Source organism: Tauraco erythrolophus, chromosome 13 (genome assembly GCF_009769465.1).
Source record: "Tauraco erythrolophus isolate bTauEry1 chromosome 13, bTauEry1.pri, whole genome shotgun sequence".
In the NCBI taxonomy this organism is placed as follows: domain Eukaryota; kingdom Metazoa; phylum Chordata; class Aves; order Musophagiformes; family Musophagidae; genus Tauraco; species Tauraco erythrolophus.
Genome location: NC_141477.1, coordinates 12,093,253 through 12,215,402, shown reverse-complemented (window position 1 = coordinate 12,215,402; position 122,150 = coordinate 12,093,253). Strand labels below are relative to the sequence as shown.

Below are 122,150 nucleotides of genomic sequence, written 5' to 3'. Positions count from 1 at the left end.
TTCCCTTCAGCATCCTCTCAACAAGAGACATCCTCTGGCAATGGAGAAAATCCCAAGAGAAAGAAAAATAAAATGCCCCAAAATGGGCTCAGCAAAATGTGAAATCGAATCTCACAGGTACACAGAAGAAGGATAAGAAGAAAAAAAACCACAAAAAAAATAAAAGAAAAAGAAAAAAAAAGAACTCAGTGTCCCCTGAGCACTCCACTTGGATTATTTTTCCTCCTGCTCTTTTGCCATCCGGTTCTGCAGATGTTTCATGGCTCCTGCTATCCACCTTCAGAGAAGAGGAGGAGAAAGAGTGTGTATGTGTGTGTGTGTGTGTGAGGGGGGAGGTGTGAGTTATCCAGCAATATGATTTTATTCTGGATTTTACCTACTTGCTCCCCCCTCCCTCTTTATTTTCCGAGGGGGAAGGGGAAGAAACCCCAGCCCACTGTGCTGATATTTTATTTTAGGGAAATCTCAGGCTCAACACTTGGCTGGCTTGGGATTTTTCTGAAAGAGTTAAAAAAAGGAAAAACAAATGCAATCCAGTAAATAAATAAGTACATATATGCATGTGGAGAAAAAAAAATAAACCCCTGTCTGCGGAAAGAGCTGCTCTCGGAGGGAGGGCTGATATCTCCCTAGTGCTGTTGCCGCAGCTCCCGTGGAGTTTTGCTGCTCATTGCAAAGTCACAAGAGGAGGGGAGGAGAGAGGGAGTTTGTGGATGGGGAGGGGGACTCTCCGGGCAAATTGGGATTCTGACGTCATGGCTGACATTAACCCCTGCCGGCTTGCAGAGAGGATTTTTTTTTTCTTTTTTTTTCCGATGAGATGGGAGCAGGGGAGAGGATGGGGAAAGGTGATGGCATTTTGGCAAGCGGGGGTATACACAAGAGTGGCTCGGCTGCAAGCGCTGATGAGCGCTGTGGTTGCCCGAAATAGTGTGATCAGCGAATGCTGAGCTTCTTCCTTCAGCCACAGAGATAAAAAAGAAGGGGATTTACTGAGGCTCTCTCCATGCCACAGGACAGGGTGGCCTGGTGGCCTCCTCCTGGGGCGCTGGCAAAGGTCTGAAGCCTCTGGTGGGGCTGGAGACCTCCCCCGGCCAGTGAAGCTCACCTCAGCAGGGATGCTCAGCTTTCCCTGGAGGGTGCTGTGTTATGGGTACAATACAGTTGATGGGGAACAAAAGAGTCTGAACTCCAGAAATGCTGCTGAGGATCAGCTCCTGGTGCCGTGGCTTTGCCTGCTGAAATGGTAACAGCCATTGAAATCTTCACAGTCACAATCTCCTGTGCATCAGCTCCTGATCTTTGAAGAAAGCAATATAATTTGAAGAAAGTAATATAATAAATATACCTCTGCATCAGGTGGGCAATAATATATTTCCATGGAGGATTTTTTCCTAGGAAAAAGAAAAGATCCAGCAGCACTTTGGATGCGGAGCAGAAGCTGTGGCTCAAGGAGGAAATGTCTGAGCTCTCACACCGGGACGGTCCCAGATGCCATCTCCCCTGTAAACTGTCTGGCAGCTCAGAACAGACTCTCCCAGCAGGTGAGTCTCCCCTCGCCTGGCGCTGGCCGACACCCGTATGCGGATGGTCTCCAGAGTCTGGGCCAAGAGGGCAGAGCAGATGTGTCACTGCAGTCGGGCAGGATGAGGCCCAAAATGCCTCTGGAGAGGCACAGGGCAGTGCGCAGAGGCCACCGACCAGCACCCTCGTCCTGCCCTTCCCTGCAGGGACACCTGCCCCAGCCCCAGCTGGCGAAATCCTTGGCTCTGGGGTTCATAATGCTCCCTTCCCTCATGCTCAGCATGGCTCTTCGTGGTTTCCTCATCAGAGGCAGACCACAGATCACGTACTCTGCACCTCCTTCTCCCCGGGACTAGCTGCTCAGTCCCTCTTGGGTGCCAGGTGCTGTACCGGTATGGTATTTACTTCATTTGCAGCTGCCAGCGCACAGGTCTCCCGGCAGCAGCGTGTTTCTGAAGCACTAATTCTGAATTGAGCTCCTCCATGGTACCCAGCAGCTTTCGGGGAGATGCATTTGCCTCTGCCAAGGCTCTGGGCACCAGAGGCCCCGTTTAGCCCCTCCTGGGCCCTTCCACTTCTCCCTTTTTCAGCCCCTTAGCACTGCTCCCTCCCACCAGCTGTGATCGCATGTTACTGGCAAAAAGGTAAGTGGAAAGCAAATGTCAGAGGCATACATGAAGAGGAAAAATTATGCTCACAAATGGTGACATTTGTGCTTGCAAGTTCACCCAGTCGGGAGCAGAAACCGTGTCACATGAATTATCTGACCACTCAGCCACAACAGGAAACTTTGGAAAGCTGATGGCTTAGCAGCAAATGCATTCAAAGAAGTTGTTGTGTGCTCTTGAATAATCTACCTGAAGCCATGTTCATGAATAAAGGACTGCTTTGGAATTAGTCATCCATCTCTGCTGAGCATCTGGGAGGGGCTGAAGGATGCCCATCTCTCTTCTTGCCCTCCAGAAGATGGGCATCCTTCAGCCCCTCCCAGAATCCCAAATGCTGGGTCTCCCTTCATTGCTGGGGGCTGTCTGCTCTGCAGTGAGAGTCCAGCAATGGGTTTCTCTGAAGTTCATATTCTGAGTCTAAAAAGAGCTGTGAGAGGCTACTGGAGATGAAATGCTGTGGCTGTAACCACCCTGAAGAGGCCATGGAGGATTGTGTTCATGGCCATTTGCTGCTCTCCACTATTAAATCATTCATTTTTCACTCCTCTCTTACTTGCTACTCTGCTGCAAGCTCCACACCCTGATGTCCCTTCTTATCTTGTGGCCACCGCTGACTCCAAGCCACAGTCAGTGTGACAGTGTTGTGCCAAAAGCCTCTACGGATCATTGCTTATAGTCTACAGCCACCAAAGACAGTGCAATTTCATTTTTTTCTTTTCTTTTTTTTCTTTTTCCTCTTTTTTCTTTTTTTTTCTCCATGGTGTCTAACAGTAGAGCACTTGCTGGGTCTTCATCTGTGTACTACCTCCATCTTTGGGTTCATGGCATGGGAGAGAAACATCAGTGTTGTCCTAAGGGGTTTACACGAGTAAAGCAGTGAGGCAGTGAATCAGATTGTCTCTACCTTTTAGCAAAAACAGGGAAAGAGAGGGAGGCTGAGCTTTCCCAGCACCAAGGCATGCTTTAGATCTCCTCTGCAAGCCAGCAGATGCACTCAGCAAATGGATTCTGGGTAGATATTTCAGTAGAAAGTATCCAATGTTAGAAAATATCATAATTACAACCAGCACTAGGGAGAACCCAAAATACAGGTCCACCAGTATCACTTAGCTGTGTCACCTCTGGCCCTGAGGATGTGTCATGTGTCCCTCTTGCAGCAGGAGGGAATGAGGAGCTCTTTCCCTTGCCATCATGATTATCACACAAGTGCTGCTCTTCCAAAGGGCTTGCCATCAACATCGAAAATCTTCCCAGTGCTCTCTTGCCACTGGCAGGATGGATGGCTCTTCTGTCAAGCCAACAACTCCCAGCAGAAGATGGTTGCTCATCTAAAGCGGAAAAAGGACAAGAGAAGAGAAAGAAAAAAAAAAAAAACCACAACAACAAAAAACCAAGCACTAAACCGGAAGCTTAATAAAAGCCCTACACGAAGGGAGAAAATATTCAGCCTCAGAGACGTCATTCCTGTGTGGAAGGTGGAAAACACCCTGAAAACAAATGAAATGTACCTCGTGGGGCGGAAATAGAGAAGGGCAGAGGCAAGTGAAGCTTTCCCATCTGGTGTATTGCCCAGCCTCTGTCTCCTGCTGCAACTGCGTCCAGGACTTAACTCACCAAGACAGAGATCCTTTGCAATTCCAGCTCTAGGTTCCAGCTAGAAAGATTTTCCTTCAAGCTATCCTGCAGGATGAATGCTTGATTAGCAATTACAGGGCCACCTAATTACCCTTGGACGTTAGCAAGAGAAGACCACAAGTCGTCGTTCCCCTGTTCAATGGTTCAATGTTCAAGGCCAGGTTGGATGAGGCTTTGGACAGCCTGGTGTAGTGGAGGGTGTCCCTGCCCATGGGAGGGGGATTGGAACTAGATGATCTTTGAGGTCCCTTCCAACCCTAACCATTCTATGATTCCATGATTCTATGTACTGGTGGGGCTGACAGCCATCAGCAACTGCTTGGAGAGCTGAAACTGTTGTTTCGGCAACTCTATGTCCTCTAACTCACAAATCATCCCAATGTATTAGCCCAGGAGCTTCTCTGCTTGGACACACCGTACGCTGGATGTTATATATTTCTGAGGAAATATCCCAAAGACATGGTATATAGACAAGGTTCCCCACCTTTGCTGAGTTAAAGATAGCGCAGATTCCTTCATCACTTTGCAAGATAGCGCAGACTTCTCCAGAGTAAATGGAAATGTTGACCATTTTTAGGAACTGTGAATGGGTGAACTGGTGAGCAGAGCTTTGCATGCAGTTATGTATCTCCTCTGTGCTCAAATCTCTTTAACTAGAGGATGGAAATGGCAGAGGGAAGGGAGAAAGGATTGTCTCTGAAGGTGGATTCATGCACCAGCTCCCATTCCAGCCTGTCTTTTGGCTTATGAGGCTGCAGACACCGTCTAGTTTGGGCTTTCCTTCACTTGAAAAATGATAAGGCCAAGTGAAGGTCCTTTGATTATGAGAGTGCAGAAGTGTTGTAATAGCTATGGTTGAGAAGGTTTAGCTCCCACGTCTACAACGAAAGAACAGCTCTATGCATGCCAGTCTCCCCCTGCCACAGCCTTCTTCTGCCAAGCACAGACAACCTGCAGGGTGATGATGACACTGTGCTGAGCCTGTGGCACAGGGACAACCTGCACCAGCCATCCCTGAAGGCTGGTGATGGGAGAGGCAGATGAGTTGGGTCCTCAAGACAGCCTTAGAACTGACTCAGCTGTAGTGGAGCCGTGATACCTCAGGAGGTATGAATCCATTGCTGCATGTGTGTTGAGGGATGTAGAGCCTTAGTCATCTTGTGAGTGCATGTATGTCCCCTGGCTACTGACTGCTGCGGATATGGAGGCCAGTTCCTCAGCAGTGTCAGCCTGCCTGGCCCTGCTTACTGCAGTGACATGTCATCCCTCTTGCACATCCCATCTCGGGCTGTAAACACAAGCTCCTGGTCTGTGGCAAAGGCCTGCTCGGGTTTGAACTTAGCACACAAAAGGCCCCAAGTTTATTTTCTCTTCGCATTTCCAGGATGGTGGTTAGGAGTGGCAGTGATGCCCTTTGGGATTGGCATTTCTGATCGTATTATAAGTGCTGGTGTGAAGAGCTCAAGGCAAGGAGAAGGTCCTTCAGACCCTGCAGACAGTTAAGAAGTGCCAAGAAATGCCTCCTTGCTCGTTGTTGTTAATCATAGAGATCCGCTCTGATGCAGAGTGTGTCTGTTGGGCCCATGTCTCCCATGAGGCATCCTCGTTTCAGAAGGTGTAGTACCTCTTGCTCCTAGGGATGCTCCTTCCCAATTATGCCCTCACAGGAGCCCCGCTCTGAGTCAAAGCTCCTGGTCTGAGTCACGGAGATCCAACAAAAAGTGCTAGAAGCAGCAGCGAAACTGTTTGCAAGGATCTAGGTAAAAAACTCCACTTTTGACCACCACATGGAGATGTGGATGGTTTCAGCTCCTCTTTGTCCTTCTATACCCACATCTCTCTTGCTCCGAGGAGGGCCAGTGCTCCACACCATCACTCAGGAAGCAGGAGGAGCTGAGTAACCCAATGTTAGTCCCTGCTGGCCACCAGGACAAAGTGTTCCCAGAGCAGGTGCCACCTGGAGCTATTTCCTCCCAAAGCCCTGCAGCATCCACCACCTGCACTGAAGGGCCACAGTCAGTGTAATAAAAAATGTAATAAAAAAGATCATTCCTGCACACCACAGGGCACCTAAGCTTGATTACCCTGTTAATCTCAAGGAGGTCAAGCCCACGTCTCCTGCGTCCCAGGCAAGTAGGAGAGAGTGAGTCCTCATCTGTATTTTATCCCATGACAAAGCTCACGGTGGTGTCCTTCACAGGTAATGCCCCAGTGGTTGGAGACAGCTGGAGCTCTTTCCCATGACTTCCCTGCTCAGAAGGGACTGGCTGGCCCACCAGCTTGGGGTTTGCTTGCGAACAGAGTTCTCTTGGCATGCGTAGGGGTCACATAGGCAGAGTCAAGCTCTGGACAATGGCAGAGAAAGATGGCCAGTGATGTCATGGGTAGAGGGCAATGTCAAGTGATGATGTCATGGGAGGAACATATAGAAGCATATTGCTGAAGGCAGCATCCTGAAGATGTGTGAGCTGCAGAGAGAGAGGCAAACGCATGAAGTCCCCAGGCTGTGACACCAGTGAAGGACACACACATCAAGGTGCTCGTCTGGGTTTTCTACTCTGAGCAGAGCTGAAGGACAGAACATAAAATGGCATTCAAAGTTTCCAAGACTGAATGCAGAAGGTACAACCCTATTCCTCCGTTCATTGTAAATTCCTGGTTTCATTTTTGAAGTGGGAAATTGAGGCAGATACTAGCTTAGTCACCTGCCTACAATGCACAATTTTCGTCCTTTAAAACTCCTGCCTCCTTTTTAACTATAAGAATATTCTCTTTGTAGAAGATTTAAAAATCCTGGACCTTTGTAAGATGACGTTTGAGATTAATAGGAAAAAAAAAAAAAAGACAGTAAGAAAGAGAAGTTTTTCCCAAGTCGAGGGTTTAAATTGAGAGCCGGGAGGTTATCTGTCCAGGGGCAGCTCTGTGAGGGATCAAGAACCCAGGAAAGCACAGCCAGAGCAATGCCACATTGCATGAGCATCTCAACTCCAATCACGATGGACTTGTGCAGTCGAAAAGGCAAAGGTTAGTTCTTTGGATCTTTCAGTTGCTGAGATAGTTCAGCTCAGAGGGGTTTTTAATACGTAGGTCTGGTTCAGAATGGAAGGTTGACACTTCTGGTAATCAGATGTACAAAATATTTCTGTAAGGAGGGAGAGGCATGTGTCATATCTGTGTCCCAGGGAAAGCTCTGATTTTATTCTGAGCTACAGAAACTGAGTATGGCTGATTACTTATGTAGGGAGTGAAAAACTGGGTGGAAAAACTCCCTTGGTGTCAGGTGGCACCAATCCCAATGACTGTTCCTCCAAAGACATGTACACCACAGTTGCCCCTCTTGAGGGAAAGCACCCCAGTGCCTGCAGAGCGTTTAGCACATACAGCCCCGCAAGCAGGGCCATGGACTCTGTGACAGCAGAAAGCCCTGCACCGCAGCTTTCCAGTGTCACACCATGCTGGGAAGCCACTCTGCTCAGTTGCTTCCCTGGAGCAGGCCAAGACCCCCTTAACTATGTGCTGGATCAAGAGGTCCCCACCGGTAGTGCAAATGCTCCATTCCCAGGTGGGAGGTCTCTGACTTCCCAAATTTGGTCTCAGTTTTGCCTGGGCACCTAAGCCAACTAGCAGTCTTGTTCTGTGACAGAGATAGTACACTTGAGTCCAGTTTTTAGTGTAGAAATGCAGGAGGAGACACACGAAACATGCTTTCTGACGGTACGTGGTACTTTGAGAAAGCCGTGCTCCTCCTGCCTGGGACGGGGCGTTTTCAATACGTTCTTACTGGGAACACGATGTGTGCTCCTTTTTAATTCAACGTTTTATGTGAGACAATATTCATGTGTGCTTTCCCATGGTGTTTAACCACTGCAGTGATTGCAAGCAGCTTTGGCTGACAGCTCTAAAACAGGTGGCTGAGAACTGAGTGACTTTTATGACCTGAAAAGGATGATAATTGTGCCGAAATTTGCTCTCAGGAGTGTTATATGGCTGTCATGAAATGCAATTTGTACATTATAGGATGGAAGACAGTGAGAGATGTGTCTTGCTCCTGAAATAGGTCTGACAGTCCATCAGCCCGCTGACAACGAGTAAGCTCGGGTCATGCCTCAACTTCTGAAGTCATTTTAGCTTTCACTCTGCAGATGTGAAAACAAAACTCCTGTGTAAGTGTGCAAAGCCCCAAATTAAAGCCTGCAGACCACCAGTCCTAAGCAGGCTGAAGGGGAGCACCTGTTAAATCCCTGTGGGAGACAAGGATCATGCCAGTGTTTCCTACTGCTTCCAGCTGCCTGTGGGGCTGTGCACGGAGGGAGCCACCGCCTTCAAACCAAACCCAGTGTGGGACTTCCCAGGTGCAAAACTGGCAGATGAGAAGGTGAAGGGAGGAGTTAACCATGGCTCAGACTTGGAAGAGAAAACAACTGGAAAGAAACTGCCTTGATCTGAAGCAGTGACACAGAAAACACTGCACAGGTCTTGCAGGCTGGCAGAAGTCTTCTGCCCATCCCCTGTGACCGCGGTGTGGGATGCAGATGTCAAGCATGAGCAAGCCACACAGCGGGGACAAAGAAATCATGGTTGGTCCCAGCAGGAGTTACAGGTGTGTCCTCTCTGCCTTCCCCACCCCACTCTGTCCTGGCTTTCCTGCTCCAGGCAGAGAAGCACCCCAGCCAAGCCAGCAGCCAACAGTGACTGCTGGAGACCCCTCACCCTGTCAGATCCGCTAGTCCCCATGGCTGTGAAGCCCCTCTTTGGAGGAAGAGGAGGAAAAATCCCCTGTAAATACAGTTTATTTTGTAGCTTGAGACTGAAATCTGTGTGATGCTATGTTGCCTGGCAACAGGCCGGGAGTGATGGAGCATAGGGCAAGTCTTCTCCAGGGCTGTGCTGGAGAGGAGCATCTCCAGCCACAGTGCCTGTGTGTGTGTGCATGTAGCAGAGGGAGGGGAGCATGCTCCAGCAAGGAGGGATATGTCTTGGAGCAAAGGCACAGACACAAAAACATGAGAAGAACCAAGAGCGAGATGAAAGTCTAACTGAAAGTAGTGGGAAAGAGAAAAGTCGGAGAGGGAGAGAGAGAGGGGAACCCAGGGAAGACATCTGGGCACTCGCTGAGCTGCAAGGACTCTTGGCGTCACCTCCCAGGGACAGCTGCAATCTCTCTTCAGATGTGTCCTAGTTTTGACCCAAAGAACTGCAGGAAAATGCAGTTTTCCTCTGAGCATCTGTGTGTGAGGTGTTTCTTCACCTTTGAGGGACTCACATCCTGCTGTCCCAGAGACTTCAGACAAGTTTTAAAGGTGACTTCACTAATTTGGAGTAAGGGACTTTTTTTTCTGAGCAAGGACCATCCACACAAGTCTTCACACAGAGTAACACCATCGTTTGGACAAATCCCCGGAAGGATGCCACTCCCAGTTCAGCTGTCCCAATGTCATGGGTTAGGCCGCTCCGGCAACCAAACCCTACAGAGTCGCTCACTCACCCTCCCCCACTCCAGGGATGAGGGAGAGAATCAAAGAAGAAAAAGAAAAGAGACTCGTGGGTTGAGATAAGAACAATTTACTACTACCGCTACCAATATATATATGTACGGATATGTACAAGGATAAATATATACAAACGAGTGATGTACGGTGTAATTGCTCACCACCCCTTGACCGAAGCCCGCCTCTTCCCAAAGCTGCAATCCCGAAACGGATAAATCCCGATACCACAATCCTGGATGAACGGGAGGCCCGAAATAGAGAGAGAGAGAAAGCACTCTGAGAGTCCGAAAGTGAGAGTCCCGGAAGGGCAAAAAGCCCTTCTTTCTGGCTGACCCTCACTTTTATACTGGGCATGACGCTGCATGATATGGAATACTAATTGACCAGTTTGGCCTCAATCTTAAGTTCCACCACAAATCACAAGGGGAATTGTGGTCCCCTTGTCCCGGCTATGCTCCCCTCTATCCTGTTGTGCTCCCGCACGCTGGCAAGAACACGGCAGCTGAAAAGTCCTTGAGGCCTCAGTGCCAACTACAAACATCAGTGCACTGTCAGCGTTCTTCTCAGAGTGAGCCTCTGAAGTGGCTAAAAAGAAGAGCTAACTCTGTCCCAGCTAAAACCAGGACACCCAAAGGGAACGCAATTGGTCTGAGAGGTTAGGCTTGGCCAGAGGGTATGAGTCTTATCTTCATTTCCTTTACTTTTAACTGCTTTTAAATAAAAAAGGAAGGGAGGAAAGGAGGAAGGAAGGAAGGAAGGAAGGAAGGAAGGAAGGAAGGAAGGAAGGAAGGAAGGAAGGAAGGAAGGAAGGAAGGAAGGAAGGAAGGAAGGAAGGAAGGAAGGAAGGAAGGAAGGAAGGAAGGAAGGAAGGAAGGAAGGAAGGAAGGAAGGAAAGGAGGGAAGGAAGGAAGGAAGGAAGGAAAGGAGGGAGGGAAGGACAGGGTAAACAGACAAGGAAAGCAATTGGTTTCCATCCATGCAAAATGCTTTAGGTCTGGTAAATCCCTCTCAAAGCCACAAGTTTTCCTGCACCTCTGTCCTCCCATTTGCATCCACAACAACTTTTAGGGATCCCTTTCCCCACATCAACAGGCAGACTGGAGGGGACTCCCTGCCTGGAGCTGAGCTATGGCTCAGGGAGGGATGGCAGGGAGGTGGTCCAGCCAGTCCTCAGGGAAGATCCCTGGGAAAGGCCATCATTCCAACCGAAGTGACACTCAGTCCTTTCTTTCCGGGAAATCCCAGTCTGTCTGCAGGTCCCTCATTCCCTGCTGTGGATCCCCGTGAAGGGATGTCTGCAGTCTCCCTTACCTGGAGCACGGCACCATGAGTCCTGGCTGCAGACCTCTGCCCCAGACATCCCGAAGAAATTTTTTGGAGTGCTGTTTTGTCCCATGCATGAGTTTTCCCCACCTCCCTCTGCTTGCATTTCAGCTGGTTTTCAGCACGGAATTGGACAGGAGCCTGACAGCTCAGCCCTCCACATCAGTCCTCTAATGCCCTGTACAGAACACATTGCAAAAAGGGCGTCATCTGTCCCCTTGGCCACCCTCTGGCTTTCCCTTTCACTTTTTTAGAATAACCACACCATCCTGCGCTGTCCTCAGGAGGAGGCATTCATCCGTGTTGCCTCTGGGACACATAAAACAAGGTATCTTGTTCATGCTCATGCAGTGAGGGAGTAGTAGGGCTGCGATAGGCTGTGTTTTTCCCATGCTCAGCTCGAGAGTCTTAATAATTAAGACAAACCTTTTAGCTCAGTTCTTTCCATCTTGATGCTTTTCCAGCCAGCCTGACTGAAAACAGTGTTGTAACAGGACTTTGACCTGCCAGGAAATCCCAAATCCAGGAGCTGATTTATCCCAATTTGGAACAATGAGCAAAAATGCTACTTCTGAGATGTTCGGGATAAAGTTTTGGTTTAGCTGTACCTTTCTTGTCATTTCTAATATGAGGCAATACTGAATTTAAACTGATAAGGACTGCAACACTTGTCAGAACAAAGTCTATTACAATCTTCTATTATGAGTACTGAGGAAAAAAAACAGACTGTCTCCGCAGAACGTTTCCATTTTGTACCTTAAGTGTTTCCTGAGAAAATTAACCTATTGCTTTCTCTTTAGAAATTAAGGTTGGGCACAGCAGCTGAGAGTGTAGAGGGAGGCAGCGTTCCGTGGGCTGGTTCTCGCAGGGTGAGGCAGCTGTGAGGCCAGGACGTGCGCTGGTCACACTGAGTTTGCCTGTCAGCGGTGTTGCTAACCACGTCTCTTCTTGCCAGAGCCTGCGCTTCATATGGAGAAGGACTTTTTTTTAAGAGTGATACCCAGGAAACTTGACAGAGAGGAAGGTTACAGTGTGTTCCCTGTGCAGGGCAGAGAGGAGCTATGAGTCCTTTCTCAGCCATCCTCATGCTGGGCTGCCGTCCTTCTCACTCCACTGCTTTTTTCCCAGGCAGAAAAGTCTTCTCTCAGGAAGAACTATCTATAATTGAAGCAATAGCAGAAACATCTGATTTTCCACCAGCCAACACCTCCTGCTGCAGCTAGCACCAGCCTAAAGTGAGTGCAAAGACCTAACACTTTAGTAGCATGTTACATTTGCTTTATGCTGGTGCCAGCTGCTGCAGAAGGTAGGAGAAAGGGAGTTGAAGCTAGCACAAGAGTTCTTGGAAAGCTATCCACATAAATTTAGACCAAATCTCATACATACTGTGAACCGAATCATGGATATAGGGGTGTAAGATTTCTCAGTGCATGCCTGTTTTTCTTCACCAAGATGCTTCAAATTATTTCCGTTCAGATTCCAAACTGATGTTTCCCGTGCTTACCAAATCCATTGAGAGGAAATGTTTCCATCTAAAGGAAGTCCATTGGGAAAATTAGCTTTTCCAAGGAAACTGCAGGGAGGCAAGAGAGCAAAGCAACTGGAAAAGCATTCCTGCAATGCTACTCAGTACAAACCTCCTCCAGGAGGGAAAGGCAGTTTCCTTTATGAATGGGAAATAGGAATGGCCACGGCGCTCAGCCTTCTTGTGGGATGTGCAGGCACGGGCTTGCAGGGAGGAAGAGCAGCCCAGGTGAGTAAGACCTCTGGGCTATGCTGTCTCGGGATCCAGCAAACCCTGGCTGGGTCAGTGGTGAGTGTCAACACTGGGGTCTCGCTGGCCTCTGCCATGCTCCCACAAGCTGCCGTTTGACCCTGAACTCCCAGTTCCTGGAAACTTCATCTTTCTCTTTGCTTTCTTTGGAGTTTCTGGCTCTCATTTGCAAACCAAAAGGCCATAGGAGGTGATCTGAGGCTAGGCTGAAAAACAGGCATGGTGTGGTCGAGCATTTGGCTGGTCATGATTTTCCAAAGCCAGCAGCTAACCATATCAGGCTCACAGATATCAGTGATGCATTTTGTTTTGTTTCTGTAACTGAATAAAAGCAAATCCCACTGCTGCCTTCCCTGGGGGCCCCAGTGGAAGTGTACTGCAAAGCCTAGATAACCCACAGCTCAAGCTAAATCCAGACCTTCACATCTTCTTGGGTCCTCTTCAAAGAAGGACACACAGCACAACACTACCCACGCTGAAGTGAGGTCATCCATATTTCTGTTATCCTCTTCCTCCAGTGTCTGTAACCCAGAGCGGAAGCCACTTTTATTCCACAGCTGGAAAGGACAAAGCACTTTGTAGACATAATCATAAGGGACAGCCTCCAGAGAAAAGCCCAGGAGCAAAGACAGAGCTGAACGTCTGTGTCCCCAGGGAACCTGCACCTAGGATGCCTTAGCAACCTCCCGGGAGAAGCAGCAGCTCCCCAGCCTGATTCCCAGCCCACTGTCCCAGCTTCTGGCTGTGAAGTTGTTTTCCAGACCACCAACATAACAATTCTTCCAGCAACAGTTGCCCAGTTCTGCAGAGAAAACTGAACCAAGCTGGTGATGCCCAGAGATTTAATCACAGAAACTCTGCAAGGGAGCTCTGGAGATGATCTAATCCAACCTCCCCTCGCACTGCAAGCCATCCACACCTTGTAAACAGCAGGCAAAGCAAGGGACACTCCTGATCCAAGTGGATTCTTGTTTTCCCAGTCTCAGGTAAGTGCTGGTTGGCATGCTGTTGCTTTCTCTTCCAGCACAAACCCTGTACCCCTTCCCCACATTGCTGTGCTGACACTTCCCTCGCTTTCAGGGACAGAGGAGAGTTCAGCCTGGTGTGAGTTTGGGACCAGGCAGGGGATCCACTGCTTCCCTGTCCTTGGAGTCAACCCACATCCTGGAGGAGGCTGTTGTCTCCTGGTGGTGGCACTTACATTTACCTCCACAACTATTCGGCAAGCATCTTCACCCCAGTGGAAAGAAGCAAAGCTCATCAAATTTTCTCTTCTTTGTTTCCTGACCAGCCCTGCAGGATATCTTCCTGGGAAGCCAGTGCTTTAAACATGCTCTAAAAGAAACCACAGTGGCAGCGGGCTGGGCAGCCTGGCCCTGCTGTGCCTCCACTCCCACAGAGCAGGAGAGGAGACACCAAGACACGCAGGCAGAGGCCCCGTAGCCCGGCCTGGTCCGGAGCTCCCTCCAGCCCCGCACGCTCCCCTGCAGCCAGGGCAGGAAGGCAGCGAGGCGTTGCAGGGAGAAGAGGAGCTCTTTGCTTTATTATAGCTAATTCCCAGTGGAAGTGCAGGGGTCAGGAGAAGGCTGTTTTTCACGCCAAGATGTCCTGATTAAGTCAAGTGCTGATGATGACATCTTAAAGGGAGATGAGGGGTAAATCATTTGCCAGCACTGCAAGCTCTGGGGAAAAATTACAAAAAAAATGCCTTGATTAGGGGTCAGCATCAGCCGGGCACATGCCCATCCCTCCCTCGCCAGCCCGAGGCCCTCAGGAACGCAGAGCATTCCCTCACGACTCAGGGGATGACAACCACTGTTGACATGGCAACGCAGGATGCTGCGGTGGGGACGGTCAGGCAGAAGTTTGCAATCGACAGAACGGGAATGTTTGATAGATTAAAAAAATGCCAACTGCACGCACACTCCCTCACTCACTCACTCACTCCACCTTGTGCTGCCAAGTTGAATAATGATGTTATTGTGGTGGGAGAAAAACAGCATAATCTGCACCCCAGCTGTCGGGAAGAGGGGGGAGAGAAGGTTTAACCACTTTTCTTGATATTGCCTCACTTTCTTCCCAACAACTCTCCCTGGGGAGGCAAAGCCGGGCAGTGGATGGGGATCTGGGGTGCAAGCGGGAGACTCAGGCTCTGTTTGTGCCGTGACCATCCCATTACTGTCATCATCTCTCTGCACTTCTTCACTAGCCCCATTACAGGATGGAGAGGGTGACTGAATTACATTTTTTAAAAAATGTTTCAAAATCCTGGGCTTTTCAAGCACTAGATAATTCTTGTTCACTGTTAGAAATCAAGCAGAGTGTTCCTTAAGCAACAAAGAGGAGTGAAGAGGTAGAGGAGTTAAAAAAGCAGGTCTGTCTGCATGGCCAAAACCTTCACTGCTTCCACACAGGATCTATGAGATGCTGGAGAAGACACTAGGATTCTCCATGCAAATGGCAACTGCAGCAGTCCCTGTTCCCACCCTGGAGGCAACCTCCCAACCCACACGGGTTTGTCCACGCACGTGCAGCAGGCAGGCATGTGTTACCCTCGTGCACATGATTTAGGGCGGCGTGACACACCATACAGTTTCATACAGTTTTGGCTAATACCAGGCTAAATATTCTGCTGCTTTTCATTTGGGTATGTCAAGGGGATGTTTCAATCTGGTTCTGGTTTCTCCCTGGCCAGGACTGCTGATCAGTCCAGGTTGTACTTCATGTCTCCTGCACGGATTTGCTGAGGTTTCCCTCCAACCTCTGAGCAGCATCCAACCCTTCAACGGTTCTGTGAGACTTTGACTTTATACCAGTGCTTTGTGCGCCGGTCCTTCCCAAATCACAAACAACAGCATAAAACAAGATGTGATGAGAAGAAAAGTCACCTGTGACACTTAAAAGCACCCAACCATCAGGACATCAACCCCTGGAGAGTTTTGCCTTATGATATTGGAGCTGTATCAGGGCCCTGAGTGCACCACCAGGCCCCAATTGCCCCAACCACCCCACCTGGGATGTCCACTGACACCCACCCACCCACTGGGCCATGACTCCCTTTAAGCTCAGGCCCACAGTACTATCTCTTGTTTTGGGCCATGCTTCAGCTGTCTCTGTCTCTTAGAGGGCTCCCCTACATATTTTGCAGGCTTGTCTCTGGCTGGACTCATTGGATCTGATTTCTTGCATTGTGTGGGAGACTGTCCTACCATGTTCAAGAACAGTGGGCCTGCACCCTGGTTAGTAAGGGCACTGCCTGTGCCATGATCACCTTCAGCTCCTGGTTTGCTACCCCTCATGGAGCAGCCCTGTTCTTGCTGCTTCCCCAGCATTAAGTGGGAGCAACTCTCTGAGGATCCTTCTGTAGCTCATATCCAAGGACAAAGATAGATAGAAGATGTACTCCTGGAAAGAGGGCACCAGTTGAGTCCCCTACACTGCAATTTCTCTTGAAATACCTCCCAGCTGGTCAGAGCCTTCCATGGGATTGGACAGAACAGGAGCCTGTGCCTATTCCTAAGCGGTCCTCCAGATAAAAAGTGGAGAAGCTCTTTCCCCTTGGCAAGGGGACAAGAAAAGCTGAGTATTCCAAGGTCACCTAGATGGTCTATGCCAGAGATCAGTGTTTTGTCACTAAGATATAACTTAGAATCATAGAATCATAGAATGGTTAGGGTTGAAAGGGACCTCAAAGATCAGCTAGTTCCAACCCCCCTGCCATGGGCAGGGAAATCCTCCACTATAGCAGGTTGCCCAAAGCCTCATCCAACCTGGCCTTGAACACCTCCAGGGATGGGGCATCCACAACTTCTCTGGACAACCTGTTCCAGGACCTCACCACCCTCAATGTAAAGAATTTCTTTCTTATATCTAACCTAAATCTACCCTCTTTCAGTTTAAATCCATTGCCCCTTGTTCTATCAACTTGAGCTTAAGGCAGGGTTTAGGCTGTAATATTTTGCACTCAGAGATGGTTGGGCATGATCCTGAATAGGTGGGGAGACACTTGTGTCCCTTTTTCACAAGTGGGAAAAGACAGAAGGACTGGTCAGCAGGAAGCATGAAGCCCAGGTCTCGCGTCTCCTGGGCTGCCTTGCTTGCACCTTCTGCTCATGCAGGAGCCCAACAGCTTTGCAAGGCTGGCTGGTATCTGGGTGTCTGCTTCTGCGAGGACAGACAGGACCCTAGCATGGCTGCGGAGTTGGGGGGTGTGCTGGTGCCAGCAGCAGTTGGAGATGTGTTGGATCTCACCAGGTACTGAGCTTTTGAATCCCTTCTCTGGTGCTCTGCTGGAACAGCAACCTTTCCCCCTGTGTCTTGTAGGCAGGCTGAGCACAAACCCCAGTGAGTTTCCCTGCAGACAGGTTGTGTGGTTTTGTGTGAGTGCTCAGTCCTGATGCAGAGCATCCAGTGATGTTAGCAGAAGGAATCCCACTTCTCCGGAGGGCAGCGGAGGGGAATGGGGCTGCTGTTTTCCTATACCTCTACCACATAGGCAGGGAAGAGAAATCCACTCCAGCAGCTCGTCGCTGTGCCAGGACCAATAGCGGGTGGCAGAGGGAATCCCTTTGCAGTGGGAAGCACTGCTGAGCCCAGCCAGCTCCACTACAGAGCCCCAGTGAGCAGCATCTTACCTTCCCCTCCTCATTCTCTCCAGAGGAGCCTTTCGAGTTTCTGCTCACCTCTGTTCTTTTGTCTCCCCCAGCACAGCCACCTCCCTCTCCTGCGTTTCTTCTGCCTCACTCCACACTGCTCTGCAGCTTTCTCTGCTCAAAATAATTTCTGCTCAGGGAATTCCTCTCCCTCCCTCTCTGTTCTCCTGCAGTATTTCTTCCTGGCCTTTGCCCTAGGAGATGAAGTTGAGCATTAGACCAAACATCGTCTCTCACTGGTGATCTGTAGCAGACTACATGAATTTAAAGCCCTCCTGCAAAAACACCTTGTTGCAAAACCAGGGCATTAGAGAGGAAGGCTTTGTTCTCCAGGTGAGGTGTTTGCAGAGGAATTATTGTAAGCACTGATTATCTTAGCAAAGTGCTGTGTTCACCCAGGGCACTCCCAGCCTGAGTAGGAATAAAATCTGAGCTTGAGAGCTGCAGCCTTGGCACTGCTGCCAGCATCCACCTCCTTTCCAGCACAGGGAGGTGCCAGCCTCCAGCAGCAAACCATGGCCACCTGAAATACTATAGGGATCTCCTGTATCCACCCCACAGACTGCAGTACAATCATCTGCAATTAATCACCCGCAGATCACAATCGGCATGTTTATTGATTGGTAGGTATGGTGTTTCTATGGGAAGTCTCACAGGTCAGACTAGTTTCATCCTTGCAGCAGAGCTGTGGGGCTGAGTGCTCTGGATGTTGGTGAGGGACTCAGTGTCAGTGCAACCAGATGTCCTCAGAGGCAGGGATCTAAGGCACTGCAGAGCATGGGGTTTTTTCAGTCCCTGCTCTGATGAGGTACTGTTTCTTGCTTCTGCCTTTTATTTTAGCCTTCTTCCTTCTGCAGAGAGTTGCTGAGTTTTGTGATCCCTCAGCAAAGTGTTGAGGAGACCTGAGCAATTCCCACCTCATAGTAAGTATGTTAGGTTTTGCCTATTGAGCTGGACCTAATACTCGACAAGCCCTGAAGGCAGAATGGTTGCCAGGGTGCTGTGCATGCTATAAAGCATCTATGTATGTGCTACAGCTGCTGATCAGAAGTTTGGTGAGGTAAGAGAAGAAAGCTGTATGTATAACCTTTCTTTTAAAATACTACCGCAGTCTAATACAAGCTTGTGATGGCGGTAGAGTAGCTATTTTTAGCAAAATGCTTCAGGTGAGTTGAAACTTCCCCCTTTGTTGCCTGTGTCTTCAAAGTCCTTCTTTCAGCCTGAAGAAACAAGGCTAATAAGCCTCTGTTGCTCTTCAGTTCTCCTGGCAGTGAGTCTACAGTCTCTTAGATGCTACTGCAAATTTGGGCACGGTGCTCCAGCTGCAGCATGCACTGCTTTGTGTCACAGTGCTAGGTAATAAAACAAATATTAGCATGGCTATAAGGAAGCTAGTAAACCCTGTATGTGGTCGTTCCTTGAAAATGGGCTGGGATGCATTAGCAGCTACTCTTCAGTGTTTCTATGGAGAATGACCCGGATTAGCTTAACATGTTGCAAAGGAAGGTGATGCTAAAGCTGTAGCTGCCATGGAGGTGTAGGCTGTGGCAGGGGAGTTAGGAGGGTGGCAGCCTTACGCCTTTCATAGTGGTGTGTCCTCACCCAGCTACGATAATGCACAGAGCAGGTCAAGGGTGCCATTCACTCAGCTGGTGCTCCCACCTGAAGAGGGAAACTGGGTTGATAAAGGGCCATGATCTTAAATGCATTGGGTAATTCTGAGAATTGTTTGTTTCTTCTCTAAAAGATGCTTCCCCCAGGTGACTGGCAAAGCCAGCTTCATAGGGACAAGCAGTCTTGTTTAACCCAGTTTTATACCATGCACTTAATGCAATGTATCTCCTCACTTTTCTCAAAGGTCTTCACTTACAACAAGATCCCTTGGCACGCTTTTTAAAAAAAGAAGCCTGGCTGGCATGTCTTTACTGGGCGGCTCTCAAACCCGACACAGATAAGCAGCACAGATAAGAGGCATCACACAGTTTGCATTCAGTTAGGATTTGTTAATGCTGACTTTTTTAAGGTGAGTGATGTGTTCCTATGTTGTTGGCAGTTAGCTAGTCTGGTATAAGAAATGGCTGATAGTACCTCAGCTTTTGATAAGGGTTCTGGAAGGTTTGAGCTTTTGGAGTTTGAGGCCAGAAGGGGTAATTTGGTAAGCTGTTCTATCTAGGGCGTCCTGAAGTTTTAGCTGGTTAATGGTCCTCAGTTGATGAGCCCCGTAACTTTAGCTGGATGAAAGCAGAGAAGGTGTTTGGCAAGGCCAGCTTGTTAGAAGGGTTATATTTTGATTTGCAGACCTCTTGTAAACAGAAGCTCCTATGCAACCAGACAGAGGAGGAATGCAGTTGCAAGAAAAACAATACTTGATTACCCTTACCATTAAGTACGTTGGGTTTGTGACTTCTTTTCTTTCCTATTTTCCGACTCTGAAGGTCACTTTCATTTCTGATAGAACTGAGGCAAGCAAGTCTTGTTTCTCATTCTCTTTCCCCTGCCCATGGCTGAACTAAATCAGCTTTCTGCTGAACTTAGAGTGCTTTGTTTTTAATGATGGTGAGGTCTCCAAACATGGGTACAAAGTGTGGGAGTTGCTTAGCTGGGAGAGTAGGTCTCTAACTCACGAGAGTGTTTATGTGGCATTTAAGCTGTCCTCACTGGTAACTGATAAGTGTGTCCTGTGTTGGACTCAAGTCCAAGGGATTACAAATGATCCTGTGGAAGACCTAGGGTGAATGCCAAGTAGTCTGTGCTGTCAGTGTGAGGGGACACTACAAATGCAGTTCATCCTCACTCCAAGACTCTGGGCCTAATGGGTCAGGCAAGCACAAAGGGGCTGAGGAAATTCGTGGCTAAAGTACTAACTGGGAGGCAGATGCTAACTCTCAAGGCTGCCACGGAAACACGTCCTTGTCGGTAGCAATCTTGTGCCCTGTTTGCTGTGTCTCAGCTTGTGGTTGCCAGGGAGGTGTCCAAGGTTTCTCGGCCCCTCTTTGCAACACATCTCCTTCATTCAGTTCTGCATCTGCAGAAACCAGTGTTACTTGGACCCAATCAAAAACTCACTGAACCAAAAAAAGAACAGCAGGGCTTGGCTGGTGAGACATTCTGTTGTGACACTTTCCATGGAAATATATATAATGAAGGCAATTTATGCACCTCTGTCGTACCTGGAAATGTGTATATATACATTTAATACGGGAGAAATTGCCTGCTCCATGGGGACCGAGGGCTGTTTGGCAAAGTAAGCACTCTGCCATCAAATGAAGAGATCAGCTATGCTTCCTGGAGCCAGCAAGCCTCTGTTACATTTAACCCAGCAGTTTTCACACTGGGAGAGTAAGTACACTCTTTATATCTCATTTCTGTGCTTGGTGCCATGTTGCACTGCAATTGTGACAGAGGTGATACGTTCCCCATTAACACCTTTACAGGCTGATTAGCACATCCAAAGCTCCTGGAGGATGGGGGAGAGGAGAGGGAGGCAAAAGCAACTGAAGAGCATAGAGCCTCTGGTCTTGGCTTCTCGGCTTATAACCAAGCTCTCTTCCCTTCCCTGGCTGGATTTCTGACCACCTTTCAGCCCTGCAGCTAGTGGAACAAGCTAAGAGCTGAGTTTGCTCTTGGATGTTAGGGATAGGTGAAGAGACTAAGTAAATGGAGGAGGAGGTGCAACATCCCCATCTAAGAAGTCTGGGACAGCTCTGCAGGCTGAAGAAGTGCTGTCCTGCCCCTTGTAGGGCTTAGCTTTGACCAGGGTGGTCACCACTTTCTCTCAAGCCACCTAGTTCAGACTGGGAGTGACCTTGGTAGGCCAAGACTGAATGAGAGCAAGCTGAGCAGGAAGCTCTAAGCTCTGTGGTTACTCTCATGTCCTCTCTGTCCCCTACCCTCTGGTAAGTGCTGCTCCACTGATGTGATGCCCTGTGCTTAGCGGGGTTGGGGACAGCAATGCTTCCCTAGGGAGTGTTTGGGCTCTGCTTGGAGGCTGCTTTCCCAAGAGCAGAAAGACATGAGGGATGTGATGCCTCAGCCTAGAAGAAGGGGTTTTCCAGGCCTTGGGCTGAGTACTGGAGCAGGGAAGGGTGAGCAGTTAAGTAAGGCATGGGGATGCTGAATCCCCTTCTCACCCCAGAGGTGAGCTGTCCCCTCGGGCAGGGCTGAGGCACACTGCTGTAACAGCACAGACAAAGGGGACCTCAAATGCCACGCTGCTCATTATTTCTCTGTACCCTGGGGGAAGGCATAGCATCTGAAGTCTTCCATTAACATTAATCAACACCCCTTCTCCTCATGGAGAGAGCCACGAGCAGAAGCTGACGGGGAGCAGGAGCAGAGCTGGAGCGTGCAGAGTGGCTGCACTGTGGGCAGGGGGTTCACAAACTGCTCCCCTGTCCCTGGGCCAGGCGAGCCGTGGGGAAGTCCTGACTATTGCAAGATTTCTACTCCACTTTCCATCCCTGGCACAGTACAGAGCAGCGCTTGCAGTTATCTCCTGCCCTGTGGAGGGCCAAAGCTTCCCTGTCCCTCCTGCCTGTCTCATTCCCATGGGACATCTGGCATGAACAGCTGTGTTTAAGGTGTGCATGGAGAGCTCAAAATGCTTTACAGGAGCAGGCTTATAGCACCAGATCCTTCTAAAAATAGAGGAAACTGAGGCATGCTATTATAGCAACATATTCGATATGTTAGCAAGTCTGACAGTCAAGAGTATAGACTTTGCAGGCTTTCCCCATCCTCAGCAGGGTTAGGGTGGCAGTTTTATGAACAGAATATTTTTAGAGAAAGGTTGGGAGCACCTATGGGGGTTAAACTAGTCACCTTTGTAGTAACGGCAGTACGTGTGCCTGCTGAGGCCCAGGAAGGTGTGCATATGCAGATGTGGAGAAGCAGGATAGCAGGGCCTGGAAATTATTGTAAATGGGAGGCTGGCCAGATGTGCATTGCAAAGGACAGCATGTGTCCTGGCTGATAGAGAACAGCTATCTGAGAAATGAGATTTGGGGCATGGGGTGGAAAAAGGGGGAACGCTGGCAGTTTCATTTCAGGTTAATGAAAATATGAATAACAGTTGTAATTAACTGATGAAATGGTGGCTAGTTGTCCGCCCCCTCATGTTGATTTATGAGGTGCAGAGGCTGCCTGTGTCCATGATTCCTGCTTATGGCAGCACTCTTTGCACCTCAAACTTTCTGCCTCTAGCTCAGGCTCGGAGCGGAGTTTCTGTGGCTCCTCCTGCTGAAAGTGGTGTGTGGAGCTCCTTGCATCCCAGGCTTGCTGACCTCGATCCCAGCCCTCCCTGGCTGGGAGGTTAAATAGCAGGGAAGGGAGTGCTGAGGCAGGAATTGAGAAGAAGCGCTCATCTGGGACAGGGCAGCTGCTCAACAGTGAGGCTGAGGGCTGAGCCGAGCAGGCACCTGGGCAAAGTGGCATTTCCTGACATCAGGGATGCCTGTGGATCTTACTGTGTGCCCTAACATGTGCCAGGCCTAAGAGACCAGAGGGGCCTGGGGTGTGCTCACAGGCTAGAGCTGACATCCCAGGTTCGCACTGTGGGCCGAGCTTTTGTAGTGATTGCCCCCTCAGCAGGTCTCCCCGTCTCTCTTCATCACCCCGCCAGTGCTCAGGTTATGTCCCCTGTGGGGCTGTGACCCAGCACATGTAAGTGGAACCTCACTGGCCACAAAGTGCTGAACTGATGCTGCATCATCTGCTGAATTAGTGCTGCTCTCCTTTTGGTGGCACATTTGTGGCAAGGTTCTGCAAATACCAGGAGTGATCCTCCCTGCCTCTTTCTTGTCCAGGTAATAGTTAATAGACTGTATAAAAGAGGAATAAAAGTATCCATGGAGCTGAACTTCCCGATTAAAAAATCTAGGTAAACTTGTACAAATACATGAGAACAATACTGGAGGAAGGCACTCTCTGCATGAATTCCTAATAGGAGTAGGGTATCCACATGGGTGACAGAGAAACAACTTTCGTTGGTTTATTCCAGCATGAGGGTAGCATTCGTCCCTGCAGTGGAGACAGATGGCACTTCTGGTGCCTGTGCCTAAGGCAGATCAGAAACTGGTGCTCTGTCCCATCTGAATAGCTATTACTTTCTCTGGAGCAATTGTTAAGGATGTGCTTTTTTGCTGTAGAGGGGAAGAACAGGGCAGGTGAGCTATATTTTGTTTGTCTGATTGCATATGCATGATCTAAAATAAGTGACTATCCATTTCTCTAAGGATACCTGATAAGCATTAAAAATACAATTGCAAGAATAATCAGGTCAGACTTCAAACAAATGCAGGGAAGCAGATCTGTTGAAGAAAGAGACACCCTGTTATGTCACACTTTGTCTGAACGGTTCTTAAAAGCTGAGCTTCCTCTTGGAGATCTAATCAAGGTTTTTCAACCTGCTTGCCCACAAGCTGTGAGTAGCCAAGGAGTTCTAATGGGAAAGAAAAGCAAACCCAATGGTTTTATGGGGCCTCTCCAGAGCTCATAGCAGTGCATGGCAGGTGCAGGCTTTCGGAGAAGGCCTGTGCCTCTGTGGCTTATGGTGGGTGCAGACACAGGGTTAGGACCACAGTGGGCTGGTGGGGGGCACGAACCCGAGGGCAGTGAGCTGACCTGTCTTCCAATGGGCCCTGCTGCCTGCTTGGCAGGAGAGTTTGAAGGAGAGGCATGAGCCTGTTGCAGTGAGCCCATGGTATGTCTACAGTAGCACAAGCTGGCAAACATTTAGTGCTAAGTTGCTGTCTGGGCATGGTTGAGAACTGCAGGGATGAAGCTTGTTTGTGCTGAAGCTCTTTCTTCCAGCAAAGCCAGGATTAGAGGTGTTGCCAGCTGTCTGTTGGGTGTTAACACAGGAGTGGGGAAACTGAATTTCCCCATCCCTCAAAAACAACGCTAATGATTTCTCAGATGTCCAACTGGGACAGTTGTGTAGACGGGGAACTTCTGCTGATCTGCAGTTGCTGGGCAGGGTTTTAGCCCCCGGCTTTGCTCCTTACCTTGCTGGGTAGGTTTACAGGCTGGGGCCTGCCCTGTCTGGGGCAGTGGAGCTTGTAGATCAAACCCTAACTCTACTGAAAAGCAGTAACTTGAAGAAGGAACTATCCATAGCTCAATTTGTAAAAAAAAAAAAAAAAAAAAGTCTAGATACATAAAAATGCCATCTTACAGTCCTTTTACCTGCAGAGGGACACTTTCATGCATCACTGGGATGCAAATGCTTGAATAAGCTTCAGTTTAACATGGAAATTCATCTGGGAAAGCAGAGGTCTCCCGTAGACACGTCCACTTACCAGAAATGCACTAGTTGACCTGAATGGCTGTGGCACATGTCTGCCGATGACACTATTATTGCTTTACAGCTTTTGTTAGCATGTGAGCAAGCAAGCCTAGCAAAGACACTCTGGGAACCATGTGTTAAGGGCTGCCAGAAGCGCTGTGTAAAAGGTGGGGGAAGCAGAAGACAAGACTGTATCCATCTAACTAGAGAGCTTGAATTTTGCTGGAGTCCAGAGAGTGGTTCTTAAACCGGTATCCTTCCTTGGGAACCAGGTGCTGGTGTTGCCAGAAATTCCCAGGGAGTTCCTCACCTGCTGCTTGATCATTTCTCTGCAGGAATAAATATGCATAAATAAAACAAGCTGTATGTTTGTACACCCAGATCACTGCTGCTTCTGCTCTGCAATGCTCATCTGGCAATCTGCTATCATCAGTGGAGGTGCAGAGGTTTCTGTCTAACAGGTGCTTCGGTCTGAAAACTGGATGAGTGTTTTGTAGCTTGGCTGAGGTGTGCTTCTCTGTAAGCTCTGGCACTTGCAGGATGGGTGGGGAGAACAGAGGTTTCCCTGCCCGATGCTACTTTGAGGCTCTGTTCTGGTTTGACGGGGAGATGTTTACACCTGCCTGTGCGGACCCCAGGCAGTCCTTGGGCAGGTGTCCCGAGAGCCCCTCTCCGGGCCCTGCCCTGCCGCAGCAGCAGCGCTTCCCTCCCGTGGCTGCCAGAGGGCAGCAGAAGCCGCGGAACCGGCTCCGGAGCGCCCGACGCGCCGGGGCGGGACGGCGGAGCGGCGCCGGGCGGGCTCTGCCCCGCTGCCAGCCCCGGGCGGGTGCGGAGACACTTTTTTCCGCAAGGGCGGTAGGGACTGATCAGAGCCGCGGAGATGGGCAACGTCTGTTGTGGTTTACCCGGCCCGTTTAGTGAGCTCGTCCGCTGGATTCATCCAGTCTCCCTCCAGGCTCCTTCCTCGGGCAAGTCTGCGGGCAGGTGGTGTTGCTGCCAGCAATACCTCTTGCCCTGATCTCCGTGCCTGCTGAGGGGGTCTGTGCTATCTGTGGTGGACCTTCTGCTGGTATGTATGCAGAGGAAGCACCAGGATCTTGGCTGGAGCAAATGCGTTTCTGTCCCGTGTTAGGAATCGGCCTCATAGCAGTGCCATTCCCCAGCAGGACTGTGGCCTGACTGGCCTGTCGAGCATATCTGTTACTGCCATGGCTCTTGATACAGCTGCGATTTAGGGAGCTTTCCTTGCACTACAAGTAATTCTCCCTTCCAGTCTTCTCTGAGAACTGGGAGGGAAGCAGCTGGTTTTGGCAAAACCAACTTCCCAGACCCTGGTCAGTCTGTAGCCATGCCTAGGAGGATGTGCTGCACCCTTGCAGCTAGCACCATAGCTTGCTGGCCACAGGCTGTCCTGGGACCAAGGCACAGTCCTGCCTCAGGCATAGGGATAGGAGTGTGACCAGCAAGGGCTGTGGGTAGAGCCTGAGAAAATAAAGAGTAAGCACAGAAGGGAGGTAAGCGGGGGGAGGGGCGTAGGGGGGTGGAACTCGGTGCTGCGGTGAAGGGAAGCTCTTGGAAATGTGATGCAAACACCTGGGCTCCCCTCGGTGTGTGCTGCCCCCTCACCACAAGATAGGCAGTGCCCTGGGACGCTGCCTCTTGGCCCAGGGCAGCAAAAAGAGTCTAGCCTGGGCTTGGCGCTGGATGGAGCTTTTTGTCTCCAGAGTAGTTGACTCCAGCCTCACATTGATTTCCATTTGAGTCAGACACTTCTTAAAAGCCCCAGAGGGAGCTTGCACAGCATCTGTATCTCTGCAGTTTCCAGACCGAGCTTCTTGCCAAGTATCTCGGTGTGTCAATAGCTCAGGGAATCCCTCAGTAACCTCATTTTTACGGATGCGATTTTCTTGGTGTCCTGAAACAGGGTATTCTGGTGCTAGCCATTGCCAAAGGACAACAGTTCCTTTTGGAAAGAGGTCCTGATCTGCACAGCCCAGTACCACCCCAGATGTGGCTTTTCTTCCCTCGGCGTTTTAGGAAAATGTGCAGCTGCTCTCGTGCAGGCTATAACCTCCCGATATCTGAGTCACTTCCACAGGTGTTTAATCCCACTGTAAAACACCTCTTGCAGACTGTGGTGGTGTTGCTTGGTGCTGTCCCCATGGCCAGGACCAGGTCTGGGTCTGTTCCTTGCAGTGCAGCAGTCAGAGCCTGGCTCTGGAGCCTGGAAGGTTTGTCTGTGAGGGGTGAAGGCAGCTTTGCTGTTTCTCTTTACTGTCTCATCACAGTGCTTTGTTTTGCAAACTAGTTGATGTTATCAGCCCAGGTTAAAAAAAAAAAAAAGTACGTTTAGCAGCAAATACTAAATCCTCTTTTTTTTCTTTTTTTTTTTTTTTTCCCCCCTAGAGGAATGTCTTAGTGCAAAAGTTGAAGCTGGTTCCAATGGGTGGTTTCTTGGTAAGAAATAGCCTTCTCTTCCTTTCAATTTTCTCATCCATTTTCACCTGCTTTTTTGTTCTGGTTTGATTTTTTTATTTTCTAGCGGAAAGAATTATCAGGCTTTTCCACCTTCCTCAAAGTAATGGAAACCCCTCATCACTTTTCTAGTTGATAAAATGGGAGTGAAGAAAGGGACTAAGGCAGTAGCTACTTGTTCAAATATTCCGACTTCTTTGTCGCTCAGGTGAAGATAGAAGGATAAAAAGGAGAAAAGAACTGAAAGAGATTGTTCCATTTCCTCTGAAAAATTCATCTTTATTACTGCTGTTCTGGCTGGAAGAGAGCTTAAAGTGGAAATGTAAGACCTTGAAGAAAAATACAGTTTTTAAAAAGATTAATTTTACATTTTTAAAGTCAAAGTTGTTTTTCAAAAAAAAAAAAAAAAAAAGTAGAAAATCCAGCAGAAACTATCTTAAAATGAAAAAGCTGCCAGCCTCACATCCTTGTAACTCTGGTTCTTACTAGTAGGGCAGTGCTGAAGCTTGGTGCAGCTGATGTGCAGTGAGGTCTGGCTCTTGGCAGTGGCTCCTCGGGTCCATCACACCTTGGCACCGTGTCTCTTCCTCCTAATTCCCCTCTGCCTCCTTCAAAGGGATTTGGAGCACCCTAACCTGCTGGCCTTGGCTGTGTGCCCCAAAAGCAACAGGAGAGCTGACCACCTGCTTCAGTGCCATGCTCCATGGACGTGCTTTGGAGATGGAGTCAAGACAAAATGAAAACTTAGCCAAAAAAAAACATCTAAGCTTTGGTGTGGAAACTCAGTGTGAGGGGGGGAAAAATAGGTCAGTTGTACCTCCCCACGTGTGAGGCAGGAAAGAGACCTCAGATAATCCTATTTCTAGATGTGTTAACCAGCACCCTGAGTCCAAGCTTGAGTTCCCGCATGCTAATGGATAGCAGGTGAGGCTGAGGCAAAGAGCTTTTGCTGGAGACAAATGCAGGTTGTGCTGCCGTTTTATACATGTGAGTAAGGACAAGGCTGATATCAGATTCCATGGGATGAACTTTATATAGGAGACAAAATACTGGAAAAGAAAGTGAAGTCACAGGCAAGATTCTCTGAAGCTGGAACATGAAGTCAAAGAGCTTCAGCTTGCATCAAACTAAACCACCTGACAAGCGACTGGGATGGAAAGCAGTCTGACTGCCTGCCGGTGACGCAGGTGGGAAAGACTACGTTCACTGAAGAAACCAAGAGCTGCAAGCAGACCAGCCTAGCCTGTTGCAGTGGTTCACAGGCTCCCAGGCACAGAAATGCCATGTCCAGAGCAGAACCCAACCACACTGCCAGGTGACCACAAGTGTGGCTGTCTCACACGTCCAATTAAAAACATCACATGGAAGGCAGTAAAGTAAATCCACATGATGAATCCTTTCTTGGCCAACAGCAGTTTGCCATCTGCAGCTGTTCCAGATGTGTTTGCTGTGGGCTGGAGGCCAAGGACAGCTGGCTGCTGATCTGTGAGGCTCAAACCACAGCAGCAAAATGCAAGCCAGACAAAGGCATCAGACAGCCGAAAATTACTCCCCAGAGTCTGTGGTGAGACCTCACGGCTGCTGCAGTCGTAGGAGGAGTTTGCAGTGCTTGCTGAGTGTGCTTTGCATGGCTTTTAGGATGCCTGGAGTTATTCTGACAGCCCTGCTTTCACACGTGTGCTTTCCCACCAAGAGATGCTGGCCCACTTTCCCTTTTCCCTGACCTCTACGCTCTACATGTCTTTTATAGCTATAGTTTTTAGAGTACAAGAAGTACTGGCTCTTAGATCAGCCTTTTCGGGAAGTCATGCTTCCTTGTAAGCAGCCAAGCGTTTTTGCAAGCCTGGTATTCTCTACCTTGATTTCATTAGTCTTTTTGGCCCAAACTTTTTATCTTGTTTTTTTGTTTTGTTTTTGGTTGGTTGGTTACTTGTTTTCTTCTTCCCCTAACTTCGTATTTAACCTTCTGCTCTTTACTGAGCTTCTCTGTACTATGTATGCTGATGTTACTGAAACGTTCGGGCAGTGAAGCCTGATGTTCAGGAGCTGGGAGATGAAAATTGAATCTGCCTCTTTTACTTTACCCCACCCCATGCTATGCATATGCATCAATTACCTGACCCTCACGAATCTTCTCTAAAGCACCTCTGTCTCATTGAATGCACAGGATACCTAGTGCTTGCATTCAATGTGGCTTTTAGTTTTTTTTCTTTTGCCTATTGTAAGATCTGCTGCTCTGCTGCACGGTAGTACTCATCACTATTGTATCAGGCTGCCTCATACATGGTAATGAATTTAATTTCACACCACCACTACTGGAAGACAGGTTATTTTTATCCTCTCGTTAAATTTGTGAGAATTGACATGCAGAGCTTCAAGCAGAAAAGCAGTGAATGCTTTTGCCTGTCAAGCTGAAGATATCTAGGGTCATGATTTTGGAATACTTAACCCCAGAGGGCTCGCTGCAGTGCAGCTGCTGCTGAGTAACACCAGTGAGTGCCTGGCATATCTGTAAGGTAGACCCAGGAGATCCCTTATACTACTGAGAACCAAATTAGGTGGCTTCCTGTGGAAACTTGGATTTGAGTGGTTCTGTTGGTACTCTGCAAGAGACAGAGCCAGCACCTGCTCCTACAATGTGCCTTTGTAAGATGAGCATCCTCTGTCTTTCTGCAGCTTTATGGCTATCTGCTATTTGTCCCTCATTATCTGCAACAAATTGCAGTTCCCTGTGAACAGGAACTGCTGCTACTTCGTTGTGCTAATTCAGTCTGGGATAGATGCATCTGGCTGGCTGAAAGAGCTGGAAGTCCTGAAGTGAAGTAATAGGGTTATATAATTAAACAGTATCGTAATTTCCTGCTCTTCTATCTGTATGTAAGGGCATGAGGGCTGCTCTGAATTTTGTGCTTCTGACTGGGGTGCCTGACTCTACGAATTTGTGGGTATTGCTTCTGGAGAGGCTTCACAGACTTTTGGCAGCAGACACTTGTGGCCATAGCAGTGTTTATGAACTTTTGTCTACTCCCCATGTGCTTTGGCCACTGTTGATGGCCCAGGGTCCTATGTCTTCAGCCCAGCATTTGACCAATGTGGCCTTGTCTCAGTTGTTCCTACCTCCCCAGCCAGGCCCACCATCCCTGACTTGACAAGTAGAGCTGTCAGCCACTGAACTCCCACTTGTCCCTTTTAATCTGAAATTCGTACTGTGCATGTTCAGCATGTGCTTATGCCCTTGCTTTTTGAAGGGCATTCAGAAAGGTTGCTTGGAGGCTGAGTGGAGTCCAGCTCTCTGCAGCAGCATGGGAAATATTTATTTCTTTGTCCTTTGCATTTCTGCTTCGGTTAATACTGATGTTGGCCAACACTCTGTCAGGGATGATGATGAGCAAGACAAATACAGACTTTAAGCAATATCATGTGATCATTTTCCTTGTGGATAGATGCTTGGGTTGGCTCAGTAACACAGCTACAGAGCATGTATGTGAGCAAGAAATGAGAGAAATGGAAGGTAGCGATTCCTGCTGGAATATGTGACTAATGGCTGTGCTTTGAGTTCGGGGAATTTCAGAAACGCCCAGGACAGAGATTGATTAATTAGTAGTGATGCCATTCTGTTAGCAGTTCCAGGGCAGGCTAGCTGAAACGTCACCTTTGGATGTAGATGTAATCTTCAACAAAGCAATCTGCATTAAAGAAGTTTATAATGTGTAGCAACTGCAAGACAGCCATAGTAAAGCTGGAAACTGCCACTGTCAGGGCAGGGAAAGGGAGTTTGCCCTTTTGATTTGCAACTCCACAGAGGGATGTGTGTCTGTGCCTCTCTGAGGGTAGTCACTTGGGCTCTCTGAGTGTGTCTCTGTCCCGGAGAGGTTGCAGCTTCATCCAGTTTTTCTGCTGCTCAGCAAAAGTTTTTCTGCAGCGTGCCACTCCTTGGCTTCCTTGGCATCTGAAGACTGCTTCACTAAAAGATTTTGTAGTTTTTGAACTTCTCAAAGAACACCCCCCCCCCAAAAAAAAAAAACAAAGCCTCACAGTTTCATCCTTAGGAAGGGGTGAAGTTTTGCAAGTATCTTGGTGCTGATCTGTGTGCAAGGCTGCAACGCTGTGCTTTATTGCCATGCCCTGCAGCAAGAGACTTGAATTTGGATGAATCTTTGCAGGTTCCCAAAATGACCTTGGCTAAAAGTGGGCAAAATTTTCCTGTCTTATCTGGGGATGCCGCTTCCATCATGCCCTCCTAATAGTGTTGAAGTAAAAAACTTGGGAAGATTTGTTTTCCTAAGACGGTATGCCAAAACCCTTTCCACTTGAAGGCTGCTTTTGCTTTGTAGAAAAAGATATAGATAAGCAAGGGACTTCTGGCACTATTGAGGTCAGGCAGGGTTGAACCTCCTCCTCTCACCGCCCCACTCTCTCTTTAGTGTCTTTTTCTGTGCTGATGGGTTCTGCTTTCTTCTCACCTGATTTTTTTTTCCCCTCCTCTTTATATGTTTTTTTCAGTTTTGTTATTGGCAGCTCCTCTGTTTCAGATCCTCTTCAAACTTAATTAATGTGCTGCTTATTCCCTCTTCCAGAACGGTAATTATTATACTTAATAAGACCAGATCTAGTCCTGATCTGTGCTTTACCTCCTGCTCTCTCAACTCTGTTCACTTTGCCATGATGTTACAGCTTACAGTAATGCAATAGTACGTCAGTCCACACGATTGGTCCCTACCAATCTGGTCAGAATGGCTTTCTTTTCAAGTAAAGAATGAAAATGTATCAGACAGAGACCTCTGCTTGTTAAACAGAAGGTGGAAAGAGAAGCTGCTGTAGTGGTACTTTTCCTGCCGCAGATCTTGGCACCTTGGATGACTCCAGATCTGCAATCCACAGAGCAAGGTCCATTCTTGCTGCTCCTGGCAAAACGTGTGAGCCTGCTCCCTCTGTGAAAGCTGATTATGGGCTCCTGGAATTTAGCAAAGCTCTTTTCTTTCTGCCTTCCTAATTATCATCTCTGCATCTGCAAATTGTCAGGTTTTCATCAAAATCTTGGGGGTTTGTGTGTAGAGAAATTTCCACTTATGAAAAAAAAAAAATGTCCTATTGAAAACCTCTGGCTGGGGACCTTTCAGATTTGCTGCAGAACATGTGCCCTGCTAAACACCACCTCCGCAGCCTCCCTCCAGGCAAGGGAAGCTATCTGGGGGTTGCATATCTAATGCCTAATGCTTCCCACTGATCGCTTACCCTTTTGTATAAGAAATGTAACAAAGTAGCCTGATTAACTGGGATTGAAGGAATTAAGCCTGTGTTTGTGGAGATAACGATCAATGAGGTCTCTTTTAACACACTTGTTACTCTGGGCTTCCTTTGATTGGTGTATCAGCAGCTACACACCATAAATTACCTTGATGGATTCCCCTGTGCATCTGAATTTAAAAGAGATGAGGCAGGGAGTTATTTTAGTTAATATTCCAGTGTGTGATTTGCCAGGTGCTGTGCAGCTTCTGTCTTGACTCCTAACCTCTCTTTCACTTCTAAAGTCCTGTCCAAGGAAATAGTGCTGCAGCTGTCCTTGAACCTGTCTCTGGGCTTTCTGTAACTCATATTCCTTGATCCACAAGTCTTTTCTGCCTGGACTGTTCCTTAAACAGTATATGCTCATGACGCCTTGCAGAGGGAGCAAGTACTGTGAGACTGAGGCAGTTTAATTACTGACACAAACTCTTGGCAAGACCTAGCAGGTTCTCCCAGGTGACTGGCTGGAGCTGCTGGCATGGATCCTGGAGAGAATTAGCTAAGGAAGTGTTCCTGGATGCATGTGGGTCCACAGCAGAATTGTTGGTGCCTCCCCACTGCAGCCCATTAGCAGTGAAGTGAGAGGCTGCCTGCCTTGGATTAGAAAGCACTTGAGGATGTCATTTACCGAGGCAGATTTCCCAGCTGACTGAGTATTCTTATTCCACTAATTATAAATCAAGAGGGTGGCATGTGCAGTGGCTCCCAGGCAGGAGGAGCTCTCCTCACTAACGGTGGGGCTGGCTGGACTGGGAAAAACAGGATGGATCCTGCTAACTATTATCCTCTCCTCTCCTGTCAGCTGGAACAAAGTAAAGCTTGCTCTGGTAGATCCTGCAGTTTCATGCTCAGATGCTGCAGCTGGTTCCCTCTAGCAGCTGGGGCCCAACTCCAGCCCTACAGGTGAAGTGTATCAGTACTGGGGGTAACTTAGAGGACCCCAGCTCAGACTGGCTGCTACTTTGGAGTCACCTGAAGAGCCCAGGACCTGGGACTAGGGAGGTATATGAATCATAGAATGGTTGAGGTTGGAAGGGACCTTAAAGATCATCTAGTTCCAACTCCTCTGCCACAAGCAGGGACACCTTCCCATAGATCAGGCTGCTCAAAGGAAATAACTGACCTGAATCTTTGGTAGGTGTTTGACCAAGCCACTGTGGGACTGTCTCATTCTGACTGGTTTCAACTGGTGTGGGAGGGAGAAGACTTAGGAAAAGTTTCTGTTTCGGATTTCCCAGTATTGAAGGCTGATGTGCTTTGGGATATGGGGCTGAGTCAAAGTGGTGATGCTGTGCTGGTTTTGGCTGGGGTAGAGTTAATTTTCTTCATAGTAGCTGGTATGGGGCTGTGTTTTGGATTCGTGCTGAAAACAGTCTTGATAACACAGAGATGTTTTCATTATTGCTGAGCAGTGCTTACACAGTCATGGCCTTTTCTGCTTCTCACCGCACCCCACCAGTGAGTAGACTGGGGGTACACAAGAAGTTGGGAAGGGACACAGCTGGGACAGCTGACCCCAGCTGGCCAAAGGGATGTTCCATGCCATACAACATCTTGCTCAGCTATAAAAGCTGGGAGAAGAAGGAAGGGGCGCCATTGGGAATGATGGTGTTTGTCTTCCCACGTCACTGTTAGGTGTGATGGAGCCCTGCTTTCCTGGAGATGGCTGAACACCTGCCTGCCCATGGGAAGTGATGAATGAATTCCTTGTTTTGCTTTGCATGCACGTGTGGCTTTTGCTTTCCCTATTAAACTGTCTTTGTCTCAACCCATGAGTTTTCTCACTTTTACCCTTCCAATTCTCTTCCTCATCCCACGGAGGGGGAGTGAGCAAGCGGCTGCGTGGGGCTCAGTTTCTGGCCGGGGTTGAACCACGACAGATGCTCACCACAGCCCATCCAGCCTCAGGCCTTCACTCTGCGTAGCACTGTTCTGGGTCATGCAACTTGGCCAGTTGAGTATTGCTGGTTTGGGGACAGTTACAGCATCTCTTTTCTCATCTTGAGTGTCGTTTGATTCCCTGGACACGTGTTTTCTGATGTGAGGCTGACTGTGTTTGCAGAGGCTCCATGTCCCATTGCCAGACAGCTGGTAGCAGCAGCAGAACATTTGCCTGTTTCTGTGCCCTGTGGCTCTTTCTCTCGTGCACAGCTACTTTGCTCTGCCCTGTGCTTCCTCTCATCAAACGCACAACTTCTGTTGCTGCTTGTCTCTGATCTGTTTACACTAAAAACCCTCCTGAAGCAGACAGGACCTGGGAGGGCATTGACTATCGGTGGTACGTTTGTAGTCACAACTACAGCTGGATTCTCCAAAGCACCATGCCAGGCAGGAGTCCCAGCTCCCTACCCTGGGACCCATAGCCTAGTGTCTGTCTGCCTCAGTGTTGGCCCAGTTCTGGCAGGCAACTGCTGTCATGGTTTCCAGTGCACGTGTCTGAAGGTGTTTCTGCGAGTGGGAGTCACCATCAGTCCTAATGGAGTGAGGGGTGGAAGGGACCTGACTGGTGGATAAGCCAATCTTCCATCATGCCTCCACCCCTGGCCCAGCTGTGCAGATGGCGTATGCATGAGAAGCTGTGCGAGTGACAGGGAGACAGCTCTTGGGCTTTGAACTGCCCCTCTTCTTGTGCTTCACCCCATGCCAGGACACGGCTAACACGTGAATCATTCCGGAGCAGTTGATCCTTTCATTAACTCCTCGGCCTCCGCTTCCCATGCAGGCGCCTCCAGGAGCCCGCGATTGGAGCATCCTGCCTCCCACAGCCACCACTCATTTTAACATCATGAAGAGCTCTTATTACCTGGGTCTCTGCTGTTTTGTTTCAGCTAATTAGAGCTGATGAGATCCACTCAGTGTCAGACAGTTGCCTGTCCCTCAGCTTCCTGTAGCCTTTGTAAAGTTTACCGAACATGACAAGATATTAATCCTTTCAGGGACCATCGCACAGGCAATGTGCTACATTTAGAGCTCTTGTTAAAGTAGCAGGTTCAGCTGAAGTCTTCAGGAAACTTCTGCTCTCCTGCTGACAGGCTCTATCTACATATTGCGTGGTTAACTATCCTGCTTGATGGAGAGGATCTTAAAATTGCTGTTTCGGTGAAAGTACAGTCAGTCTCCAGATGCAGTAGGTTTCTGAGTGCAGCAGAGTTCATACTTTCTTTGGAATTTATTCTCCTAATGGCCTTTGCACCTGAAGTTCAGCAACATCTTTGCACCAGGAGGTTCACTGTTGTTTGGTGTGCGCCTATAAACTGAGCTCTATTTATCAAGCTATGATGAGACCAGGATCTCCTTTGAGTTGACAGAGAAAGCTGAGGAAGGTATTTGGAGGGGAGGAAAGAGGAGGGAAGACCTGGAATAACATATTGCATGTAATATGGGGCATTTTCCAAGCACTTCAGCTAGTGTTGTCAACTCCTGCAATTTTTAGGTGAACCTCCTTATATTTGGCCCTGTTTCAAGTTCCAGATTTTGGATTTGTGCCACTCCCTGCTTCCTTCGGTAACAAAAAATGAGTTCAGAGCTTTGTGGGTGCAGAGACAAACCCAGAAGGACCCTGGATTGGAGAAGCAAACAAGCAGGACTCTTAAAGCCAGCCTTCCTAAGGACTTGATTTAGATGAGCGTTAGGTACCTAAATTGCTTAAGCATATTTGGACTTGACAAGCATGCGCAATGTCAGAAATAGAAATGCTGAGGCATCTAAAACCTTATGACTCCACAGGGGGATTTTTGAACTGATGCTGCTATTGTAACTGCAGAAGAGAAAAGAAAGAGTATGTGAACAGGTCTTTCTCTCCAGGTTTATTTTTGCCCTTGCCAAGGGACTGCAGGACAAATACAGTCTCTTTCAGGCCCATTAGCTTTTATGAATTTGTTCTACTGCCAGCATATAGTTTTTGGAATTCAAGGCAGCTATCCCTGCTAAAAGAGCTCTGGTACTTCTCCATGTAGTTGAACCTGGCTTCTGGAGATTTGGAAGGACATATTTTGTCATAGAAACAAGGCTCCAGCTCTTTGCTTTGACAGGATCTACTGAGACACAGACCTCGAGCTCTGCAGTGTCCTGCAAGAAGGGTTTTTTGGCTCTTTGAGTTGTTGCGTGGGTATACATGCTGAGCATCTATGTAAAATGAAGATATTATAACTATCCCAATGCCCACTTCTGGATTTCCTTGGGCATGTCTAAGCTATGGGTAAAACCCTAGATATACCAAAGCCCTAATCTAAAGCAGCAAGGATTATGTGATCTTGTATAGGAACAGCGCGTTGTGCCTCAGGTATCCCTTGGGATTACATATATATATATATATATATATTTATGTGTGTGTTTGTAGATCAGTACCTCAGGGAATGTGGAAAGGTGAGGAAAAATGATCAACTTTTCCACTAGTGCATGTTAGACCTGTCTGTTTTGTTGTGCATTGTGTCTGTGCTATCAAGTGAGCCATTTGATGATTCTGCCTTAGCCCATCACCTTCCTCTTCCAATCAGCACAGCCCTGCAATGCCCCAACAGCTTCCAAAGAGATCCTTCCTTTCTCACTTACTTTGCCAGGCTTCTGTAGACAAAATTTCTGGTGGTGGGAGCCACCTTTGCATTTGTGTTGCCAAGATTTAGCCCCAACATTATTATGCTTGAAACATATGGATGAAGTGACAAACTGCATGACATGGGATACAAAGAAAAAGTTATCTCCGTTTTCCAAGTCTAAGGTTTAGAGGTGGAGAGTTTCAGCAGCAAGAACTGTTTTTGCTGTGTGTTTGAGAGGGTGAAAAGATTAGCATGTCCTGCAGCCCCATCCCAGTGCCACAGGGAAAAACTGTGTGGGAAAGTCTGCTTTTGTGAGAACGAACAGATTCTTACCAGTCACCTACTTTCAACTTCCCAGCACATGTGAGATAACAGCCAGTGGGCTGACTGGTAAGGTGGTGCCCAAAGGACCGTCCTGATGAGAAAACACTTTAAACGGGAGCTTTGCCTTTGAACTGTGCTAGGGGAAAGGTTGCTCTTAAGCTGTTTCTGGATACCAGGGACAGCACAGCATTTTAGATGGCTCTTTGTTCCCTCCTGGCAGGCTTTGAGGGCTTCACCATAGACAAGGAGAGGAAGAAGCTGTTGCCTTTCTGCCTCACCCCAGTGCTATGCCTGTTTGCTGGGGGCTGGCCCAGGACTCTGCTCCCTGCCCAAAGGAGGAAGAGCACCAGCTCATTGCTGGTTTGTATGGGTAGCTCCAGTTTGCCTTCAAACAGGGAAAACCACCCACTTTTTTCTACTATTTCTTTGGATGACCATTAAACTTCGCTTGAGGGGTGCAAATGTGGTGCCACAGAGGGCAAACAAGTGGCTCTACCCTGCGTGCTGCCTGCATGGGACAGCCCCAGCAGGGAGGCTGGGACAGTGGCCAAGGCTCCCGGCAGCATGCAGGGCCGGCAGTGACCCTTGTCTCTGACCGAGGCTGCAGACGGGTGGATGATTTATGGCCGAGGCAAGATAGGGGTCTCTGAGTTAAGCTGTAGGCGAGTTGCCATGGAGATGGGCTAATAAAGCACCAGGCAGCAGCCGGCTCTGACGCTGCTACGGTTGCAACGAGCGGGGGGTGGGGAGCAGGGACAGCTGGCCTGGTAGGGACAGAGAGTGAGAAGAGGGTAGCACCAGGAGAGCGGGGGAAGGAGTTGGGTCTGTAGGGCTGTTGAGATGTCCCTGGGTGCTTTGAGAGAGGAAGGGGTGATGGGAGAAGAGAGCACCCTTTCTACCAGCTCTTTGGGAGGGGGGTGTCAGCATGGTGCTCCTTGGAGGAGAGTGGACCAGCATCTTTCAGGGAAGGGGCTGGACCCCTATGCAACCAGAGTATCTTTTGTTCTGGTCTCCTGCCTGCATCGACAACCTGTCTGCTTAGTGACTGTAGGCTGGCTGCTTCCCCCAACAGTATGAGAAGGCCTCAGAGCAGGTGTGGATGGTAGCTTGCAGAGGCCACCTCATGCAGGACTGGTGCAAAAGACTCTGCTGTGCTCAGGGTTCACTTATGTGTGGGGAAAACAGGACCTGCTCTGTGCCCAGGCAGGTGCCTGCAGACAAGGTGGTCAGGCCTTTCTAACTGCAGTGCCCTCCCTGTGCTGATGAGCCTTCATCCTCAGAGCAGGTCTGCACCACCCAGTGCCCGCAGTGAGCTGTGTGTCAATGGTGCATGTCTCCCTTGGCATGCTGCCCTTCTGCTTTTCAGCAGTGGGGAAGGTCTCCTGTTCCCTGGCTTGGTCCTCCAATCCAGGCATTGCAATATAACAGCAGCCAGCTCCCTTGGATTGCAAGTGTGGGTGTTGGGTGGGAAGAATGGGGATGGCATGGACTTGCTTCCAAAGAGGTGGGTGTACTGGAGCTGCACAGCACATCCCTAAGCTCTTGCTCCAGCTTGCACCTTCAGAAAGGACCCTCCTGCTTTGCCGTAGTAGAGGCTAAGTCTGCAATCCCATTCAGTTCAAGGGCACTGCAGCATGGACCTAAAACTAAGTGTACTTTTATTCTGGCTAGTTGAACAGGGTGCTAGGAGGAAGGCTAGCTAATTATTAGCAAGATATTCCTGGCTGCCGTACTTCCATTTTGAGAGATTACTACTCAGTAACATGGTGACAGCCATGTTTTAACCTTGATCACCATAAGAAGGGTTTTGCCTCAAAGCCATCTCCTCCTGGAGTATGCCAGAGTCCAGGTAGGTATTCCAGCAGGTAAAGCAGAGGTAGAAGGGGAGGGAGATTATATATTTAAGAAGGAAATAAAAGCCTTTTGATGGAATGATGCATTAAAAGATAATTGCTTACAGGTTTCACAAGATGTTTTATGCCTCCTAAATTGATGGATGTATCCACAAAGACTGATGCTCTTAGTGGAAGGTTACCTTTCCTCCTGAACAGAGCAGAGATAAAGACAATTCCAGCTAGCTAATGCCAACTGTCAATAACACTACCCCTGTCCCCCAAAGAAAAGGTTGTCTAAAGCTGGACTACTTGAGCTAGCCGGTGCCACCTTCTCTGGCCTTCCCTTTCCCCCTCGATAGCATCCCCTGTCGTTCAAAGCCATCCTGTGCTGCTGCTGAACAGCCCTTGTGTCTGCAACTGTCACCATGCACAGGCCAGATCTGCATGAGCAGATATGGTGTGGATCAGCACATCCAAAGAGGTGGAAGGAGCTTGCAACATGCATGTCCATTGACCTTCTCACTTAGGGTGCTTTTTATGTGCTGTATCTCTTGCTCTGCTCTTAGCAACTCACTATTCATGTGGCTACATCCTTGCAATTCCTTGCCTTGTGCTTTCTTTCCGGTCTGACCCCAGTTATGGCCACTTCCCCCACCTTTGTAAGGAGAACTTGTGTTGTGGCTTAGCCCAGCTTGGCATGTGGTGTGGCTGCAAGGTGAGGGATTTAGTTTGATTTTTAGATTCTTGGCAAAACGTTTCCAAACAAGGGCCTTGTGCCAAGACCTATTTCATGCTGCTGGCAGTGTCAGAGGAGGCAGTCTATGGAGAAGGCATCTCAGAGTGGAGTGAGATATGTTGCTCCTGGGGAAAGTCTGTATGGCTGTTGCTCATGGATGCACAGGCCCCAGAGAAGCATGGTTTCCGTTGCCTGTGACTATTGTTAGCACTACTTATATCTATAAATCTTGGAATGTTCTTCAATATGAGCCATTTAAAATCCTGAGTCATTTCTGTCTCTGGATATGCTTGTCTCGCTGATTCTGCTTCATGCCTGTTCTCATATCCAAGCCAGTTCATGCCAGCAGCTGAGTCAGTTTGGAAAGGAGGAGAACAAATATTAAAGCCTTTTCTGCTCTCAGCCTTCAGGCAACCAATGTTCTTGAGTTAGCCAGGTCCTGTGTCTGGTCCCACCTCTGGGCAGGTCATCTTGGTGATATTCTCCAATGGAGTGTCACCTTCCAGGAGGAAGGCAGTGGGCCAGATCCTTGGGGCTTTTAGCCAAGTGAATGGCTGTGCCTTGGGACTGCCTCTGAGCTCTTCCCTGTTCCCTTGCCAACACTCTCATGATGTCCTGAAACCTCTTCCAATGAGAATTTTCCTATGATCCTATGATTTGCCCCGGTTGTGGCGACCAGCAAAAAAGCTCCTCAGCTGGCATGCACACACAGCTCTCTTCTTGAGTGATGCTTTAAATTACAACAGGAGGAGTTCAATGCAGAAACAGGCTTTTTAAAATGGCAACAGCCCCACACCATGTACTGGTTACTGTCATTCACATAAGAGCAGTCTAAGGTCAATTTAAAAGGTAGCTGTCCACACAGATCTCAAAAGCAAGGTCCCTGCAGCTCAGGCAAAATATCTTTCAGAGATCAAAAAATAGTAACTTGAAGGTCTGGTTGCTGATGCTTCAAAATTGTCCTGTGAGTATTTAATCTCCATTGGCTAGGGTTGGATGTGGTGTGAGGGCTGCAGAAACTTATCTTGATTACATATGGTTTGTGGCAGCCACGATGTTCCTGTAAGAAAGCCAAGTGTTGCAGTAACAGTAAGGACTTTCCTCCTCTGGTCTAAGAAATGTGAGATTTGATTGTGGGGGCACTGTGTTGGACTAAGCTCAGTTTTGCTCAAGATGTTGGTCTTCAGATCTTGTGAGGCTCATCAGGCCTTGACTATGGCCTCTATTGAGTAGAGGAAATCAGAACTCTACTGGCATTTGAACTGCGGCTAACAGATGTGAGTCTGGATACCTGGGTTAGTAAGACCTTGCTCAGATCATAGGGAAGCTGGAATTTTGCTTTGAAAGAGAGCCTATGTTCTCTTCCTACTGTCCAGAAACAAGTCATGATGAATGCTCCTGTCTCACCAAAGTCAGGATGGCTGTGGTCTGTAGGGTTAAGGTAGAACAGGGATTGCCCCTAACTTTCTCGTAGAAGCAAGAACTGGGTCATTTTCTCGTATCAAAACGCAGAGAACTGACAGTTAAACTGGATTTAATCGTTCATGCCTTGATGGCCCTTGCCCTGAAGTATGTTTGCATGTTATTTTCGGTATTCAAACCCAAGAGTATTTTAGAGGAATTTTGGGATGATCAGTAATGCCTGCAGTTATAATCCTTTATCTCATCCCACATCCTCAGAGAGGGAGGAATGGTTTGTACCTTGGAGTCACAGCTGCGGCTGAGTCTTGCAGTGCGTGTTTAACAAGGCGAGCTCTGCAGGGACAATATATTTTGCGTGCGCCTTACTGTCAGCTTTCGCCTTCCCAGCTTCGCTGTTGTGCGTCTCCACAAAACATCCGAAGCCCAGCCAGCTCTGTCCAGCACATCTCACATCGCCCTTCCTCTGGGATCACCACACTACCACGCTGAATCTGCCCTTGTCTTCGCTGTCTACTCCTTGCTGCGGTTGAACCTCTCTTCCTCCTCCCCCCTTCTCCGCATTTGTTTTCCTCCGCGTACCGTTTTATTGCGATATAAACCTCGGCGATTCCAAGTTGTGGGCCAAACTTCCCTGCCCCACCAGCGCACCCGGGATTCGGCCAGGCCTTGCAGCGAGGAGGAGGTTGGCAGGAGCTGGGGCGCAGCGCACCCCTTGGGGTGCTGCCCACCTCCGTGCCGAGCACCGGCGCCTCGGGGAGCTCCCCCCTTCAACAGGTAGACGTTGGGAGCAGCCAGTCTTGCTCTGCTCGCCCTCCTGCGCGGAAAGGATGCCGGGGGCTGCCGCGGCGCTGCGAGGCCGGGGTTTGGCGGAGGGCGCCGGGACATCGCGTGGGGTGGTGGCCCCAGCCCGGGCCGGGGAGGGCGGTAGCGCCCCGTCGCCGCCGCCTGCGCCGTGGGGAGGGCAGCTCCGCACAAAGCGGTAAAACCCTCCTCCGGGCGCGGGGAGGAGGAGGAGGAGGAAGGCGGGGGGATGCTGCTTCCCTCCCTCTCTCCCTCCCTCGCCGCGGCCGGAGGAGCGCGCAGGCGGCGGCTGGCAGCCCCGGCCGGGCGGCACGGCGGGCACGGGGGCGCGCAGCCCGGCGGCGCGCAGCGGTGCGGAGCGCAGCGGGCTCACGGCCGCCCCCCGCTGGGGCAGCCGGCGCGGCGGGGTGAGTGCGTGCGGGGCTGGGCGGCGGTTCGCGTCCCTGCTCCCCCGTATTCTCCCCTCCCCGCTTCGCGCCTCCCCGGCGGCTGCACCGAGCGGCGAACAACCGCCCCGCCAGGGCCGGGCTGGCGGGGGCGCGGGGTACGTGTGCGGACCCCCCGGCAGGGATGGGGCTTCCGGGTGCCGCGCCGCCCCTCAGCTATTGTCTACGGGCCGGTGAACAATAGGGAGAGCAGCGGCCCCGCGGGAAGGGGGGGCTCTGCCCTGCTCGCATCCCCCGGGCAGCGGGGCTCGGGAGGCCCGGCCGCTGGGTCGGAGCATCACCACTCCGCGGCAACTCCGGAGCGTGTTGGCTCCGGAGCAGAGCGGCCGCCCGAGCCGTGCCAGGGTCCCTCCCTGCTAGCGACCCCCCGGGCTCCAGCCCGCCCGCCTGGCACCGCCGGCTGGAGAATGGGGAGAGGTGCCAGCGGCTGCGATGGAAAATGTCTGGACGAGGACGACACTGAGGTCCGTTCCTAGAGCCGGACGGTGAATGCAGTGGAAGGGCTGAGCGGGGAGAGCGATGTAGTGAAGGAAAGTCAAATTTCCCCCTGAATCCTGCAGCCAGGCCTAATGGGCGCTGATGCTGTGTCGGGGAGAGGGAGGAGGGAGAGGAGTCTTTGGGGCTGCAGTTTCTGAGGCTGATATGGGAGGGAAGGGAAAAGAGCTCCAGATCTTTCCTCCTCCCCCAGAGTTACCAGGAATGAGATATGGATCATTAAAAAGGAGTAGCATAATGCAATTAAGCGTTAGATGGTCCCCGCTGCAACACTTATCCATTGTTCCTCGCTCTGCCTTCTGCCAGAAATGATTCTCGTCTGGACAAGAAAAGTATAATTGAACAAATAGTTCATTCCCTGGCCAATTGCACCCGTAGTCTCTCCCCTGAATCTGCTGCTGGCTGGCTGCAAACGCAGCAGCGTCCTCAGACAGAAATGGAGAACTGGGACCCTCTGGTGAGACTCCTGCTGTCATAAGCTAGCTGGCGAGAGCCAGCTCTGAGTGCCTGCTCACCTGGGTTGTTCTGATGGCAGCAGCAGAGCAGGGACTTCTTGGTCCTCCTAGCTTCCTTGTGGGAAGTCTGAAGAAGAAAAATAACAGGTGGTGAGACAGGTTCAGCCTCCAACTAGAAGATGGTACGTGTGGTTCAGGCAAGTCCTCTCCTTTCTGTGGTCTGTCTCTTAACTTTCTCTTACTCTGGAGGATAAAGGATTTCAGGGCTGTTTTGAGGTGATGCTGTGTTGGTGAAGTTTGCCAGCCTGCCCTTCGCTCTGTGCCTGTGGTGGCTGGGTGCCCTGCAGCACACGCACACACACATGCACAGAGGCAGGAGTGTGCGAGCCCAACGCTCCTGCTCTTTTCTGGGAGAGCTCTGAGCAGCCGGAGAGGTTGTGGCTGCACCTGGGCCCCATGGCACATGCTGGGCTAGAGGCTGTGTCCTTTCCCCTGGAATCTCCTCCTGGCTCACAGCACGCAGCAGAACTCAGCGCGTAGGTATGCACAGATGCATTCTCTGCACCGCTGCAAGACACGCTCAGCACTGGAAGGCTGCTGCTTTTCCTTGCTTCTGGAGCTTCTTAGCACAGGTCTGCATCATACAGGTTTCCTCCTCCTGTTCTTTCTCCTTACCTCTTCTTCTTTGTTTGTAGGCTGCTGCCTGTCCCACTTCACTCTCAGCTTCTCTTTCGTCTTTTCCTGCTCAAACCATTCTTTCACCTCAGTTTCTTTTTCTCTAAGTAGACCTTGCCCTCTTCAGCCTGCTTCTCTCAACACTGGAGAAGCAGCCCAGCCCCTCATCTCAGTAGGAGTAATCCTGCCAACTGTTTACAAAAAGTCGCACAATATCCAGGCTGAACACTGACATAATTACATACCCAGAGAGTGTAGTAAATAATCCTGCCTGTCAAGCTTTTGCCCAATTGTCTTTTGCCATCTCCTTTGCCTGTAGCTACATGTATTATACTTGCTTGCATTTACTTATAGTCTGGAAAACACTAGGTCAGCGCAGCCAGTGCAGATACGTGGTACCACAGTGGATGGATGTGCATCAATGTCTTGCACCATATACGCTTACTGTATTATCATCGGGGGTTCCTGAATAGCATCATACAGCTCTGCTCCTGGGTTCAGGCTTTGACAGTCGTGCTTGGCAAGTGCAAGGGCTGTCAGGGACGGAACAATTGCTGCTATGTGGATATGTTCCATCAGTGAAGGAAAGATGGTTGTGGGGTGAAGTCAAGAGTGCCAGCAGAAAGCACAGGGCATGGCTAGCCGTGTTTGCATTGGTTAGGGTGCTAGCTAGTTTTCCAAGGATTTGTGTGTACCTGTGATTGCAGACTGTGGGTATTGTCCACATGGTTGTATTTCCAGTTGTGCTTGCAAGCCGGAGTCTCTCTGCAGTTGCTTTGATTGTGAGTCAGTCTGTCTGCAGTTGCAGTAGCTGTGATCAGTGTCTGCCTGTAATTATGTGGGTGAATCAGTGTTGGCTTGTTACACTTTGAGTGCAAACGGTTTCCTGTAGCGTTGTGGGTGTGAATCACTCCACAGTCCCTCTGGATGTGTTTTTGAGTAGAGAGATGCAATACTGGGATTAATTTTGTTTTGATGAGGAAAAACTGTCAAGTGGCTTCTCGTTTGAAAAATTAAAGCTGGTTTGGGAGTTGGCACAGAGCTTGTTTCTCCAATACCAGCTTTGTACAGAAGAGATCCACTTTAAGGCTTTCTCCCAAGATTTCCATGTTGATCTGAACCTTTAATTTCTTTGCCTTGTGCCTCTGGTTCCAAGTGTCCTCTTATGCTGGCATCTCTTGCAGAGCTGCAGACAACGCGTTCGGTAACCATCACGTGTGCCTCATACCTTATGTGTGTGGCAGATTCATGGAAGGTTGTTTACCGGCTTGTGCCATGTGTGGTTGTGGAGACGAGCCAATGTGTGCCTACCCCTTGGGCAGGTAAGCACAAACGTTTCATGCTTGTGAGTCGAAGACTGTGTGGTTCCTCTGCCATGTGCCTCTTGCTGTGAGCCGGTGCTGTTTCTCTAAGTAGATGGTAAACAGCAAGTTTGATTCAAGTTGGCGGAGGTTCTGCTGCCTGTTTCTTGTTCTTTGATTCCTATGAAACGCTGTAGTATCTTCTGGCCTTCAGCAGCATCTGTAGGGCACAAAGCAGCACTAAAGTCAGAGGCAAGTCGAAGAAATCCAGGCTGTCTCAGATGATGGAAGCAGAGCACTTCCCTCGGTCCAGACTGACAAACGGAGCCTTCCCCCTGCACCAGCTGGTGCAGGTAGAGCACGATGCTGGCAGGGCTGGGCTGCTTCCAGTACTCACTGGCTTGAGTGTCTTTGCCTGCGCTGTGCAGTGTGTGCGCGCATTCCAGTTAGCTCGTTTCAGAACAAAGGGATGCAAACAACCATAGGACAAGGGTCTTGTGAAACACCAGAGTGTCTTATTCCATCATTTCCAGGATTCCCGATGAACCCTCTGCTCATTGCAGCCCTGCCCTCAAATAAAAAGATTTTATTCCAAGGGACTCTCCTTTTAAGCTGAAGTTACTGAGAACTGCAGCAAAACCTCCCCAACAGAGACACAAGGCAGCATGTGCATCGCCTGCATTTATTGCTGCTGCTGCTGCTGCTGCTGCACTGAGCCCTTGCTGGCTGCCCATCTCTGCAGAGAGAGCTTGGAGCTTTACCCAAAGGAATGCCAGAAGAGGGTGTAGCAGCGATGACCGCAAGGCTGGTGTGCTCACGGAGGGTCAGGGACGGTTGGGCAGAGCACAGCATGTGCATTCGGGTGATTTTGGAGTCCTTGAGAGGTGTCAAAGGACCTCCCTGATGCCTGGGACCTGTTTACAGAGGCTTCAGTGCAATGAGGAAGGGCTTTAAGGAGCTTCTTGTGCTGTGCAAGTGCACCTGACTTTAGGGGTAAATATGCAGGTGTTGTGAGGTCACCTATAGCGGTGTGCTTGGCTGTGCTACTATGCAGGTGGGTGGATGTGTTTGGCACCCACTGGGTCTAGATCACCCTCTTCTCCTTGCATGAAAGTGCTCTTATCTGGGCTTTTGGACTGAGGCTGCCTTGACTTCCCAGTCTGTTTTCCAGCTGGCTTCCCAGCATCAGCTCCTCATTGCACACCTCTCACTGAGATACCTGACTTGGCAAAGATGTGGAGCTGCTGGAGGTCCTGGGAGCAGTGGGCTGTAAGTGCCCAGCACTCGTTCAGCCGATGCCACTGGTGTAGGTGCATGGTGCGTGGGCGAGCTGACCTAAGTATGCTGCAGGTACACGGCATCTCTGGATACAGTAATGGGACAAATATGTCCTTTGGTCTCCTTCATGAATGCCACCTGTATGATGAGACTATTGCTAAGTGAATCAGATTGTTCCCTTGGCTGTGCGTGTTCCAAGGAGGCAGTAATTTGGGGAAGATTACTGATGTGATTCTCACAAGTGTACCGAGGTAGGTTTGTGGTCTGCTTCTGTCCTTCATTCCCTTTCTGATGCTTGCAGTTTCCCCTCTCTGGGCTGTTCTTCCAGATTTTTTTGCATGCTTTACCTTTCAGTCTCCACCTCCGGAGCTCTGTCTTTCCTTTGTCAGCAGTAAGCCTATGCTAATCACTCTTTCCTAGGAAGGCATTTCAGAATATTTAATGGTTTCTAGATAAAGGATTTCTGAAAGATCAGGCTCAGTATGCCAAGTCAGGAGATACCCACGTTAACATAATTACTAGGGTACCTTGCTGATCTGGAAGGTACCAGTGCTCCTACCAGACCCACCTTGGTAGGAGCAGGAGCTGGAGCATGCTGTTATCCTCGGGAGAAGGAAGCTTTTCCGATTCCTCATTCCAAAACTGCACATCCAACGGGAAGGCTGTATTTCTCAGGAGTGTTGTTATGTTGTGATGCTCTGGAGATTGGATAGACTGTGTGTGCTGGAGAGGATAGGGTATGTTTATGATATCTTTAGGTATGTGGTTATAAAGAGAGCTGCCAAAATCCAGAGAGCACAGAATTGTAAACGAGTGTTGCTGGATTCTGGCTGCAAAGTGTTAGCATGGCTCCTTCAAAAATCTGCATTTGATTCAGCTGTGGAGGTTACCAGCAACTGCAGAATTAGTGATGAATGGATTTGCTAACTGTGCCATTAAGAAATGAGCAATGGACAGATGGAGGAAGGGAGTGCAGAGCTGCTTTGAACACGTACCATCCCCATAGGCTCCATCTTGGATAGGCATAGATGAGAACCAGAAGCTATAAGGTGGTGTTCTTTAACTTATGTGGAAGAGTGGTCAGTCTAAGGAGTACTTCACTTCACTTCACTTCACTTCACTTCACTTCACTTCACTTCACTTCGCTCTCTTCTGAGCTTAGAACTCTTTGCATTCTGCTTTTTTCTTCATGGATACCATATAGTTTCCTTTCAGTGAGACGTAGTAAGAGATTTTGGATTTTTTTCCTTCTTAAGACTTTTACCATCCAGTTAATATTCCTAAACCGTCACTTGGTTACATGCAGTTAAATGCATGTTGCCTGCATCCTCCCTCCCCTTCCCAGAGGATCAGGATCCGTGCAGGTATTAGATCAAGATGTTGACTGTTTCAGAGCCTTCCTGAGCGGGAAGTGACAGATGAATAGCATTTTGTTTAAGCACTTTCTGCAAGGACAGCACCAGTTCGGGCTGGAGGAGCCCCAGTGTTACTTTTCCTGAGGCACACTCATGGGTGTTTCTCTTTCTTTCCTTTGCTCGAGATGGTGCTGTGCACCGAGGGACCTCTTCTTGCCTGCCCTGCCGTGAACAATAACTGCCATTGGGCAGGAGTGCTCTCCAAGAGCAACTCTTATGCAAAAATCTGAGGAGCTCAGTTACTTGGCTGTTGAAACCAAAACTGATTTTACAAACCTGCCAGGCCAGGAACCTTGTTATTAGAGAGGGTAAGAAGGCTATGTGGCCAGTAGCTGTTTGGCTTATACAGCACTTGCACTGGCTGAGATTTGTGCATCCCTGTGGTCAGTGCTGGGCCTGAACTAGCAACAGCCTGAGGAAAGGGAAGAGGTGATGCTGAGAGCTGTTGTGGAAGCACTGGAAGGTGGTTGTTCCTTCTGCTGCTCTGCCAGCACTGCCTGGCCAGCCCTGGCTCAATGTCACAAGGCTACCAGGGTTCATTACCAACAGTTAAAGCCCCGGTGTTAATCAGGAATGTCAACCACAATCCTCAGGACTGAGTCTGCTTCTCAATCCATCTCTAAGTGTAAAGGGGCCAAAGAACAGGAAAATGCTGCACAGCCTCTTCTATCCAGCTCCCCAGTAAAATACAATACAAGAACCAAAGGGAAGCGGTAGAAAACTGTGCCGAGCTATTTTCCATGCTATTGTCCTTCCCGAGTCCATAAATGCAGCCATAGCGAACCAGCCATCCGTGTACTCTCACATCCCATTTTGGAGGCATTCTCTGTGCCAGCAAACTGAGCTGTGGCTGGCAAAGTAATCACCTGGGCAAGTAGTGAAAACAGATTTTTTCTCCTGGTGCAGATATATAGAACTGGTTCTGATGCTTAAAATGAGACTTAAACATGTATTTAACTTTATTCAAGCAGCCCTGTTATCCTTGGCTAGCACCTTTCTCAACAGAGCTATCCAAGCAGAAAATTAGCCCTTCATCTCCATATAATATGGAAGCAAACACTTATGAACAAGGTTTGGTGGAAATCTTGTTTTTCTAAACAAGGTGTTTAGAGCTCCTTGGCACAGACAGGCATGTCTTATACACACCTACATGGAAGGTGTAAGTGCTTCTGCCTTTTGTCACTATTCCTGACCCTATCTCTTTCTGAATTACCTTGCTGTCTCATTTTCTGGTCCTCTTTTCTTTAGCTGTTCTGTCCCACCTTTAGTGCATAATCTCCTCAGCCCATGGTCTCACCAAATCTAATAAAGATGGTCCAAAATGTTCTAGAGGAGTCAGAACAGTTCCTGCAGAGCCAGGAGGCACCTGCTGCAAAACCAAGAGTCCTTGTTTGTGTGGATATCCCTGGTCAAAAAATGCTGGCAGTGCAAATTCTGCCCAAAACAAACCATTTATTGAAATCAACAGTTGAATGGGAAAGTGTTGATTTCAATGAAATTTTTCAGTGGTGGGGAGGGGAGGGGAGAGGGAAGCCAGCAATATGTTTTTTGCTTTTTGGCTAGTGGTTTGAAATTGCCTTAGAAAAAAAAAAAATCCTATTGTATAATATGCAAGTTTAAGTGAAATCAAAGGGAAAAGTTGAAAGGAAATCTGTTGAGGAGCTGTTAATTGAAGGAATTTTGAATTTGCCTTGTAGAAACATCAACATTTTAGCTGTCCTTGTTGTGATTTGGAACGAGTCTCCTCTAACTGTTGGATTCCCCACAGAACAGGTGTTCATCCTCTTAATTTGTGCTTCATCAGCAAATTCTTGAATTTCCAAGACTGCGTGGGGTGACCAGGGGTAGCTAGATGCAGAATTGTGGCGTTAACAACCCAGCCTGGCCTTGTGCCCCTCCTCCTCTTCCAGTTGTCTGGGGCAGGGGCTAGCCAGGGATACATGGCTGCACGTGCGTGATATACATGATCTCCAAGTGTTTCCATCCCTGCTCTCTCTCCATGGGATTTCTGCTGGGGGATTCCCGTCTGCTGTACTTGTGTGCAGAAGCCCCTGCTCCTCGGTAGCACTTGCACAGCTCACCTGCCTCTTCATCCTGAGGCAAACCCTCCGCTCGCTGAGAAGTGCCATTCAGGTGGTGGGGTTTGGCTTTCAACGCAGCATCTCCTTCATTGCTGGGGGGAGCTGCCTGGGCTCTGCAACGTTGGTGCTTATTGAGTAGGGAAATCCAGAGGTGAGATTTGGCTGGTAACAACGTCTTGCCCTGGTTTCTGCAGGCTGTGATTGAAGTGAGCCTTCGTTTGCAGCTTTGGGGGCTCACACTGGCCAGCTGTGCCTGGCTGCTGCAGTGCCGAGCCTCTGCTGGGCTGGATCCCGTGCGTGCCAGATGTGAGGTGTCGTGTCAGGGTGACGTCACGACAAGCCGTATTTATACAGGCTGTTGCTTGGCAGTGCTGTTCCAAGGTGCATCAACATAATGAGTTACATAAAAGGGGAAGGTGGTTAAATATGCAATAACATCACGATAGAAGTAAAACTGAGCCTTAGTGAAAAAACTAAGCACGCTAAGTACAGTACAGTCGAATGCTCTCACTACCTTGGGCCTCAGTGTCTAAACTTAATAATGATTTCTGACAGTGTCATTACCAGGATTAATGAGGGCCTAACTGTCCGGAAAAAGATGTTTGGAAAAAATGAATCTTGCAACTTTGCAGGTGGTTCTGCTGTGTGGGTGTCCTCAAGGCAGCACAGGTAGTGGGGGGAGCTGGGGACTGCTGCAAGGGGAGAAAGGTGACAGAGTATGGGGTGAGGAGGAGGAGGAAGCGATGGGTAGAAGAAGAGCCAGCGTGGTCGTTTTCAACGTGGATCTAAGCACTTGCTGCCAGGTGCTGAAGCACCTGGGGAGCTGCTGGATGTGCTGTGAAGATGCAGGGTGGGTTTGGCTCGGACCCTACGCTGCGACTTCCCCAGGGCCAGCAGTGCTGCAGGGGATGCTGCTGCCTTTGGTCCCTGGCGGGTCTCGGGGACTTCAAATACAGGACCCAGGAATACTGGCTGCTGGCTAACATGGATGAACTGCTGGGAAAAACTGAACTAAGCAGATTGCTTTCCTTCTAGTAAACAAAATCTCTTTTCTCTTCTCTCCTTCCCCTCTGTGCCCACCCTGGCAGGTTTTGGAGGCTCGCTTGCCGGTCACCGCAGTGCTGACACCATGGCACTGAGGCTCCCGGGAACGGGGTCGCACTCTCTCGTTAGCCTTGGAGTCCTAGTCCTGCTTTTGGCTCTCCCTGCTGATGCTGGGTAAGGTGGTGAGCGCTGAGGCTGTTGGCCAAGGCTGCAGTCCTCTTGCTGTGCTTAAATATCCCAGGGCCAGTACCTGCGTGAGGTAGTCCAGGGCAAAGCACTAAAAAGTGCCTCTGCTGTGTTTGACCCTCCCCTTGTCCCTGTCCCTACACCTTTCACCCGGGGACTGTGCAGTCCCTCGTGGATGAGCTGACGGATTACATTAGCATTATTTGAGGTGCTCTCATGAAGGCCGGTCGTCAGCATTTTTTGCAACAAAACCAATTTTCAGATTTGGCCTCTGCACAATTCACTCTGGGCAAGGACTTGGTGTGGATAAGTTTTAACCTGGAAGAGAGACTCCTCCCCACCTTTACATTTTAATACTCTTTTAAAGAAAATAAAATGAAACTGCTTCAGCTATTTAGCTGTTTCTGGTGTAACAACCCCCAAGCTTCACGCCTGCTCTGCTGTAGCAGGGGGGCTCTGGCCAGCGCTGGCTGGGCACACTGCTTGCCCGCAGACCGGGTTGGTGTCCCTGACCCTGCGGGCTCCAGCAGTCCCAGCACAGACCTTCCCAGCCTCTGGGCGCCGTCTGGAGAAGACAAAAGCCTGTTAGTCCGTGACAGGCTCTGCAGCCCTCTGCATCCTGACAGAGCCTCCGCTGAGGCTTGGTGAGCTCAGAGGGACCTTTGAGGAAGGGAGGCAGAGATATCCCCAGCAGAGCCTGCCAGCTGCGGGGACAGAGGAGCTCTGTGCAGAAGGGGAGAAATGCAAATAATACATGACTTCTATAAAAATTTAGAAAAAGCCTTTAGAGTGCCAGATACGGACACTGAAATGCTGTCTGCCGAGTTACAAATCCAGCAGCAATCAAGGATTTTCATGCATGGAAAAATGCCAGTGCTGCCACTCCTACCTGGCCCACGCACCCCTCTGCATGCCGCTGTTTGCCCAGCAGCACGCTCTTGCCCTGTCCTGCCCACACCACTTCACCCGCTCAGGTTGAACTTTGTGTAAGCAAATGCATCCCGAGCACACCTTGATGTGTGGATGCTAACCCTGGTAGGGATGGACAGCTGCCTGCCCCTGCCTGCGCAGGCACGGGCAGCCCTGGGCTCTCGCCTTCCCCTCCAGCCCGCTGCTGGGTCCCCATCCCTGTGCTGGCTGCGGGGGGGTGCCAGCAGCCGCCTGTGCCTGCAGCCCTGCCTCTGCCTTCTCCACCAATGACCCTTTGCTTCCAGTCATGTTTTCACTCGTGCTGCTGCTGCTGCTCCCTCGCCGCCTTCTGCACGGGTACCACTCTGGTCCACTGGAGGATTTGTTTCCTAAATTGCGTAGGAGGGGACCCATGTTGGGAGGTTTGTGCACCGAGGTGGCAACCAGCTCTCCAGAGAGCATGTGCACAGGGACAGGTGGTGAGGTAATTACTTTTCCTCAAGCCTATCCTAATTAAATTTGCTATAAACCTCTGTCTTCCCTGCCTAAAGGCTTTTAATTATTTTAAACCCATGATCCCCATACCTTTTAGCAGTTACTTTGGGTTCTTCGCTGGGGCTTTGGGAGAGATAAATGAGACCTGGTTTTATGGCTTGCTGAAGGGCAGCTTTAGCTTTGTGTTAAGGTTACGTGAGCCAGCCCAGACCTTGGCTGGGCTGGGGAATTTGCCCAAATCAGGCACCAGGCAGAGCTGCCGCTGGCTCTCCCCTGCCTGCACCGCTCTTTCCCTGGCACCTACTGAGTGAATCCCACACTGCTCACATTGAAGTAAAAATCTCAAATGTCAGGCAGAGTAAAACGGCTTTGAAATTTGTAAACTCATTTTTCCCATCACCACTGAGCCTCCACCAGGAGTTCCTTCACAAAAATCTGTCCTCTCGCTCTTTATATTACGGGTAATTTTTAAAGATAGCTTATAAAACATTAATGAATGAGCTTTCATGAGCATGCTAGCTATTCATGAGTTATAGGTGGTTATACACCCATCAGCAGACACTGGTACAGATTGCTTTTAACCATGACATCTATTGAAAGCTGGTACAATTGAAACCTCACTAATTACAGTAGGCATTTGTTAAATTCCTCAAAATTCTACTTACCTGCAGGGAGTTCAGCTATTTCAAGTATTTTGAGTCCAGATGAAAAGCCAAAAACAGTGTTTTGATTTGAATAGGAAGTCGAATGCTGTGATGCCATTCATAGTATCAACAGTGCTTTGATGTTTTGGATGTGGGACTGGGACAGGTGTTTTCACAACCATGGCTCACCCCCCATACCCTATGGGAGCTGCGGTTTAAGCACTTTATTACCCACTTTGGGCTCTTGTAGGCTGAGCTTCCTGACTTGACCACTTTGCCTGTGATAGCAGGTATTCGTTTGCTGAAACCCAGAGACCAAGTGGCCTTAGGAGAAGTGAGATTTGATCCCTGGAGAAGCGAACCTCAAGCACTTGAAGTACAATTTCCCTGAGTGTTTGGTCATTGATGCTGATGCAAATTAATGTCAAAATTGCCCCAAATTGAATATTTCAATTAGCTGCAGCATGCAGAATAGTATTGATTCAGCCTGACTCTAAAAATACCCATACCCAGCTCTCAATTTTTCCTGTTTTGCTAGAAAATACTTTTGCTCTTCTTTTATCTTAAAGAAGCTGGGTTTTCTATGGGGAGAACATTTGATAGAAAACTCCAAGCCAGCTCTTCTACTTGTCATCCTACTGACCCTTCACAGAATACTTATTAATGGACCAGTAGTGTCAGGAGTAACTACTCTAACCAGATGGGATGCAGCAGGATTAAGCTTTGAACTCCTTAAATAATATTCTTTCTGTTTTGTTTTTTTTTTCCCCAATTACTTCCTGAGGCATGCTTAAAACAGTGGCTGCACACATCAGCTGGAGCAAGGGCAAGTGAGGCTGAGGAGAAGGAAAGGGGCAGAAGTGTTAGAAAGCAACAATTTAAGGGCTTCTCTTCACCCAGCTGTGGGAGCGGGACCCTGCTTCAGAGGTGCCCTCCCTGGTAATTGCACCCGTGTCTTGCACCATCAGTGTCTCTCTAGTTTGTTGCATTTGTGGCCTTCATGTGGGCAGTGCTCCCCAGTCACTTATCTCTCTGGTTAGTGGCACGGGGCTGATTTGCTGATCGGGGCTGCTCTGCTCCCGAGGGGCTCCTGGTGCCGCTGCTCAGGACCCCTGCGCTTCAGCAGCCTTTTCTCTCCCTGCCTGGCTGAGCTTCCTCAGCCATCCCGCTGCCTATCTGTGCCTTTTAATCTCTTTTTGGCCTCATTGGTGTCTCTTTTATTTCCTATTCCATCTTCCTTGCAATTTCTGCATCTCTATAGATTTTTCTTTTGGTTTTCTGTTACTTAATCTTCTGCCTTTGCATTTGTTTTGGTCCTAATGTCTATTTCTGCTGGGGAAAGCTGTGCTTGGAGCCACAGCACCAGTACTTTGTGTTGTCTGAAATCTCTTTTAGAGATAGCCAGTTTCAGAAGGATTCACAGGCTCCTTCTCCGTTGATTGAAAGCGAGATGCAAAATGCAAATGTATTATTTGAGCCCCTTGGGCTTGTAGAACTGCATTGAAGATTTTGTTTGGTGAGATGAGCTTTGTTTGAGAAATTTACTACTTATTTTATTCCACCTGGGGCAGAAAATGTCCTGAGGAAATCATCTTATTCAAGGCTTCCAGGCTTCTTGCGTTGAGCAGAGATAGGAACATGAAAACTCATTTGGTTTTATAAACAGATGTTGTGGTTTTAACCTGGCAGGCAGCCAAACACCACGCAGGTGCTCGCTCACCCTCCCCTGCCACTGCTGGGGTGGGGGAGAGAATCAGAGGGGTAAAGGCGAGGACACTCATGGGTTGAGGTAAGAGCAATTTAATAATTGAAATAAAATAAAAAACGATGATGATAATAATATTGATAGAATATACAAACGAGTGATGCACAGTGCAGTTGCTCACCACCCACTGACCAATGCCCAGCCCGACCTCAGCTAGCAACCCCAGAGGAGAGAAATCCTGAAGCTGCAATCCTGGAAAAAAGAGAGAGAGCAAGCACAAACTTCTCGGCCAACCCTCACCTGTATACTGAGCATGATATTGCATGGTATGGAATAACTCATTGGCCAATTTGGGTCTGTTCTTTGGCTAAGTTCCTTCCCAGCTTCTTGTGCATCTGCACACTGGCAAACTATGGGAAGTTGAAAAGTCCTCGATTTCTTAGCAACAATTGAAAACATCAGTATATTATCAACATTCTACTCATACCAAATCCCATACTACATCCAAAACAGAGCACTGTTCTAGCTACTAGAAGAAAACTGACCCTATCCCAGCTGAAACCAGGACAGTATCCACCCCTTATTCTATACCATCCACGTCATCCTCAGGTCCCACATTTTCCAACACATCCCAATTAATCACCACGGCTCTTTTCCTGTCTTGTAATATATGCACACAGATATCATTCCCATAGTCTGTGAGCCATCCCTCCAAAATGTCTATTGAGTTCATTTAGTCCATAACTTTGGGATCCATCTGTCATTACAGTCTTTCAAGTCAGGAGAGATGATGCAGAGTTTGCTCAGTCAGTGGAGTGGGTGACATTCATTGGCAGAGCTGGACCGGATTTCGGTGCGGTGGGTGGGTGACATTGAATGCAGCAGGAGGATGATGTGTAGTTTCTGTCACATGCTACATCTGGAGCTCATAGCTTGTGTATCTGGCTTGGTCCGTGCCCATGGTCTGCAAGTTGAAGGTGTTGACCTCGACGACTAGGCACCAGTTTTTGAAGCCAGTTCTGGTTCCATCTAAGTTCATTTTTCAATAACCTGTGTGATTCTTAATATGAAGCTTTTACTATAATATATAGCAACCATAGCAATGATGATATGCAGTGGCAGGGTTATTTATCAATTAACATCATACACTTCAATTCATTGGCTATTTTCACCCAACATCAAATCCCCTTGAGGTACCCATCAGACTTTCCCATCCTTCTACATCATCTACCAAGTGCACTCAGGTCCTTGAGCAAAAGCAATCCCACGGATGAGTTTACTTTTTCCTGAGGCAGGAACAACCCAGACTGTCTTCCCCAGCATATTCCTAATGTGCACTACTGGGACTTTATCCCTTTCTACTGTACGTAAAAGTTCTGATTGGGCAGGACCAGCTTTATTGGCAGATCCTCTAGTGTTGATTAACTGGGTGGCTTTTGCTAAATGTGTCTCCCAATGTTTGAAAGTTCCACCACCCATTGCTCTCAGTGCAGTTTTTAGCAGCCCATTGTATTGTTCAATGTTCCTGAAGGCTGGTGCATGACAAGGGGATATGATATACCCACTCAATGCCATGTTCTTTGGCCCAGGTGTCTATGATGTTGTTTCAGAAATGAGTCCTGATGTTTTTGATTCAGTTCTTTCTGGGGTGCCATGCCACCACAAGACTTGCTTTTCAAGACCCAGAACAGTGTTCCGGGCGGTGGCATGGGGCAGGGCATAGGTTTCCAACCATCCCATGGTTGCTTCCACTGTTGTGAGCCACCTGTGGAGATTAACAGTGAAGCAGTCTATGCTGGAGCAGGCGGCTGTGCCTGAAGAAGGCCGTGACTCCGTGGGAAGCCCACGCTGGGCAGTCTGTTGGTGAAGGACTGCACCCTGTGGGAAGGACTCATGTTGGAGAAGTTCGTGAAGGACTGTTTCCCATGGGAAGAGACCCCACGTTAGAGCAGGGGAAGTGTGAGGAGTCCTTCTCATGAAGAGGAAGAAGCGGCAGAAACAGCATGTGACGAACTGACTGCAACCCCCATTCCCCATCCCCCTGTGCCGCTAGGGGAAAGAGTTAGAGCCGGGAAGAAGGGAGGGATGGAGGAAGGTGTTTCAAGATCTGGCTTTGTTTCTCATTATCCTCTCTGATGTGATTAGTAATGAATTAAATTGATTTTTTTCCCAAATCAGGTCTGTTTTGCCTGTGTCCATAATTGGTGGATGAGCCCTCTCTGTTCTTGTCTCGACCCGTGAGGACTGAGCAAGCGGCTGTGTGGTGCTTAGCTGCCAGCTGGGCTAAAATATGACACTTCTCAATATAAACACGTTTATATTTTAACCAGGATCCTCCATACCAGAGAGGCTTTAGCAACTTGACTTGCTTGATCACAGCACGTGTTTCACATTCGTGGATAACCTGTGCAATAGTGTCCCATGGTTAAGTCCACCACTCGATCATGAGCCCATCTGTACCTTGCATCCCTTCCTTGATGGCCTGAGGAATCACGGGCCCAGTGAACTGAAAATTTTTCACCTGTATGTTGCCAGTTGAGATCCACCTGAGGAACTTCAATCTTAGCAGCCTGATCCACCTGCTTATGGTTTTGGTGTTCTTCAGTGGCCCAACTCTTGGGTACATGAGCACTTACGTGATGTACTTTTACAACTAGCTTCTGTACCTGGGCAGCAATACCTTGCCCCAACAGGGCAGCCCAGATGGGTTTGCCTCTGCACCAGTTGTTCTGCTTCCACTACTGTAACCACCCCCACAGGGCATTTGCCACCGTCCATGAGTCAGTATAGAGATAGAGCACCAGCCACTTTTCTCCTTCAGCAATGCAGCGAAGGTTCAGCAAACCACAGAAATAGTTCATGAAGAGTTTTAATGATGGATTCAGGCTTCAAGCCTGCTTTACTAAACTCCTCCTTTTCTGCCTCCCTTCCCTCTTCCCAGGAGCAGAGAACTTGGAAATGGCTAGATATGGTAAACAACTGCCATCACTTCTTCCATGCTGCCTATAAGGAGGTGCTGGCACTTGAGTAACTGAGGTTCCCACAGCCTCTGTTCATAAATATGCCCTTTTTTACAGGCAGACAGGGATGCTGGGGCAGGGAAAGGCTCTCTGAAAAAAACAAGGCTCCTAAACTGCTACCTATGGTGCTGCTGGCCCTGAGCACAGACAGGTGGGGCAAGGTCAGTGTGGATGCCTCAGCTTCCCCAGCAGGGGCTTCGGTGGCAGAGGCCAGAGGGGAGTTGGTTCGAGATGACCTGTGGGGAGTCCTGCAAGCACTTCACTTTATCAACAGGTGTGCCCCATCCTGCAGTTCAGGGCCCATTGCAGTGCAGGCTGGAGCGTGAACCAACATCCCTTCATTTCCACTAACTATTCAGAGCATGTAAAGAGTAGGTTTCCCTTCTGATGATGCTTTTTCCTTTTTTTTTCCCCCGCGTGCCAGACTTTCTCAGAAGCATGTTTCAGACGTCGTCGATGACAGCAAAGATAACATCACCATTTTCACCCGCATCCTGGACAGGCTGTTGGATGGATATGACAACCGCCTGAGACCTGGACTTGGAGGTCAGTTGGGTGGAGAGATTATGTTTTCCATAGCTGTGTAGCTTTAGAAATGAGAGGCTGCACAGATGACTTTGTAATAAATCTGGTGCTGTTGGGAGAAGAGGCTGGTTCAGTGCCAAAGTCAGGCTGTTGCTGGTTTCTCCATTTTGGGTCCATGCTATCTTGTTTGATATTTTGTGAGACGAGAGGTGCAAGTCTCTGACTGCTGAGGTCTTCTGTGACATTACATTGATAGGCCTGTAGGTGGAGCAAATATGATTAAACTTATTTCTGCTACTTTTATAGGCATTATCATTTTAGAAACAATGATACTACCAGTTTGCAGGACCTTCAACTCGTGTTGGTGTTGCTTTTTAGTCAGTGGACTTTGCTACAGAGCCTCTATTTCAACATATTCTCAGTTATTTGCTACATAGCTGTCACCTGGCAAGCTCTTCTCTGTGTGCCAGTCTGGGCACCGGGTAGTCAGCCAGGCTCTGCTGTCTCCTGAGCTGCTTTTAACACCGCTGCCGTTATAGCTACTGCTGTTGAGTTTCTCTCCAAGCACCTACAGATGTTTAAGGTGCTTTAGAAAGCAAACCATGGTAGTCACCTTCCGTCCCAATGCTTATGGCATACATTTAGCATGATGTAAGGAGGCAGAAGCCACAGGGAAGTGTGTGGAGAAGACAGACGTGACCTTTCATGGTGAGATGAGGGAGACATGGGCCTGTGTGGTTTCTTGGTGTGTTGTTGACAAGGGGCATTGCTATGGCAAAGAAGATGATGCCTCTCAGGTCCTGGCGACTGTGCGCCACAGGGACCCCTGAAGTGAGGTCCCTGCACTGCTCTGAACTCTCCTGCTCGGCTGCAAAGGTGTGCTACTGGACTATGATTCCCACCCAAAATTGGAGTCACCATGTGCTCCCCAATCCCTGAAGGTCCTGCTGCCAAGGGAGGTTGGGAACGAGCTTTCCTGAGCTCTTGCATGCTGATGGGGGCTCCAGTGATATAGTGCTAGCCTGGAATTGCACCCTCCATTCCTCAGAGCAGCCTCGATGTCTCTTCCTAGCCTCATGTCCACCTCTGTGCCATGGCCCTCTGCCCTGCACCTGGCTGGGAGTATTTTGATCCCAAGTAGAGACCATGCAAAATCTGGGGAAGAAGGGTTTCTTCAGTGAGCATCCTCTGATGGGCTGCCATGCTGCAGGACCCAGACAGGAAAGAGTTACTGTGTCTGCATAAGCCATCCATCAGTTTTATTGCTTTTGTTGCTTGTTTCTTTCCCCAGAATTAACTGCGGTCCCACTAATAGCTTTGCTTCCTCAAGTCTCCCTGATGGCTGTATTGATTTAACTGAAACGAGTTCTGAAAGGGGACTGAGGGGGCATTTATGTTCACCGTAGGCTCGGTTGCAGACAGCCCTGTGCAAAATATTAACAAGAGGACTCCCAGGAGCCCCTTGCTGGAGAAGCTAAAACCTTTCTTGGAATATCTCTGCTCTGCTGCTTTAGATCCTTTAATAACGTGCTTAACATAATAAATTGCCTTTGCCTGAAGCAGACATTGTGTGTTTAAAAGACCGCTTTCACCTCTGATTTCCCGTCATGAAGCACTCCCGCGGACCCAGATGGGAGATTTTGACAAGGGCTGCAGGTTTTGAGGGCTCTTGGCTGGCAACGAGTTGTTCTCGGTGTGTGTGTGTATGGGTCAGCCTGGTGAGCCAAGCTCTTCTCAGTTTTAGCTGGATCTTTTTTCCCCAAGTCTGGGCTTTTATTCCTTGGAGGTCTGTCAGGGCTGCTATCAGGAAAAGTACTGAAAGCAAAGACCTTTCCCACTGCCACTGGTGGCCAGAGAAGCAGAAATGGTCCTGCTGCAGACTCCAGACTTAGGGGTTGATCAAATAGGCTGGGGTGATAGCAAGAAGTGGGCTCCTGCCGTCCAAGGTTGTGTGAGAGCTGCGAAAGGGATTGCTTTGCTTCAGATTAGCAGCTGTGCTGCTGGGTCATTCAGTGACTTACAAGGTAAATGGATTTTCCTTTGAAACAGCACTGGGTAGTCCTTGCGCACCCAGCACTGGATCTCCTCGTTTCCTTTGGGAATATCTTCCGCTTGCTTTTCTGAAGATGTCAGGCAAAAGCATCCATTAACACCATGCAGTCCTGCTTTGGTGTCCGTGGAAAGGGCAGATGTGGTGGTGTTATGCCCATGCACAGGCTGATGGAAAGATGGACTGGCCTAAATTCCGAGTAACCAGGAAGCAGGGCGCGCAGACTCCCTTCTTGGCTGTGATTTCCCTGCTCTGTGTGAGACAGATCCCCCTTTAAACGCTGGGTTGGAATCGAAAGGCTGAGTGAGGTGCAGGGCAGCAGCACCCCTCGGGGCTGTGTGGTGCAGTGTGTGCCCGGGCACCTGTCCTCCACGGTCGGCAGAGCCGTTTCCTCGTGTGCCAGGAACAGAGCAACATTTGTTTAGGCTTCGGGAAAATAGACTGTGTAAGCAACAGAGTGTTGATGTGGCGACTTCTCCCCTCAAGATAGCCTCTTTGTATTTATTTTCCTATCCCCTCGGTTTTCACCATCTGCTGCCACCCACTCTTACAGCTCCCATGCCAGAGCTCCTCTTCCTACCAGGATGCTGCAGACACAAACTGAAGGAAGCCAGTGCTGAGGCTGCTCAGGAGTGCCCAGTGCTGCACAGACAGGCTCCAGGCCAGGGTGATCCTGTGCCTTTCTGCTGCTCCTGCTCCCAGGAGGTGGCTCAGGACAATCGCTCCAGCAAGGAGTCCTTGCAGTCTTGATGGTACGTAGAGGTTTGTGAGCGTACTCCAGGCTAGCTTAGAAGAGGAAAGGTGGGGGGGAAGGTGGCTGTCAAACCCCTCCTTCTGCAGGAATGCCCCATGGCACTGGGGACATGACCATTGGTGTCACAAAGAAGTCTTCCGTGGCTGGTAGGAGATTACTTTCTGGTTCTGCCAGGTGAGCTGGGACAGAGCTGAGTATTTTGTTTGGCCTGGAACACGGTCTCGGCTTGGTAGCTGCATAAGCAGATCTTGTTATAGGGCTCAGAGTGGAGGAGGAGAGGAAGGAACTGCCAGCAGACAACCTGTGTTTCCCCTGGGAAAACACAGGGCAGATTGGTTATTAAGTCAGAAGAGGAACAGAAATGGACCCTGAGGGGATGGAGACATCTGTTGTCATGGCCAACCTTGCAGGGTAGGAAAATCTCCCGCTGAGAGAGTTTCTATGGACAGCATGCAGATCCTCTGCCCAGCCCCACGGGGGCTGCGATGAGGGGCATCTATTTATAGCTCTCATACTCACTTTGCTGGGGCTCCCTGCAGAGCTGGCACACGCAGAGGCCTCAGTTTTGTACCTGGAGCTTGCCTTGCTTGCAAAGGTAGGAAAGACGAGAAGTGGCCAGGAGAAAGACTGGCTGACAAAGGGAGAGACATCATATACCCAAAAAGGAGAGATGCTCCAGAAGTGCGATGTAAGCAATGGGACCATGAGTGATCCTCCAAGAATGACTGATGCACAAAAATACCCTGTATATCCTTGTGCTGCTTACTGTGAAGAGTGACTGAAGTCCTGCAGTCCTTACATGGCCACTGTGATGTCTGGCACAGTTACCACGAGAGGGGATCCGGTGGTTGAGTTGTGTGAGGTTTGGTGATGGTCCCTGTGCAGCTGTACCTCCTGTGGCCTTATTTCCTAACCGATAAAGTTTGGGTCCATTGTGCTGCAACCAAAGCACAACCATCTTGTGAATGCCTGGGGAAGGGTGGGAGGGGAGGTTTCCAGACTTGTCCCAGCCTTTTCCTTCCTTACAGCCTTGAGAATCCTTTTATAACGTGCTTTGGCACTACAGAGCCATCGGGGAGCACCTTACTGCTCAGGGAGGAGGCACGCAGGGCCTTTTCATAGCTGTTTGCAAAACAGGGTGGGGATTTATTCCAGCTCAACTAGAGACTGTCTTCACAGGCACTGGGGGTGTGTCTGAGATGCTGTTTGCTGTAAGGATGAGGAAGCCAGAGGGCATCTGGGGCTGTGGTGGACATTGTATCAGGTGGTCAGGAGAAGCCTGCACTCCAGAAATCTGTTGGCTTTTTCCAGGGGATGCTAAGGAGGAAAAGATTTTGCCCCAAGAAAGAGGAGGAGAGAGTAGGCTGTTCAGTTTTTGAAAAGATGGGCTGTAAACTTTCTAGATAAGCCTCCAATTGCAATTCAAAGATAATTTGTACCATGCTAAGCAGCTAGGCTAGGATCAATCGGTGTTATCCCTCCTGGATGCAGCATCGCTTACAAGGTGACTGACAGTATTTCCTTGAAGCTTCTACCAGTGTCTCTGGAGTTCCTAAGAGGCTGAGTAGGCCCTGCTGAGGGAGCGGTGGCTGGCAAGCTTCCTGCCCGTCCATGTCTGCATGATGTGCTTCTGGACGCCAGTAGGTTAGGAGCCCACTGAAGTTTTCAGAGCATGGGCTTTACTGGGACCAGAAAACACAGGCAACTGGATTAAAGCAGTGCAATTCCCTAGGCAGAACAAGGTGCTTGGCCCCTTTGGTGTCTTCTTCCTTGGGCATGGCGCCCATTCCTTGTCCTCAGGGTTGGCAGCAAGTGGGTCCCATTCAGGCAGAGGGGAAGCCCCAGTTTGTAGTTCACAGTTGGGTATATCCGGAAAGTGAAAGCAAGCCAGGCTTGTGGTTGCCTCCTCTTCCTCATCTCCACTTGGTTGCTCTTTGTGGCTTGATGTCAGCATCTCTCTGCCCATATGGGGCTCGGTGTGGATGCCTTTGGGCTCAGGCAGGTTTTGGTGCAGTCAGGCTCTGCAGCTAGCAATAGAACTCAAATCAGGGATGCCCAACATGGGCCTACAGTGCCTTTTATCTTGCCTTACTATCTCAGCTCTGCCCTGCTAATGGTTTTGATCTGTAGCTACCTGTTAATATTTATCCTGCTGATGTATTCCCTTTATTCTTTTGTAAGTGAAGCGCACCTCAGTTGGAGTTTTTCTTTTCTCTTCGTTCTGCGGTGCAGTGTTTCTTGCTGCTTTTTAAATGATGGTGTAGTTTGGCAGGATGGCTTCTGAGCAAGCGAGAAACATCTGTATCCCTGTCTTGTGACCTGTATTTCACGGATTCAAGTGCTGATGGTCAAGAGGTTTTGGACTTAGATTCAGAGTGGCTCCCTTTAGGTTGAGACATTCCCATGAGATGCTTGGTGTGTTACACCTCAGTGCATCTGTCATTTTGTCCTGACCTCCTGCAGGTAAGGGCTTGTCTGTTATTATGTGAGCATTAGGGCAGAGGGCCTGAAATAGTCAGAATAATTAAATTATAGAACTGCCTTCTCTCGAAAGAACAGTGCTCTTCAAGCTGAAACAGGGCTTATCTGCCTGGTAAGATCGAAGAAGAAATCCCTTTGCAGTGAGAGTAACCTATAATAGTAGTAGAAATTGTTAAATTGTCCAGACTGAAGTTTAGAGAACTTTTATTTCCTAACATCTGAGTGAAATGTTAAAATTGTCCTTTTCTTCTGCAGATAGGTTGGAAAGCCCTGGGGAAGGGACCCTCGCAAGCTCTTTGGGTGCATGGGAAGTCACAGCATGCAGCAGCCTGGTTTTCGGACGCTCGGTGGTGGGTGGAGGAGTGGAGGCAGGGCTGATCTTGGTCCCTTGGCAGAAGCATCAGGCACTACTTGTAGCTGTGGGGACACCTCAGCAGCGGTAGCAGAGTCCCGCTGCAGTGTATCCCACTCCCCGGGTGTCCAGGGAGGCCAGGCTTGGTCTGGCCTTGAGCTCTTCTGTATTTATTTCACCTGTGCGTGATGAAGCTGGCTGCACTTTGTCATAAACATTATCTAGATATACTATTTGTGCAAGAGAAACATTAGATGACAAACCCAGTGGTCCTTTGTGGTTTATTATGATTTCCAGGGTTTCAGAACTGTGTTTAATCCATTTTTCTGTCTTAATGTTCCACTTCTCCCAACTTCTCATCTCTTCTCTCTGATCTGACTTCATGCCTTGTATTGATTACTCCGGGGAAGAATTTGATCCTTTCTTAGAAAAAGTCCATGTCTTGTCTCAGATTTTTGTCTTTGTCTGAGATTCCTTGATGAGTTTTAATTTGAGGCTGAGGCATTGCCTGAACAGCGTTTTCTTCTGTTTATCTTTCCGGGCAACGGGGACCCTGCTCTGTCTCGTCAAACTTCAGAAGTTGAGATCTATGAATAAATTAAAAAAAGGTTGTCTTTCCCTTGGGTGCAGGTCTCCAAAGGCAGTTTTGCTATGGATTTGCACGGCCCCGATGCTCTCCTCTCTCATGCAGAAATCCCAGTCGTGCTGCTGTTTAAACCCACGGCGTACAGGGAGAGGGAGCTCAGTATGAAAAGGCATGCACACATCAGAAGGCAAGTGAGGAATATGGACTTGATAGCTCTGCCTAAGGGTGAAAGTCTTCTCTTAAATAACTTACGGATTTGCTTAGGGCAACAAGCCTGTATCAAAGCTTCAGGGATATCACAAACACTCTGGAGGGATCGGAAAGCCATCGTGAAAAAAGATTCATAGCTTTTAGTGTGAAACGGCACCTGGATTTCGAGTCAGCACCAGGTCCTTTGGGGGCATCTCACAGCTGCCTGTGCCCCTGCAGTGCCATGGGAGGGAGTGGAGCACCACAGTGGGTCCTTGCCCTGCCACGCTTTCCGTGGGGCTGTCATGTGGCCGAAGCCCATCACCAGTTACAGGGCCATCCTTGGGCTGCGCTCCTCGGGTCTCCAGAGGGGCTGAACCAAGGCCCTAGGCTGCCAGGGGTGGAGGGGAAGGTGTTTCTCATGCTGCTTGAGATGCCTTTTTTTAGATGGTGCCTTCATTTGCTGTGTGTGGTTCCACTGAGGAGTGCCCCAAGCTGCTAACCCCCCCGGATATCCACGCTGGTAGGCAAGAAGTATGATTTTTCCCAAAGTGTGAGAAATTTTTCTAGGAAAGTGAATCCATTTGGAGAAATTTTTACCCCAGTGATTTGTACTGGAGGAACATCTCAGAGCTTCAGCACTAGATCAGACACCTGCAGTGAACCAGGGCAACGTTGGGCAGCTGATCCTTCCTGAGGGGAAGCTAGTGGGTGCGTGTTGAGATGACGGTATTTCTTTATAATGACCTTGAAACAGGGGAGCTGATGTTTAAGCATGTTGAACATGTGTTACATAGTTTTAAGAACATTAGTAGGTGATGTTATAGATGGCTATAAACTGCTTGCAGGGATGACTTTATTGATCTGTTGAACTACGGCAGCTACTCATTTACTAGAATTTCCATTCATTTAGTCCCATGTAAAGGATTTATAATGTGTCTTTGATATGGATTGTGAAATAAGTTTTTTTTTTATTAGGTATTATAGAATTTAAAAACAGCTTTAATTGTTTTATTCTGGGAAGCTGGTGGTGCAACAACTGGTCAAATATTGAATATTGAGGAAACAGCAGTTATTTTATTCTTTGAGCTAGAGGATAAAATGTTTGCAGCAGTTTGTGTACCTACACAGAGGCAAATTATGTCTGATGAGGCAAAGTCATTGATTGTGTTGGTGGTGAATTTCAGCCCAATTCCATCTGGAAGAAGCAAATCAAATCACATCTACCTGGGCCCCCTGCAGCGGGGGGATTAAAGCTGCTGATTCAGACCTGTTAGCTTGTTAATAGCATTTCATTTATTTAAAGGTTATTGTTAGATTACGTAAAAAGATTGGAATGTTTGTGAGGTTCTGGAAGATGCATGGGGCTTTGGGGAGGGAGTCGCTGCAAGACTATGAGGCTAAACCGTGCAGGATCCCTTAACCCAAATACTGTTAAAAGTCAGAGTGAAATTCTCACCCTGTTGCAGTAATTACTGAGTCTGGTGGGGCAGGAATTTTGTGTAATGATTTCTTTGTCTATGTGTACTAACCTGTAGCTTACTCTAAAAATCTGCCTCTGAAGGAGGTACAGCTGATGTTTATTAAGAAAAAAGAAAGTGTTTGTGGAGTACTGGCAATTGTAACCATAAAGTGCAGCCTAGAGAGAGTTTTTAATCTGTAATTTGCATTGTGAGAAAAGGACACCCCTTCTGGAAGAACGTAATTCAAACCACAGTGATGAGAACAACAGGCATGGAAAAAGCATATAATTTTTTTTTTTTTCCCCAAACCTGATGGAAAATCCTATTGATGACAAAGTTCAGACTGATTCAGTGGATGCAATGATTCATGACTGGAGTGAAATAAATTGTATCTGGAAATTCAAGACACTATTTCAACCTAGCAAAAGTCATTTCAGATGCCTCTTTTTTGGCAGGATCAGTTATACTTTGTCAAGGAAAGGATCTGATGACCATAAAAAAAAAGAAACACAAACCACAGCAATTTGCAAAGGGGAAGGGTGACAGAGGCTCTGCACAAAGCTTACTGCACCCATCTGAATTCTTGTCGAGAAAGTTGTTTGTATCCATACAGGCCAGATCAGATTTTGCAGTCCTGCATTCTTACTTACTCACCTGAAGACATCTCCTGTGAATGTCACTTTAGCCAGTGAAGGCCACTTTAGCCAATGAATGAAGAGAGCTGTGAATGTCACTTTAGCCAGTTAAGGCCACTGTCCTGCAAAAAGTGAAGGTGCAAACTCTTCTTTCCATAAGTTACGTTTTCTGTGAAGGGTCTATGCACACATGGGAATTGAGTTACAGCCTTCTGTGCTTGAAAGACGAGACCTCTTCCCTTTGGAGAGATGCACCTGGTCTCACCAGAGAATTTGAAAAAGCGTTTTCCTAGAAAAGGGCCCTGTCTGCTTGCATGAGGAAGGGTAAAGAACAAAAACATGAAATCTCCTTTCTTCTTTCCTGATCAATCTAGCCATCATTATGACGGAAGCTTTCTGATAGCTTCTCTTTGTCATGTAACATTAATACCATTAAGTCCACTTTGGCAAGGAAAGCAACGTATAATTAATTTGCAGATCAGGAAAGTGGATGTGATTTTTATACAAAGGAGAAGATCTTCAAGTGCAGAACGCATTGTGTAAGCATGGCTGTGCTGCAGATGGGACCTCTCCTCTGGTGGGGCAGGAGTCCCTCCTCGAGCGTCCCCCTCCCAGCAGTGGTGTTGGGACCCCAAGGTCCCAGGCTGGTCTGGTTCCTCCATGTGCCCCCCTCTGTGCACACACCTTCAGTGGGTCCCAGTTTTCTGCCAGCCAGAAAAGGGACTGAATCTAACAAATAAGAGAGGAATCAGGTGGGGCAGGGGTGAGGTTAGGAGTATGCAGGTGACTGAATACCTGCAGAGCAAGTTGGTTGAGCCAGGTGAAAATATCTTTAAGCCTCTGCCTCCATCCACTGTTGTTTTTTTTTTAAAGCCCTAGCCCTATTAGAATTATTATTATTTTGATGCAGAATGCATTAAAAAGGGAAAAGAAAAAAAAAAAATCCCAAGCCCTATCTGGACTGATTTGTTCACAGAAAGATGTTTAATTTTGTATGTATAATTGAAAGGGGCTAAATATAGCTGTATTAATATTTATGGGCCTTATGTTGGAGTCAATACAAGAGTTGCTGTTCAAGGCAATTAAGCTTTACCTTTTCACATCTAGGATTTCAGCGTTTGGAGATGACATTAGTTGTGTGACCTGCATCCAAGAGAGAAAAAATGAAAAGCGTGCCATTTTCTGTTGAATATGATACCCCGTATTTAACGCTGCATACTGACAGGCAGTTTGTCTCCAGCAAGGGTGATCTCTCGGAAGCAGGACTGCTGTCTTAATAGGGGGGATGTGGGAGAAATCAGTAGGCTCAGAGGCTTGCAGAACTGTCCCCGCAGCTGATGCTATGTTTTGGGAAGAACTGAGTGACGAGACTATCTCATGGCATCAGAAAGTGGGCATTGCCCACCTCTGCTACATCAGTAGCTGCTGGGGATGAGGAGAAAATGATTATGGTGGCACTTCATGGACTCCATTCGTCTTCACACCAGCTCTACCCTGGAGCTGGGATGTGGGAAACGCGACCCTCAGTAGCTCATGGACAGAGGTGCACGGGGCAGGGAGGGCGGTTTGCACCCTATTCCTAGGCTCAGGCTGTCTGTGTGTGTCTGCGGGGCTAGTCACAACCTTCACGTCATTAAATCATGGGGAAAGCAAAGCCTGTCCAGAGTTCTAAGCTGCTGTAAGGAACGTGTGCGTGGGGAATTAGGTCGAGGCTGTAACGATGAAAACAAGTCAGTTTGCATTAATAACAAAGGCAAAATGATGATGCTCTTGATTTCTAAAGCACTGCCTTTCCAGAGAAGGGTATCACTAGGATAACATGGCAAGAGTCCTGGCAGTGGTTGAATTGCCCTGCATTGCCGCTTTTTGGAAGCTGCAGCTCCTCACTGCTCCAGTTAACAAAGAAGTTGTTAGACGCTGCAAAATCTCTCATTGATAAGGACTGTCTGAATCTTGCCTTTCTACTAAATTTGATCAGCGTGTCAGATTTTTCCTTTCTTCCATCTGGACTCTAGTAACTGCCTTGGAGAAGGAAGACTGCAGTAAGGAGCCTTGGTCACTGCTGCTCTGCAAGCTCCTCAGGGAGCAAGGGGTTAACCTGTCCTCCCCAGGCAGCCAGGGCCGCAGATGGAGGTTGTCTCAGGGTGAGCTTGTTGCTCATCCCTTCTCCTAGGACTGTTGCGCCTCACAAATTTTGCAGCTTTGCGTGGGCATGTTTCAGTTCCCGTCACCGGTGCATTGTATATTTTGGTAGCTGGAAGCCTTTTAGCCCCCTTCAGTAAGCATCAGGGGAATGTGTTTTCTGATGGCTTTCATTAGCTTTGCTGTCGGAGCACAATAGCTGCTTAAACAGGGAGGGAAAGCAGAAATAAAATGACACACCCAGGAGGCAGAAATGGTGGCCACGATCCTAGTGGTTGGAAATGAGTTTTCCACTCCAAATCGCCCTTCTGAATTCAGCCTGGGCTCTGGGGATTGGCACGGGGTGAGCTGACCCCAGCAGGGTTACCCCATCCTATTACCGATTATGGATGACGACATCCTTGCCAAAAGGCGTTGGCTCAATTGCAAAGGATTGTTTCTTGGTGTGCCTGAGAGCAAGCCAGCACACGGCTGAATCCCACCTCATCTCTGTTCCGAACAAGGGCAAGCCAAGCTGTATATTAAGGAACAAGGAAATTGCACCAGTTAAATTTAAAAAACTCATTTATTTAAAGCAGCACAAGCCTCCATGAATATTTATCTGATGTTATGGAAGCATGTGGACTCCCACCTACTTTATTAAATTGATTTTCAATAAAAATGCCAGTGGAAGGCGTTTGATTAATGGCTGGTGGGACAGTACAATTAACGCGAAGTCTGGAGTCAGCAAGCAGTGTCCCCTGAGCCCATGTGTCCCTGCTGGAGGCTGGGCTATGAAAATGTTTCTAAAAGCTGAGGGACAACGGCGACTTTTATCCATGTGGTTTCTGTGACGGGGTGAACCAGAGCTGCTGTTTGACTGTTGTTTGGCAGGCGCATGGTTTTGCTGAGGGCCCACATCCTGACCTTGAAGCTGGTGTGTGGCTTTTGCTCCGAGTGCTCTGCCTTTTCCTTTGCTTTTCACACCCCCCCCGAGCAGGCTGCACCTGAGAATTAAGCCCAGCAGTGAGCTTCAGCGATCATGTCAGGTTTGAGTGAGGCTCCCTGGGCCTTTGCATTTAAACATGCCTGGGATTAGCTCCATCAGCCTCCGGATCCTCTGAGCTCCTAACAATTTACCTGCTTGGATTTGTCTCCTGAAGGAAGGCAATTTGAAGCTGTAATGTTACAGCTCTGTTAGAGAGCTCCAGCGTGGTTCCCGACGGGACCCCTGCCAGGGCTGGCGCTGCCTCTTTCCGATGAGCTGTCAGGAGCTTGGGTGGGAGATGCTGAGCATGGTGCAAGTGAGAGTCGTGGGTGCTGCAGTACCCGGGGCCTGGCTGAGCCAGGGAGCCTGGAAATCCCTGCGGGCATCCTGGAGGGCAGAGAAGCTGGGAGCTGACTGCACAGCCTGAAATAGAAACTCTCCCCAGGGGGTCTTGCAAAAAAATCTTTGGAAGCGGCTTGGGTGGGATGTTGCATCTCACTTTCTCTGAAGGGGGTCTCTGAGCCAGAGGCGTGGTTTTTTTCTGGTGTGATGGTCAGGCAAGGCTGTGCAGGAGTGAAAGCGAGTGCATGTCTGGGTGCAGCAGGGCAGGCAGCGTGTTAGCCGGGGAGCCGGGTCCGTCTCAGCATTCCTCGGCTCCGCACCCGTGGAGCCCAGAGAGGTACCACAATGCTGTGAACTGCTGCAACAAGGGTGCTCCAGTGGCACCAGATAACGAAGACTCAGGGCACGAATCCTTCCCCCAGCCAGTGTGGGAGCCCTTTGTGCAGGCTCCTTCACTGGGGAGCAGGATCTGTGCTTCGATGTGCTCATCCCTTCCCAGAGGATGCGTGGTGCCCAGTGGTCTATGGCCAGATGGCACAGGGAGAGCAGCCAGGGGCAGAGACCATGCAGATGCTCCTGATGCTGCCCTCTGAGGCTCAGAGGCCCTTGCGATGTCTCTATTTTTCAGAACTTTGGGGTTTTCTCTGCACGCAAATGTATAACAGAGCCTGTGACGACTCTCTGGCTGCAGGAGACAAGGGAGTCCCTGGGCAGCACCTGTACCAGCGGGCAGTGAACGGGTGCAGATACTCTCAGCGTGTGCTGAATTTCTTGGGCACTCCCCTGCTGCATGTGCATTACCAGGGAGCTGGGCTGAGCCTGGGAAGGAGGGAGAGTGATGGGAACAGAAAGGAATAAAGAAAAAAGGGAGCAGGTGCTGGCTAATATGTATGTGGCAGAAAAAAGAGGGGAGAGTTCTGCTTGAAAACAGAAGCTGAGAAAAGGCAGATTGGCAGCCAGCATATTTCTGGAGACAGCTTTCTCCTCTGTAGGCTGTGAATCGTCTAAGAAACATGTCAATAAAGCACACTCGCAGGCCCTGTCTCTAATAAATATATGTTTAAGAGACATTTCTTCAAAACTTCTTCTAGGAGATGTCTAATTCTGAAGGGATAGCATGAAAAATGGCATCTTCAGTGGAAGCAGAGAGTTGCCATGGGAACTGGAACGCTTTGACTGCACGCCGCTAAAACAAGAAAACATTATCCCCAGCAAAGGAAATTAAAAATTACATCTGGAGGCATCTGCCCTCTGCTTGTCTCTGATGGGAGTATCAGAGTATTGTGCAGCATATCATAATTCATGTAGTGGGCAGAACTGAAAATTCGGGTTTTGTTGCTGAATTTTTATGAGTAACTGTGATAAAAAGCCTTCCTGTCTGCAGGACAGACAGCGCTGGTGTCTGAACTTGCTGGGGAGAGGAAGATTTAGAGCCATAATGGAATTTCCTCTAAAAGGGGTTTGCTCACTTGGGGATAAAACAACAGCCAAAATGCATAAATAAGCCTGTCTCACCGCGTGTGGATCACCCCGCTGCTCCCGGGGTTTGCCGGCCCCATTTACTGGCCAAGGACTTTCCTGGGAGGCACGGGGAAACTGGGTGAGAGGAGATGTGATGGAGGGGCACAGTGCATGTCCGAGACTCTCTGTTTATCCTTGCAAGGCCAGGGCAGCAGACACAGGAGGAGTTATTGCCACGTGGCAGAGGTGGACTCTCAGCCTGTGCTAATGCATTTCTTGGTGTGTTGGCAGCAGTGTGCACAGAGGTAGTGCGGGGTGCGAGGGGAGCCCGGGCAGCGAGGAGAGCTTGCTGTGCTGCATGACAGGACTCCAGCACCAGAGGAAATGCTAAATTGACCAGTGCAAGGCAACGTGAATTAAATAAATGTATTCGTACGATGTATTTGCATCGCTGCAAACTCAATGAGCAGTGACCATCCAGCCCAGTGACCCGCACATGACGGGCAAGAGACAGCTCCAAGGGGACCTTGGCTCCGCGCACAGCAGGGCGGCCGCACGGGCCAGGACGATGTTGGGGTGCAGGAGGAAGGATTGCCCTGGGGGTGGTGAGGAAGGATGCCAGGCGTGTCACTGGAGGCACCCCAGCACAGGAGCTGATTAAGTTCTCCCGCTGAAGGAAATGCCAGCCTGGAGCTAATGGAGGAGATAAGGGAACCAGAGTGCAAATTACTGCATTGCTCCCTGCTGTGGTTTTCTTGTATCTTCCTCTCAGTTCCTGGCGTTGGCCTCAGGGGACAGACTTGAGAATTAAACGGACTCTTCCTCTCAGCTATACTGCAAGCCCCAGGAGCCACTTTGTTTTTCTTTTTTTGCTTTTTTACACACTACAGTCCATCATGCGGTCTGGCAATCCTTAGCCTGCAGAACAACAAGGAACAAGATATAGCCAGGGGCGTGGGAAGGCAGAACTGAGGCTAAAAGGCAGATGGGGGAAACTGAGGCACAGCAGAACTGCATTGCATACTCAGTGCTGTAGTGCAGATTAGCTCCAAACGTGGGGCTGGAGCTCAGAGCTCAGCCTGCAGATCCCACGAACTTGATCGAGACACCTTGTTTATTCTTTTGTCCCCTGCAATGACATAAAATTAATGCAACGCAGTGTGCCTCATTTGATTTTTCTCGCATTTCCCTACTTGCTTTCTGGCTTTCCAGTCTTTCTAATTGTTTTCTGTTTATCAATGGTTATCGGGCTAGAAATAGCAGTTTTGTATGGCACCCTTGTGCTTATCTTTTTCCTGGGGATCTGCCTTGAGCTCTGATGAATTACAGAGCTCAGTAATTGCTTTATAAATGCTAAGGATTTTACTGGCACTGATCTGAAGTTTTTGCATCTTCTCTTCAAGCACGAGTGGCCTTTTGGAGGGTGATGATTTCTGTTAAAGACTAAAACCGAAACACAGGTGTTTTGCAGGTGACATGGAGAGGTTTGCCTAATGCCAAAGTACCCATCTGGCATTTTTGCCCTCCTCTCATGGCTCCCTCCAGCACATACAGCCATGCAGGCAGTCTGCAGGACTGTGGTCAGCAAAATTCTCCTGGCTTTGGTTTCATTATGGCCACATGTACCAGCCAGCAACACGGTGTTGTCTGAATGCTCTTCCCCTGTCCACTGGGAGCAGCAGGGATTCCCTTCCCGGAGTGCCTCTGGCTTAGCCATCAAGGACAGGCGTTAATACTGAATATGTTAAATTATGCATGCTAGTTTATATTCACACGTTTTTGTGTTGTATTATAGTATATAATGTATTATTATTATCGTATTATAGTATATAGTGAACATGTTTATGTAGCATCTCACTTCCAGGACCACAGGGTCTCAAAGCACTGTAGAACCTCTAAAAGCACGCTCATACCTAATGTCATGGTTCAACCCCGGCCAGCATCTAAGCCCCACGCAGCCACTCACTCCCCGAGGTGGGATGGGAGAGAGAATGGGAAGAGTAAAAGTGAGAAAACTTGTGGGTCAAGATGAAGACACTGAAGCAAAAGCCACACACACAAGGAAAGCAAAACAAGGAATTAATTCTCTGCTTCCCATGGGTAGAATCATAGAATCATAGAATCATAGAATCGTTAGGGCTGGAAGGGACCTTCAAAGGCCATCTAGTCCAACCCCCCTGCAAGGAACAGGGATATCTCCAACTAGATCAGGTTGCTCAGGGCCTCGTCCAACCTGGCCTTGAACGTCTCCAGGGATGGAGCATCCACCACCTCTCTGGGCAACCTGTTCCAGTGTTCTACAACTCTCATAGTAAAAAATTTTTGCCTAATATCCAATCTGAATCTACCTCCCTCTATTTTAAAACCATTACCCCTTGTCCTATCACAACAGGCCCTCCTGAACAGCCTCTCCCCATCTTTCTTGTAGGCCCCCTTGAGGTACTGGAAGACCGCTATAAGGTCACCCCGGAGCCTCCTCTTCTCCAGGCTGAACAGCCCCAACTCTTTCAGCCTGTCCTCATAGGAAAGGTGCTCCAGCCCTCTTATCATCTTCGTGGCCCTCCTCTGGACCCTCTCCAACTGGTCCATGTCCTTCTTATGTTGGGGACTCCAGAACTGGACGCAATACTCCAAGTGAGGTCTCACGAGGGCAGAGTAGAGGGGGAGAATCACCTCCCTCGACCTGCTGGCCACGCTCCTCTTGATGCAGCCCAGGACGCGGTTGGCCTTCTGGGCCACAAGAGCACATTGCCAGCTCATATTGAGCTTCTCGTCCACCAGTACTCCCAAGTCCTTCTCCTCAGGGCTGCTCTCGATCCATTCTCCGCCCAGTCTGTATTTGTGCCTGGGATTGCCATGACCCAGATGTAGGACCTTGCACTTGGCCTGGTTAAACTTCATGAGGTTGGTACAGGCCCACCTCTCCAGCCTGTCGAGGTCTCTCTGGATGGCATCCCTCCCTTCCAGCGTGTCGATGGCACCACACAGCTTGGTGTCATCGGCGAACTTGCTGAGGGTGCACTCCATGCCACTGTCCACATCACCGACAAATATGTTGAAGAGGGCCGGGCGCAACACGGACCCCTGAGGGACGCCACTCGTGACCGGTCTCCACTTGGACATCGAGCCGTTGACCACTACTCTCTGAGTGCGGCCATTGAGCCAATTCCTTATCCACCGAGTGGTCCATCCATCAAACCCATGCCTCTCTAGTTTAGAGAGAAGAATGTCGTGCGGGACAGTGTCAAAAGCTTTGCACAAGTCCAGGTACATGACATCCCTTGGTCGACCCTTGTCCACTGATGCTGTCACCCCATCGTAAAAGGCCACCAAGTTGGTCAGGCACGATCTGCCTTTGGTGAAGCCATGTTGGCTGTCACCCACCACCTCCTTGCTCTCCATGTGCCTTAGCATGGTTCCCAGGAGAATCTGCTCCATGACCTTGCCAGGCACAGAGGTGAGGCTGACCAGCCTGTAGTTGCCCGGGTCCTCCTTGTTCCCCTTTTTAAAAATGGGGGTTATGTTCCCTCTCTTCCAGTCATCGGGGACCTCGCCAGACCGCCACGACTTCTCACATACAATGGCCAGTGGCTTGGCAACTTCATCCGCCAGTTCCTTCAGGACCCGCGGATGGATCTCATCAGGTCCCATGGACTTGTGCACCTTCAAGTTCCTCAGATGTTCCCGAACCTGCTCTTCAAGTACAGTGGGTGGTGGTTCATCCTCACAGTCCCTGCTAGTTCTTTCCACAGCTTGGGTGGTAAGACAAGAGGCTTTATCAGTGAAGACTGAGGCAAAAAATTCATTGAGTACCTCAGCCTTCTCTATGTCCCGGGTAGCCAGAGCACCAGTATCCTTCCGGAGGGGGCCTACATTCTCCTTGGACTTCCTTTTGTCCCCTACATACCTATAGAAGCATTTCTTATTGCTTTTTATATCCCTTGCCAAATTCAATTCCTTCAGGGCTTTAGCCTTCCTCACTTGATCCCTGGTCACTCGTACAGTTTCTCTGTATTCCTCCCAGGCTATCTGTCTCCGCTTCCACCCTCTATAGGCTAACCTCTTAATTTTCGGTTGGTCCAGGAGCCCCTTGCTCATCCACGCGGGCCTCCTGGTCTTTTTGCCCGACTTGTTCTTCGTCGGGATGCACCTCTGCTGAGCTTGGAGGAGGTGCTCCTTGAATGTGGACCAACTTTCCTGGGCCCCTCGTCCCTCCAGGGCCGCCTCCCACGGCACTTTGCTCATCAGGTCCTTGAAGAGGCCGAAGTCTGCCTTCTTGAAGTCTAGGGTACAGAGCTTGCTGAGTGGTTTCCTTGCTGCCCCATGGATCTTGAACTCCACCGTGTCGTGGTCACTGCAGCCAAGGCTGTCCTTAAGTTTCACATCGCCCACCAGTCCCTCCCTGTTGGTGAGCACAAGGTCGAGCATGGCACCCCTCCTTGTCGGCTCCTCTATCACCTGCAGGAGGAAGTTGTCGTCCACGCATTCCAGGAACCTCCAGGACTGCCTGTGCCCTGCCGTATTGTCTCTCCAACAGATGTCAGGGTGGTTGAAGTCCCCCATGAGGACCAGGGCTTGTGATCGCGAGGCTGCTCCTATCTGGCTATAAAGCGCCTCATCTGCTCTGTCCTCCTGGCCAGGTGGCCTGTAACAGACCCCTACCGTAACATCCCCTATCCGTCCCCATCCTCTAATCTTGACCCATAAGCTCTCTGTCAGCTCCTCCTCCGACCCCAGGCGAAGCTCCACGCACTCCAGCCGGTTGCTGACATAGAGAGCGACACCCCCTCCTCGTCTCCCCTTCCTGTCCTTTCTAAAAAGCTTATACCCCTCCATGTTGACACTCCAGTCATAGGAGTCATCCCACCACGTCTCCGTGATGCCAATAAGGTCGTAGCCCTGCTCATGTGCACGCATCTCCAGCTCATCCTGTTTATTTCCGATGCTGCGTGCGTTGGTGTACATACACTTTAGCTGGGTAGGCAGGTGTTCAGCCGTCTCCAGGAGAGCAGGGCTCCATTACACCTGACAGTGACTTGGGAAGACAAACACCATCACTCCTGATGCCCCCCCCTCCCCTTTCCTTCCTCTTCCTCCAGCTCTATGTGCTGAGCATGACATCATATGGTATGGAACATCCCTTTGGTCAGCTGTCCCAGCTGTGTCACCTCCAAACTTCGTGCGCACCCCCATCCTGCTTGCTGGTGGGGTGGGGTGAGAAGCAGAAAGGGCCTTGACTGTGTAAGCACTGCTCAGTGATCATGAAAACATTCCTGTATTATCAACACTGTTTCCAGCATAAATCCAAATCATAGCCCCGTACTAGCTACTGTGAAGAAAATTAACCCTATTCCAGCCCAAACCAGCACGAAACATATTCATCGTCTGTCTTCATGGCATCTGAGGGTGTCCTAAGTCCTTAAAATAGTAATGACAGTAGCTTTGTTCATTCCATCTTTTCTGTCTGTAGTAAAAATAGCTCAACTAATTTGTAGTCTCTGTTTATAATCTGTAAGTGTGAGAATGAGGGGTGGGTGTAAAGCCTCCCTGACTGCACATCCTCTAGCAGCTGCTGCTTCTGACTCTGTCTTCTATCTAACTCTCTCTTCTATTCTGCCTGGACTTTATGCTTGCACTTTATGCTGATTCTAACCTCTAGATGTGTATTTTGTGTCACTTAATGCAGTAATAAGAGTATATGTGTGTGCATGCCTGCACAGGGGAATGAGGGAAAGCTAAATTAAACTACATGAACTGAATGCATAGTTCTGTTGAGTCTTGTGGTAGTTTTTTGCCTGGGCTGTTAATGGAGTAAGGCTAATCACATCTTTCTTTCTGCCTTTTGTCTTCTAAAAGCTTTAACTCTGTTGGCTGATCTGAACAAAACCTGACAGAAAGGTAGATATCTCAGAGATGTTAAGTCTCTGCAAAATTTGTGGAATTATGCAGCTGAGTGGAAGAAGTCCCAAAGTAGAGAGAGGTTACTGAATGGGATCAACTGGTATTAGGCATCAGAAAAACAGGCAGGAAAAGCTGATCTGTGAGAAAGCAGGGTTTGTTGGCTCTACTACTGGTAGAGCAGCATCTCTCTTGTCTCTCCTAGGCTGTTCTGCTGGCTAGAGCTCTAACCTGCATCCCCCACTCTTGGTAAATGTGAGAAAACGCCTTTCTCCAGCATGGCAGGGTGCGAAATCCCTATAGCACCTTTGACAGCAACACATGGACTCACCCATCTTGCCAGGTGTGCCTGAAGCCCCTTTATCCGTGGCGTGTTGAGACAAAGGGGCTGTGTAGCATGCTCTGTGCAAGGAGTTCAGACCAGAAAACTGGGCTACCCTGTGCTGTTATTCAGGCAGAACTTTTAGGGAGCAAGTGCAGTTTCTCACCCCAAAGGGACAAGCAGGTGTCCCATGTGCCTCTCGGCACTGTGCTGGGACACTGGCTCCCTGCTCGCTCAGAAGTAAGGAGGAACAAGGTGTGCCTTACTCCTCTGCTTTCAGCAGTAGTTATGCCTTGATCCAAACTCCGTAGCCAACGTGTTACATAGGCGCGGAGAGAGCTCAGGCCTGGAGCAGAGCCACAAGCCCATGTGTAGCACATTTGGAGACTACTTAGGGATTTCTCTTCCAAGAACTGAGCTGATCTTCCCTATGTAACCAAAGGAGTTTGTGGTCTGGGTGGCTCGTGCCCTAGGGATCACCTGGGAATTAGACACCCATCTAGGCATTACGGTGTGCCATAAATCCTAGGCAAGCCATGTTCAGGTGGAAACTGAGTCCCTTCATGGTCCTGGATCTTGTTCCTGCAGAGGACACTGGATGCAGCCGTGTTAGAAGGCTGTGTATGCGGCATGCTGTGTGAGACAGGGAATAAATCTCTTCATTGCATCAGCTCTCGCCTGGCCCTGCTAAGAAAGTGAGCCAGGACAACAGGCTGTCTCTGGGAGGGATTTGACAGGCATCATCTTACTTCATCTGGGCTGAAAAATTAAACACATGTAATTGTAGACCATGCTGATCTCTCTCATCATGTATGAGTGGGTTTCATTTCTTCAAATTCTTTGAACTTCTTGGTCCTCCTGTGCTGAAATATTCAAGTTGGGGGGAGAAGAGAGACAGAGAGCACAGCTGGAAGTGATGCCACATGCGTATCTGTGTTTACAGATTTTATGACTTTTCTCTAGTCTGGCTGGAGGGCATGCAATTGTAGACACTGATGTGCCATCACACCAGAGAGAAGGTAGTGATTCATCACGGCAGCGCACAGAGCAGCTCCGTGGGAACTGGCTGTACAGTAAATGCTGGCAGTCCCAGGGGGTTCGAGTAGCAGCAGTGGGTGATAAGCCAACTCCTGTGAGAAGATGCCTGGACACCCCAGGATGGGAGGGACAGGCTTGATGCTTTCATGGAGAGCAGCAGATAGTCTTGTTTCCTGTATAAATGTGATGCCTTTTTGATCATCACTCTGCAGAAGTCACTGGGAGTGTAACTGAGGGGGTCAGATCTGTTACACAGACTTATTTCAGCTTTACAAGTGAGTCAGAGCTACTGCTGCTGTAAGCAAGCAAATAGCTGAGCAAAACTGCGTTAGACAAATAGTTGGTGACATATAGGCAGAGCTAGATACGGATCTGATCCAAAGGTCTCGTTGGCAATCCCCTGCAGACTTTTACTCACTTCTGCTTTTGCTAAGACATTTGTTTCAGACATTTATATTGTTTCTTTCCTTGCTGTGTCATTTATTCTGCAGCGTACAAATTTCCCAGTGCTCAATCCTTGCCTGACCCCACTTTGCAGTGAATGAGTATCCCATCATCTTTAGCCATGTTGTCCCAGGTGGGAGCATGAGGCTAAGACCAGCCTTCATCCATGGGCTCCTGGTCATCCTCATCTCTGCGTTCACTAGAGAGAGGCAGATGCCATCAGAAGGTGTCAAGTGTGGGTGGGCTGACCAACCTCTGGGATTACCCTCCCCTCATAGACCAAATGGGGCTAATGGGGTCTCTGTTGTGTCTTGATGCTTCTGCCCAAGTGAATTTTCCTGGAAACATGTTGGTGGTTTAGGTAGTTCAGGGAATTGACGCAGCTGTTAGCCTGCAAAGGATTGGGCCAGCTGCCAGCCCTCCTGGTGACACTCTTGGCAGTGATCGCTGCTGTTTGGCATTGACTTCTGTCGGCTGCATGGTGTGCCTTTGCTTGTTACTGATTTCAACTGTTTCAATTCTATATAATTCTTTATATGGAGGCAGTTACAATTTATTCCTCTGTAAGGAAGGCTGCTGACAGGACCGAGACATCCTGTGTGTGTTCTGGGTTATTATGCTGCTTCTAAGAAGAACATGTGCACGCTGCTGTCCACTTTTGGGAAAGATGCCCAGGCTGAACTTGCCAAACATGGGTGAATGTCTGTGGTATGAGACTTGACTTTTGCTTCTGAAAAAGTAATTTTGCATTCAAGGATGCTGAGGCACTAAAAGAGCCAAACAGCTGTTGAAAATATGTATTTTGACTTTGAGACTTGGAGTTTTAAGAGATTGACTGTGATGTCTTTATGTGTTATCTAAGATTCCCAAGTCAAAACCAACTGAAGAGAGAGAAGGGGGAGTGCTGAGAGCCACCCAGACCTCTCTGCACTCTAGCTCTGCTCTCCCTTTCACAGATGCTGGAGGAAATGAAGGTACTTTCTCTGTTTTTTGCCGTCTCTGTTCCCCAGCCTTCCCCTCTTCACCCATGCACACGCTCTGCTCCTGGCATACTTGGTGTGAAAGCATTCCAGGTGCAGTAGGGATGTTTGTGGTCCTGACATCAGCAATAGCTCATGCCACTTTGTGGCCTTTGAGTAACAGGAGCTCTGTCAGTCTATGTCCTTGGAGTCAGCCTTATCCTGTGGCTGGGCTGGACAAGCCTAGGAGGCATTAACAGCACTGTACTGATGTTCACTGAAATATTTCCTGCTGCTATTCCTGAGCTCCCTGGCAAAAAAAAAAAATGCAAGAAAAGCATCTCTAATGTACGTGGGAGAGTCTTGCTGGCACTGCAGCAGGGGAGCAGCAGTGAAGGCTACATCAGGGGTTTCTTGTGTGTGGCTGGTTATGTATAAGATGTCATGTCTCCATTTGTGCAGCTCTCGCAAGGGAAGTTGTGGAGAGAGGCAAGGTTACTCTCTCCCCTTGGACATCTACCCTTCTACTTATGCCTCCCTGTCCTCTCCCAGTAGTGGCATGGCAGTCCCAAGGACAAAGTCACAGAGAGGATACCCCTTGCCAAACCATCCAGGGATGTGCCCTTCCTTCTGCAATGCCTCTCTTCTTACTGGAAGGAGGCACAACCCAGCTCCTACTTCCCAAAACAAGACAGCGCCATAGGTTAAAAGGCCACCTGAAAAATCAAGGTAGGAACTGGCAAAGGCAGCAGCCCTGATGTGGTGGGGCTGAAGCTGTTGGAGTGAGAGGAGGGACTCGAGGGTGGAGTTCCTGGCTGGGGGCTGCAGTGTGCTGCCTCCGAAGGCAAGCGCTGCACTGGGTTGTAGTGTGACTCAGCTCTGGCAGGCTTATGGGGCTTGTAGCAAAGGTCATGAAGCCTCTTTTGTTCCAGAGGCTAAAATTGGAAGGAAACTTAGATCCCCCCCAGTGAGAGGCTAAAAAAACAAAGAATGAAACACCCCAAAATCTTCTACGTGCAGCTGCAAAAGTTACCTTCTGCTGCTTATTAATTAGTGTGGCAAGGATTTGAGAGAAGGCATGAGATGGAAGCTGGTAGTACAGACCAACTTCTTGTGTTTCCCTTCCCAGGGATGCTGGGTTAGCTGTAAAACACCATCCTGTCCAGGGTGCTCACTTTGAGTTACGTGATGTGAGAAAGAGCTACGCAGCATTCCGTCTCTCTTCATAGTGACACTGTCCTCACAACAGGCTAGCGAGAGTCCTTCCCAAAGGATTTTGTGTGTTTGAGGTGACACTGGACAGGTCCTTGAAGAGAACCACTGAATAAGAGGACTTCATCAAGCTGAGAAACTCTTGAGCTGAGGCTAAATGCAGTCGCAGTCTACGAGGGTGTTAAGGGGCATTATCAGCTTGTTACTGCATGTTTTAGGTTGTGACCATGGTTGAGATGGAATACTGGGCTGGCTGGAGTCCAGAGGAATTCATCAGGAGCCCAGTGCAGAAACATCTAGCTCCAGGAGCTGGCCTGGAGCAGATAGAGTGTTTATACCCCTGGGTGCAGAAGAGCCTGAACAGCATTGTCCTCCTTTCTAGTCTCAACCATGCTGTCAGGCACAGAAACGCTAGTACACACAGGCTTGTCACTGCTGAGCTCCCTTGGTCCCAGCACAGCCCTGGGGCAGAGCTGGAGCATTCCTGCGCAGAGCACAGCCTTGAGGAGGTCCCCATCCCCTCGCTCATCCAGCTTATCTCCGAGACGAGGCTGTGCAGCCTCCCTGACGTCAGCACAGCAGTCCGGAATCCCCCGCTCGAAGCCGCAGTGGCTTCACCCCCGTTTGAATAGCATACATCGTTTGGGAGCCTCCGGCACGTGGATGCAGGCGTATCATTTCTGCCAGCTTGCAGCACAGCCTCTGGGAACCCCCGCCTGGAAACGTGACTGTGTTCCGCACATCCGCAAACCTCAAGAGCTGAAACACTCCGTCCGGAGTTGATTATATTACGGCTGAGCTTCTTAAATAAACAGCACTTGATGAGTGCAGCGGGATGTTTAATGAGAGCCTCCTCAGCCCCCTGTGCCCCCCGCCTCCCGTCATCACTCGTAGAGGCAGCCCTACAATCTGCAGCCAGCGAGGGGAGAGGCAGCGAGGCAGCGTAATTTGTATTCCAGCTCTGCTACTGCTCCTGGTGCTTCCAAGAAGCAAGTAAAAATAGCACTCCATCATTTTGTAAATAATAGCTATCTCCTCACGGCCCGGGGAGTCGCGAGCACTTAAAAGGGAGATTGCGGGAAGCGGGGGATGTCTGCCTTGAGCCAGGGCCAGGAAGATGGGACATGGGGACTCAGAGGGGGTAGCAGGGGGTCCTGGGAGAAATGGAAACCCTGAAGCACCTCAGCAGCAGCTGCTGCTGCTTTACACCGTCTGCACACAAAGTGGAAGCGACCAGCGGTGCTGGTGCGGGGCTGGGGGCAGCAGGATCTGGCCCTGCACACACAGCTCATGGGGATGGGTATCGCCTGCACAAGCAGCTCGATCTGGTGTAGTAAATTCCTGGAGAAACAGAGAGGGAGCTTTTAAAGAGCAGACAGGTGTAGGGAGTGCCATGGTAACACTGTGGGAAGGGATGTTACAGCTTTTGTTTTACATTTGCATTGCAGATCTGCCCAGCTGTGGGGGATGTCTGCAGGCAGGAGCAAGGCACTGCCTGGCAGCCAGGGACCGGGATTCCTACCGTGCAGGAGAAGGGGCAGCTCTCATCGACCTCCAGCACCTTGTTCCTGCTCACATGCCCGCTCCAGATGGGCTTAGAAACACAGTTGGGCTGAAGCTTGGGAATAAGCTGAGCCTATAAATGGGAAAAGCCCCCCGACAAAGGAATCTGCCTCAAACAAATGACTTGGGAACATAGCATGCCACTCGGGTCTCTAAATTCTGCCCACGTTCGAATGTTGAACCTGAAAGTCTCTTGCTTTTCTAGTTTTGTGACTGCTTCAGGGTCTTTTTTTTTTTTTTGCTATCCCAGTCACTGGGAGGCAGCAGCTTGGGACATGGTGAGGCTCAGCAGCATTGCTGGAGGGTGTATGTGCAGCGTGTCAAGGGCAATTCCGAGCCCTCTGCTGGGCACCAGTGCCCCAGCCCATGCCGTTCCCTAAGGCAGCCAGAGCTGAGCTCTGGTCCTTGCTCTGCTCTGGTTTCCTGCCTGAACTAAGTCTCTCCTTTTTCATTTCCCCAACTGCAAAACAGGACTGGCAGCATCCTCCTGTCACCCCAGCAGGCTTGAAGGCTCAGTTCACTTGTGCATGTAAAAAAACTTAGTCACAGGGAAGTATGGTGCTAGGAAAGGAAGAATGCCATTTAATGTTCTGCAATAGGTCTAGGGAAAGTGCCTAACCCTCTACAGTACAGTCCTTAATTATTAAATCTTTGGTGGGAGCTGGGCAAGAGAGCCAAGCTGAACTGTGAGCATGTCTGTGGATCGAGGAGGAGATAAGGATTTCCCTGCCATGTCTCTGAGCAGAGGCAAGAGATGCTCCTTGCTCAGCTTTCTCTTGCTGCAAAAGTAGATGCAGTTTCTTCTCGTTCAGGCTCAGAGTGGGTGGATGTGAGGGGAAGGAGGGGGGAGGCTGGCTGAGTAGTCCTGATTTCTCTGGAGGAGAAGGTCTCACCATCACAGAGCCAATGAGCTCGGACAGGGCTGTAAGCAGCATGAATGCTCTTCTTTCATGAAGGAAGCAAATCTCTGAGGCTGGAACTCGCTCTCTTCTGCTCATGTTTTACTTATCTCTGGATTTCCCAGCTCTGCTGAAATCCCTGCTTGCATAGCAATGATTTAATTTCAGAAATGCCTTCGGATCCCAGCCAAATTCTGCCCTTAGGAGCATATATTAACAGGGAAAGTTCAGTCTGGCTTTTGCCATGAATGGTACAGGGAGCCCATTTTTCTAAGTGCTGGGGGACATCGATAAGCCAGCCCCCTAGCTTGTCCTGTACTGGGCTCTGCCTCGCAGGAGCAAAGGAGTCCCACTAAGTTTGGCAGGTTCGCGTGGCCTGGTCTGAAGGGTACATTTGTAGGCTGGAAATGGGGGATCCTCTTCAGACCTGGGCTGTAATTAATTATTAATATTAATAAATTATCTAGATCAATAAATTGATGGCATTTATTAATGCCATTATCTTTGATTGGATTTGCCATAAGATTGAAGGGGTGGGAAGGGGTCTCTGGAGCTCTGTGACAGCCAGGTTACAGCATGATAAGGACATATAGGCTCATGTAAAGGTAGCAGGATCATATCAAAAGGTGTCCAGAACTAGTTCTGCCTTTTTACCTCCTCATCAGTTCCTGAATCCTTTCCCTTGTGCTTGGACCTCAAGGATCACATTGTAAAGCATGAGTCCTTTCATGGACCCTTGTCCGTCTGCCCCCTCAGGTGCAGGGGACAATTCATTCTGCGCCTCACAAGGACTGGCTTCGCTGGCCATGGGCAGCTGTGGATCCTGATCTGATAACCATGGCTATAAATTATTTATCTTGGGCAAACTGAATGCCAAGCAGGGAGGAGGGAAGGAGGGAGAGAGTTTGTGTTTTCTCTGAAAGATAATTAGCTTTCTCTTGCTACATGTGTTAATGGAAAGAGCCTCGCTTCACTAAATGATCTTCTCTGCTGTGTATCTCATTTGGGGACTTGTTTGGAGGGAGACAGAGAAAATACCCTGAGTGTTTAAGTCTCACAGAAGTAACTAATTTTGTTCAGGATGCTGTCTGTTGGCTTCTGGGTGTTTCAGAAAGTGTACCGCATATATATTTCTCTTTAACCTTCTTTTTATTGCATCAAGACGAGATCAAAGGTTACTTATATAGCACAATAGTATCAGCTACAGGCTGTGTCAGAAGCTTTCCAGCTGTAATAACTAATGATATGTGTACGTACATTTTAGCCATTAAGGATAAAACTCTGCCAGAATGCATTATCTTATTTTTGGATACTGTCACGTTTTGAGGTCAAAAGACCAGTCTATCAGCTCCCAAGTCAGGCGAGACCCTTGGGTCCGACTCCCTCTGCCTTCCCTTGGCAGCTCAGTAGGTCAGAGGGTCATTCGTCTGACTTATCGTGGGATCCGTCACTAATAGACAAACAGGAGGTAATTTGGCCAGTATACCAGCTCCCAAGTTAGGCGAGACCCTTGGGTCCGACTCCCCCTGCCTTCTCTTGGCAGCTCAGTGAGTCGGAGGGTGATTCGCCCACTTATTAGGGATCGTCACTAGTAATACTATGGGCCAACTCCTTATAGTAATTCAAAAGTTTCCGGAAACATGCGTATATATTTTATTTGTGACAGAATACAGGTTCGAGGATAGCCGGTGATAGTGACTGACTACAAAAACAACTTTAATTGAAGTACTGCAGTGATAATATAAAACGATTACTGATCAGTGATAATATTAAATAGCTAGCAAGATGTTAGTAAGTAATTAAGTAAGTGCACATAACACAGAGTTCTTACCCAATAGGCATCCCTATGGGGGGGAGAAGAGAGGTTCAGCCCGTCGACTGATCCCAGACGTTCCGATGGGGGGGCTTCTCCCTAACATCCCCTTTGTTTGCTGCCATTTTTATACCTTCACGTATCTTTTAGGTGGAGCTCGAGTGACTCTAGTCATACACAACTTTTATTAGGATTGGTGTAAATTTCTCTTGTGAGGGGTGTTCACTAATTGGGGTTGGTGTAAATTGCTCGTTTGAGGGGTGGTCGCAGCTCGGAGGCGGGTGGGGGTGTGATTTAGTAGCTGAAGGGCACAATTTCGCCATCACTGCTGAGACAGCGGTTGTGGTTCGCTTCCTCGATGGCATTTTTATGGCTATCTTTACCAGGCGCCTCTCATCCCTGATAACAGGGATGAGCCGTGATACCTCCGTGTCACTCTACTCCCCATTTCAAGGATATTGCGTGGGCCTTGTTCGTTGTTTCTTGTCTCCGATAACAGGGCTGAGCCATGATACCTTCGTATCACTCTACTCCCCATTTCAAGGATATTGAGGCCTTGTTTGTTCCTGAGAGCAGCAGCTGTGCTTCATGTCAGAGCTGCTCTAATATTAGTTTGAATTCTAGGGAACAATGTTCTCCCATTCCCCTCCAATTTCAGTCATTTTCCCACAGATACAAAACTTTGAAGCACAAAACTAAGCTTCATAGTACTGTAAAATAACTATCAGGGGACAGAAGGATTTCCATAACTGAACTGAGCAATGTGGGGAGTTCCCAGAGGCTGTGCATAGAATCTATGATTCTATGATTCTATGTGCCATCCAAGCTACTTGCAAAACTGCTGCGGTGGCCAAAATGGGGTACCGCAAGTAAAACATGAACTCTCCTTTTGGCCTCGAAATTTCCTTTCATTGGGAAAGCAGCTCTGAGCCAGCTAATGCCATACAAAAGGAGCACAATGGTATGATCTGTCCCTAAAGGGGTGAGAATCTATGGTAACATGGTGCTAAACTCAAGGCACCTCATCCATCATTTTTTCAGTGCAACCCAGTGGGCAGAGTGTAGAACCATGAATCTGGCACATCACTGTGCCTTGATTTCCCTGCAAAATGGGACAGCAGCAGAGATTTCAATTAGGAAACACACTGAAATCATAATGAAGTCAAGAATGAGAGCTGTATGTGCTGTTTGGCATGAGTAATACCTGCTGGTAGCTGTATTCTGCAAAGCACTTCAGTTTATCTCTACCTGAAGGTGTGTGATTAAGATTGCCCCTGGGTTTTAGCCCTTGGGGCAGGAACTGGGGCTCTGTAGTTTTGCTGGGGCAGTGAGGCTGCTGCTCAGCATCCGCAAGGGCAGCACAGCCTGGGATGCAGGGAAGCGTGTGATGCAGGCGAGCAGCAGCTTTGCAAGAGCAGCTGCTTGCCAGGAGCGAGGCACTTAGGAGAAGAGCAAACACGATGGCAGTAAAAGGCAATCAGAATATTGATTCTTTTTATATACAGATAAGCCTGAAGCTGTAACAAACCCAGGGTTTCCTAAAACTGGTGGAACGTTGCTAGGCTGTTTATCAGGCTGGGAGACACAAAGGGATTTCAGATTAAAAGCAGTTTCAAAGCGTCAGGGCTTACCTCTGTATTGAAAACACGTGGATCTGTACCACATTTTGTATCGTGTAGCCACATACATTTTGTAAATACGCATTGTCTGGCTGTGCGGGACATATTCATCCTCGGCGTATGCGTGGAAAGCAGCAGAGCTACATCAGAGATTAATTTGCCCAATTACAAGTGATAAAATCAGCCATTGTTCAGGCTGCAGCGGAGAGCATGATGCTGGCTTGCTGAGGGCTCGTCAGGGAGGTGTCTGGCAAGAAAAACCAGCACGTAACAAACCCCAAACCCTTCCTTGTATGAGCAAATTCAGTTCTCTAATTGCTTTTTTCCCCTTTTTTTTGTCCCAGACAGCGTAACTGAAGTCAAGACAGACATTTACGTGACGAGTTTCGGCCCTGTCTCGGACACAGATATGGTAGGTGCCACTGGCTGGTCGCCTCATGGGGAGGGATGGCTTCTCCTGCAGCCGCAGCAGACGTGTCCCACCCTTGTCCCTGGACAGTCTGGGCAAAAGCAGGATTTTTCTAAATGACAAGAACACAAACAAGCATCCCAGCTGCCTGCCTGGCAGTGAATGTGCCTCAGCATCTTCTCGAAGGCCAAGGGGAGCTCAGTGCGAGTGGTAGACAGGGATTGTTTCTCAGGTCTGTTTGGGCTTTTAGAAACGAATTGATAATGGGAAATGCAACCTTGGAGGGTCAATGCCTTTGCACTACTCGAATACTCTGCAGGCTTTAGGCTCTTTTTCTTTCCTGCAAGAGCAACTTAATGAAATGGGGAGGTCTGCCCACAGGACCAAGACCTGTATGTAGCATGCTGCACCTATTACTGACCTTGACAAACACCTTCACTGTAGTCAGCTTTCCTTGACCTGACCGTGCATGGAGGAAAGAGGATGCTCCCTGGGAAGAGGGGATGATGCCAGAATCTGGCCTGTTTTGGTGGCAGTGCCAGAAGACAACAGTTCATCATCAAACTGTCCTTAGTGCTTGAACCAGAAGGGAGGCAAAAGAGAAAAAGAGTGAACTGATTGCAATATTTTGACATGTTCAGGGAAAATTATTAATCAAAAGGCCTGAGGTCTGAATTTAGGCTTGTATTCCCACAACAGTTTGTCTTCTAATTAAAACAGAACTGTGGAGCATAATTAATAGTGAGCTTTCTGAACAGCGTTTCTTGAAGCTCATATTCCATACGCGCCCGGGCGCACAGAGAAGAGTTGACTGTTGATGGTTGCTCAACATTTCCAGGGTGCCACATGAGCACAGTCATGCTTTCAGGACTGAGACCCTCCTGTGCATCCAGGCCCAGAGATGACCTGGTGTTGGCATAGCCCAGGCCAGTGGTGGGCAGTCCTGGCCTTGGAGAGGGCCCCCTTCTGGAGAGGGAGCAGGCATTGCTCTCACCAGCTGGCTCAGGCAGGAGCAATGTCCTGCAGCTCTCGCAGCCCCTCTGGAGCTGGGAGGATGTCATTTTCTGTGCTCACATGGCCATGAACATCTCTTCAGCTGTCCCACTGACAATCCTGTGCTAGCAAGCATAGGAGTTGGATGAGAATAAAATCTCTGTGTTTCATTGAGGTGCCAGCCCCATCACGCAACCCCATGTTGCTTTGGAATGACCACTCCCTCCAGGGTTAGAAGTCAACTTGATGTCAGCATAGCCAAGAGTATTAATCTCATCTGAGTTCTCTCTCTGTCTTGCTTGCTTTCCTACCACAGTGGAGACCCATAATATATTCAGCAATCTTAGCCCTTGGGGAGTATCTGATAATTACTTCCAAGGTGGAGCATATTTGATTAAGGGAGCGTGTATAATGAACTGTGAAGCAGAAATATGAGGCATTGAAAATAGGAAGGTATTCTCTGCAATGTGATTTGACAAAATGAATCTAAAATTAGGAAGACAGTTAAAGAATAATAAATTATTTCCCCTTTGCATGCTTTAGTTCTGTGTTTTTTACAAATGCATAGCGAATGTGTTTTAGCATGCTGTTGTGGTGCTAAATGCATTCAGAAACATGAGGGAGAGAAACCCTGTCTCCTTGGGAGACAAACCCCATCTCCTTGGGAAGCGTGGGGAGAGCCTGCTCTTCCATGGTGGTTCCTTTCATCTCGGGAGTGGGGAAGTCCCTCCTTCCCTGCTCACATCTGCCTGGTGATCTTGCTCCTGTCCCTCCCACAGCCATTACTCATCACGATGGAAGGCTGCTCCTGTGCATCTTGATGCAGACAGAGACTATAATTATGATGATGGAGGACAGGCAGGTAAAGCTGCTGTGGAGAGCGGAGGAGAGCAGCTGGTTATGAAGCGTGGAGGAGGACGTGTAGATCTTTTCCCTGAGATGCTCCAAGGGACTTTTAATCTCTTTTTCAGTGTGGTTTGGAAAGTAGAGCCTGATAGGACCTGACATACGCCTGTATCTTCAGTAGTGAGCTCTTGCAGCTTTGCCTCAGTCCTCAGGAATTTAAAAAAAAAAAAAAAAACGAGTTCAAGGGAGTTTTATGCTTTGGTGGATGGACTCTGGTGACAGGCTCAGTCTGGATGTTTTCAGTTGCTTCTACAAAGCAGAGAAGAGCATAACGTAGAACTAAGTGGGCTTCTTAGAAGGGGTGACTTAGGAATAATGCTGTCATGGAAAGAAGTATAGAAAAGAGGGGAAGAGTCTGAACATGATTTCTCTTTTCTTCAGGAATGATTCCTTAGCATAAAAGAAGAAAAACAGGGCCTGAGGAAGTTGTTAAAAAAGTTTGGCTTCTTTGTTTGTTTTTGTTTGTTTTTTTTTTTTTAAGGGAACAGGGAGTTCTGAATAAGATAGCTCTTCTCCTGATCAGGACTTTTCCCAAATCTGCCTCCTGAGACTGCACATAGGCTCATTCCTTTGATTTTATTCCTTTATTGAGATTAAAACCACAAAGTGAAGATCACTTCCATGAAGGGGCAGATTATCCTGTACAGGGCAGAGCCCATGGGAACATAGGATCTTCTCTTTCCTTCCCCTAGCCAGGCTCCAGAAACTCCACATTTGAGCAGGAGTGGCTCTGTGGCCAGGGAGCAGGGATGAATTTCTTTACCAAGATGCTTTCATTCAGCTGCCATCTGCTGCAAAACCTGTAGGAATTTCTATGACCTACAGGAAACCGATGCGCAGCTGCTTTTAAATGCTGCTGAGAAGAGCTGCAGGAAAGAAATCGCTCACAATGATAAGTTTAGTTGGTCCTGCAGCCTCCAGGAACCCGTAAATAAAAGCTGTGTATCTGCAACAGCAAGGGAGGAACAGCTGGGACAGACAGATTTTCCAAAGCCCTCGTCTCTCTCCAAAAGCCTCATGAGCTATTGAGATCTTTCATTAGCAAGAGGTGATGTGTGTTGTAGAGGTGAGAAGTGATGCAGCTCATGCTGATGGACTGAAGACTTTCTCTCAAGTGACATGGACCCTCAGAGGACACAGGGCGGCTCAGGTCATAGGGAACAGCAGTCCTTTATGCCTGGCACTGGGCGGATGGATTTGATTTTGCCTCGGGATTGCCGTGGAGCCATAGTGTCTTTGCTGCTCGGTCGGTTTCTGAGGTTTCTGAGGCTGTGTGCACCAAGTGAGGAGCTGGCCCTCGCTGCAAGGTTTCAGAGATGACTTCTAATTGCCTCAATTGGAATTTGGCCTAGGAAATTGGTTTCTACACTAGCAGAAAGAATTAAAAAAAAAAAAGGAAAAATAGGAAAAAGGAAAAAGAAGAAAAAGAAGTCACAGGATCTTGTAATGCAAGTTTGTGAAGTCCTCAATTCAAGCTTTTCTAGAAGTGGCCTGGGGAAGAAAATAATGTTAAGACAATGCCATGAAACTTTATTTCTTTTTTTTTTTTTTATATGAGCAAGGGTATGATTATCAGTATCCTGGCCAAATTCCATCTCCAGAAACTTTAGTTTTGCCTTTTTACATTCCCATGTAGCTGCACATAATGGTTCCCTCCCCTGAAACATCTGGGTAAAGGTGGTGGTGCAGCAGGGCTACCTCAGGACCTGCCCCTGTAGGCTGTATTGCAGCTTGTCTGCAGTGTTCAGAAACACTAAAAAGGAAATTTTGGTGTCATTTGTAAGTCACTGTACAAAATGTAGTAAATGCCCTCTGTCCTCTACAGATTTCTCCACTGCCATTAATCCCTACTCCTTGTTGCATCACGCTTTGTGTCAACCAAGGTGTGCCAAAACACAGTATGCTCAATAACCAAAGATATTTGTGATTTCTTGAAGAGGCTTGTTTGCAATGTATTGCTTAGTAAAACAAGACTGATTTTTCTCTCCTTTCTCCACAAAGGAATACACTATTGATGTCTTTTTCCGGCAGTCCTGGAGAGATGAAAGGCTGAAGTTTGATGGTCCCATGAAAATACTTCCCCTGAACAACCTGCTGGCCAGTAAGATCTGGACTCCTGATACCTTCTTCCACAACGGGAAGAAATCTGTAGCCCATAACATGACAACACCCAACAAGCTGCTGCGCCTGGTGGACAATGGCACCCTCCTGTATACCATGAGGTCAGTTTGTGTCTCCTGGGCCAGGGTCCTTCAGGTCCCTACACACATGCAGGCAAGGCTGGGAGCTCGGGGTACATTACAGCAGGGTTTGTGCAGGCTTCCACACTGACTCTGTTAGCACGCTTGAGTCTTACCCTGCTGCTTTCCGTGCTATCCTTGTTTCCTACCTATGTGGCATCACTGATCCTCAACTTAAGGACATTTTTACAGGTAGCTTTTTTCTCATCATTCATGTTGATTTTTTCTTTTATGTGATGAGGTAGAAGTGTTGAGATCTATCATTTGTGGAGTTGGTGCGCCACCCGACTTGTTGTTCCTGACCTCTGATGGGATATGAAGTCAGGTTTCCAGTATCAGCAGGGGAACATTAGGATGGGAGGATTTGTTATGCTCCAGCAGCTTCAGAACAGATCTAAATTTATTCAGCATGTCACTGGAGCCATTTGAAACACCTAAGAAGTCCAAGCTTGCTTATGAGAACAATGTTTTTTTTTTTTCCTACTTCATGGAATCCAGAAACCAAATCTGTGTAATCAATGCATATCGTTAGGAAAAAAAAATCTCCAGCTCATTAAAAACTGTGCTTTGGAGGTGCCAGGTTTGGAGAGGACATTGGAAGTTCTCAGTTTAAGCCAGCCTATGTTGTCCCCAGCTGAGCTCTCACTAGGAGTCCCAATCATGAGGTTGCCCTGCAGCATGAGACCCCAGGCATCAGTCCCAGTCACCTGTGCAACCCCACTGTGATCTCCAGCAACTGGGACCTTCCTTCTAAAACATGAGTTACTGTTGGGGAACCATGCTGGGGCAGTCGTCTACTCTGGATTTCTCAAGAACAGCCCTGGTACATACATTTATCAGTAAGTTGCAACAGGCGGAGAGCGTGAAGAGAAACTCCTTTGGGTTAATTGTATGTTCGTTCTGGAACTATTCAGATATTCCTGTGTGCTTGTAAGTTATTCACCCACTTAAATAATGTTTGCCACCTGGGATTTATGTTCTAATTTGCCCACTGAGGTAAATGAACTTATAAATGAAACAACAAGCTACTCATTGATGCACAAAAAAGGTATTGAGTTGGTTTCGGAAAGGTATAAATCTTTGTTTTCAAAAATATTTTCTCTGCTTCGATCTTCAATCTGATCCCAACTAATAACAGGCTTCATTGCAGATTCTGTGTACTGAGATGCTGCACTTTCACCTCTGATTTTTGAGGACCAGACAGAATTTCATCTCTTCATAGTTAAGCTGGCTGTGAATCTACATAGTGTCAGCAAGTTTTACAGCCTACATTGATAAACAACGCTCTGCTTTTGTGCAGCAGTTCTCAAATATGAGCTCATTCTGCCAGTGCCCTGGGGGTTTAGGTCTCCACACATCAGTGATCTCACGTTACTGAGGCAGATGGGGTAAATGAAGGGAGAAGCCCAACTTGACTTAAGGGCTTGGTTCTGCTCCCGGCTCTCTGACCGAAATGTGGATGACTAACACCCCTGCATTTGTATCATTGTCTGACCATAAAATATTATAGGAGCTATTGGCATAAAACAGCAAAAAAAGGACTCAATTTCAGGGCTTTTATGTCATTTCACTTCTTCTTTATTCAGCAAACAGCCATTAGCTTCAGCAAGTTTTGTGTGACTGAGAAAGTACTGAATTTACTTTTCCATTTAAGGCTGGGCAGGTGCCAGGATGGCAGCATCATGAGGCTCTTGGGAATGAGCTTCTTGTAGAAAATGGAGTCATGGGGTTTTTTAAATCAATCCAACACATCCTTCAGTTTAGCTATCTTCCAAAGAAGAGGGAGATAAAAGAGAGTCTAGACCTCCTTTTGTGTCTTCTCCTGCCTCCCTTAAATGTACCTCTAAGGCTTTGGAAGAGGTGAAGAGGTGAAGAGTCCGCTCAGAGATACCCAAAGGCTAAAAGTTAGATATCAGGCCTTTCGTCATATGCTATATTGCACAATACCAAGAGCTGTAGTGCATGGAGGTCTTTTTCTTATCCAGCACAGGTTGCTGCTGTGCAGATGTGTGTGAAGCCATCCTGGTGGGGCTCTGGGCACTGCTGGACCAGCCTGATGCTGGAGATGTGGTTAGAGCTGGCCATATGGCCATCCGGAAAGCATTGCCCACAGCACAGGACAGTGCATCAGGGGCGAAGCAAGGCTCCTCTGGGTTTGGTGTTCAACACACCCAGGATGTCTGTCCTGGTGCATCTGATGATTGCCCTTCTCTCCACTGCTGAAGGAGATGCCTGCTCAGGTGCACACAGGGTCTTTTGAGTGAGGGCTCAGAAAGGAAGATGCAAGGGCACAGACTGTATGGTTGAAGACTGTGCATCAGGCTGATTCTGAGAGACCAAGTCCTACCTGGCTCTGCCACTCGTAGGCACTCACATCTCAATTCCCCTGTAAAATGATGATGATGGTATCACTCTACCTTGTTAATTGCTTTGAAATCTTTTCCCAGGAGAGGGCTGGAAGGAGACTTATGTTTTATGTCCAAGTGGCACATTCGCTGTTCTCCCCCATGCCCAGGGGCATGCACATGTGTCAAAGGAAGGAGCGGGACCACGAAGCCAGTCTCAGCCCCACACAGCTGACATCCAGCACAGTGTAAATCCCAGAGAGGCACACTCTGTCCTGCTGACTAGGGAGCAAGTTTGGACCTCCACCAGATTTCCCCTGGGCTGGCAGGACTGCCTAGGTGATCTCTTGCAGGCTCAGCCTAGACTGGTACATTGCCATGCAGTTTGACTCCTGAGACATATCCTACTCCTTTACCGTGCACCAGCCAATACCCTTGAGGGATCAGCTCTGCTGATGTGCAATTAGAGGCATGTCTCTTGCTATTTATCCTGCTGTGAACGCCAACTTCTCTTAGTCAAGGCTTACATTTATAGATGAAGTTGCTCTGGTGGAACAGCAACTCTGACACATGCATCCTGCAAAATTGCACCTGTGTGACAATATTTATAGCTCCTGGAGAGAGCCTCTTTATCACTGACCTGAGCTTCAAGGAGTCACACGCCAGCCGTGGCTGAGCGTCCAGAGATTTCCTTTAGTCATGGCACAGCCTCCCCATGGATCGGTGCAACGTCCTGGTGCAAACATCTGAGCACTGACTCAGGCCTTGGCCGCTGGGTGACAAGATGGCCTTTGCAACTGCAGCAGTACATTGCATTTTCCTATTCCCTTCTTCCTGGATGCTGAGGAAAGGAGAGGATTACTGATCCCTCTGCCTGTTCCCTGCTACTCCAGCTGCTTTAGAGAGCACGGGGAACACAGTTTTGTTATGTAGCCCTGGCTCTGCAGTCTTGTTCGTGGAGCTCCTACAAGATCCAAGTAGTTCACAGAAGCCCGGCTAGGGTCTCCAAGCTCTGGTGTCAGACCTGTGTACAACAAACTGGGAATTGTGCATGGATTTACATAAGATACAGACAAAAACTCAGCTGCTGCAGCTATCTCTGGATGTACTCTTTGGCTCAAATTGTATGGGGTACATAGGTAATTTTCTGGTTCTTCCTGGCCTTGAAGCATATGAAAATAGTGAAAGCTTAATGCTGTGCCGATGGGATTCAACTTTGTGAATCCAGGCTTTAAAGAGCTCCTGCTCCTCACAGGGCCTGTCAGAGTGGCATGTTGAGGCATTGTGGTTATTGTCAGAGTGGCTCCAAGACAATATGTGCTCAAGTTATGCACTTAAGGGATGTTTTCTTTAACTGCCAGGCTGATGCATTCAGCTGCGTGCCCAAAGACTTTGCCACAAGAACCTGTGTTGCTAAAGACAACGCAAAGTCCTTAGTGGCAGTGCATGAGCATTTGAGATGGAGGACAGGTGAACCCCTGGGCGACGCAGAGGCAGAACAGGAGGGAAAGCCGAGTACAAAGGCGCCCAGGGCACATGCAGTACTACTGAACCCCAGATAACAAGTCCTGAACCTACTGCAGCATGCTCAGGTGTTTGAGCTTCCCAGGCTGCTTTTTGAAACCACAGAGCTTCGCAGTGTCTCTCCCAGCAAAGGCCTTGGGTTGTCTTTGCTGACTGTTCTTTTTAACCCCCAGGCAACTTGTGTAGAGCTGTAGGCTGGAGCTTGTGGAACCCTTCCACACGATGGAAGTGCAACCATCATTCTCCTTTCTGCAAGAGCAGCAGCTAGGACATCTCAGCACCAGCTCCTCTGGGCAGTATGGACTGGCAGCTATTTGGCTGCATCCCACATCAGGGCTGATCCTAGACAACGGCGTAAACGGATCCAAGCAGACCAAAGCTGGACTACTAAACATGCGAGCGAGTGAATAGAAGAGATTTCCACAGCCTGCTTTTCCCTGCCTTACAGATTCCAGAGTGGATCCAAAGGCAGAAATAATCTATTTTCCAGGCTTGGTTTTGTGCAGGCAGACTTTTGTAAGAAAGATGTCCCAGAAGGGAGGAATCTTCAGAGATCACCTTATCTCACTGCATTTCTGCCATCATGGGCTGAAATCTCCAGGGGCTGGGAGATGATGCAAAGTGAATTCAGTGCTTTCAGATCCCGCACAAGGATCCTAGAAGCAATTTGGCTTTCAAGCTCAAACCCCAGCAATTAAACCTAACCTAGATTCTCACACAGCCTAAACCGTAAACACTATTCAGCCTGACTGGTTATTAATGAATCTCCTAGAGGAGAAATCAGGACAAAACTCAAGCAATATCCCTGACATAAACAAAGTCAGTTCTGCTGTGCAGGGTGCTGTCATGTTTTTGTACCACACGTACACCAAGCGATTATTACATTTGCATCCCAGAAATTGGACTGAGACTCTGGCTCATCCTGCAGCACGACGCAGGTAACGACAGGGGCTCTAATGACACATCAAAGGCTTTGCTAAGCTCCTGGTAACCATGAGAACGAAGCTGAAGTGGTTTGTTGTACCGTCAGCCCTGGGAGAGGTATGTTTAGCCTGATTCATGCTTCTTGCCATTGTGTTGAGCAGTTCAAAGGACTTCCCATGACTTTAAAGAGAAAAACATGGTTTCTCTCCTGGATGTTCCACTTTTGGTGCCATTGTGCTGGAAAAGCGAAGAGAAAAATGAGGAGTTTGGGATCTGATTACAAGATAGTTCTGCAGAAGTTATTGCTAGTGCCTGGGACAGATGAGCCAAAGGATACAACAGCTGGATTATGTGATTGCTGGCAGATTGGCTATTTTTAACATGATGTTGAGGCTTTATAATGACATTTCAGGGCTCAGATGTCTGGACCTTAACAGGACATCAGAGCAATGGAGCAAACCTCTGTGGCTCGCTGGCCATAAGCTCCCTTACACAGGGGAAGGGGCAAAGACAAGAATTTCTGCAACAGGCTTTTTTACCCAAATGCTGCAGAGGCAGTGATAATTGCCTGGGAAGCAAGATATATTACTCTTAGTTTGACATTTTGATGTTTCATTAGGCAAAGCATATGGTGCTGAAGAGTCCTTCACCAGCGACAGGAGATGGCGGGGAAGACCAGCAGAGGAGGGAACGGAAAGGAAATGTGGGCACTCTCCTGAGTGGTGATTGATTCCACAGCTCACCTAAATACCTCTGCTAATTAGCCCTCTGAAAGATGAGCACGTGCAAAAGAGGCTGCAGGAGGGGAGTGAAAGATGGCTGAGGGATGTGGTGGGCAGAGGGGTGAGCAGGAGCAAGCAGCAGTGCATGAACTCTGGTCATGGGGAGAGCATCTCGGGAAGCCAGTGCACCCTGACATGTGCCAGGCCAAAGTGAAGAGGTTTCAGGCAAGGGAGAACACCAGGGAGGCAGAACGCCTGTATTGCTTCCCCCTTTGGCAGGGAAGATGACTCCCTTCGCATGTTATCTGCAAACGTGATGACTTCTGGCTCGCTGACATTGCTGAACCACTGGAATGATATAGCATTTTCTTTTTTATCTAATTTCAGGAGACTTAAAAGCTCCTTCAGTTGTAGGTGGAGTGGCAGATTAGGTTGCTTTTTCGGTGGTTTGTTGATGGATTTATTGTGGTGTTGTTTACTGGCTCAGCTAATAAAACACACTTTAGATTTAAAATGTGACTGCTGCTTTCCCACACACCTACAGAGTCGTCCAGCATCCATATAGAGTTGTCTCCTTCCCTTGACAACACTCACTCTTGTTGGCCGTGACCTGGAGAGGGCAGGAGGGTACGGCCAAGGCCAGCTGGTGCCTGGGTGGTCTCTGCTGTCATCCTGGCCACCTCCGATGCTCTTTCTGGCTGCTCTAAATGGCACTGAGACACCGGATCCAATATGTGGTCCTTTGAGTGGTTCAGCCTTATTCATGGTGGCTATTGATCACAGCCAAGTCTTTGCAAACAGCGCAGTGGATGAAAAAGGCTTTTCTGTTTTTTCGGGGGAGTTCAGGATATATCAGAAAGAAAGCACGGATCAGAGGAGAGGTCCTTTGGCAAAGCCAACTTTGGGAACACCCAGCTAAGAGCCTTTTGAAATAATAATCAGGGAAGCCAACAAAGGGATAGGAAGGTAAAAAGAAATAGTCTTGTGTGACCTGCTGAGGGAGACAGGAGAAATGCATCAACATTTCCTTTGCAGAAGTGACAGTGACAAATACTAGAAGCAGAAAGTCCATTGCAGTTGTGCAGGGCACAGAAAGAATTGAATGGTGAGATCCGTGAGGACACATTTGACAAGCTTGCTAACCATGAAGCTCCCCAAGTGGTTTTCGAGCTGACAGAAGAAAGCATCACAAAAGAAACAGAACAGGAGGAGAAAGGCTGTCGAGTTCACACCTTGTTGCCAGGTTTTCATATCTTCTTTGTGAAATCCAAATCTTCATCCAGATTATGAAAGAGAGGCATCAGAGCAAATGAGAAATTTGTTCATGGTGGCCTTTGAGTGTCCAGAAGAAAATATTCCAATGATGTGCTTGTAAGCTTGTCAAAATCACTGTCTTTCCGTTGACTTCAGTGAGTCTTGGCTGAAGTCCTAAAGATCAGGTCATCTTCTCTCTCATGTAAAACAGGTACATTCAGTCCAAAGATGAAAAAGAAATCAGCAAGTCAGAAAGAGTGATTTGTTTCCGGGGAAGTTACATTGGCCACACAGTGGTTCTTGGACTGGCTGAGGAAGCCAAGCTGCAGCCAGACATAATGCAAGCAGGACAGTCATCATCACCTCTTTGTCAGTAGAATGATTATTACAGGACAGAGTGATCACTATCCATGTACATGGATTCAGAAAGAATTGGCAGACTCAGAGTAGAAAAGGTCGGTCTTTGATCTCTGGTGCACTTAAATGCCTGGATACAGCTTCTGAATCACGGATGCTGAAGTCACTGGCTGCTGGGAGATGACAGCAGGGTGTGGTTTGCTCTGAATTCACCCAGGTTTCGTACTTCTTTGTAAGTATCCACTGGCCTCCTCTACAAGAGGTGGAGTCAGTCTGCATAGGCCAAATAACCTCGCTGTGATTAACCTGGCCAGAGCATGGAGCATTGCATCAGCCACGGTTGGGCTATGAGCCCTTCAGACCCAACAGTGAATGGTGACTCAACAGCCACCCCCTCATGGCTTCAGTGCAAGTAGTCCCCGTGGGGCATACGAGAACCGTGTCCTGCAGATGCTCAGTACCTGAGAGCTGTTTATCAGGACTGAACCTGATTGTGGGAGTTGCTTGTATAGGTGTTTTTTTTTTCCCTCTGTGGGGTAGCTCCTGGGACACAGTGGGGCAGATGTGCCCAGTGGAGACAGGACAGTGGTACCTGGCACGGAAATACAGCAGAAATTACTGTGTTGCTGTTGCATGAAGAAGCAGGGAAGAAACACTGTGGGGCTGGCTTCAGAAGGTCTGTAGAAAACTCATTGCTTTCCTCTGCCAGCTCGTACAAGAATAAGGTGTAGACTTCCCCACGGTGCAATTTGCTCTGCGGCACTGTGACCTCAGTGACCACTGCAAAGGGGTCATGTGCCTCACCTCCCAAGCATTCCCAAAGGCTGGGTTTACTGGGATTTAAACCCCTGCTGTGGGTGCTGCAGAGGCTCTGGGTCACGCAGGAGGGTTTCAGCCACCCAGCCCTGCCCTGTCAAAGTTACAGCAGCTTCCAGCTCTGCTCCTCCACGTCTTGATTTAATACCTGGCCACCCATCACAGGGATGCCAGCTTTCCTGGATTCTCTGAAAGAAGCAGATGAGGCTGGACGTGGCTCTGAAATCGCGAGGTTCATTTCCTCACCTGGCAGAGCAAAATTCAGAGCTGGCAGAGAGTTTCCAGTGCAGCCTGGGCTGCTCTCGCAGTGGCACGGAGCCGCTGCGCAGGAATTTGCTGCCGCTCCATCCCTCGCTTGCACCAGTGTCTGCCCGGCAGAGCACCATCTGCCACCCGCCACCGCCCGCGCCACGGCCTCGGAGGTCCCCTGCCACCTGCGAGCCACCGGGATGCTGCTTCGTTTCCCCACAGCGGGCTTTAGAGCCATTTGTGAAGTGCTCGGGTTTGTCCACTCATTTTTTTTATGCCAAGTTTAAAAAACAGGGGGGTTTTTTGGTGGGTTTTTGTTTGTTTGTTTGTTTGTTTTGTAGAATCATTAAAGGTTTGTCCACCTGAAAGAAATAACCTTTATTTTTCTTTTCTTTTCTTTTTTTTCTTTGCTTTTAGCAAATGAAATCTGAACTCTTTGTGGTTTTCAGTTGTTTTTTTTTATTTGACTAAGCCTCAGTATTTTCTATAAAGACTAACTTACCTGAACGTTTTTCCAGCTGAAGGAAAATATCTCAATAGCAGCTTTGCACTGTGCTTCTCAACCTGAGTTTTCCACAAGCCATCTTCAGCCTTAGGTCTGTGCACTTGCCCTTTGCATCCACTTGTTGCTCCTGTCACGGTTTATTTGTTATTTTACCAAGCCATCAGAAGTGGGTTCTTTTTTCTTCAAATGGTTCCTTCAGAGAAGATTGCATTAAACATCTCCTGGGAAGCTGTCTGTCCCAGCTCCCCCCGCACAGGCTGCAGGTTTTGCAGTACTTCAGGAAGGAACATGAGCTTAGAGCTACCTATTTTAGAGCCTTTTTTAATGGATCCTTTTATGCCTGGCCCCATGATCTGCGGCACATTGCTTCTATGGTTGTGCCTCCCTCACAAAACCCCTTCCTGATGAGGTGAGGGATTTGGGGGATGTGTAAAGCACACAAGTTGTCCTGCATCCCCGCAAACATCCTCAGGACACACAGTTCTGTGTCTGCCCACAGCATCCTCTGCTGTGCCACCAGCGAGGGAGGAGCTGGGGGAGGTTGGATGTGGTGCCCCACACGCACAGGGGTGTGTTGCACTCTGGTGGAACACCTGCAACTCCGTGGCTCCAACTGACTTTGTTCTGCAAGCCAAGTAGTGCAGTGGCTTTCTACCTGAACAGTCTGCCAGCCCTTGGCTGCTTCCAGACCACTGGGAAGAGTCATGTTCCCTGGAAGCCCCTTCCCTCTGCTTTCTAGCATGGTCAATGAGATGTCCCCTGGCCCCGGGTGTTAATGAGCTCTTTGTGCACAGTGCATGAGCAAACAGAAGTCCTGGGCTTTGGCAGATATTCTGATGGCACTGAGTGGATAAAGATGAACTCAGTCAATAGGGTTGAGTTTATACAATGCGAAAGGTGGTCAGATCTGTGTGCCTGCTATTCTCTCCACAGCTGATGGCCTTCTGCCCGGAGACCCAGGGGTTAGTGACTGCGTTGAGGCCTTTGTTGCCTTTGATGGATGGAGGGCAAGGAGGCTGTGGCAGAAGGGCCAGGTGGGGGCCTCCGCAGCCGTCTGTTCCCAGTCATGCCCTATGTTCTGTCTTGTAGGCTAACGATTCATGCAGAGTGCCCCATGCACCTGGAGGACTTCCCAATGGATGTGCACGCTTGCCCGCTGAAATTTGGGAGCTGTAAGTACCCTGATCGGCCTCTGCAAGGAGGTGGGTACAGAACTAAAGAACAGTCCGTTGTGTGGCTAGTGTTTTCCAATATTTTAGTAACAGTGTTATTAATTATTGCTCATGATTATATGACCGAAAATTTGTTTCTTCTGTCTCATATATGCAATTCCTACCATCATCAGAAATGGTCAGCAAGCAAATCTGTGGTCAGTCGGGTTCACAGGATGGGTCAGACACTTATGGTTTTGCTATAAGTTTATTAGGGAAGCAGGAGGAGCAGCTTCCCGTTGCCCTCCCTGCCTTCATTGGGCAGTGCTGCCTCTTCAGCGTTGGTGGAAAACTCAGAGATTCCTTTCCTTCATCACAAGGTGATCCTGGGGGAACAGATTTGGGAAGATAGCAGTAGTGTCTGCTGCTAGGTGTCCTGTCCAGCTTCCCTAAATCACTCCTGTCAATCTGGGGAGATCCTGAAATCTCTAGTTGCTCTGGCTCCATGCTCCAGTGGAGCTTACACACTCCTTGCCCCTTTTCAGTCTGTCAGGCAGGCTGCTCTCAGGTAAAAGGCTTGGAAACTCTGGAAATCTCAGTCCCAACACCAAAGGGTCCTGGTTTAGGGAAGATTTGCAGGCTGGTGGCAAGTTGAAAGCTGCTCCCAGCCTCCTATGCTTGCAGCTGCTCATCTGCCTGGGCTTCCCATACCCTGCCTAGGAACAAGTTCCCTCTTCTCTCCCATATGCAAATTAAATTTATTTTGGTTTTGTTCCTAAAGTGAGTGGGAACCAAATTCCAAGCCACTGGTTCAGCATAAAATGGAAATAAATTTCCTAGTCCCGCTCTACCTGGAATCTCCTCCAGGTCCAAGGAACTGAGCACCACTCTCAGTCTGTGTTTGCATTAGATGGAAGAGTTACCCACCTCCAACTAAAGAATGAGCCCCCACCAGTAATCTCCCTTTTGAACTCCAAGAAAACAGAGAAATCACAATTTTTCTAAACTGATACTTCCTTCCTGTAGCCATTTGGGAGTCAACTAAGGAGAAAGTTGAAGAGTTTGATTGACACCAGAAGAAATCATGTTTATCATGTGCATCTGCTCCTCTGCCTCATGACAAAATGCATCCATGAAACTGGATTATTCAAAACTACTCAAATAAAGTTTCTTCTTAGGCAGCACCTAATTAAATGCAGAACTCATTGCCACAAGACATCACTAAGGCCAGTAAAATAGCAAGCCTTAGAGAAGGATGAATTATTAATGTTAATTGACCTTGTGAGGAGGGATATAAAATCTCATACCTCAGGCCTAAACTCTGGGATTACTACAAACTTGCAAGAAGGCAGATTACTCCACATCTAATTGCTTATAATGTTTCTGGGTGAGGAAAAGAGATTTATGTGCATATTTCTGCTGGAACACCCTCTGGGGTTCTTCTGGGTATTTTTACTGATTTGGCCTCTGAATGATGAGAGTTTTGACACAAGCGGCTCAGAGAGCTGCCCCTGATTAACAGTAGTATGGCTCTTTCTAAAGCACCCATAGCATCTGAGCTCACCTCTCCTGTGTTGGAGTAGAATTAAACTAGTGTTTGCACCAAAAAGCCATCAACTGCTGGAGGCTGCTCATTTGCAAGAAGCTTAGAGTGTGTCAGATTTGTAAGTAGGAGGACAATGTCAGGGCCAGACACGTGCTGTTCAAAGGATAACTGAATTTGCCTCAGTGACCACCTTCCAGGGATCTCTACAAGCTGAATGGCTCATCAGTGGCCTCCTGTCTCTGTGCCACCCTGGCAGCCACTCAAAGGGGGAAGGCAGAGAGCTTGCACAAGTAAGGGCATCAGGCGATTCAGATAGCTTCAGGTGCCCACCTGCATAATTCCTTGGACCAGTAAAGGTGATGGTTTTACCTATCACCGTGCTCCCTAGAAGATGGATGTATGCAGCAGAGAACAACTGTTTCTAAGCCAGTCATCGGGCATTTGGACAGCAGCTGTCTGAAACTAGGCTAGCAGAAGATGTTGCTGAAGTTACCAGCTCTGCTAAATGTCAAAGAGCAGTCCTTGTTTGGACTGGACTAGACTGCGTTGCAAGCGAGGCATTGAGCAGAACCAAAACAGCTTCATGACACTGAATATGTTCCAAGCATCTGTGCAGCGCCTGCGTGACACCAGATATGTAGACAACTGCATTATCAAGGATAATGGCAATGAAACTGTGGACTGTTCCTTTGTAGACTGAGTGGTGGTGGGTGAATCGTGACTGCTAGAGCAGAAGATGCTGCCCGTCAAGGCAAAAGAGCATTGGCAGAGCTGTACAAAGCTAAGCCTGAAGGAGGATGGAGGTGTCCGGAAGCATGTTGAGAGCTGGAAGGAGGGTTTGGAAAAGCAGAGTGTTGTACATCAGATGAGAGGTGCCAGCCTGCATTGGAAGTGCTTAGGCAGCAGGCTGGTGTGCTGAGAAACACTGGCTAATCATCAAAACCACGCCCCTCACTTTGCACAGTGCCTGCTTAGTGTTTAAAAAGTTTGCCAAAACCTACAGTGCAGGGATAACAATGGTTGTTTTAAAAAGATCAGAGAAATCTGGTGGTCTCAGGACACAATGTTCCACAAAACAGGAGCTGAGACATTTCTGTAGTAGACCTGACCCATTGCTTGACCTGACCCCAGTCAAAGCATTCATAAATGTCTTAGTAGGAGAAGCTGGTGGTAAAAATGAATTAAAAACGTGTTTCAGTGACTTTATTCTTGCCTAAAAAAACGGTGCAGAGTGGGTTTGGACAGGAAGCTTGGCCATTATGGAGAGAAGTACCTCCTAGTAGAGTCTGGAGAGACTCTATTTCTGAACACCATAGGACTGGCAAAACCAAGAGCATGTGGGCACTGTTGGGAAAGAGAGTGGCTATGAGGACAAGCAGCGATTTGGTCACATTGTGAAGATGGTGGTGACTCTGTGTGTTAGAGGTGTTTGCATATGAGGAGCTGGGCAGGTGGGATAGAGAGGAGAACTTGCAAGCCCCTGGAAGGACGCCCTGGCCCCGAGCTTGGTGCTGCCCCAGGCAGTGGTCCAGCAGCATTTGCCTGCTGTCTTTCTCGGATGTGCGGGCAGGCTTTTCTCAGCACTGCCTTCCTCGCTGCCTGGCGGGTTGGTCCAGAGGTTGGCAGACACAGGGTCATGCAGGGGAAAAAGCATCTTGGTGGGAGGGCACACCACCAAAGCTGAGAGGCTTGGAGAGGGTTGCTTCTGAGTAAGGATAAAGATTTTTAACTTTTTCTCCCTAACTTAAAATTCAACCCCATTTGCATTTAAACTTTCTTGCCAGCTGCTGCCAGCATGACTCTCCTGGTCCCTGGCATGGCAGGGCTGTGGCAGTCCTGCTGCCCCAGCAGCCTGCTGGTCTGGACACCTTCCTATCTTGTCTCTGCTGGAGCCAGCCTTTGCAGAGTCAACATGTCAAGAGAACAGCGTGTCTCTCAATGACAGTGCTCTGCCCCCTCTCCCAGTTCCCTTCCAAAAACCCCAGCTTCCTTTTGCTCATTTGATTTAGCAGTTGCTGAACTGCCTTGGTCTCTGGCCATGCTTGGCTGTGCTCAGCCATGTGGCTCTGAGGAATGTACAGCAGGGATTAATTTGGCTACAGGCTAATTTTGGTATATTTTAGGTCAGGCAGAAGCACAAACCTCGTTGTTCTTTCTTCTCTGCAGATGCCTACACAAAGACGGAGGTGATCTACACCTGGACTCTGGGGAAGGATAAATCAGTGGAAGTAGCAAAGGGTGGATCTCGCCTGAACCAGTATGACCTACTGGGCCATGTTGTTGGGACAGAGATGGTTCGATCCAGCACAGGTACTTGTGAGACCATGATGCGATGCATGGACTGAGCACGCTATCAGATGAGATGGGCCCATGGGCTTTAAATGCCATGATTTGGCATAATTACAGAGATGGTACCTGTGGGCAGTGAGCACCACAGTACTTCCCAAGCCATGTGCTGTTGGACAATATGGCTGGGGACATCTGAAGCAGTCACCAGGGGACAGTAAAAGGTTTAGCTTTTAGTAGTTTCCCCTGAAAGAGCTTTATCAGCCATATCCTGTAGAAAACTGATTCCAAGCATCTAAAAATGATCTGTTGTGTGGAAAATTTGCCCCATCTTGCCCCACTGGTTCTTGGTACTGTGGGTTCATTTGTCTTGGATCCCTTTCTAGTCCCTCAGGAGAGCATTGCAGGCAGAGGAGGCAAAGGCAACATAATGCTCAGTGTGATTTTCACTGCATCTGCTTACACAAATATTATCGTAGCTAATAAAAGATTATCCCAAACAAATGTTTCCTCTGATTAATGACCAATATTAATCATCTTTCTCTCCCATCTGCTGCTCCTCCCTTCCCCTTTGAATCCAGGTACTGATAGCTTCTGTTATCTCATGTGTGCCTCTCATCTTTCTTTTTTTCTTTTTTTTTTGTTCCTTCTGTATGCACCAGTAGTTCTCTCATTTAAGGAGATTTCCTCTCTGGTGCACTTGATTTTAATAGTGTCTGTCTATAACAACTCATATCACCTCCCGTGGGGAAATGTGGACAGTCCAGGGAACTAAATGTCATCATATCTGGCCCATCTCTCTACTTAAGTTGTAGTAAAATGTACAGATGAATAACCTAAAGTGGCAAGAAAGCTGCTAAAGGCTCCTGTGTGTAATGATTTAGCAGAGCCAGGCTCAGAACAAAAAGACACAATAATCCTACAAAATATCCAAAGCTTTGAGTGGAGGAGTAGGGCATTGAGGGAAAATAGGGACAGCTGCTTCTTTGGTTTACAGCCCAGACCTTTAATGACAGAACTTGCCCTGATTTTTCAGATGGTGAGGAAAAGTGTAATATTTTCAGGATTGCCAGAGAAAATAAAATCCTTTGTCCTGAAATCCTACTAAAGCAGTGTTAGGGTCTCTCTAGGCTAATGGGATCTCACCCACAACGTGGCTCCCTGGGCTGGAGCAGAAAAGGGATGGGAGCTGGGGCAGGAGAGACCACCAGAGGTATCTTGTGCCTGGGGTGAAACAGAGAAACCCTATTGCCTGGTTGTTTACTGGCATTGTTTTGCCTTTGTCCCACGACCGTTTTGTAGTGTGTTAAAGAAGTCTCCAGAGAAGTGTTTTGAAAGGACAAATGCTGTGTGGAAGTCACACTTGTGTGGAAGCCATACTGGGGCACACGCCTGGTGTGGTGCAGCAGTTGTGTGTGCATGTACAGGATGTGCAAAGTCAGTGCTGATGGTTTGCTGCGGCATGCGTCCCTCCTTCACACAGCTGTTGGGGTAGCCTGCAGTGCTGGGAGATACCAGGGCATGCCAGTCAGTGACAATATTGTTGCCCAGAGAAGTTGTAGATGCCCCATCCCTGGAAGTGTTCAAGGCCAGGTTGGATGAGGCTTTGAGCATCCTGGTGTAGTGGAGGGTGTCCCTGGCCATGGCAGGGGGGTTGGAACCAGATGACCTTTGAGATCCCTCCCAACCCAAACCATTCTATGATTCTGTGATTCTATGAATATGATGCACACACTGCAATTTCACCTAAGAACTTGAAAGTTTGTTCAGGACAGATCTTTAGTGGTTTAGAGGTGGATTGGTGGTCAGCTGCCTGGATCTTGGAAAGCAGCAGCAGCTCAGCATCTCTAATTGTCTCTGCAGGGGAGTATGTCGTCATGACCACACACTTCCACCTCAAGAGGAAAATTGGGTACTTTGTGATCCAGACCTACCTACCCTGCATTATGACAGTCATCCTGTCCCAGGTCTCCTTCTGGCTTAACAGGGAGTCTGTTCCTGCCCGAACGGTTTTTGGTGAGTCTGGGAGCATGGGAGCATCTTCTCAGGTTGGGGAAAAAGGCACTGCACGTGACGGGAAATAGACTGAGCATCAGAGCTGATCTTCTCCAGGCCTTGACCGGCATTGGTGAAGCTGCTGGCCATTTCCCAGAATAGCTCTCAGTGTCTTTCCACTGCCCCTGCTTCTACTGAATCACTGTAAAAATACTCCCGTCCATGTTTCTGCTACAAGCCAAGCCATAAATATTAACAGTAATCAAGGTATTGATCATCTAATTGTATGCATTTGGCCGTGTCTGCTTATCTATATTGGCTTTCGAGTTGAGGAGAGGATAGGTACATGGGGAGGCATTTAAAGCTCTACCTTTGAAAATGCTTATGTGCCCCTGGTCAGAGCTCCACATAACAAGTTCCTGGGCTGAGGCAGTATAACTGTATAGTAAATACACTGTTATTATTTTCTTCATCTGGTTTCAGATCCTCTCTCCGAGGCAAAGTGTCAGGCTGGCATTGCACATATATTAATAGCTTTTACAAACATTTAATAACAGAATTGCTTTGTGCTTTCCTGCCCAGACCTGTAGTTCAGGATCTACGCATATACACTCAGAGATCAGGTGTGATGCTGCAGGATTGTATTTCCTGGAAATAACAGTGCCCAGCAGATACCACCTAACAAGAGAGTATATTGGACAAAAGTCACCAAGCAGAGAGGGGATATATGGTACCAACTGCTCTTGGTTTTGAGTAAGACAGAAAGTGGTGTGGTTTCAAAGATCATGAAGCATTTTCTCTGTAGCAAAAGTCAAAATGGAAACACTCCCAGAAACCCCACAAGGCTGATGTCCTCCTTTCCGGACCCTCTCTGCAAGCCTGGACCTTGTTACTGTGCTATGGACTGGAATGGGATTCAGGGAGGGTCACAGGTGGTTCTGCACCCTCCTAAATAAACTAGAAGGGAATCATTACAGTTTTTGCATTCACTGGGGCTTGTGAAATGTAGATCATGAGCAAGCTTTAAAATTTACAGTTGACTCCAGCTTCTCTCCATTGGCACTGGGTTGCTTTCCCTTCCCCAGTGATGCCAATCCTACAGCAATTTCCAGGGTCAAGTGCAGCTGCAAGGAGCTGGGCAGTAAGTATGACCAAACTGGTTTGCATGATCCAGACTGCAAGAGCTGCATTGAACAGATAACACTGAAGAAGAAGGGATACAGCCCCTTAGCACCCACTTTTTGGTGTTTTCATCCAGCAGAATGGAAAAGGAGGGGCTCAGACAGAAATCACGTGGAAAATAGGACCAACTCAGGCATATAGAGAGCCATCGATGAACTTTCCTCACTCATCTATCTGTGAATCATTTGAAACTAAGCTCCGCAGAGTGCACACCAGACCTCATGTCTGTCTGTGCCCCAGGCGGGCATCGCTTCCAGAGTGTCTCTGCACTCTCGACACCAAGGGCGAGCCCTTCTCTGAGGATATTTGATTCCCTCCTGTGTTATCCTGAGACCTGAAATTAGACAGGTTTCCTCAAGTAGCAGCTCAGATGGAGCAGGAAAGAGCTGACTGAAAAATTAATACCTACCTTTGTGAAAAATGTCCTGCTCCCAAATTGCCTTGCTTTCCTATCAAGAAAATAATGAGAACTCCAGTTGTTTATTCTTTTTTTTTTTGCCCCTCAGTAAGTATTGTCAACAATATTATTGAAACTCTTCAATTACCAGGAGTATGGCTTTAAGGAAGTGCAAATTAGCCAATATTTTAATAATATTTTTAATGCATTTTTAATTGAAAAGCACATTCTTGGAGAAAATGGATAGCAATGCTTGCTTGCTTTAACGAGAAAAGCTTTAACAGGCATTTTGCAACAGATAGTTTTTTAAAGATAAATCATAGTGACACTCATTCTGGCAGCTTGGGCCACTAATAGGTGCCTGGCCGTGCCAGCAGGACCCAGGATTCCAGGTGTCCATCCATGCAGGTCACAGGACACTATTTCCAAAATGTTGAGGGAACTACATTGGATGAGTGTCCAGTTTCTGGTCCTCCGTGACATTCCCAACCATCTAGCTGTCCTTTTTACTGTTATTTTATGATTTTTATTTTATTGCAAAAGCAACCAGAGGCTTCTCCATGGCATGTTCTACACAAGGGATCTGGGTCTAGCATCAAGCAGCTTACCCTACTAGCAGACAAGGAATTGAATGTGGGTGCCTACCTCTGAGCTAGGACTCTTTTATAGTGAGCAGAGATCTAGTCGATGGAGTTTGGGGAAGATTAATCTCATCCTAGTGCAGATGTTTGCCATTGATTGTATGAGTTGGAGATATTCAAAACTGAACCAGAGAAGGCCCTGAGCAACCTGAAGTTGGCCCTAATTTGAGCACGGCTTGGACAAGCTGACTTCCTTTCCAACCTCGACTGTTTCGTTGTTCTATGAATTGCGTCACAGACTTGTGCTGACTAAGACTCCCTTAATTGCAGCGGGAATGTAAGCCACATGGCTTAGAGAATGGCTCCTAAATTTACATGATGGAAATGCCAACTGTATGGTTGAGGAGAAACTGGGTGGGTATGAGTGTACGATCTCACACTATCCTTGTCTCCTGCTGTGTTTCCACAGGTGTTACCACCGTCCTCACCATGACCACACTAAGCATCAGCGCAAGAAACTCGTTACCTAAAGTGGCGTACGCGACGGCCATGGACTGGTTCATAGCCGTCTGTTACGCCTTTGTGTTTTCTGCGCTGATTGAATTTGCCACTGTCAACTACTTCACCAAGCGCAGCTGGGCTTGGGATGGCAAGAAGGTGCTGGAGGCCCAAGAGATGAAGGTCAGCCCTGTGGCCAAAGCCAGGGAGGAGGGGGTGATGAAGAAACGCTGCATGAGAGCACTGTGCTGGGGCCAGGAGTGGGTAACATGCAGCCCCGCAGCACTCCGGGAGGCTGGATGCTACTTACTGGGGTCGCCAGCTCAGGTCTCGACTGGAGTGGTTCTTGAGGGTCGAGGGAGGAAGGGCTTGGAGAGCTGGTCGCTGTGCTTTAGCTGGAGAAAAACACGCAGGCATTACTGCTCACTTTTCCCTCTGTCCTTCTGCACAACCATTTGCTGGTGGAAATGTGAATGTGTGCATGTTTTGGTCTTACACTGCCAGTGGTCTCCTCTCTCCTTTCTTCTCCCTCCAACCCGTGAATGCCTCACTCCATGTTGCTAGCATGCCATACAAAGCCAAATATGCCACGGGATTCCAGCCTCACTGCTCTGCTGTGTCCCCTGCGGCTGACATCCCCGACTGCAGGGCTCCCCTGGCACAGTCAAGCATGGCACAGCAATGGGGAGGTCTAGCACTCATGCTGTTGCCCACAGCTGCTGGCAGCTGCTGCTTTGTAAGCTTGGGCCAAGAGGGTGAGTGGGAAGCAAGCAATCAGAAATGGCAACTGGCAGTAGATCGGTGCTTGGCGTCATCCACATTTTCCCTTCTTGCTCAGAATCAACCTCTCTGGCAGCTTCCTTCCTGACAGCCACTGCTACCCCTGCTCATGTACCCTCCCTCCTAACTGTGCAGAGAATCCTTTACTGTAGCATGCCACTCCTTGTTTATATTTATTGAATCGATTTGAAAATCAACTTCGTCCTTGTTCTTGGTTCTGGAGCCTTTATATTTTACTCCTTTGCAATTTAATGTGCTGTTTAAAATTATTGTGGGTCTATATGCAAATACCCAGCAGAATTGCAGTAACTTTCAGGAAGACAACAGCCAGTCATCTCTCTGGTATGGAGGTTGAAGCAGAGGAACAGAGACCTTATGGAGAACTACAGCCGTCACTAGGTGTTGAATGCCTTTCTCTTGTGTTTCTTGGACTCTCTCTATCTGTTTGTTTTTGCAGCTGTAGTCTGAGCAATAGACTCATGGCACAAAGGCTCCAGAGGAGGCCAGTTGATGGTCTTTCACTTCCATCATGAACAATAATGCTCATCTGGCCTCTAGAGATGAGAGAAGCCTTTCCTGGGTCATTGACATGAGCAAAGGATCAGAACAGGGCCTCAAAGCAACCATGCCCCTTTCAGGGATGGGCAAATCAGCATAAAATAAATCAGCGTAAAGTCAGGATTCACGCAGCCTTGGGCAATTATGTGAACTGGGCACAGCTGAAAAAGCAGCAAAGGCTCAAAAGCTTCAGTTTGTCATAGAGGCATCATGCTCCTTAATTTATTCATTGACCCAGCACTGCAAGACTAACAGTGCTGAAACAATTGGGTAAGAGCATGCAGAATGTTTGCGCAAGTGGGAACCAAACAAGAAAACAAAGCAGGACCAGGACTGTTTCAGGGGGAGTGCTCTATGTGAGTTTGCTGCAATTGGTATCAGGCTGGAGAATCAGGAAGGATTCTGAATTTGTGGATGCTTTTTCAAGCTAACCCTGATCTTTATCTTAGAAGGCTAATCCACTCCCAGTTTCTGCAGCTCAGAGAGCTCCCTGAAGAGTGGTGGGCTTTCAGGGAGCTTGGGAATATAAGTGTCACCATATTTGATTTTTATCTTTATTCCATTGAACATTTCCAAGCAGTGAATTTGCTACACAATGAAGGTGCCTCATTGGCTCAGTTTCAGCCTTTAATTAGCTCTTCTTGACACAATTGACAAGCCAGGTGGTTGAAACCACAAAAGAAAGAAGAGGCAGAAGAGTAACTATTGGCATTTTAAAGTGTTTGTACCAGGAGTAAAACTATCAGTGATAAGCCCAGACTGAGCCATGGTCTCTGGAGAGCCAAAAAGAATGCTGTTTATGGATGTGATGGCAAGGATCTTCACTCCAGGTTTGATTGTTTCCTTGCATGAACATGAAAAAAAAATCAATAAGCATCAGCCCTTCCCTCACCTCAAGTGTAGGCAGCAGCAATGCTTCCCATCCCATTTGAGAGAAATCACTACCTTGCAAAAGCTGCTGGTTGCTGACAGGCACTCCCAGCGTGTTCACTCTCTCAGGGATGGTTCCATTCTTTCTTTCTCCCCTTCAGCCAATCCATTGGTTTAGATGGGAACAGAGCATTTTTTCAGGTAGAATCTAACATGATGGACTGATCTTGGTGAATTGCTGATCTCTGCATCATAAATGATCATGATGATCTTCTGGCTAAGGCCACAGTCTAGGTGGGAGCTATGCTGCACGTTCTCTGTAGTTCTCCTCTAATGAAAGGCAGGCAGATATCACCATAGATGTCACCAAAAGCTCCCTTTAGCGTGCACTCTGGTAAGATTTGACTAATACTTCTTGGACCCAAAGATTTTCCAAGCCTTTCCTGCCTGCCACCAGTAATCACTAATTGTGGATGAAGGATTTCCTCTCTTTTCATATGACAGGGTGGCTGCAACCAATGTGGAGGTGCAGATCAAATTGGAGTGAGATATCTGGATCCAATGTGGAAAACTTGTTAGTAAAGATGATTTTTAAAAAAACATCGTCAGGAGGAAGGTGGGATCCCAGCAGTAGCTGGGAAAGACTGAGAGGCGAAAGAGATTGAAAGATGAGTGGTTTCAGTAGCCAGCAAAACTCCTTATCTCCAGCATCCTCAAAATCTTGTAAAAAGCATCCACTTCAGGACAGAAGGGCAATGTCTGAACAGAGCAAGATCCATTGCATCCCATCCATCCCAACCATAGGGATGGCCATGTCTGGAGCCAACAAGGTCACTTCCTGAGCGGCTGTTACAGTGAGGATCTGGAGAGACAACCGTTAACAGTGACTTCACCACTGGGAAACTCATGAAGTTTGCAAGGATGACATATACCAGGGAGTTCCCTGCAAAAAAAAAGTGTTATCTGTTCTTCAGGATGATTTGGATCTTTGGAAGATACTTACTTAAACCCACTTCTGCCTGCAATGCAATGTTTATGCATAAAATCTGATTTAGGTCTGTATCTGTGCTTGCATGACATTGCCCTGAAATCCTGGGTGGCAAGAAGCAACAAAAATGATACAAGTAGCTGCAGTCAGACACATGAGAACAAGAAAGAACACACGTTGGATGGAGGAATAGTCCTGGATCTTTATCCTTCTTATCCTTAAGACATTAATCCTGTAGTGCGTGGTGAGAAGGTTAGGTCAAGGCTTTTTATGTACTTTCCAGTAAAAGAAAGTCACCAAAAATCATCCTCCAAACCCCTCTGTTGCTATAATCGTAATGGTTGTCTTTCTTGTGTTTTGGAAGTGATGGACATGCCTGCCATTTGCACTAGGTGCCTTTTCCACTGGCTGCGTAAAACGTAGCTTTTTGTCCAACTTACTCTTCAGCAGTTCTGAAGTTTACCCCTTGATCCAGGTCACTTGGGAATCATTCTTCTTTCTGCTTTGTTTCTTTCTATTTGTGGCATCTTTGTTTCAATCCCCTCCTTGCCAACAGAGAGGAACTAGAACCAACCTTGACAGGACACCATTTTCAAGCAGTTTGAAGTCTTACAGACTCATGGGGTGGTTCAGACCCATTCCTTTTTTTTCTGCCTCACTATGGTAAATATGTTTTTGCTGAAACTTTCCCCTGCTGACCATGCTCTGCAGCCCGTGTGTCCTTTGTCCTACTGCACTTGGAATCACTTGTTGCTCTTCATAGCACTGCAAGTCATTTATGTTCTCAGTATCTTCACTGGAGTCCATGTATCATTCTTTGACAATGTTTCACCCTCTTTCTCTCAACACTATCTGTGTGGTGTGTTGGGCTGATTATTGACTTTATCCAATCTCTGAGTCTGTGTCTGGTGCTCCAGGGAGCCTGTGATCATTGGGCTCAGTCCCACGTAATCTGAATGAAGAGATGGGAGGGATGAACGATGCCAAAGCTTACACAAGCAGCTGACAGTAACCTGGCATTGACGTAGCCTGCTTGTTAGAGCAAGATTGCATTGTTTGGAGCCTTTGGCTCTGCTCAGGGTACAGGTGTCTCAGTGTAGAACACTTCGCTGCTGTTCTCTGATAGGATCAAGTCTCTGGCACTGCAGAGGGGAACTTTGGCTGGCATGAGGAACGAGTGGCATATTTGCTGGAACAGCAACTGCAGTTGCTGGGCTTCGAATTATAGGATACAAGAATGTCAGATACTTGAGCTGCTTGGAGGTCATTAAAGTGACTTTTCTCTAGAATGGCAAGTGGCAGATACCTTGCATTTCTCAAGTACTGCAGATATTAGTGATGGTGACCTTCACAGTGGCCTGTCAGAAGGATAGTGCTTCCAACCCAAATTTCTAGCCAAGGAGCAGGTTCAGAGTACTGAATCTTCACCAGATCATAGGCAGAACCAGTAGTTCCATAATTTAGAGTTTCAGCCGTTAGCTCTTCAACAGAGGGGCTTGAAGACAGAATATTTAACAAAAAATGCTATTATTTTCCAGTATGTGTGTTGTGGAAGAAGTTGTTAGACTGCAACATCCAGGGAACATACTTATCTCTAGACTAGCTCTTACAGCTTTTCCCTCAGGAGAGCAGCACAAGGACAGCTTTGTGAAATGATTGTCTCACTGTGCCCAAACTGGACCATAAACACAGGAATTGATTTGCAACATAGATGTTTTAAATAAGACAAGTTTTCAAAGCAAATGTAGGGTTTCCTCCTGGTTTTCCACTCTTTCCTTCTGTTTCAGTAGGACATGGAACTCCTCACAGATAAAGGTGCAGGAGGAAGGCTGGGGGCTGCTTTGCAGATGACAGCAATAAACACACTTTGCTTTGTTTGATTGTCAAAATCTTGCCTGAAATGCTTGTTTATAAAGCACAGCCTGGTAAACTTCAAGCTGAACCATTTCTTCTGACATCTCAGGAGCATAGCACATCCAGAGCACACACATGTGCCTTGGTGTAAGCAGTGTGCTCTGGGTGCTTCCCAAAGGCTACCCAGGCTCCCAGCTCTGATCGAGGCAGAAGACTTCATAGGCAGCTGGAAAAGGCCCTGGCTGTAGGGTCTCAAGCCTTTGCACTACCTGAACAGCCTGATTTGAGGTCCAGAGAAGCCCAGGTTGATGCTTGGGGGCTCTGGATCACAGTAATAGGAGCAGTAGCTTGCTATCACCACCCACAGCATTCATATCTGCCTGACTTTCTCCCGTTTCAGCCTGCTGTTTTCAGATGCCTTTGGCCAGGCGAGATGGATCCACTTTCCAAGCTCTAGGGCAGAAAAGCTAGGCAGGTTGAAAGTGTCATGTCACTTGTAGTCATCTTATTCCTGTAACGAATAACGTGGCTGATTAATACTAAACTAATCACAGTGCACTTCAAGTTACATTCTGTGAACAACAATCTATTTTTCATTTCATTACTGATTATTAATTACTTTATTACCTCCTGTAGCTGTGTTAATAAGAAATCATACTTAAGCATATCTAAATGTTTTAGAAGGTGAAACATCTTTAGTCCTTTATTTGCTTCTTGTCAGCTCTTTAGCAGGAAAAGTTCACCTCCTGTGCAGGGGGTACAAGTTAACGTGGCTCTAATGATTGCAGAAATCAGTCACTTAGTTAATCATTAAAGATCATAACACTTGCTCCCACAAAAGACTATGAATATGGTCTGATCAGTGGTTTAGTCTGATCTGGAATCAGAAAACATTTAGACCTCCTTCTAACAGCAAGTTCATTTCTGTAATTGCTGGCATCATTATGAGGCTGAATACCTGGCTATGATGTTATTGGTGAGGGGTTTAAAGATTGCACAGAAGTCTGCTTTTAGGGTCCCTCTGAAAATCACTGTGGAAAATCAACTTCCTAAGGTAATCAGAAATATCCATGGTGATTTTGGACACATTTAAAATGGAAGTACAGCACAAAAGCTAAAGCCCTTGGAGTATGTCTGCAGAGCAGACTGGGCGAATCTGGCCTTCCCAGCTCCTACTGCTACCCAGCGATGCTGCCTGCTGCCACTTCCCAGGCTAGAGGGGGGAGATGAACAGGTCCTTCTGGCTGCATGCTCTCCCCTTCTCCTCACAGTCACTTTGCACACAGTTCCCTCACACGTACACGCAAGACCATGCCAAGCAGCCCTGTGAAATGCCTGAATGAGCCTTACCTTATGTTTCAGTTGCTTTGGAATAGAAAATGAGATCCAAAGTCACAACTTATTCTGAGACTAGATATTAGGTTCCTACCATGAGTCATTGCTGTGTCTAATGCTTGCTCTTGGTGTAATTACAGTGGACATGGTGTGGAGAACATGAGTGCTGGGATGTGTAGGGTGCCTGATGTCTGCATAGAAATAGGTTTCATTCCATGGGCTTCTCCTGGTAGACCTGGATTACTTTATACCACACAGTCTACAGTGCAGCTGGTCTTAGGTCCCTGACAGCAACAGGAAGATCCTCAGAGTGGGGGCAACACCTATCATGACTTTCTAGCTCTGTCTTCCTGTCTACTCATCTTCATTAATATCTGAACTGTCTGACTTCATCCTTCATCTTCCATCATCCTTTAGCACATCATATATAACACGAAAGGGCCTCTTTTGCCATTTGCTATGCAAGTTCTCCTCCCTTCAGCCTGGACAGCATGGACAGTCCCAGAGCCTTGTGAGAGGAGTGCACTTATCTCCCTTGATTTGCAGCAACCCATGGATATGAAGGCAAGATGAAAGGCTTCCCTGTGGCCTATACTGCCATGTTAAGCAATCCTGAAATCAAGAGGTAGTGCAAATGCCTGCCATCTGTTCTGTATCTTACCTGGGTAGGTCATGAGGTGCTCTAAAGGGTCTCAGAGGCATTTTGGACATCATGATGTCAAGTCGTGAGGTATTTCTATGAGGTATTCGAGGCACTGAGGCAATGTGTGATATGGCTTTGTAATATGGTGCAAAAATATTGCAGTTTTGTCACCCACATTCTTAAAGCCACTGGCTTTCTGCTACAAAAGAAAGTAGAACTATAATCTTCTGTGATGTTTCCTCCTCTCACCTGACTCAGGAAGCAGGCCAGCAAAGCAGAAAATCAAGTTCTTCCCCCAGGATGACCTCATGGGGTGTCATTCTTTTCTAAAGACTACATTCCTGCATCATCTCTCCATGGCTGAACCTTATATGCAACAAATAATGCTGCCCAGTTGAAAGAGAAAACAAGGAGTCTGTCCAGTTTGAGCCTGCATTCACCCCTACTGACCTGGCGATACCCAACATAGACCTGGCAGCACGCGGCCAATCAAGGAGTCACCCATCTGGGGCAGCTACTGCTCGAGTGCAGCTGCACACACTTTTTATACCACTATTCTGATCTAAGGGGCTGCAAGAAGGCTACAAATGCACCAGTCAGTTATTTGACTTGCAGCAGGACCTAGCTGCCAGGCCAGGACTTCTTTGTACTACATGCTGCATGCCAAGCTTACATGAAGTAGCTGATCCAAGTAGCTGATCCACCCTAGTCCAGCATGTCCTTATGCTCCAGCAGCCCTCAAGTGGCAGATATCATGGGTTCTGGCCATCTTCTCACCACATCTTCCTTCCCTTCCACAGTGCCGCCTTCTTGGTCTCTTGCTCCTTGCATTCTCTTCCATCTTCTCATCTGGGCAAGCAGGTAAACTCGGAGGACAAAATGTTCTCCATGCAATTCTACAGTCACTTCATCTCTATTATGTTTTTTTCTTCCACCTTCCCTAGAAAAAAGAGCCAGTGGCACTAGCGAAGAAAACCAACAACACCTACAACATTGTTGGCACCACATATGCCCTCAACATTGCCAAGGACCCCGGCCTGCCCACCATCTCCAAGAGTGCTGCTGCCACTGCTACTGCCACCAACGTACCCCCCAAGATGCCTCGCATAGAGGAGAAGCTCCCAGAGAGTAAGAAGACATACAACAGTGTCAGCAAGGTAGACAAGATGTCCCGCATCGTCTTTCCAGTCCTCTTTGCCATTTTCAACTTAGTCTACTGGGCCACATACGTAAATCGGGAGTCAGCTATCAAGGGAATGATCCCCAAACAATAAAACCGGTCACACAAACCTTCCATCAGCAAGCACCATCCAGGCAGGAATTCTCCAGGGCTTTCTTTCTTGTTTTGTTTAATTATTATTGTTCATTTGATATTATTATTACTATTAGATTGTTCTTTTATAATGTAAACAAAACTGTGACTTTAATTTAATCCTGTATACTTTAGTTTCATTTTACTTTCTCTCTGATGAGGAAAGGGAAAAAAAAAAGGATCATAACAAGTTGTGCCTCTAACATCGTGAGTCTGATGTCCCCCATCTGTCCAAGTCACCCTGTGCTTCCATCTCTCCTCCTCCACTTCCTGCTGTTCTCATGGTCTGCATGACACTGTCATTCCACCTTCTGCTCTGCTGGGGGCTGCTGCTGCTGCAGTCCACCTCCCTCTTCATCTTCTGCGATGGACTGCCCTAACATGGTTGATGCTCCTCGTGGCCTGGGCTCAAGGATGTGGAGGCTTCCAGGGTCAGTCAGACAGACTGCTCCTCAGTGCCTGGCACTTTGTGCTGGGTGGAACTCCCTGGGCTGTGGATGCAGGTGAGCTGGTCCACTGAGGGAGCAGTGAGGCATGGGACAGCTTATAGCCCAATGCTTGCTGGGGGCAAACTCACTACTGCTGTGGTCAGTGGAGCTGTTGCAGCGGTGGAAGAGGGTGGCAGCATCTTGTAGGTGTCTACAAGGCTTCTTCCTCTCTGCCTTCGCCAAACCCATCTGCTGGTTTCCTCCATGTCTCTCCCCAGACAAGAACAGGTGAGAAAGGTCTTGTCTGTCTGCCATCCTGCACTCTTGGGGCAATTCATGTTAGAGGGTGGCGTGATTCCTACCAGAAAAATAATTTTTCTCAGGGTCAGTCAGGAAGTCAAGACAAAAGCTTTATAATGCCTTTGAGGAGATAGTAGCTGTGAGGCCTCATGCATTCAGCATCAGGACTGGAAGCCATAGAGTTCAGATGAGTGATTTATCGCTTTCTTTGGCCCCATCCACTTACCCTTCTTGGCATCTCCTCTCTGTCCCAGTCCCTTCTTCCAGCTCCCCATTCATCTTCTTTTGGCTACTCAGAAGCCCTCAGTAGTGTCTCACTTCTCATGGGTGGATTTAGGCAGAGAAGCCCCTAACTCTCAGGTAAGCCCCACTGATGGGGAGCAGCCCAGAGAAGACCAGCTCACAGCACATCCCTGCTCCAGTGCACCAGAGCAGCAGCAATGTTGGTTCAGGACAGCTCGGGTGCAGTCTGTTTCCTGTGGGACACATCAGGGGCCAGTCTGCCACCTGTGGGGGTGAGTCAGGGGACAGTTGGTCCCCAGGTACTTCCGTGCCCCTGGTGAACAGATGCAGCTGAGCATCCTCAGCACCACAGGAGAACAGCAGAAGGGGCTTTTTGAAACATCAAGGTGATACCGCTGTCCCAGAGAGCCATGTGAGCCAGGTGCCATCCCACAAAGCCATTGAGATAAGACCCAGCTCTGACACCTGCATGCTCTTCCAAGAAAAGCCCTCCAGTGCCTTGGAGAGAGGCTTTTTCTCCCTTCCTGGCCACCACAGTCAAGGACCTGTCCCCCGTCCCTGGTGCCCAGACCTGTGGACACACTGTCATGCTGCAAGGAGGGACATACTGTATCTGGTGAGTTCTTGTTCCCAGCCCATGGACAGCACTGATCGTGCCAGCAGCCCTGCTCTCGGGTGAGATGCACCCCCTCTTTCCTGGGCCTCCCTCTGACCTTCCAGCTGCCCCCTCTGAGGTGCCCTCAGTACGTTTTGGGTGTGTGAAGCCAGGCTGAGGCCCCAGCAATCCGAGGTGGTGTCTTCAGCATTGCTTTGAGCCACTGTGCCAAGCTCAGTTTACCACTGCCTGTGCAGGAATGGGGCTGAGCACAAGGCACAGGATTTGCCCCACCTGGAATATCCATGGGGACGACAGGACCGAGCAGGGAAGGCCAGGGCACTTTGTCCTGCAGCATGGGTGGCATTGGTGCACGTCCTGCCCGTCCCTTACCAATCTTGCTGGCTCAACAGAAGTGCAGTCGCTCCTCCTGCCTACAGATGTGGTGAGGAGAGGAGCTTGGAGACCTTTAGCTCAGCCCCCAGTGAGTTCAGTCTGTGAGCACATCCACACCAGCAGGCAGCATCGGGAAAGAAGTGGCAACCCCCCTGCAAGCTGATGCTAAGGAAATCAGCTCTCTCCCCATCCACCCCCCAGCATCTGCACCCCAAACCACCCATGACATTTCTACAGTGCCTTTCATCCCCGAGGGCTCACCGCTGGGTGGTGAGGAGAGAAAAGCCTGGGAGCCCTCCCGCTTTGCATCCAGCATGGGGCTGGAGGGTGCACCATCCCCAGCCCTTCTGTGGGGCAGGGGGGCATCCCGGCTGCTTTTGTGCCCAGGGCACCCAGTTCCTCCTGGTACTGGCCACCTGCTGCTGCAGTCACCTTGCTCTGACAGCCTTTCTGCCCCAGCACTGCCCCGCCGCAGCCCCATACCCCTCGCCACCAAGGTCCCCTGTGCTCCCTCCATGCCAGCACCGTCCCCTCCAGCAGCGAGTGCCATTGCTGCCGCCCTCCTGCTCCCCAGGCTTCCCAGCAGTAAGTGCTACGCTAACCGGCCATGAGGCTGTTCGTTTTGGAAACTACTTGGATGTCATTTTCTTAAATAAGCTAGATGAAGTGTATCTCATAAAACTTTCATGTCACTATAATACTCAGGCCTAAGTGAATGGAATAGAAACCTTATGAAAAGCAAAACAAACACAATAAAATGGTAACAAAGAGTATACTGTGTTTACTGATGGAATTACATCAAAGGCAAGTTTAAATATGGGATCCAGTGACTTAGCTGACTTGAGCTGGCCCCAGCACAAGGTGGTCTCCTCTGCTAGCCTGGGCATTCCCCAAAACCCCCTCTACCCTGACAGCCACATCTTACCGCACATCGCCTCGCTGCACATTCCTGTATCTGTTGGTGCCCGCTTCACAGAGCTCTCCATAAGTTGTCAGGTCTTACCGCCAGCTTCTCAGCAGCCCGAGCACCCGCAGGTGCTGCCTTTGCTGCGCACCCGGGGCCACACAGGCTCAGTGCAGGAGAGTGATGCTCAAGGTGCCAGGGCTGGACCTCTCTGCGGTGCAGGCCAGCATTTGAGCCTCCTCCCTTCCTGCAGGTGATCCGATCTGTCTCGCCAAATTGTTGGGGTGAATCTCCTGCCTGTCTCTTCCCCTCCGTCCTTCCCTTCCTGTGATGCTGAGACTCTTCTCCATCCCCAGGACACAGCCCACCTATCTGGCTTGCTGGTGACACCTGTCTGCTGGCTCATCTTTGCTCTTCCTGACTCCAAAAACTTTGCT

The 122,150-nt window shown here is 48.5% G+C and overlaps 1 protein-coding gene across 1 annotated transcript; it reads left to right on the top strand.

Moving 5' to 3' along the window:
- The first annotated feature begins 848 nt into the window (after positions 1-848).
- Positions 849-118,809, top strand: LOC104379223 (gamma-aminobutyric acid type A receptor subunit alpha3). Its single transcript, XM_086619836.1, has 15 exons — positions 849-980; positions 1,395-1,544; positions 13,587-13,592; positions 36,671-36,748; positions 41,562-41,737; positions 48,901-48,933; positions 51,030-51,128; positions 58,338-58,459; positions 87,972-88,039; positions 91,937-92,157; positions 101,961-102,043; positions 105,735-105,878; positions 107,718-107,870; positions 110,479-110,690; positions 118,480-118,809. The coding sequence occupies exons 7-15, from the start codon at positions 51,040-51,042 to the stop codon at positions 118,807-118,809; spliced, it is 1,422 nt and encodes a 473-aa protein (XP_086475962.1). The 5' UTR covers positions 849-980; positions 1,395-1,544; positions 13,587-13,592; positions 36,671-36,748; positions 41,562-41,737; positions 48,901-48,933; positions 51,030-51,039.
- The last annotated feature ends 3,341 nt before the right edge of the window (positions 118,810-122,150 follow it).

Bases quoted from the DNA above. Each gene is read 5' to 3' on its own strand.
- LOC104379223 (XM_086619836.1), top strand. From the start codon at position 51,040: ATGGCACTGAGGCTCCCGGGAACGGGGTCGCACTCTCTCGTTAGCCTT. The intron at 51,129-58,337 runs GTAAGGTGGTGA...CCCGCGTGCCAG, and splicing joins GCTCTCCCTGCTGATGCTGG to ACTTTCTCAGAAGCATGTTT. The intron at 110,691-118,479 runs GTCAGCCCTGTG...CACCTTCCCTAG, and splicing joins TGGAGGCCCAAGAGATGAAG to AAAAAAGAGCCAGTGGCACT.